This window comes from Doryrhamphus excisus, linkage group LG9, assembly GCF_037039965.1.
Source record: "Doryrhamphus excisus strain RoL-2023G ecotype Guam linkage group LG9, RoL_Dexc_Guam_v1.1, whole genome shotgun sequence".
NCBI classification, from domain to species: Eukaryota; Metazoa; Chordata; class Actinopteri; order Syngnathiformes; family Syngnathidae; genus Doryrhamphus; species Doryrhamphus excisus.
In genome coordinates, this window is record NC_136365.1 from 18,055,060 (window position 1) to 18,163,171 (window position 108,112).

The following is a 108,112-nucleotide window of genomic DNA, read 5'->3' on the forward strand; positions in this document are numbered from 1 at the left end:
ATGCTTCTTAATAGCAACCTTTGATGTTTCCATTCACGTAGACTAGATACATAAAACATGTCTGATCTGATGGGAAGCTGCTACATTTAGCCTTGTTGTTTTGGTAACACTTTACATGGAGGTATACAATTACAGTAGTTAATGAGGAACATAACCCTAACCAATACTCAATAGTTACTCATAATAATTACTCATAGTTTATGTGCCTGAGTAACTACTCATTAGTTCCTCAGTAACTACTCAAAATGTATGTGCCTTCGTTCCCCAGTAACTACTCTACTCATTAGTTCCTCAATAACTATTCAAAATGCATATACCCTAGTTATTAGTTCCTCAGTGACTACTCTAAATTGATGTGCCTTAATTCCTCAGTAACTACTCATTCGTTTATTTGTTCCACAGTAACAACTTTAAATGTATGTGCCTTAGTTCCTCAGTAAGTACTCTACCCATTAGTTCCTCAGTAACTACTCAAAATGAATGCGCCTTTGTTCCTCAGTAACTACTCTACTCATTAGTTCCTCAATAACTACGCAAAATGTATATGCCTTTGTTCCTCGGTAACTACTCTACTCATCAATTCAACAGTAACTACTCTGAATTGATGTGCCTTAGTTCCTCGGTAAATCCTCAGTTCATTCGTTCCACAGTAACTACTTTCAATGTATGTGCCTTCGTTCCCCAGTAACTACTCTACTCATTAGTTCCTCAATAATTACTCAAAATGTATATGCTTTTGTTCCCCGGTAACTATTCTACTCATTAATTCCCCAGTAACTCACATGCCCTAGTCATTAGTTCCTTAGTAACTACTCTAAATGTATATACCGTTGTTCCTCGATAACTACTCTACTCATTAACCACCCAGTAACTACTCTAAGTTTATGTGCCTTAGTTCCTCCGTAACTAATAATTAGTTCATTCGTTCCACAGTAACTACTTTCAATGTATGTGCCTTAGTTCCTCAGTAACTACTCTACCCATTAGTTCCTAAGTAACTACTCAAGATGTATGTGCCTTAGTTCCCCAGTAGCAAATAGTCTACTTGTTAGTTCCTCAGTAACTACTCAAAATGTATGTGCCTTACTTCCCCAGTAACTACTCTACCCATTAGTTCCTCAGTAACTACTAAAATGTATGTGCCTTAGTTCCCCAGTAACTACTCTTCTTATGAGTTACTCAATAACTACTCAAAATGCACATGCCCTAGTCATTAGATCCTCAGTAACTACTCTAAATGTATATTCCTTTGTTCCTCAGTAACTACTCTACTCATTAACCACCCAGTAACTACTCTAAGTTGATGTGCCTTAGTTCTTCAGTAACTACTAATTAGTTCATTCGTTCCACAGTAACTACTTTCAATGTATGTGCCTTAGTTCCTCAGTAACTACTCCACCCATTAGTTCCTCAGTAACTACTCAAGATGGATGTTCCTTAGTTCCTCAATAGTCTACTCATTAGTTCCTCAATAACTACTCAAATTGCACATGCCCTAGTAATTACTTTATCAGTAACTACTCTAAATTGATGTGCCTTTGTTCCTCAATAACTACTCTACTCATTAGTTCCACAGTATCTACTTTAAATTTACTATTAACATTGCTTCACTTCTTTTTACACTTGTATGAGGCTTCAGAGTGTTGAAGTGGGACTTCAAGTGTTGGACACTTGAAGTTGGACACAGGTTGACCCAGGAACAGATTATTCCAATATCCATTACTTCACTGGGGGATCAATTGTTTCCAAATTTGATTGCATTTATGATGGCGAACAGATGATCTCCAATAGGGAACCTACCTACAGTAGTCTTCTCACAGGTTAAAGTGCCCACTTGCACTCGAACTAACAATGAGATGCTCTCTACTGGTTTCAATATTGTAGTCGGGGGTCCCAGGAGTCCCATAAAACCAATTAGGCCGAGCGTCAGAGGCCGTGCTCTCCATTGGCCGTGCTCTCCATTGGCCGTGCTCTCCATTGGCGCTTAATGGGCTGTGCTTTGTCAGCGACGTCTGCTTCCTCCTGTCACAAGTCAGCACACAACAAGCTGTCAACAAGCTGATTTATACAGCAACAACTCTCTGTGTGTGTGTGTGTATGTGTGTCTGGATGAGCTCTGGCTGCAGGAAGTGATCCGTGTTGCTGTGTACACATCAGCAAACACCACCAGAGGCCGTGAGGGAGGGAGGGGGGTACATGTTTGGGGTCAATGTGTGTGTTTGTGTGTCCTGTCATCAAGCCTACACCTTGGACAAAAGGAGGAGTGATGTGTTATTTTAGCTTTCCTTCTTTTCTCCAAACACCAACAACACCTCAGTACTACTACTAATAATGAGATTACATCATTACTATTAATAATAATTTAGCAGAAAATTGTCGTTCGGCAGGTCCTGTTTGTTTTTTTCAGAGACATTTTCTGGGGGAACAGCTACTCTGTGTTCCTACCACTGGAGGGCGATATTTGCAGAATTTGACATCAATTGGTTCCAGACCCGACAAGTGAATTCTTCTATCATGATTAATAAATGAAATATTTTCATAGTTAGAGCATGTAAAATCTGTTTATGACTCAATAAATACAATTTTTACCATTATCAGAGCTATGTTGCCGTGAAATCACACCTTTACATTCCTATTATTTTGTTTACACCGCATTGCTTTACTGTAATGCACAGGTTACGGGATCACTGCAGGGACACAAGAGAAGGCCAAGGCTTTAAGCATTAGCATGCTGACAAGTTCAATAAAAAAACATTGTTTAAAATGGAGTGGGGAAGGACAAAGAAACATACCACTTCCACACTAGATGGGAAGAGAACTATAGATATTGTTGTTACTGTTGCAATAAAGGAAAGTCAGCATGATTTAAAAATCATTTTTGTAAACTGATGAGCTATATATTTTATTTATATACATATTTTTATGATTGACGCTATTTATGCCAGCATATCATAGCAAACCCCCACATACTGCCATTGCCGCTTGCCCGAAACAAAAGTAATGTTTTGTCGTTTGACAGCGATGGTGTTCCATTAAAAAACGTCATAAGTCGAGCATGAAGAGCACCGGTTCAAAATGGCGTGTTCATCCACGCTTGGGGATCGAACCGTGTTCTTGGTGTGCTGCTGTGATGCCGAGCTGCTGCCAAAAGTCACGCAGGGGTCACAGGGAAAGGGAGCGGCTGCAGCTCATGTGAAAGGAAACGTGCTAGCGTGTGTTGTCATGTATGTTTACATATGGCCTCCATGCGCTTTATGATGGACGACCCCCCCACTTGAGCGCTCACATCCATCCAGGAGGCTGACGGGCTGGAAATACACAAGCTAGCTAGCAAGCGCAGGGAGACGCCAAAAGAGGATTGATGGCTGATGTTTCCTTTTCTTTTTTTTTTTTTTATAGGCCTAAATCACAACTACTTAACGATCCACGCGATAAGCATGCCTTCGCCGTGAAGCCGTGTGACCTTCCAGGAAGTAAACAGCGCTCCGGAGCGATGGAGTCGGGCTGTTGTGGCCAAGTGACAACCTGTTAGCCAGCTCATGTAAACAAACATCCTTACTGGACGCTTTATTCCTGTCGTGTTTGCTGACTGCAGCGAGTGGGAATGGCGGGGGCTGAGCGGTAAACAGAGGAGCGCACGTCCGCAGCTGCTGGATGCTGAGCGGATGAAGACCATCAGGCCTCAAGGTCGTCTCCCCGGCAGCAGGAGAACGTCACTCACCGTGACAAATGTATTTTCATTTCGTAACCGCTGGTCAGCACCAAAGTTGGGGGTGTCCAAAGCCTTGGGAGTTGATAACCTCGTATTGGAGGGGGGATGCGGCACGGCGTGCAAAAGTGCAGAATTCCCACTGCGTGCCAGTTTTGAAATTGTGTAAATCCGCCAAGTAAAACCAGACTTATGATCAATAACATTATGTTTGTTTATAAGGAAAGGAAACATGACACCACCTTCCTATTGGTGGAAACAAGCTCATCCATCAATCAGTCAAAGCAATGGAGGTAGTTTGGTTGCAGAGAAAGAAGGGGGAGGGCTAATCCAACAATGCTGTCAAGTGACGTGAGTATTTGAGTACTTTGAGTATGTGATTTTTTAATTACTGTAAATTCCAACGTAATTCAAGCTGCAGCTACGCGCGTCATAAAATGTGATATTTGAAATACTTTGAAATACTTTTTAATCAAATAAAACATAGCTACTTAAACAGTGCAGAATAGTACACGGCTACTTCAACAGTACCGAATAGCGCATGTAACATACTGTAGATAACCGTAGTCTATCCTCTTGGGAACTAAAACCACAAAAAAACACACAATTCCTTCATCACACATGTTGTCTGTCTCTCTCTCTTTCTCCCAGCGTTTCAAAGCCTGTTCTGCAAGTGCAAGACTTGTTGCACATTTCTTTTCTCTAACAGACAAAAATATTAAATATCCCATCTTGAATCATATATAAAAGTTAAAAAAAAGTTTATCAAATAATAAAAAATGGAAACAAAAAAGCAAAAAGGCGGCCAGTAATAAGAAAAATGTAAAATGATACTACATTTTATGACCTAGGAATAACTTTGGGTCGTTGTAGCCCGCTTACAAAATAAAAAGGACAGTATAGGACAACAGTGTGAGCAACATTAGCTTAGCTGTGTGATGCTAAAATGCTAACATTACACACACATCTTAACAGCAACATCATGCTAGGTCAGCATAGTCGCTAAAGAAAAACAAAACGATCAAACTTACATCTCGCTCGTCTGTCGCTGACTGCACGACTTTGTTTTAAGACGCGTAGTGAAGCCTGATTTATCTATGTTTTAAAAAACAAAATAGAAGCTTATACAGGAGGCCTGCTGACAACAGCGTGGCGGACACTTCCTGACATTCTTGTGTCGCAGGCACACAGACAAGTCTATACATGACACGTTACTCCTTCAATGCAATCTCCCATCATGCATCTTGGTAAGTGAATGGAAGGCACTGCAGTGTGTGTGTGTGTATCCATGATTAGACGTTCCACAGATAAACGAGCTGCTAATCCAGTGCAGGTCAACGAGGTCAGTGGCAAACTGCCGCCAGAAGGAGACACATGCACACGAAAGTAAACACAACATGTATATACGTGTGCACACACACACACACACACCTAAAGGTATGTGTGTGTGTGGTCAGATGTCCAATTGTCAACACTATTGTATCATCTGATCTTGTTTCACATGTCAAAAGACAAATAAAGTGGGAATGATGACTTTAAGCTACTCTTGCTAGCATAAGATGAGCTAAACTGTACTCACATATAAGCATAAATAGGCTAAGCTAAATAAAGCCAGGATATATTCATATGCTCGTAGTCATTATACTAAGATGAGCCAAACCAGGGGCTCCCAAAGTGTGGCCCGGGGGCAATTCGCAGCCGGCAAGTGTTTTTCACTGGCCGATGGAGCATTCTAAAAATTGGCCATTCCAAATTGTCCATAGGTATGAATGTGAGTGTGAATGGTTGTTTGTCTATATGTGCCCTGTGATTGACAGCTGGGATAGGCTCCAGCATACCCGCGACCCTCATGAGGATAAGCGGCATAGAAAACGGATGGATGTGGAAGCTAACAAAATTACATAGAAAATGAGAAAATGCGGGCTGCACGGCGGTCGAGTGGTTAGCGTGCAGACCTCACAGCTAGGAGACCCGAGTTCGATTCCACCCTAGGCCATCTCTGTGTGGTGTTCTCCCCGTGCATGCGTGGGTTTTCTTCGGGTACTCCGGTTTCCTCCCACATTCAAAAAACATGCTAGGTTAATTAGCGACTCCAAATTGTCCATAGGTATGAATGTGAGTGTGAATGGTTGTTTGTCTATATGTGCCCTGTGATTGGCTGGCCACCAGTCGAAGTTAATATTAATTATACGTTTATTCACCTATACAGTCATCCCTCGCTACAGCGGCATCACTTTATCACATCTTTTCCACAGTAATTATTGCACTTTCATGGTTGAATGCGGCCTTTTATTAGTAAAAAATAACAATATTTATGCAAATTGTACTTTTTCTGGGCCTAAATGAAGTATTCAAGTTAAACGAACTCACTAAATGCAACTAAAGTGCAACTACAGAGAAAAAGTATAAAAATTGTGAACGTTGGCCACTAGGTGTCACTAATGGTTCGGTGAGAAAAGTCCACTTCTTGCAATCTTAAAGTATCTCACAATAATGAAGAAATCATAATCAATAATAATCAATAACAAAGAAATAATAATCATACAACATGGGCTCAAGTTTGAACCTCTGAGGTCACTTCCTGTCCACCTGGCACTCCGGTCCCCCCAGGGAACACATTTAATGTGACACACACAAGAGTTTCATTTACATTATTTACTCTTTGTGTCTACTATATTGGGTAATACAAGTGTGGAACCATTTAAAGCTGCTATTACGATATATTCATGAGACACTAGCCAACACAGGATGTAAAATGTCCAGAAAAAATATATGAAGAACTGCTAACATGCGAGTCTGTGACCTTATTTATGTCTAATATTTCTTATTTTCTCTGATTATATCTACTAAAGGTAACTATAGGGGTGCTATTTCATGTATGGAGGGCTCTAATGATGTTACAAAACCACATTTCAAAGATTGTAAACAGACTTCTATGGCATAACTGATCACAAGGTTTGTTGCTGTGATGCAACTAATGCTTCTGCATTGTATACCTTTATTTCCACGTATCACGTGCACCAAGGACGTATGTTGAACGGGACTGAGACGGTCGTGTTTCAGAGCCCTCACGGTGTCACATGACTGCCTGTCACTCACGTGACCTGTCATCTTGTCACCCCGCTCAGGGAGCGGCCTCATTACAAAGTCATGTCAGATCATTACAACCTCGTCAGCCGCCCGGGAAACTTAATCGCCGCCATGCACGCGCATGCGCATGCTCACACGCACACCCTCAGCTCCAGGCTGTTTGTTCTCGAAAAGAAGTCACTAAAAGAACATGTAAATGAATTTCAAGCATGCAAAGAAGCAAAAGAAAAAGCCAACTTTCGTTTTTCGTTCTGCTTTGAAGTCTGAAACCTAATGTTGTCTTTCTTTTAAACGTTCACCAAATTCAATTGACTTCAAAATAAAGGATGAATTGTATTTATATCTTTTTTCTTTTTGTTTGTTTTAATAAACTTTGTAGCATGAACAGAAGTCCAACTTTGCAAAAGCAATTGTAAGAATTTGATTGGCTGAACCTCTCAAACTTTTTTCATATTGAATAAACATTTTATTTGTGGTGGGGTGACATTTTGATAGTAACATATTTTGATATTTTATATCAGTAAGTTAAAAAATTAAGAGAAAAAACAAACAACATTTAAAAAGTCAATAAAATAACGTTAAAATGAATTAAATAATGCATGCTATACATACAACGTAATGTAAATATAATATAAACAAATACATAGAATAAATAAGACATAAATAACATTTTATTTTTGGGGGATTCTTTTTTTAATGAAAAATATTTATATATGCCTTTTCAAAACATGAAAAGGCTTTTCCGAAGCAAAAATGAAAAAAGATTAAATAAATAAAATAAAGTCGATTTAAGACAGATATTTAGCTGTTTCAAAATAAAATTAAGGTGTTTTTAAAAGTTTTTTTTTTAAGTTAAAAAACAAATCCTTTTAAAACTGTCCGTCTTAAGTCTCAAAACTTCTACCCAGACTTTAAAAAGAAGGGAATTATAAATTATGAGATAAATGTCTAAAATATGAGTCATAATTATGACACAGAGTCGAAATTATTTTATAAAAAGTCAACCAATTTTGAGATAAATCGTATACTATGAGATTAAAAAGGTCAAATTGTGACATAAAAAATCATAATTGTGAGATAAAAATTCGAAATGATCAGATATGAAGTCATGATTCATTGTGAGATTTTTTTAAAAAGGCCAATTTATGAGATAAAACGTTGAAATTAGGAGATGTGCTGCCTTCTTCGCTTTGCACATGCGCAGTTTGTATCTCATAATGTCAACCTCTAATTATATATTATTTTTGGTCTCATAATTACTACTTTTTTATGGCGTGGTTTCGAAATTTTATCTCGTAATTATGACTGTCTATCACGTGATTTCCACTTAATATCTTGTATTCATATCCTTTGATTTTAGCATTTCTACTTTGTGTATCATTTTATGAGTTTTTATGAGTATCGGTTTCGGATCGATACCCAAACACAGACAGCAACAAGCACAGAGGCCGCACGTGCAAGTTGGAATGTGGCGGAAAGGCGGAAGACAAAAAACAAACAAACAATAATTTCCCACATAAATCATCCATTCCTGTGGCGGGTAAAACAAATTGGAGGCGACGTGTGGCGTGGCGCGTGACGAGTGACGAGAAGCAGAAGCGCCGAGCCAAATCAACTCGAACCTTCATCTTGTTTAACGCCATCATTTACGACGCGCGTGCGCACAAACGTTAGTATTTGGGGTATTGATGACGTACTGGCGCGTGCTCTAATGTGAATGTTTTTTTTTTCGATTCTGCTAATTATAATTCCTGAAATCAAGACTGAATTCCACTTTGTTGCGGGTATTTTGAGTAAAACATTTATTTATTAACTATTTTATTGTCATTTTCACAATAAATGTGAAATTATCCGCCACAAAATCCCCAAAAAAGATTATATTTGATAAAAGAACAATACAATATAATGAAACACAATAATATCAGATGGCATATAATTAACAAGAGAGGATAGAAGTGACCTAGACATAATTAAATGGGAAAAGATTTACAATAATCCAATTATTATTATATTATTATAACACTAATTATTAATAAAATACAATTAAATAAATTTAATCAATGTAAATATTTTATTATAAACATTATTATTTCGTTCACGAAGAACTCCACAATGGCGTCCTGTCTTATTCCACAAAAAAATCTATGTATGTATGTATTATTATTATTATTATTATTATGTTTTTGCTTTTAGTTTCTGCTTCTGGTGCACGCGCACACGCTGAGCTAATCCGAGCATGAAGAGCAGCCTGGCGCCTCCAAGAATGACAGCAGACAAGAGGTGTGACCTTTCCTATTGTCAGCAGCACACAAGTAAACATTACAACTACTGCAAAAATCGAAATTAGTTTCTTTTCATTTTCTCAAAAATGCATTTATATTTGTCAATTGCAAAACTAATGAACAAAACAAAGAATCTATGTCTACATAAGCTAGCTATATAGCAAAAGTGTTGCTGTAGTTTTTGCATTGAAAGTGGTGTAAAAGATGCAATTTGCATATCTGGTCAGTAAATTGCAATACATACATCAGGGTAAGCTATAAGTCACGTGACTGTACCACACCAACACTATAAACCAGTGGGTGAACATTGGAATGAGTTACCTGCTTCGCTATTATTTTTTTCCCAACATGCACCAGTACATGTGAGGAAGGTCACACAAAATAAACACTAAGGTCAATTCTCAGGCCACACATTGGACTCCAATAGCAAAAGGAAGTATTAGCCTTGATGCTGGGATTAAGACAATTCAAAGTGCTTTTAGTAAACCCAACTGTGTGTGTGTGTGTGTGTGTGTGTGTGTGTGTGTGTGTGTGTACCTTTGATCCACTTTCGTCACCACGCAGGATGGTCCAAAAGTTATTCCTCAGGAAGTAGTCCTTTGTCAGGTGGGCATTGTGAAGAGCAGCGTTGTCCTGTTGAAAAAACAGCCGTTACCACACAGACCATGCAGGGCCTTCAGTCATGAGGGATGCCCCCACCCCCCGCAACATCTCCACATAACTATGTGCCGTTTGACGCCTCTGCACAACCTGAAGCTATATTGTTCCATTGAATGATCATGATGCCCCCTGCCTCCACAGTGCCGCATGGGAAACATCTCATGTGGGATCTCCTTGTCAGAATGATAATACCTTGCCAAGATGTCTTCCCCTTAAATGTCCCATATTAGGTGCTCTCCTGCTAATTCCAAAGAGGTCATTTTGTGGCGTTAAAGGAGACGAGGCCTCGGAAGACCTTTTTGTTCTTAAAAGACACCTCATGGTTATTTGACTGCACTCTGTATAGCAAATTCATTTGGGTCCTGTGTCTTGACGGACAGCCAATTGGGATCTTCCAGCTCAGGGCGGGTGACATTTTTGCTCTGTATACCCTCAGGGTCTTTGAAGAAGTTTCAAAAGACTGTCTGAGCGCGTCCAACCTCAGCGGCAAGAGCACGCTATACTATATGAGAAGCCTGGCTTATGCAGCTCAACAATCCCACCACATTCAGAAAAAACATTTTTTTTTGCTTTTTTTTGTCATCAAGAGATGATGACAGTGTGAATACCTGACATGAAATCACATTCAATCCACATTGTTGCCAAGATTAAACATTTTTGACTCACTCCCATTTCTTCTTTCTGCATTACTTCCAACCTCCTTGAGAGCCAACAGTGCAAAATAGAAATTGTTGCAATATTTTTCCTGGCCTATGTTGGATTGCTGTTAGCTTGTTTAATAATTATATATTAAACACCCTGCTTCAGCAAGCCACATATTCAGAATATAATTTCATTTTACAGTAGTGTCATTGGGCTTATTTTTAGGCGGACTTCACCCCCCCTAAAATGTTCTTAAACCCCCTGAATAATTTGATATTTTTACTGATTTTTAAAATTGTTAGTAACTTGGTGTTAGCTAATTTAATTTTTTTTTATTTTATTATTGTTAGCAACTTTTTAGTTGGTGTTAACTTCTTAGTGTTAGCGACTTGTTAGTGTTATCAACTTGTTAATGTTAAAATATCTGACAAATTTCATATAATAGGGCAAAAGAAGGTTCTTGTTCATTATTATTATTTTTTTTTATGTGTACTACATTGAGTGCATCTCCATTGGTGTAAGCCCCCCCTGTCCTCAGAACATAGTGACTCCCCTGTCATTTTCTAAATAATATTTGGTGCAAAAACAAAACAATTTTGCGCAAAAAAAAAATGTATACCTGTTTTTGAGGTTGTGGTGGTCTTCAGGGAAGGGATTATTTGGGTGGGGGTCCATCGATTTATTGGTGTCACTGTAAAAGAAAACAAAAAAAGAAGCAGATTAGTTTCAGCTTTATAAAAAGACACTCCGTTTTTCCTGGAGGAATTTTAATTGCTCCCTCTGGGGGGGGGGTCTGCTTATCATCCCAGGGTGGTTATTAATACAACAGTCCAGATAAAGAACCCCGTGGGATAAAGGCTTCTCACGTAGTATACCTCTATATGCATGACATATAATACATTATACAATTTATTAAGAAGATTTGAACTATTATTTTTTAGCTTTTTACGCTTATGGTTGGGATTTTGTTTTGTGTTTAAAAAGAAAGATAATTATTATTGAATGAAGTACTTCCTGTTTACAGTCCACCACAACCGGAAGCAGTGGCCAATAAAAGGACAAATATGTCTTTGTGTTGAGGTGACAAATAATGAAGTTACACTTTATGGCTAAAAGAGGAAATGTTCGCTTTAGATTGGTGGGATTTCTGCGCACTTTGGAGGGGGCGATATGCTCGTGGACAACAAAAGATGACGTTGGACACAAACACACGAAGAAGAAGAGTTTATATATATATAGTATATATATATAAATATTTACACTCACCGCGGAGAACTTGAACTGCTTGCTTCCTGTGTGCGTAAAAGCGCGCAGTAGTTGCAGGGGGGGGGGGCAAACTGCACGCATGCACGTGCGCGCACGTCACTCCACGCCCACTCCCCTTTTTTCGCAAAAGTTTTTTTTTCCACTTTTCTCTTCCACGCCTCCCTGACAGACGGAGCAGGCAGAGGCACACACAGAAGTGTCCCACAGGAGAGCAGCAGCGCGGACCAGGACCAGGGCCAGGACTCCTACCTCGGCTGTGGTGGCCACGATGGGGGCTTAGAGGCACCTCAAATCCCCACAGGGCAGGCAGGAAGACGAAGGAGGAGGAGGTGCTGGTGGTCCTACATTTGCACAAGGAGCAAGACGCGCGCATGTTACTCGGAGGGCTCCACCTCGTGCACGGCGGCGAGGAGCAGGACTTGGACGTCATGATGCTGCAGAGCCCGCTCACCTCCACGCCATTCTCCGTTAAGGACATCCTGAAGCTGGAGCAGCAGCAGCAGCAGCAGGCCTCCATGGAGCTCCAGCAGCAGCAGCGGACTCACCTGGCCGTCTCACCCCGACACACGCATTACCACAGCCCGCCGCCCTCCTGCATGCTGGCCCGGGATAGCCCTCCGTCCTTCTCGGACGCCGACGACAACCCCATGGTCTACCTCGGGGCGCTGGCCAGGGGGGGCGATGAGGACGACGAGGAGGACGATGAAGAACGCGGTGGGGACAGCGGCTTGTCCACGGACTTGTACGCGCACGGAGGCGGGCTGCGGGGGTCCAAAGTGGAGACCCCAGACTTGGACGAGCAGGACAGGAGTGAGTCTCTATAAGGCCTGCACGCTAAAATGACAAAATAAAACAATAAACATTATAGCAATGTATGAAATATAAAAAAGTACCTAAATTAGTATTTATATTTACATTCAAAACCAAACATAATCTTAATTGCAGCCATTGTAATCTCACATAGAGCACATCAAAACAACGTCAAATAAACAACATAAATTATCAAAATTTTTATCAGATAATCATAAAAACTGATACATTAATATAACATGCCAATGTGCTAAAACAACAAATCAAACAAATGAAAAAACAAAAAATAAAAAAAAACAACAAATGGTGAGATCAGTAGAAATATATATTAAATTGACTGTATTGTACAGCAAACTATATTATATACATTAATATATATTTGGAAATATTATAAATTAATATAAAATATTACTTTAAAATCTCGGTGTTCAGCAACAGCATTTGTTTCAATATTATTTTATTATGATGATGAAATCTTCCAGCTTTCTTTTGCAATAAGATTAAGATATGCCTTTATTCGTCCCTCAGTGGGGAAATTTGTATTGCACAGCAGCAAGAGTACAGAGTCAGTTAAGCAGTACAAGAATACACAATATAGAAAAATAAACAATATAAACAACCCAAGTATTAACAGAAATCAACAGTTACGTACAATTATTATTAAGACGTACAATTAAAGTAATAAAATCCTTTTATAAATATAGTACATAGTATTAATAAGACTCAGTACTTCAAATTTGAGTCTTTTCTAAGCACTAATATAACAATCACAAGTTGGCAATAAAATAATTAAGAGATAAATAAATGTCCTAATTGATATATTACACAGAAGGATATAATATAATGTAATATAATGTATTACTGATAGAAGCCCACGATTAAAGATTTATATTAAGAGGATAAAGATAACGGGAGAAATGATTTATGAATAGAATATCAACAATATGTTCCATTGGTAAATACATGTTTTCAATAATAAACAAAAATAAATGAGTTAGAAAGATGAATAAAGTAATGTTTGAACGTCCATTAAGTAGTGAAACAATGATACGAAGACCGTGTTTCTATGCCTCCTTCCCAGGGCTGCTCGTGTTGGAGTCCCGGGGGGAGGCAGCCGAGGGCGGCCACGGCGACGCTCAACGGCCGGCACAGAAGCCTCGCAGCCGGCGGCGACCCCGTGTGCTCTTCTCCCAGGCTCAGGTGTTCGAGCTGGAGCGCCGCTTCAAGCAGCAACGCTACCTGTCAGCCCCCGAAAGGGAGCATTTAGCCTCGGCCCTGAAGCTGACGTCCAACCAGGTAAAGATCTGGTTCCAGAACCGCCGCTACAAGTGCAAGCGTCAGCGGCAGGACAGGACCCTGGAGACGGCCGGGCAGCACCGCCCTCCCCCACCGAGACGCGTCGCCGTGCCGGTGCTGGTGCGGGACGGGAAGCCGTGTCTCGGCGGTGGGGCGCAGGGCTACGCGACCACCGCGGCTCCATACGCGAGCAGCCCGTACGGCTACGGAGGTTACCCGGCCTACACGTACGGCAGCCCGGCCTACCAGAACACCTACACCTGCACATACAGCAGCCTCCCTCCGCTGCCACCCTCCGGCACCACCAACGCTTTCATGAACTTGGGGGGGCTGGGCGGCTCTCAGCAGCCCCCAAACCACCAAGGCAGCCCCGTGACGTCCTGCCAGGGCTCCCTGCAGGGGATCCGGGCTTGGTGACGTCATTGCAATTGAAGGACAAAGAAGAACGGACGCACCATGTGAAACACTTTTTTGATGTTGCTTTCTCCTTTAAGTTGTCGATGAGTTTTTTTGTGTTGCTGAGAGATTTCACTTTTATTCTAATAAATAAGACAAAGTTTGCTTGACTTTGTGGACGTCATTGTCACATAAAGTGCTGGTCCACTTGGGACCTCTTTGTCCCGATGCCAGTGGACCTGCTGAAAGGGGGGGGGGGGCAAGCTGGTTTCAAGAAAGTAGTCCAGCACAATGCCTCTCATTGGACCGACGGGGGGGCAGGAGAGGAGGGGGTGCAGGGTCCCCAGCAAAGACAAAAGGGACGCAGGCTTTCTGGAGATTGACGTCCTAATATTCCCACATGAGAGCGAGTAGTGCAAATGTGCGCACTTTTGTTCCCCTCTCGTCAAGCTTTTTGTTCCCCCCCAGAAAGGAGCCGCGTGGTGCGAGGGGCAGCCGGGCTGGAGGTGGTGCCAGCAAGCAGGGGGGCAGAGAGGGGAGGGAGGTGGGTTCTTGTCAAAGAATTGGGTTTTTATTGCTACAAGTTGCACCATTTAGCCAGAATGGGGTTGGGGGGGGGGGGGGGGGTAGAGGGTCGAGTCCTGTGCTCCTTTATGTTGGTTTGTGAGGGGGGGGGGGCTTGTTCTCAACATTTCAATTTAAATATATCCTTTAATAAACGAAATAGCAGCAATGATAACAATATATGATTAATAAATGATTAATAAATGATTAATAATCGCTTCATTAACACACCCACTGTGTCACTCAATGGACACACTTGAATTGCCTTTTAATTAAGTGTGTTAATTAGGTATTGTAATGACAGTAGGTCATTCTCATTATCATTTATCTACCAGTTTATATACATTTACATGACATTTATTTACAAAATCATACTTTTTAAAACTATTTTAAGGAATTATTAACATAATTTGTTAAAAACAGCAACACCCGGTGGGGGGTTTCATGTTCAAATTAAGTACATTTTAAAACAACTTCATAGATAAAAATAGTAATTAGGAAATTTGCTGAAATGAATACATAATTTCATAGATAAGATTCAATTATTATCATTGAGGAAAAGAAAAGCATCCACATGCATGGAGAACAAGGTAATCATAAAAAATGGATGACTACACTCTTAAAAATGCTGGGTTAAAAACAACCCAATCTGGGTTGTTTCCCAACCCAACGCTGGTTAAATATAGGACCAACCTCGCGTTGGGTTATTTTAACCCAACAAGTTGGGTTGGTTCTCTTAACCCAACAATTGGGTTGTACATTGGGTTGTTCATATGACCCAACGCTGGGTTCATATTTACTACACGGCTGGGTTATTTCAACCCAACAAGTTGGGTTGCCAATATACCATATATATATATATATAATTTATTTATTTTTATTGTATGCTAATATTATTAATAATATATTACAATGACACCAATGTAACAATAAAATATTTATTTATTATATATAATATATTTATATTACATTTCCAGAACATACAAATATAACAACTCACAACATTTCCTTCACATATGAACAAATTATGTCCAAAAAAATTACATTTTAAGAACGGGTGAGGGGGACAGCTATGAGAGAGTGATATATACATAGAACAAGAGGCTCTGTGAGCAGCAGCACAAATGGGTAGGCGATTGTGCCTGCTGCAAGTATTCCACCATGTTAGCTCCGACCTATGATGAGAAAAGAAAAAAAGGTAAGTATTTTGTAAGTATTTCTAGCAGTGCAGAGCAATTGTCATCAGCTCTCTACTGAAGCTATTTCAATATATATTCTACGGGGAGAAGTGTGACACCTGTAAAGTCAATGGCGTGTTCAACAATTTATTCAGGGGGTTTGGCCAGTCTAATGTTTGGTCTGTGGTTTATACGTCACACATCACTATGGAGTAACAACTTACACCAAGTTCCAACTTGTAAGAATAGTGCTTCATGAAATGAGAAACAGCCATATGTTACGCTGTCACACATTCCACGAAATACAATCTTTTCAAGTCGCTCCTCATAAAAAGAGTCCTGCTTTAAAACTGTGTAAAAGAACAACTGGAGTCATGTCACAATTCATTTACATTTTAATTTCTGTTGAAAGGTAAATTACTTACCAGCTTAACATCGATGAAGGCTCTCTTCACCTCCTGAATACTCGCCCGGGCCAATTTCCTGCCCTTTTTAAACACAGGCGGAGGGAGCAGGATGGGCAGCAGCGTCATGGGCAACTTCTCCCCTGGCATCTGTAGGACAATTATGGGTGTCATTACCAGATTGTTGAGAACATGAGTTTTAAATATTATAATATATTACAATTTTAGATAAAACTGTTTTCAATATGTTCCACTACTGTGCAGTGTTGTCGTATTGCAATCAACCCTAAAATAATATTGAGAAAATGTCTCGATTATGTTTACTTGGTCTATATTAAAACACAAAAACACACCCCAAACATTTTTTTTTACCAATTGGGATCATAATGTGTACCATAGAGGGTTTGTCATCATTGTCTCGAGCAGTGGTGAGCAAACTTTGACTTGCAGGCTGATATAACAGCAATATACGTATATTGGAATCACAAGATGGCTCACCCTGTTAAAAATTTGGGTATTGGTACAAGCAACAGTGACTGACCCACCACCATTTCTTATGTCTATAACATATAGCAGGCACAGTAGCTACTGTAAAACAATACCCATAAAATGAAGGCATGAAGATGACTTACCTTTCAATCATCCCCGGTAGCTGCCACTCAGTCAATTTGGAACTGACAAACTCATCCATAGATACTTTTCAGCGAACTGAAACATCACAAAGAGGGTCCATAAGAACAAACATACCATGAAATGAAATAAGATTCAGTAGTCCAAACATTTATATGCAACTTACAAAACTGTCGTCGAATTCGCGCCCAAACTGATTAGTATACAGTGGACTATCGGTGGCTAACGGAAGCCCGCTAGCATGCAGCAGTCTAGCTTAAAAAAACACAGGTTCATCAGCACGCTCGTATTAATTCACGAGATTCTTTAACTTGATATCACATAAAATGGCAAATTGACGAGATAACTGACGTTGTCCTCATAACTATCACACATGTCTCTTGTAATTTCAACAACATAGTTTGGTTCCTACATAGCTCGCCAGCGAATGTGTTCGCTTGCCACTTTTGGAGGGAATGGAAGTTTGCTAAGGTTACCGATCGATTCCTCAAGCTAGTACTCAACAGTGCTTCACGAACTTACATTTTAACACGTTTATGAAGCGTTATATAATAATATAAAGTCATTTATACTGTAAAACAATAGTGGGAATGTAACAAACCTTGCTCCGTGCTGAAATTGGTCTCCTCAGATGAAATGTGGGGTCCGAACGAAGTAAGTTTGTGGGCGGGGCTTTGTTGCGCATGTCCAAAATTCTACCCAACGCTCTGGGTTGTCCAAAATAACCCAGCACAATATAATGGAAATCACAACCCAGCAGCAAATAACTCAGCACCCAACAGAGATAACCCAGCGAATTGGGTTCTCAGAATACCCAACTCAATAAAAATAACCCAATTAAATGACCCAACAGGCTCAACCCAGCGATTGGGTCAAAAAAATAACCCAGCATTTTTAAGAGTGTATGAGATGCTAATTTGATGTTTGTCATTGACTAACAAACAAGTGCAGGTCAATTATTAACAAGATGGAAGTGGAGGGTGTCAATTAGAGGGGAGGGGCATCAATTATGCATCATTTGTCCCTCCTGTTGTGCTCTAATTGGACTCCCTCTATATGTGTCACCAGCTTCTGGAAACATCTGACTAAACAGTGTGCTTCTCAAACAATTCCAAAGCACCATAAAAAGAAGGAGAAATCCAAAAGTACCCCCCCCCCCCACACACACACAGACATTCATACATACCCATGCCGGCAGTCTGATGGTCTCCTTGCTCAAACTGAGATCTTTGGATGATCTGTGTGGGACAAGACAGAAATAATGGAGGATTATTGAAGATCTGATAAGGAGGCGGGCCCTCAGGTGATGTACACAAACACAGGTCTGTCAAGGGTGGGCCACATCAAACGTCTTAATCTTTATTTAAACCTTTAAAGGGGACCTATAAAGGACGCAAATGTTAGCGACACTAGCATAGCGTAGCAAGCAAACAGTGCTAACGCTACATCAACAACAACATTATGCTAGGTTACCCTAGCTGAAGAAAAACAAACTGTAAGCTCCCACCTGACTGACTGACTGACAGATAGTAGGCAGAGCTCTGGGTGTGATTTTAAGATGTGTAGTGAAGCCTTTTGGTAATGGTATTATTTCATTTGAACATGCATCAGATTACAATTGAATGCATCCCATAATCAGTTCACAGTTCCACATGTCCAAAAGGAGCTTATTAGCTTATTAAGCTTATTAAATCCTACCCCTCCATCTGGTACTTTTACAATCAGTAACTGTTACATTTGTTCACTTCCTGCTTTCCTAATATAGTTTCTTTTTTTTTTGTCACGTACCGAAGTACGAGGTGATATGACCATACAATGACATAATGGGTACCATATTAACTGTCAATATAGTAATATTGACAGTTACTAAGTGTCAATATAGTAATATTGACAGTTACTATATGTCAATATCAGTTACCATAGTAACTGTCAATACAGATACAGTGATATTGACAGTTACTATGCTATGGTACCACATATGCTATGGTGTATTTCAAACAAGCAGTGAGCGCCTAAATCGGCCTGGCTTATCAAGCTAAGGGTCAAAACAACAACAGTTGGCAGTTGACTTGAATGGGTTTCCTTTTAGGATGTGTGGCGAAGCCTGTCCCCCCCCCCCTTCATGTTAAACACACACATCAAAAAGTCACTTTTGCCTCATCTAGGGGCCCTGTAAAGATAGTATTTGCAGTTAATATCTGACACCATCAGTGTATCATCTCCACAGAGTGGATCCCAGCTATTATGGGATGCCAGCGCTGCATTTAGAAGCGTTCTGCTCATCGTCGTCTCCCGTCAGACTTCCTGACAGCACCTAATAGATTTCAGCGCGGACGGGAATGTTTGGTTTAGCTTCTCTCGATGGTTTCCCGTGTCCGCGGTGGGAGAGCGCGAGGGCGGCCAAGTCGAGACGCTCCTTTGGCTCGTCCATCAGTCTTCTGTAAATATTTGCACGGTCGTCCACATTTATCCTGCGAGCGCCGCGGCTTTCTGGGGCAAAAACATGGCGTTCCTGGGAAGATAGCAGCACGTTTGTGTCCAAGAGATTTATCCCAATGTGCCAAACACACATAAATTCACTGGCAGGCGTGTTTCTGTAAAAGTCATTAGGATCGTTTATCAGCTGCAGCTGGGAGAGAAAAAGTACCAAAAAATCATCAGCAGCTGATAAAGCAGGGGTCTCCAAAGTTGGGCCTGGGTGCCTTTTGAGGAACACAAAATCTGCTTTCTGCAAATTCTATAGATCAAATACTATGAAAACATTACACAAAAACACTGACAATGGAGCAAATCCCCCCAAAATGTTGGAATGATTAAAGTCAATTGACAAATGTGGAATATGGAAAATGGGAATTTTGACACAAAAAATTTGGAATTCAGGAAATGTGGACATTTATTTTTCTTACCACTTATTCATGATCTAATTTATTTTCCTATTCTTCAACTGTTTGGTTTTTATACATTTGTATTCCATATTGAGCTGCGTTTTCATAAACAGAGATTTGGATAAAGAAGACAAAGGTACACTTATAGATCAAAAGATATGTGATTAATTACAAGTTAACTACAGACAAAATGAGATTAATCAAGGTCGATTTTTTTTCAATTGACAGCCCTAGTTTTTACATATTGACTGATTGTGCTTTTGAATATTGGATTTGTGTTTTTACATAATTATTGTGTTGTTACTTATAATTGTTTTAAAATTATTTTATTTATTCATGTTGACTTTTTTACAAATTAAAGAAAATCATGTTTTTCCAAATTTTCATATTTATGTATTTTTTAAATCTTATTTAATGTATATGTTTTTATGACTACTATTTTTTTTCAGTTGTTGCATATTATTATTATTAGTATTATTTTTATGTATTAAATGCAAAGAATATGAAACACATTTGTCATTTTGCAGCCCTGCACACCCTGTACTAAAGATACAAAAAGTTTACTTTGGGATGGATGAAAAAGGGAAAGGAGAATATCACTCCTCTACTATCGTAGACTCCGCCCTTCCTGTGTAAGCCCCACCCCTTCGACGAAGTTTCCAAAGCTCGACAGGCTGCTCTTCATTGTCGCTCTGGAAAGTTCCAGGCAGAGGTGGTCATGGTAACGCACTCATACACGCCCCCTATTCATCAACTGTCTATCAAAGCCGTGCTTCCCTCCCATTGGTGATTCACGGCATTGATGTAAATTCACCTCTGTCGCCATCTTGTCCTGACGTCACGGTCTACGCGCGAACAGCAGTAAACACAAGCTAATGCTAGCATCAGGAATAAGGCTATGCTAGCCACACAGACTTAGACAAAAGTTTAAGAAACCTACGTTTTTGGCAAAGATTTAAGAAGCGGTTTAAGTTTTTGGTCTGTAGCTGTAGTATACCCAAAAAGATTAAACCTATTTTGTCTGCATCTTAGAGGAATTTAGTTATGTTATGTAAAAACTACATATTTGATTTGTTTGTTTGTAAGGCAAATAGGCTATTACAGGATCAATTTTACAAGAGCAAAACCCAATTATTCACTCATAACCAAACAACTTTGTCAGCGAGGTTGTTTATAGTGCAAAGTAAGTATATCACCAAGTTCTGTCTGTCAGGGAGCAAAATTACTTTGTTTCTTAAAGCAAGGCTTTTTTGCTATCAAGATTACACAAAAATTACAACCTATTTTTTGTTTTTGTCATTATGTAAAAAAACAAAACATATATTTTTGTTGCACAAAATAAAGTGTTAGTTTGTATTACGCAAAAACAAGAACAAATACTTTGGCTAGCACTATGGCACAAAAACTACACTAAGGATATTTTATATTATAGTGTAACAAAATAATGTTATGCAAAAAAACAAAATTTAAAACCGTGCTGAGTTAATACAAAACTACACGATTGCAAAATGATTTTGTAAACCTAAAACGTCCCGAGCAATATGTTTGTTACTTTTGCTAGTATCTTGTGGGGGGGGGGGGGGGGGGGGCGTGTCCAGTTGCTGTTTACCTGCAGGGTCTTCTTGTCCAAGCGTTGCCCATCATGTCTCACTTTACCTCCCGGCTGGAAAGCTGATCTGATAGTACTTCGGACAGGAAGTCCGAGGTCACGCGCTGCCTCCACCCCCAGCCTGGAGGGCCGCATGGCGGCAGCTGAGGTCGCAGCCAAGGTCAACATTTGGCGCGTGGATGGAACAGGAGACAAATGGAGGTGGAGGACACGCAAACATGTCCCCCTCCGAAGTCGTGTGAGGAAACACAATCCTCCTGCCCTGCTGTGATGAATGTTCCAATGTGGGGACCACTTCCTAATCTTTCCATCGTCGCCCGCAGCTGACAAGAAAAAAAAATCCATTAATCTTCATTCACTTTGCTATAGCTACGCGGCACGCGCCCGGCGACGCCATCTTGGATTTTGAACACCAATAGTAAAACAGAAACCATTTATTGGCCTCGTAGGAAATAAGGAAAATACAAGTAATCTATAGTTGAAACCATATTCTTCAGTAAAAAAGAAGTGAAGCAGTGTTAGCAATATCATAATCTGCAAAATCATTGTATAGCGTTAATAGATACGACAGAAAACATGACCAAAACAAAAGTAAAACGTGCAGTGTTACTTGTGCTTGATGGCCCTTTGCTGCCTTAAGAGGGGTATTGTCCTCTTAAACATGTTATACTGTCATGCAGCCCCCACCAAATGCAACATTTACTTGTGCTGTCAAAAATATCCATTACGACAGAAAACACCCATGTATCGTAAACAGAGATCTTAAATTAAACAACGACACCCTCTGCTGGACACACGTGAGTATCACCCTGCATAAACACCACTTACCTTCATGTACCTGCTACTTAAACCTGAAAACAAGCCAAATAAGACACACATCAAACATACAATTGAAGGAAACTAAGTAAATATTTTGTATAGCTGTGGGGGCTGTTTCTAATATTTGAAAACTAAGGCAGTCAGATATTAGAAAGAGCTGAATGTGCTGCAGTTCAGTAGTTATGTAGTCAAAAAATAAAAAAAGAGGCGTGAACAAAGTGGAATTGAGTCTTGGAGCACCAAGAGAAGACCCTGCTTCTGCGAGGAGCCGCCTTAGCGACTTTATTTACAAGCAAACAAAAATACAGGTGTCGCTTTTGAGCAGCGTTCAATCAAGCGTCTTGTTTTCCACATTACATGTTAGTTCTCGTCTATTGGGGCTCTTTGGCTTGCAAACCTTCTTTTACAACTCGGTAGAACATCAGTGAGCTCCTCCGCTCATATTTCAACTTCCCAGAGCACAGCTCAAGAAAAGACAGACTAGTCCCTAGACAAGTTAGCTAGTGGTTTAGAGCGTCGTTTAAATATATGTTTCTATTTTGAGTATTATTTACATGGCTGTATGGCTTCCAAAAAAATAAAGTCATCCACGTAAGAGTGAGAGTTGTGCGTTGGCTGTGTGGCGGCTAACTGAAGGCAAGGCGTGAGTGATGTTACGTTCAACCAAACGTTACTTCCAGGCTATAGCGTTCGCTGCTAACGGCTTGGCTCGAGAGGGGAAAATCTTAAATTTAGCAGCTAATTTGGATTTGAATTAAAATGAGAAAACGCTTGAAGGTGTTTTTCTGCTGGAAGCATGATTATTGTTTACTATTATTGTGTACTAAAATGTACCAAAAACACGTTTGTGTGGGGGGCGGGGGTTCTTCCAACTTTTTGACGCCTGAGAGCAGCGTCGTGGGTGAGAGGTTCCAGCGGGTAAAGGACCCTTCATTTGTCGCAGTCTCCACGCAGTCGCCTCTTGTGCTGCCGGTTGGTGATGGCATACTTGAAGAACTCGTACACGGACCAGCTGATGGCCGTAGACGGCATCTGGTAAATGATGCGGGCCTGGACTCCCTTGAAGAAGGCCCCCACGCCACCCGTCCTATACACCATCCGAAAAGCCTCGCCCAGACCGGAGATCTGACGGGCGGCAGCCGCTCCTCCCACCTCCGCTTGGATGACGTGCACGGCGGCCGCTTCCTGTGTGTTCAGCAGCGTCTTGCAGACGTCAAGTGGTGTAGTGGCGGCGGCGGCCAGCGCTCCGGCCAGCGCCCCCGACACCACGTGGGAGGTGGGGTTGTAGTTTCTGTGTGGGTTGAGCACCTCCTGCAGGTACTCGTAGGTCATGAAGTGGAGCGCCTGGAAGGGCACGTTCATGGTCAGCTGGGTGGTATAGCTGCGGTAGAACGCCGCCGGGCCCTCCTGCCGCAGCGTGGCGCCCACGCAGTCCAGAACACCACGGTATGGGGAGTTGAACATCTGAATGCGCTGCTTGACCACTGGAGGACAAAGAGACAATAGGTGACCAGAATCCGGGTTGTCGACAGGAAGGTGGGAACACTCAGGAGGAAGTGAGTAGAAAACTATCAAATCAGTCAATTTTAATTCTTTACATTCTCCTTCATGTTTCAATGAAAATTACATGTAATCTTAACAACCCATTTCATATTTACACTGCTTCAATATTTCTATATGAAAACCCCACTCAGTAAAGCTGTTGCATTGGAATAACAAAACTGTACTTTGCCGCCCCCGTGTGTTCTAATGAGAAATTACATAAAGCGTGAAGAATGGATTGATGGGGTTGTGGAAGTGTATTTGTTTACCTTCAGCTGGGTTCATGACGGCGTCATGGAGCACCGTCGCCATGCAGCCCGCCACACCTACACAAAAACACACAGCAGACACGCTAAAGACAACGACGCCGCAACCGAATCATGTGACACTTCACACTGACCGTTGGCAAAGTGGCTGTTGGCGCCGGGGTGGACGGCGTCACTCAGTGTGACCTTGATCTTCTCATAGCAAGCAAAGTAGAGCGCGTGGGCGGGCCCCGCCCCCACTGCCAGCACGTTAACGCCTCGGATGGGCCGCCACACGCCCTCGGTGCGCACGATCTGCCGCAGGGCGTCCATCACGTTGCGGTAACGGGCGCCCGGCTCGGGATGAAGGCTCTGCATGCGCGTCTGCCGAGAGATAAAACTCATTATTATTATATTGTTTACTTGTATTCATTCATTTGTATTAGGTCTACACCACAATTAGGGATTTACGAATGATGTTCGGGATGATTTGAGCAATGATGATGCTAAATCGATAAATCCAATACAGTCTTCCCTCGTTTATCGTAGTTCACTGATCCCAGACCCCTACGACAATAAATACATTTTCCGTGATATATGATTCAATGTTAATAGTAGCTCAGAGCATAGAAAACCTGTTTATGACCTTCTAAATATGTTTTTTTTTAAAACATTAGAGTGCTGTAGACATGTAATAACAACCATATAGTCACCTTTACACTCCTAATATTCATCGTTTATTAATTTATATTGCTCAATTCTTAACAGGCCGTGGCTGACGTCATGTGACGTTAAGGTAATGTCTAGTGACCAGATTGCTATGTATCTTTTGTATTTCTATGTGTTTTGACTAATAATAGGCCATATTCTACAACAAAACAGCAATCATTTATTAAAAATAGAGAGGGAGCAATAATCGGAATGGGATATTGCGAGGGATGACTTTCGTACTAAAAATAGCTGCGATTACCTGCACACCTCTGAGCTCACTTGTCAACAAACATAGCGTGGATCAGCATTGCTGAGACGGTGTCTGGGAAGCCTACGAAGACGCCAGCCATACAGCTTAGCTTATGCAGCGCAACAAATAAGAGAGAAAGCTTGTTTGCCTTTGCCATAAAGAGCTCATGACAGGCTGAATACCTGACATTCAGTACACAATTTCTGCCAAGGGCTTTAATTTTTCATCTAACATTTTCAATTATGTAAATTAGACCCCATGGCCCTCATGCAACCCACTGTCACAACCCGCAGTCCCATTGGCAACACTGACAGTTCATGGTAAAAAAAAATGTGCAAGGTCAAAGTTCATTTGGAGTTCAACTATGGACTTTAGCTCCAGAACAAGTCCAAGTGGCGCAATGCTGAAATGTCTGTGGCTGAGTAAAGTCTAGGAAATATCCAATCTGAGTTTCTGGGAAACAGGAACTCGGGTGGAATGTATCCAGTCATCCTGAGTGTGCGCAGCGTCCAAACTTGGTTTATCTGGCACGCTAGCGTCACGACAGGACTGACGCACGAGAGTACACACACACACGTTGAAAAATGGTACACAGCATCCAGAAAGTTAACAATGGGGGACTCACACACATCCTTGACACACAATATGGCCACTTCAACATGTCCGAAATAGAAACTAAAAACTCTGACTTCATCTTGTCACAAAGTCACACCAATGGAAAAAATACCCCCACATTCAAAATACACATAATTTCTCTTACTGCTTGCTCAAAAACCTTGAAAACACAATTTGAACCTGTCGACAACAAGAAGAATTGACTGAAAGATGAACTTTAGCATAAGCGCTCCAAGCTACGAGGAAAGAATGAAGAGTATTCTCTGACGCACTGTTCAGGGTGGAAACTTTAACGACCGAAGTTTCTTCCATCCGGAAGCTAAAAAGATCTTACTTGACTTCCTGGTACTGGCCGTTGAACTCACCTTCTGCTTTGCTCCTAATGGCTTAGCCATTTCTCGACTAAGTCTATAGTTTAGGTAACGTTTAGGTAACGACAAATCTTTGTTATTTCTTCTTCTTTTTTGTTACATTGCCTACATTTGTTACATTACATGCCTTCTTGCTACATTTTTTTCTTTCTTTATTGTTATTTCTGCAAAGTGCCACAAATGGTCTGGCAAATGGCCCCCGGGACACACTTTGGACACCCCGGGTTTACATATAAAAGAGGCCCCAGGCTGTGTCTTCTTAGCACTATTGCTATCATGACTCTCACTATTGGTCTGCATGTGTGTGGGGGTGTTTTGCAAGCCTCCGCATATCGCCCCACACAGCGGTTGTACCAATGCACACTACCAAGGCTTGTGGAGGTGCCCTGCATGTCTGGATCGCTGAATATATTGCCTTTTGTGACTTGTGCTTGTCTTTGATTACAGAGTAAATGCATGTCGCAAGAAATACCTAACATCTTTCACTTTTAATATGGAATTCGGAGCACTTTTTTTTATGTAAGCTCACGTCTACTTCAACATTAAGTGGACAACAAATCGGCTAGTTCTATTACATGAGCTCAATCCTTTCCTATGTACTAATTTGGGCTTGGTCTCATTTTACTGCGTCTACCAAGTGCCAGCTAGACTTGAATGTTATTAATGTGGAATACAACCAAGCAGCTGTGGTCATACTTCAGTGGGGAGCTGCTCTGAGGGATGACAATTTAAGAATTTGGACTTTAAGCCTGGCCTTAGCAGGTTTGCGGACAATTTTGACATGAATTTCATGTTCATGATTGTGCAGGACTGTACTGCGTCACTGTTCCTGCAAGAGCCACCATTGCATGGAACTAGAAAATAGAAAATAGAGCAGTAAATGATGTCATAACCGGTGTACCTAATGTTGGGGCCACTGAGTGACCCCTTCAAGTCCAAATAAACAAAATGAACAGTTGTTGGAGTTAAAGTAACGGCCCGCTGTATATGGGGTAAATGCTTATGGTTGCATAAGTAGACACACTAGTTATGAAATCTGTCTCACTCAACAAGTCATAGAATATATGGCTGTCAAGGTGCTTATTTACAATCACTGAAATATGACCGCTTTCCAGTCTGTGAGCATCGCCTCTTTACATTGAATCATAAAATTATATCGTCAAATGGTAGTATTTAAAACGATAGCCGAAGCATTATACGAATGATTCCTGCCCCATTCAAAAAGTACAGTCAACCCAGCGGTTGTTTTGTGCGGCAGTAACAACTTCTCGGTGTAACGCAGCTAAATTCGGCCAATAAATGCTACAACGGAGTCACAATAAAACAATAAACGCGCAGCAATAAAAAGTTTACAGCAGGATTTCCGATCATGGATGTAAGCTAGCCTACTTTCTGTAGCTAGCGAACGCATGCTAACTTAGCAAACAACTGTCAAACCTGCTGACCCGTTGAGTGACTGTTGTAACTATCACGTTGTGTGTGTAAATATACATTGTGCGTTTCAAAAAGCGTATCAATATGTATATATTCACTTACTCAACCGTGTACTTGTCGTTTATTGCAAGCTAACAGTTAACTGACCTCTGACAGCAAGGTTACCAAGCTTGCTAGCTTACGACACACTCGAGCATAGGCTTGTGTCGCGGCCTATCGGTTTTACGCAACTTCCTTATATATTAAATAAAAACCTGAAATATTTTAAATGAGTCAAATTGTGTCCTTGTGTGTAGTAATACCTTCACGCAGTCGATAGGGTACATGAGACAGTGCTCCATGATTCCAGCCACGGCTCCAGCTAGCATGTGTGTGCCGGTGGTTGCTCCGTGAGGCAGTCCTTCATAGTCCACTTCTGCCTCGTTCGAAGAAGAGCTCTCGGATGTTGTCCGGTGCAACGCCGGGGCAAAGTCGTGCTCCCCTGATACTCTTGTTGGCAACACCCCAACGAAGCCTCCAGTGGTGCCCAGAAGTCTGCCACCCAGCCATCGAATCTCTGCCCCGGTACCGACGCCTGCAACTCGGTTGTCTATACCCGGTGCCTCCAGGGACGTTCGCCGGGACACGAAGCCGCCCGCTTCCATTAAGACGGCGGAGGGAACGGTCTTAAAAACAACAAACAAGCGGCCCCCCTATCCGCAGTCTTCACCACACCACCGCCGGACACCGACACACTTGGCGGGTCTATCATGTGTGAATGAACATCCGGGAAATGTTATCTACCTGGGCGGGATGTCATAGATATCTAGCAGATGATTGGATAGTATTCCTGGCAATTACTTCCAGTCCTTGCCATTGGTTATTTTGGCAATACAGAAAGGCGGGCAGATTAAAATATAAAAATAAGCATGACATTCATTAATTTTCATGTTCACAAAACCAACCAAAATGTTATTATGCTACCAAAATTACAGAGTTTATTGCTTTTGGTGCCGTTTGTGTAATTATAACTTTGTGACTGCTTACCACCGTGTCTTAAAACAACAATTTGCTGCTTAGGACAAAATAGCAATGTAGTGAATTTCATATTTAGCATCACATTTATATGCATTTCTTTGTACATGTGTGCCTTCATAGTAACAATATTCCACATTCGTTTACTTTGGTACTACAACCCGCTTTATCCGACTGTCCCTTAATGCAGCACTCCAATTGGGCCACGTACTCGATGACGCAATGACGTCGTGCCGACAGGAAGTGGGCGTTTGCAATCCTTACAGTCGTCTTTGTCGCCTTCTTTTAAAACTATTCATTGTTGCAAGTGAATATATCTGTTAGTAGTGTATTTTTTCCGAAGAAACGACAAGTGTCGGCCTGTATCGTCATAGCAGAGGATCGACTCCTTTGGGTAGGTTTAAATTCAACACAACACCATATGTCTACACTTAACGTTAGCGGTGTTGTTAGCTAATGCTAGCTTAGCTACACAACTGGACGCCAAATGAACATATTTTTAGTGTTTTGCTAATATAACCACGTCGTTGTGTATCACCACCTTAATGACAATCTTAAAGATGATTGATGGAAAGTGTGACGTGGCTGTCATGTGACCATATTATGAAGCTCAATGAGGTTAAAGGTTAGATTGGGTTAATATGTGATATATTCATCCCGTACAGTGATACAAAGCCAGAACACAGGTGAGTGTCCCCAGGTGTGGGTGGGACCCAAAGTGAGGCTGACGGCGCCATGAGGTGACGACTGTGACAACGAGTGCTTGAAAACTCTGCGGACATATGGCAAGGTAACGCACCCCTGTCAGTTTTTAATGTGTTGTCCAAAATGGCCGTTATATGAATGAAGTGTGCGGGTGTTCCAGGATCACGTTGTGGTGCCTGCCGGCGTCCTGGTACTGCGGCGTGGCCCCCAGACAGAAGCTGCTCTTACTGCTCCTTGCCACCTCCGTCGTGCTGCTCCTGGGGTCCTACCAGAGGCACCTATGGGGCCCCCAGAGGGCACACGGGACCCGGGTTAGCAAGTAGGTGCTTTTGTTTACCTCAAGTGTTTCACATAGAACACAAAGGCGGGTTAGTGCAATATTAGCAATATTTATATATAAATAGAAATTACTCTTTATTCATATTTATTAATTCCAGAAATACTCAGTATGGCTCTGAGAACACATTCCGATTTTCTACCCATTGATTTGTCTTCAAAGGCTGAGTGTTTTTGCTGTATTTTAGTTTGATTTATTCCATTAAAACAACGCCATGGCGAAAGCAAACAGTTCCTTGCGATAAGTTCTCATATAGGAGGTCAACATGAGGGCAGCTGGTTTTTCTCACATGGACTCGGATCAGGTCTACAACGTTATCGACCCGGATTCTATGTGGCCTCCAGGTATCTCTCCAGCTTGGAGTCCATGGAAGCCACCGACCTGCTGGACCCCGCCCTCAACTACGGCATCGTGGTGGACTGCGGCAGCAGCGGCTCCCGCGTTTTTGTCTACTACTGGCCCCCCCACAACGGGAACCCCCACACGCTGCTGGACATCCGACAGATGAGAGACCCGGACCGAAAACCCGTGGTGAAGAAGATCAAACCAGGTGAGCGCATCCGTGCGTCGTCTGTCTTCTGTCCATTCCAAAGTTGACCGCGGTGTTTTGGGATTTCAGGAATTTCCACGCTGGCGACGGCGCCGACGCAGGCCAGCGACTACCTCTATCCTCTGCTCAGCTTCGCCGCCGCTCACGTCCCGAGAAGCAAGCACAAGGAGACGCCGCTCTACATCCTGTGTACGGCGGGAATGAGGCTACTTCCAGACAGGTGGGGGGGGGGCAGCGATGTTCTTCGCAAGTCCAGATAAAAGCCATCCATTAGTCTTCAGTCGTTTAAAAAGGCTTCTTCCTGCAGCCAGCAGGCGGCCATTTTGGACGACTTGGTCACCGACGTTCCACTTGACTTTGACTTCCTGTTTTCCCGGTCGCACGCTGAGGTCATCTCAGGGAAACAGGAAGGTGAATTACACTTTTTTTTGTGTTGCGTTTGACCCGTGTGAGTGAGGCGCTAACGTGTGTGTTTTCTAAGGCGTGTACGCGTGGATCGGTATTAACTTCGTCTTGGGCCGCTTCGACCACGCCGACCAAGGTGAGGACGCTCGACGACAAAGCCATTTAAGGCCTGACGCCAACTGGAGAAGTCTTTGTGTCCCACAGAGGACGCAACTGTCGAGGTGACGACGAGTTCGCAGCATCAACAGCCAATCAGCCGCCGCCGCACTGTGGGCATCATGGATATGGGCGGAGCCTCGTTACAGATCGCATACGAGGTGCCCGGCGCCATCACCTTCAGCTCCCCACAAGAGGTCAGTAACACATAAGCTATTTACATAACTAGCTAACGGGCTAGCAACTAGCTAACTAGCAACCACTTAATGAATTCAATCAGTACTCATTAGCCTAACTAACAGCCAAGCTAGTAACTAGCTAATAACCCGTCTTGCCGTGGGTGCAGGAAGAGGCGGGAAAGAGCGTTCTGGCGGAATTTAACCTGGGCTGCGACGTGGAGCGCACGCAGCACGTGTACCGCGTGTACGTCACCACCTTCCTGGGCTTCGGCGGCAACATGGCCCGCCAGCGCTACGAGGACCACTTGCTCAACAGCACGCTGGCAAAGAACAGGTACATGCCCGCTAATACGTGTTAGTATGGCTAGCTATGCTAAGAAGGAATAACGCTGCCTTGGGGGAGGGAAGGGGCGTGTCCTATTTGTGACGACGTCCCGCCGCGTGTCAATCAGGTTGCTGAGCACTCAAACGGGCCTCACTGAGGAGGAACCGTACCTGGACCCCTGCCTGCCCTTCGCACTGTCCGACACGGTGGTCCGAGACAACCGCACGTTGCATCTGAGGGGTCAGGGCGACTGGGCTCGCTGCCTGGACGCCGTCCAACCCTTCCTGGGCCTGCGCAACGCCACCACGTCGGCAGCAGGGGGCGTGTATCAGGTGGGTTTCCTCATTTAAACGACAATGGCGCCGCGTATTATTATCAACATGACTTCCTGTCGACAGGCGCCCATCAACTTCAGCAACAGCGAGTTCTACGGCTTCTCTGAGTTCTACTACTGCATGGAGGACGTGCTGCGTATGGGGGGGCAGTACGACAGCGCCAAGTACTCGCGAGCCGCCACGGTAAGCACAAAACACGCCTTGTTTATGTAACGCGGGACTTCAATGTCTCTTTCTGACCGCAGGACTTCTGCGCCACCAAGTGGTCGACACTGAAACAGCGTCTGGACAACAAGCTATTCTCCCAGCAGGCCGACATCAACAGACTCAAGTACGTCCCCCGCTGTTGTGTTCTTCCCCGGGGACAGGGGGACAGGGGTGGCCAACAGCGCCAACGGGTGTCTTTGTGACGCAGGTCTCAGTGCTTCAAGTCGGCCTGGATGTACCAGGTCCTGCACGCCGGCTTCCGCTTTCCCAGCGACTACCGCAGCCTGAGGACGGCCCAGCTGGTCTACGACAAGGAGGTGCAGTGGACTCTGGGAGCCATCTTGTACAAGACACGCTTCCTGCCTCTCAGGTACGACAATGTAATTGCATGATACCGTATTGTTTTACATGGCCTGCCAAATTCACTCCAAAAAACACACTTACCAGTTTTTATTATTTCAAAATAATGTTATATAAATATAACAACTTTTTTTTTCTTTAGAAAATATTTGATGCATTTTAATGTATTTATTTTTAAGTAAAAATAAGTTTTTCATCTTTAATAGGATATTCATAGATAATGGTTATACATTTTAATGTTATTACTTGTACTTTATATAAAGTGAAATACAAAAAAGAAGAAAATTTGTCAATATTTTATTTTTTAACAGCACTTTTTTATTATAGGATTTAAAAAATTTTTATGCTTTTAAATTTTATTCCTTTTTATTTTTACCCTACATTGAGTAAAAATGTTAAGCAAAGTAGAAAAAGACATTAAAAAGTGGAACATGCATTTATTTTTTTAAAACAAATTTTCATTAGTAGGAAAAAAGTATGTTTTTATACTTATTTTACTTAAGTAAAAATAATTTCAAGCAAAATAGAAAAAAATTTATTAGGATTATATTAAAAATATATATTTGTATGCATTTTAATTTTATTTTTACTGTAATTTACTTTGAATTTTTAAGCCGAAAAAAATGAAATAGTATTTTAAAAAATATTTTTATTAGGATTATTGTTTCACACATTTAGTTTTGACTGAATTTTTTTTATTAAATATAAAAACATAATGTTCATATTACTAGAATTAATAATTTTTTAAATATTTTTTATGCATTTTAAATTGTATTGCTTTTACATGATATAAAAAGAGACACTATTTCTCACTAAATGTAGTTCTCCTGTCAATTATTTTTACTGCTTGTTGGTAAACCCAAAGTGAAAATACTTGTACTGAAAAAACGACACCAGGAGGTTGCCTACAGCCGCAGCTGTTCGCCGTCTGTCCTCACAAGTCATCACAAAAAGTAAAGTTGCCAGATGCACTAGTAGTAAATTCACCTGCTTCATGGGTCCAGGGACCTCCAGCAGGAGGCGCTGCGGCAGAGCCACCCCAGCTGGCTGCGCTGGTCCTTCGTGTACAACCACCACCTGTTCTCCCTGTGCATCCTGGTGGTGGTGCTCGCCATCCTGCTCTACATCCTGCGGCTACGACGCATACACCAGCGCGAGCAGCGACAGGCCGACGCCCTCGACCTCCTTTGGGCCGAAGAGGGTGAGGCGCTCCTGCCGTGAGGACGCCAACCGAAGGACTTCTAACATTCCTTGATATGGAAAAGACAGGAGGGGGCACTATTTTGCAACCGGGATGAAGACGTTTTTTTTTTTTTTTTCCCTCAGATGACATCATCCCGTTGTCCTACTTGAATAATCGTTCTGACCAACCTCAACTTTTTTGTTTTGAACTCTACTACTGACAGAACAAAACGGCCCACACCACTTCTGTGTGCAATTTTTAAATACTGTGAAATGGAAAGGGTACCAACATCACCTTTTAACCACCATGACGCTTGTCCTCCATTCTTGTCCTTACACTGTCTTCCCGTATGATGTCCCTGTCCTTAAGTGTCCATTCCTGCACAATAAAAGGCGAAGCGAGCATGGTGCAATACTGACCTGATAGGATGTTGATTCATGTGAATAGAAGTCAATAAAAAAACATCCTTTTTTACCAACTTGTTGCGTTTGCAGTCTGCTTCCAGCGACATCAGACAAGTGACAATAGCTACACTTTAACTGAGGGGGGGGAAAAAGTGTATATTCTTGCAAACAAATATTTGGAGATGTCATCTGTATTTACAATAAGAAAAAAATGGAAGACTTACAAGGTTGCAGATAATCTTCCTCGCCCTGAGATCTGAAAGATCTGAGCTGGGACCGGCCACAAAGGGTATACAGTGAAGAAAATAAGTATTTGAACACCCTGCTATTTTGCTATTTCTCCCACTTAGAAATCATGGAGGGGTCTGAAATTTTCATCGTAGGTGCATGTCCACTGTGAGAGAGATAAACTAAAAAGAAAAATCCAGAAATCACAATGCATGATTTTTTAACAATTTATTTGTGTGATACAGCTGCTAATAAGTATTTGAACACCTGAGAAAATGAATGTTAATATTTGGTACAGTAGCCTTTGTTTGCTATTACAGAGGTCAAACGTTTCCTGTAGTTTTTCACCAGGTTTGCACACACTGCAGGAGGGATCTTGGCCCACTCCTCCACACAGATCTTCTCTAGATCAGTCAGGTTTCTGGGCTGTCGCTGAGAAACACGGAGTTTGAGCTCCCTCCAAAGATTTTCGATTGGGTTCAGGTCTGGAGACTGGCTGGGCCATGCTAGAACCTTGATATGCTTCTTACGGAGCCACTCCTTGGTTTTCCTGGCTGTGTGCTTCGGGTCGTTGTCGTGTTGGAAGACCCAGCCACGACCCATCTTCAATGCTCTGACAGAGGGAAGGAGGTTGTTCCCCAAAATCTCACAATACACGGCCCCAGTCATCCTCTCTTTAATGCAGTGCACTCGTCCTGTCCCATGTGCAGAAAAACACCCCCAAAGCATGATGCTACCACCCCCATGCTTCACAGTAGGGATGGTGTTCTTCGGATTGTACTCTTCATTTTTCTTCCTCCAAACACGCTTATTGGAATTATGACCAAAAAGTTCTATTTTGGTCTCATCTGACCATAAAACTTTCTCCCATGACTCCTCTGTATCATCCAAATGGTCATATGCAAACTTAAGACGGGCCTTGACATGTGCTGGTTTAAGCAGGGGAACCTTTCGTGCCATGCATGATTTCACATCATGACGTCTTAGTGTATTACCTACAGTAACCTTGGAAACGGTGGTCCCAGCTCTTTTCAGGTCATTGACCAAGTCCTGTCGTGTAGTTCTGGGCTGATTCCTCACCTTTCTTAGAATCATTGAGACCCCACGAGGTGATATCTTGCATGGGGCTCCACTCCGATTGAGATTGACCGTCATGTTTAGCTTCTTCCATTTTCTAATGATAGCTCCAACAGTGGACCTTTTTTCACCAAGCTGCTTGGTAATTGCTCCGTAGCCCTTTCCAGCCTTGTGGAGGTGTACAATTTTGTCTCTGGTGTCTTTGGACAGCTCTTTGGTCTTCGCCATGTTACAAGTTAAAGTCTTACTGATTGTATGGGGTGGACAGGTGTCTTTATGCAGCTAACGACCTCAAACAGGTGCATCTGATTCAGGATGATACATGGAGTGCAGGTGGACTTCTAATGGGCAGACTAACAGGTCTTTCAGGGTCAGAATTCTAGATGATACACAGGTGTTCAAATACTTATTTGCAGCTGTATCACACAAATAAATTGTTAAAAAATCATGCATTGTGATTTCTGGATTTTTCTTTTTAGTTTATCTCTCTCACAGTGGACATGCACCTACGATGAAAATTTCAGACCCCTCCATGATTTCTAAGTGGGAGAAATAGCAAAATAGCAGGGTGTTCAAATACTTATTTTCTTCACTGTACCATCACTAACACACTGCATAGTCATGGATCCAAGTCCTGCATTGCCAGATCTGTCCCCCTACATGTCCAGGGCGTCTGAAGAAGGCCAGAGGTTTCAACCTGTGGTTGCCAACAGAGGTCTCGCTACCAAGTATACACTTGATCTTTTTCCTCATGTCCGATTATTTTATGCTAATAAATTAAGATTTAAAAAAATATTTATGCATTTAAATTTTTTACTTTTATACCAAGAATATGCTTTTAAAAAATGAAGCAGAAATCAGTAGAAAACATTTAATTCGGTCAAATTTTATTTTTATTAAATATTTTTATCAGTAGGATTATTATGCTTATTTTAAAATAATTTTATGCAGTTTTATTTCATTTTTAATTGTTTTATTTTAAAAATTTTTAGAATTTTAATTTTATTTTTAATTATTTTAATTTAAAAATGTTATAATTGTAATTTAATTTATTGTCATTCATTTAATTTATTTATTATTATTTTTAATTAAATTATTTATTTTCCTGTCCATTAAAAATGTTATAATTTAAATTTTATTTTAATTTATTTAATTTATGCCTTAATATTTATTTATTATTATTTTTAATCAAATTATTTATTTTCCTGTTCATTATACCAACAATTTTAAAATCATACAATGTGATTTATACTATTATTTATCAGAAATAAATTTAAAATTACAATTGAAAAAAGAAAAATTTGGTAAATTTAAGACTCCTGTCTTAAATTGTCTTTTAAAAATATTATTTTCCTAGTTAAGAGCATATAAAATGTGGCTACAGCCTTCTAACTACAGTTTTGAACATTATTAGAGCCCCGTAGGCATGATATAACACCCCTATAGTCACCTTTACACTCCTATTACCCGATATGAGACATAAAATAAGACATAAAATGTACTGCTGTTACTGTGTTCTGGTGGGAGGAAAGTTCAAAGATTTGCGGCACAAAAAGTGACATCAGGGACTACACCAAAAGTACTGTAAATACTGGAAGTACTGTAAAAAAAAAAAAACATCCCAAAATGGAATCACAAACCTTCAGAGCTCCAGGCTAAATGTGTCTAACTAAATGTGTCTTTTGTGGCGTTTAAGAACAAACGCTTTTTATTTTAAAAATATACTTTTAATACAACAGCTGCATATAAATATTAAAATATACATTATACAGGTTTACAATAAACACCCACACACACAAAAATATCAGGCTTCTATTTTTACGGCACTTCTGTAATTGTTTTTTTTTTCTTGTCTATCTTAAAAGGAGTTGAAGGTGCTAACAGGTCCAAATGTTACTGAAGTAGTGTGATTACACGGGGACACACAAAGAAGAGTGGGGGTTGCTGTACATTATATGACATGAACTCGTGGAATGTTCCGACAGTCTCTTGGTTCGCTTCGCCCTGCAGGCTTTTTCACCACGATTCGATCGCTATTTCAACCTCGAACAGAAGCAGACTGGTTTTTGCTTAAAGCCGCGCCCGATACGCCATGATTGAGTCCGTGCGACCACGCGGTGGCGTCGCATCAACCGCCTTTTAGGCTGCGTCTCAAGTGCTTAATCGTCATTTGATGGATTTTGTGGCGCCACTAAGTGCGCAGTGTACGCAGTGCACTTAATGAAGTGTACTAACTCTAAGTATTCAGCCTTAGTTTTGGACTCTCCTGGCTCTCTGATTTGGGCCAAGATGGCGGTTCAAAGCTTTGGGGATGAAACGGACACCTCCCACATGGACGTCCCCTTCAGGGCCGTGACAAAGGACGGGAGAAAAGGGGGTGGCGGGGGGGATTCCAGCCTCTGCAGCTGTCCGCGTGATGAAGTCTTGGTGGTGTAGTTTTTTTTTTTTTCTGTCGCTTGGAGGCTCCGACAGCGGAGAAGCCGACAATATGAGCGGCGGGCGGGTGGGCCGAGGTCGGTGGCGTCTCACCAGTGTCGACTTACTGACGCTTCTGAACAAAAACGGGAGCGATGGCTAAGATGGCCCAGTCTCTCACCGACTCGTTTCAATGTCATCAAAGTAGGGGACATCTGTTAGCTAGCACTAACTCCTAGTAACTCCTAGTAACTCCTAGCGCTAACACTGTATGGCAAAAGTTAGTAGAAACAACGCACATAGCCCTTCCTAGTCAAGAGCGCTATCGCCGTGGATAACAGTGCTAACACCATGTGCCAAAATTTTGTTTTTACAAACACCACACACTGAATTAGCATTAGCTTGCGCTAACAATGTTAGCACAAAGAGTAGAACTGTGCGAAGGTTTGTACAAACAATGCATATAGCCCTTTCCCGGACATGAGCGCTAACATCACTTGCCTAGTGCTAACACTACAAACCCCATGCACAACCATAGTACCAATGCTAGCGCTAACTAGCGCTAAGGTTTCTAAACGTTAGGTAATCGAGAACATGGATCGATTTAACAGGCCCAACAAAAATGTGTGTCGTTTGCGAGATGTAGTTCTCCTAAAAACCACAAGGTGTCATAGCGAGATAGCTGTGTCATGCTAGTTAGTAGTCCTCCGGAGGCAGCAGAGAGTGAAGCTAAGCTAAAATGCTCGCTCGTCATTCAACATTCAAGTGTCAACAAACATTCGCCAGTCGGTTCAGCAGTTCCATTTTTTGCCGCCTACGTCTCTCACTCGTTGACGGACGCGAGCAACAGATGGACTGACTGTCCTCCAAGATGGCCGACGGTCAGCTTTGGTTGTTGGGTGTGCATAAGTGCATACTGAGAATTCAAATTAAGTACACTGTCTGTGTGCAGTGATGGACACTTAGCGCCCTCAACAGTCGCCATCTTGGCTACGTAGCAGAAGGGGAGGGGCTAACTGGAATGGTTGGAATTCACACGGAAAAGGGAGATCTGCTAGCATGGACGGATGGTAGCGCTCAAGCCCGTGAGCACATTTCAGTGATTTGGAACTCAGTTCTGGTTAGTTGGTGGGAGCCCTTACGTCCGAGTTTGGCTTCTCAAAACAATATGCGTTCAAAAGAGCAACTACTGAGAGCGAGACAGACAACATGTGTGATGAAGGAATAATCAGTGCAGCGATGATGACTTTACGGTAGGCTACGGTTTACCCAGCCGTAATTCGGAAAGTGACATTACAAAGTGAAAACCTGCGGATTTTTAAACTTAGCGGGTGCAGCTCATATTTCTTGGCCCTGAATAGTGCGGAATTTACGGTAATCCATAACTCTTAGAACATGTGACCTAAGTTACAGCAGTAAATGATTCATTATTCCATGACATGAAAACCCCCGGAATACACACAGTTGGAAGGTTCCATGTTTGATTGTGTGCATGTTCATTCATTCATTCATTTTCTACCGCTTATTCTCACGAGGGTCGCGGGGGTATGCTGGAGCCTACCCCAGCTGTCTGCACCCAAGAGGCGGGGTCCACCCTGGACTGGTGGCCAGCCAATCACAGGGCACATATAGACAAACAACCATTCACACTCACATTCATACCTATGGACAATTTGGAGTCGCCAATTAACCTAGCATGTTTTTGGAATGTGGGAGGAAACCGGAGTACCCGGAGAAAACTCACGCATGCACGGAATTGAACTCGGGGTCTCCTGACTGTGAGGCCTGCGTGCTAATCACTTGCACACCGTGCAGCCTTTTTAAGGATATTCATTAATTCATTCATTTTCTACCGCTTTTCCTCACAAGGGTTGCGGGGGTGCTGGAGCCTATCCCAGCTGTCTTCAGGCGAAAGGACTGGTGGCCAGCCAATCACAGGGCACATATAGACAAACAACCATTCACACTCACATTCATACCTATGGACAATTTGGAGTCGCTAATTAACCTAGCATGTTTTTGGAATGTGGGATGAAAACCCACGCATGCACGGGGAGAACATGCAAACTCCAGGGTGTGGAATTGAACCCTGGTCTCTCTGTGTGCATGTTCAAGCGCGAGAGATGTGGCGTTCGTTTGTGGGCAAGCAAAAACCAGTCAGCTGTGTTCAACATGTGGAGAAGGTGCCAAGAGTATTTCTTTTGTTGCTAAGTTTGTTTTTTTTTTTTGTATTTTTTATTTTAAAGAAGGACCTTGAGTCCTCTTAGCAAGGTGCGTCGTCATCTTTTTTTTTTTTTTTTTTTTTTTTAACCACAGTGCAATTCAAAAAGGGTCCTTGAACTATTTCTGCTTTACGTCCACCAACATTTAGAGACCGTGGACAAGGTTGGTCTACAGCTTCACAGAAGAAAGGCAGACGGGCCCACCAGGTGGGCTGTGGCGTGGCCACGCAACAATACATAGATATTATTATTATTATTATAAAAGAATAAGTGAAATGCATTATTTGCTGTCTAGATCTACAAGTGTCTTACTTTGTGGTTGCAAGTGAGCAAGGTGCGCTACATTTTCAGTTGGAGGAGGGGCAGGGGAGGGCTTGGCCAGGGGCGCTGGAGGGTTTGTTTGTTTTTTTTTTTTTTGGGGGGGGGGGCATGCTGGTGAAGTGTTTTGAGTTTTCTCACGTGAGACAAAAAAAAACATGAAAAAAGGGTTGGCAGCATGTGAGAGGTTTTGGTGTTTGGTGTTTTCTTTGGTCGTTTCGGAATAAGGTGCAGCGTTTTAAACATGGGCGGTGATGATGATGACGAGGAGGAAGATTCGGGAGACGTGTGGGTGTTAAAGCTCAAGGGGGGGGGGGCATCGGGATTCCATCGTCACTGGCGTCTTTCACACAGGAAATGGAGCCGTTACCGCGACATCTCCCGACAATGTGACGTGAGCGGCGGCGATGTGGGCGTGTGTGAAAGGCGCCAATGCGGCACCCCCCGGGACCCCGACTTTAGACAACCACCCGCCACACACTTCCTTATTTTAAGACCCCCTGGCCCTCGGCTCACTAGCGCCCCCACTGCTGACGACTACGGGCATCTACAAAACAGTGCAAGTCTATTTATAGGCACAATGGGGTACGAGTACAGCACACGGCGGGGGTTGGGGAAAAAAAGGGGACCGGGGGGGGGTCAGTACAGTATTTTACAAGAGCGGCGTACACTCACACATACAAACACGCGGGACACCCAGCATGGCGGCGACGTCAGCAGCAGCAGCAGCACTCTCGCCTGGTTACCGACACCTCCTCGTCCTGGTGGAGTGGGAGGGGGGGTGGGGGTGGGCGGTGCTCGTAGGAGGAGGAGGAAGAGGAGGGTCTTGTGGCACAGGCGGAAGCGGAAGTGAGTGGGCAGGGTTTAGCCCGACGCCTAGTCTCCTGCCTGCGGGGGCTTCTTGCTTGGGCTCTGCCCCCCCGCACTGGCTGCCAAAATCCTCTGCACAAAGTCTTTGGTCCGCCCGGCTACTAAAGGACCTGATAAATAGAACAAGAGAAGAACAAGACGGGATGAGAATGGAGGACAACCACTGGGTGTTGTTGCCAGACTGTGCCTGTCGTTCCACATACATTCTAGCAGAAATGACAATCATAATATATTATGTATACAGTGAAGAAAATAAGTATTTGAACACCCTGCTATTTTGCTATTTCTCCCACTTAGAAATCATGGAGGGGTCTGAAATTTTCATCGTAGGTGCATGTCCACTGTGAGAGAGATAAACTAAAAAGAAAAATCCAGAAATCACAATGCATGATTTTTTAACAATTTATTTGTGTGATACAGCTGCAAATAAGTATTTGAACACCTGAGAAAATGAATGTTAATATTTGGTACAGTAGCCTTTGTTTGCTATTACAGAGGTCAAACGTTTCCTGTAGTTTTTCACCAGGTTTGCACACACTGCAGGAGGGATCTTGGCCCACTCCTCCACACAGATCTTCTCTAGATCAGTCAGGTTTCTGGGCTGTCGCTGAGAAACACGGAGTTTGAGCTCCCTCCAAAGATTTTCAATTGGGATCAGGTCTGGAGACTGGCTGGGCCATGCTAGAACCTTGATATGCTTCTTACGGAGCCACTCCTTGGTTTTCCTGGCTGTGTGCTTCGGGTCGTTGTCGTGTTGGAAGACCCAGCCACGACCCATCTTCAATGCTCTGACAGAGGGAAGGAGGTTGTTCCCCAAAATCTCACAATACACGGCCCCAGTCATCCTCTCTTTAATGCAGTGCACTCGTCCTGTCCCATGTGCAGAAAAACACCCCCAAAGCATGATGCTACCACCCCCATGCTTCACAGTAGGGATGGTGTTCTTCGGATTGTACTCTTCATTCTTCTTCCTCCAAACACGCTTATTGGAATTATGACCAAAAAGTTCTATTTTGGTCTCATCTGACCATAAAACTTTCTCCCATGACTCCTCTGTATCATCCAAATGGTCATATGCAAACTTAAGACGGGCCTTGACATGTGCTGGTTTAAGCAGGGGAACCTTTCGTGCCATGCATGATTTCACATCATGACGTCTTAGTGTATTACCTACAGTAACCTTGGAAACGGTGGTCCCAGCTCTTTTCAGGTCATTGACCAAGTCCTGTCGTGTAGTTCTGGGCTGATTCCTCACCTTTCTTAGAATCATTGAGACCCCACGAGGTGATATCTTGCATGGGGCTCCACTCCGATTGAGATTGACCGTCATGTTTAGCTTCTTCCATTTTCTAATGATAGCTCCAACAGTGGACCTTTTTTCACCAAGCTGCTTGGTAATTGCTCCGTAGCCCTTTCCAGCCTTGTGGAGGTGTACAATTTTGTCTCTGGTGTCTTTGGACAGCTCTTTGGTCTTCGCCATGTTACAAGTTAAAGTCTTACTGATTGTATGGGGTGGACAGGTGTCTTTATGCAGCTAACGACCTCAAACAGGTGCATCTGATTCAGGATGATACATGGAGTGCAGGTGGACTTCTAATGGGCAGACTAACAGGTCTTTCAGGGTCAGAATTCTAGATGATACACAGGTGTTCAAATACTTATTTGCAGCTGTATCACACAAATAAATTGTTAAAAAATCATGCATTGTGATTTCTGGATTTTTCTTTTTAGTTTATCTCTCTCACAGTGGACATGCACCTACGATGAAAATTTCAGACCCCTCCATGATTTCTAAGTGGGAGAAATAGCAAAATAGCAGGGTGTTCAAATACTTATTTTCTTCACTGTATAATATAATATATAATAATATGTATATTTTATTACTATATTATTACTATATATATATATATATATTATGACTACTCAGTCATCCAGGGAGGGGCTCCGAGTAGAGCCTCTTCACATCGAGATGAGCCAGTTGAGGTGGCTCGGGCATCTAGTCTGGATTAGGGCTGGGTTAAATGATTATCTTTGTCATTGATTAATCTACAAAATAGTTTTTCGATGCACCGATTAATCTAACGATTCGTTTTTAAATCCGATTTTATTCGATTCGATTACCTCTTCATAATTTGACTTATGTAGGATTCATTCATTCATTTTCTACCGCTTTTTCCTCATGAGGGTTGCGGGGGATGCTGGAGCCTATCCCAGCTGTCTTCGCAATTAATGCTAATTTGTCTCTATGAATAAAATTCAAATTTCTTTCCAATATATTTTTATAAAATTTAAAAAAATAATTGTATAAAAATAAAAAAATATTTAAATAAAATATCAAAATAAAAATAATATCAAAATAAAAAAATCAAAATAATATATTAAAATAAATTAAAATATAATGAAATTAATATTTTTATTAGAAAATATATAAATAAAATAATAAATTAAACTTTCTTTCAATAAATAAAACTATTGTGCAAAAAACACAATCTGAAAATATAAAGATAAAATAAACCAAAAATAATATCAGCTGTGTGTGTGTGTGTTCCTGCAAGAGCACTTTATCTTTCCCTCTTCCTAGGTGTCGCTGTAGTACTTTTATGGTAGCTATCTCCATTTTGCTCAGGGCACAGACCACTGAATCGTTACCTTTAAGTGTAAAGTACTCACATACTTTTGACATCCTATTGCAAGATATTCTCTTCTCCCCGGACTCGCCGCTACGTGATGCGGCGGCAGACATTTTTGATTCTGAGTGACGACACATCGACGTGCACTTTTTGCGTGGACATATTTTTTTTGCGCCGTCCCAGTCCTAGTCCGGATGCCTCTTGAAGTGTTCTGGGCATGCCCAGTCGGAAAAAAGACCGCAGCACGGGTACTGACAGTGTACTGCCGTTTGCCATACTTGTGCCAACTGAGACGCATCACACAGTCTGGACGTTCCCCCGTTTTTTTGTTTTTTTTTACTGTGAATCCCTGAAACGTGTCTCACCGCTGGACTCGCCAAGGATGTCCTCCAGACGCTGAGTCATCCCTCGCTCGTCCGTGTCATCTTCCTCGCTGCTCTCCACCTTCTGCCGAATGACCTCTTTGATACGCAGCAGCGCCCCCAGCAAGTTCTCTGCACCACACATACACATACACACACACACACACACACACACACACGCATACAACCAAGGAAGCAGGCTTTAATATTGCAGTCATGTCGCATCAAATGTAAGAAAGTACACGGCATGTGTGAATAATTCTTATTCAGGATGCCTTTAGGAGGCCTTGACGTGTTTGGCGTTGCCTGAAATGTGTGCTAATGAGCGAGAAACCAGCGTGAGTGAGCTAAAAAGAAGGAGGTGGGAGGTTGAAGAGACGGCTTCCTGGTGACGGAGCTAAAAAATTTGCCGGAGCCACTAAAGCCCTGGCAATGAGAACAGGAACGACTGGAATGTAGGAGGAGGGAGGAAAAAAAAAAAAAGTAAAAACAGAATTACAAAGGAGGTGGAACCAAACAAAATGTTGCAAGGACGAGAGGCCGCCAGGATGGAGCTGGCACATTTTGTAGCGTGGAGGCGTTGATGAAGTCACACATGCCTGAGAGGGTGTTACTATCACAGAAGCTACTTTGTTATTGGTCGTGAAGACGTGAAGTTTGGTTTGTGCCAAAACAAACTAAACTGATTGGTGGAAAAAGGTCTTGATGGGAGAAGGCCCGTGATGGACTAACCGTATTCCTGGTTGAGCCCCCACAGCTTGATCTTGTTGGCCTCGTGCTGCGCCTTCTTCTTCAGCCTGCAGGCCCTGCAAAGCAGAAGACAGAGAAAAAGGGAAAACTGTCATTTTGCATGCACACTCACAAAAATGCATTCATGAACATAATAAAGACACATTGCGCGGCACGGCAGTCGAATGGTTAGCGCGCAGACCTCACAGCTAGGAGACCAGGGTTCAATTCCACCCTCGGCCATCTCTGTGTAGAGTTTGCATGTTCTCCCCGTGCATGCATGGGTTTTTATATACATATATATATGCATGAACTCCCTGTGCATGCGTGAGTTTTCTCCGGGTACTCCGGTTTCCTCCCATATTCCAAAAACATGCTAGGTTAATTAGCGACTCCAAATTGTCCATAGGTATGAATGTGAATGGTTGTTTGTCTATATGTGCCCTGTGATTGGCTGGCCACCAGTCCAGGATGTAACCTGCCTCTCGCCCGAAGACAGCTGGGATAGGCTTCAGCGGTAGAAAATGAATGAATGAATGGAGTTCATGCAATTGATGGTCCGGCGAGCTTTGCTGGGCAGGGCATGCCCAGCAAAACCACTTCCCCCTGGCGAGGCTGGCAAGAAGAAGGGGAGAGCAAGGATTAAGTTTCAAAGAGGGTGCAGTGTGAGTCTTTTGAGTGAATTTTTTTTTTTGCAATGCAGCTCATTAAGTAAAATAAACATAAAAAAAAAATCGGTATTTAGAAATGAGATTGCAGCCCTCGTCTGTATGCAAGTCTACATGTCTCAAATTACAAATCAAAGTGGGAGGTGTGATGGGAGGGGGGGTGATTGTAGGATAATCCCACCGCAAACTTTGACTTGGCGGCAAGCCAATGTCAGCCTCCGAAAATTCCTGCATATTTAATTCCCAACAAAAAAAACACGGCGCCGCTACCACGTTTCTCCTTCGCAGTGCGGCGACATGTTCAATATATTAGCTGCAAAATCAAAACAAATTCCCCAGAGTTCCACTCCACAACATAAACTGGCCTTCTCTGTCTGCTCCTCGGCCCCCTCCCTCCCCTGACGAATGAACTCCACATGACCTCCTCCATCCTGCCCTGGTTTCCTTCCATTCATGCTAACCGCCTCCACTTGCATGCATCCCCGCAACAGTGCTGACATGTTTAAAACGCCACATTGCGAGGTTTCCGACCAATAATATCCTACTGAGCCATCGGTAACTTTATCATCATCAACTTGTGACAAAGTACACCTTTCATCATAATCATTAAATCGATTAATCTAACTTTTACTCAGTTGATCATTTTGCCGGCATTGATAAATTGACGTGTGCATGCATGTTTCTTTACCACACAGGCTGGATGACAAGAGGGTTCACTCTGCATCTGACGAGGCTTCTTGGTTGTCTATTAGAGTTCAAGTCCGCCAGGTTAGCATTAGCACAAGTTAGCATTGTGAGCAAGCCAACGCAAATATGAATGAAGGCACAAAAGCGATGGTTTCTGAGCCAAATGCCACAGTCCCAGTGTGGGAACAGGGCGCATGAACACCGATAACTGGAAAGTAGTCACGATAAACAAGGGGAATACAAGCAACTTCCATACGGAACGCCAACATCCTGTCCAATTTTCCCAACTGGAGCAGCAGAGCCTTCATCCCAAAAGTCAACGCTTACTGGGGTGTTTGGTGAGCAAGGTAAATATATACAAAACAGCACAAATGTCATTAAAATGTCATTTGCTACATGTTACATGTTAAGCCTTCCTGTTATGGAATAATAATAATAATAATAAATGTGTTAATTATTTATTCAATTGGATGAGTGGCCTCACAGCTAGGAGACCCTGATTCGAATCCTCCCTCGTCGGGCATCTCTGAGTGGAGTCTGCATGTTCTCCCTGTGCATGCGTGGGTTTTCTCCGGGTACTCCGGTTTCCTCCCACATTCCAAAAACATGCTAGGTTAATTGGCCACAGGTATGAATGTGAGTGTGAATGGTTGTTTGTCTATATGTGCCCTGTGATTGGCTGGCGACCAGTCCAGGGTGTACCCCGCCTCTTGCCCAAAGACAGCTGGGATAGGCTCCAGCACCGCCCGCGACCCTCGTGAGGATGTCAATAATATTGATTAAAATCAATTAAAAATGTGCTATCATGACAGGCGCATGTACAAGCAACGCTTAGTTTCCCTTTCAGTCCGAGGGGCGTCGACTTAAAGGGGCTGTATTGTATTTTAAATATTCATGGATGATATTCTGGCAAAAAAATGAAAATCCAGCGTTTACCTGGAGGCCAGTTTGTTCTTCTCTTTGCGGGATCGTGCTCGGGCCACTGCGGGCAGGTCGTTGACGGGGCCCATGCCATCGATGGCGGCGTTGAGCTTCTGCAGCTGCTCGCCGATGTTATGGAGCTTCTGCGGGTTTGGAGTCAGGTCACTGGCGTCCGTCTTGCGGGCTTTGCGACGACCTTTTTTGCCTGGATGGAGTAAAATTAGCATGAAGTGGCTTACAATTTCTGGTTGATTTGGTTCTAAAACACAACAAAAGTGATGTACGGCATAGGTGGCAGACAAACAACCACAAATCCAATGTTTCGCAGCAGTAAATAATCTCACCTTCTCTGCGGTAAAGCGTGCTCGGTAGCGTGCTCGAGCTCCAAGACAGCGACCAGTGCACGTCGCCACACATCTTCTTCTTAGTGGCTGCCTCGCGGGAGCGTCTGTACTCCCAGAAACAGCGGCGTTTCGACGGACGCTCGCCAGACTGCCTCACCGGTTCCGCCTCCACCTCTGGAAGAGCAAAATGAACACAAAATTTAAGAAAAAAACTTTCATATTTCTCTTCCACACGCCATATGCATTAGGATTTGTTCATTTTCAACCTGTAGAGCCAACATTTATTATTTAAATCACTTTCAACTTGTGAATAATGGAGTCATAAATAATACAACAAAGATTCTGGAACAGCAGAGTGATGATTCCTCGCACACAAACACACACACGGCTTATGCAACACGTCGTCTGGTCCGATTGTGCACGTAGTATTGTCTGAACTCTCCTTGCACCGTCTTGTACATTGCCTCCCACATCGCCATTCATCATACGTTGTTGCCTTGTGATCTGCTTGATCGATTACACACACACACACACACAAAAAAACATGAAAGGAGGTCAGCAGCAGGAGCAGCGTGTCTGTGGACGTCACTGACAGCAAAAACCAGCGTCCTTCCTTCTGGTAACAAAGACATTGAGGGCTGGTCTAGGACATTCCATGTTGTGTATGGCTTTAATGTGTCAGGTTTCTCCGTGTCATAAATACATGACACGGAACAAGAGACATAGCGTAAATAAGCCGCTGAGCACTTCCCACACGTTCCGCTCTAAACATCCCTTCGGAAAACAAATGACAGATCGTGCGGGAATAGTTTGATGTAAGCGGAACCCAAACGCTCAATTCAGAAAAGCAGCATGTTGTCTGGGATTCCACCGCAGCTTTGCTCATCCACGTGCCTCCGCTTGGCCATGGAAGACATACGATGTGGTCTGAGGTCTAGCCTAAACCGGGAACCCGGTGGGATGCTTGCCATGTGGGCAGCATGCGCAGGATCAAACAGATTTGAACAAAAAAAAAAAAAAACGACTCACCGCATTCTGTTTCCGATGAACTGGAGAGGTCGGCCGTCGTCTCTTCCGCGCCGTCCTCGCCATCCTCTTCTTCTTCCTCGTCCTCCTCAGCTTCCTCTTCCTCCTGCTCCTCGTCCAAGTCCAGCTGGGCATTCTCCTCAGAGTCGCCCTCCTGCTGCACCTCCTCCGCCTGGACCCCCTTGCTCAAGGAGTAGTTGTGTTCCTCACTGCAGTGCTCCACTACCAAGCCTGACGTCGGTGCCGCCTCTTGTGCCACCTGATACACCTCCACCGTGCACTCCCTGCTCATGCCGCCATCTTGGTCTCCCCCGGACGCTCTTCCGGCAACTGTCAACTCCTTCTTTGTTGTCGTAGCAACACAGCGAGGCCCCAGCCCGCTTGCTCCTCCTTTGGCGTGTGTTTCCTGCGTGGTGGTGGTGGGAGGTGCTGCGTGTGTCGTCAGCCCCCGCTTCTCCTCCTCCTGTTGCTGCTGCTGCTGCTGGTCTTCACGGCTCCTTCCCCAGCGGCCCATCAGGACAGCTTCTTCCGAGGTGGCCAGTAGCTCCCCGCCGACGCCGAGGCCCAGCTTGGTGTAGCGCGCCATCTCGTCCAGCGAGGAGACATCCCAGCGCTCCGGATGCAAGTCCTCGCCCAGGCCGCCGTCGTCCACCAGGTCGCTGAGCAACTCAAAGGGCCGTTTCCGTGGGGATGCCGGGGAGCCCAGCATGAGGAGAACGCTCTGGAAAAGTTCAATTTAAGTATTAAGTAATATATCTACAGGCGCCATTGAAGTCAATAAAACATGGCTTCCGTTTGACCCTGGAATCGATTCTTTTCATTACATCCTGATTTAAAAATCCAAAAACACAGCCTCACCTGGTCGTACTCCGTCCTGCCCCCTTGTGGCGACATGGCCAGAGGGTAGGGGCTCAGCAGAGCCCGATGGCACCCGTAGGCCTCGCCAAAAGCAGGCTCCATCCCATTCATACCCGGCTGAGAGGAAGCAGATAAGTCACGTGAGAAGGAAATCTACCAGCGCTCAAACCCGGGTACACCACTACTTTACCTGAGGCATGCCCGAGTCCTGGAGGGGGGGTCAGGTCTTTGTCACAAAGTCAGTTCTGGTGAGTTTTACTGCAAAAACATACAAAATACACATCAATATGTATCAAAGCTTCTGCTGCTGCAGGGCATTATACTAATATTGTGACTCCTTTACCTCAGATGCAAAAGTGGACAGGGTCAAAGGTCAGTGCTACTTCGCATGACTCAGCGTCGTTGCTTGCGGCCTGTATGTAAAAAAAAAGGGAAAAAAAGAAAGAAAGAAAAAGCAGAAACAGGAAGTGAGTTCAACCCAAGGACACCACTTCACTTGGACAGGAAGCCATAGACGACCACAATGTATCCCAATAGACAACGCGTTGATTTTATTTACATTTTGACATCACCCACCATTCCCCTGTCAAGATATTCTTCATGAAGAATATCTTGAATATCTGGAAAAAAAAAGACGCTGGCATTCTTTCCATGCCAACGTACTGTACACTATCTCAGCTCACATCAATGGCATGTGGCAAAATGAAAGCCGAATACGAGAAATAAGGAGAAATATGAGAAATAAAACACATTTGTTACTATTGTCACAAAGACTAAGACAGGTAGGCTAACGGCTGAGGAATAGACGCCTCTCAGATGCTTTTATTTATAGCCAAACGTTGCTCAGGCATGGTTTTATCGTGGACTATTTTCAGCGGCGCACTAATACGCAAACTTTGGCCACACTGGGCCACTCACTCGTGGGCTTCAATTCACTCGCTTAACAACAAGCAAAACCACAGGCTATCTTTATTCTCGGGTCGGCTGTAGCCAACGTGCCCTGTGAATACTGCCTCCTTGGCTCCGCCCCTCGTGGTTTAACTCCGCCAATGAGATCGCTTCTGCCTGCCCGGCACCTCCACATCCAAAACTCAGCAGAGGAGACGAGGAGGCAGCGGGTGCGGTGGAGAGTAACTGATCTCGGCGAGCCATGATGAAACACAGAGAAACCCACCCACACATCTTCAACTCCCAACACACAAACACACACACACACACTCTACCTGTCAAAACAAAAAGAATGTGGCTCCCGCTGACCCAGGTTCAGCAACGGGAGTACAATGCCATCATTTTCTGTGGTTTGAGGTCATGCGCACACAAGAATGAGGAAATGGAGATTGGCTGAGCGTCCATGACTCGGCCTTGGCACGTCTGGTGGAAAACTTGTATTTGGCACCGGGAGCCAGCTAGCTACCGCCGATCCGTGTTACGCAAACACTTAAATGGCGGTTGCAGGAAGCAACGCCAAACATGGTGGAGAGGAATGCAGCCATCCCGTCTTGACTGTAGATGTACCGGCAGTCACAGCTGGTGGGATTAAAACATGGCTACGGCTACAACAATTTGATTAATCGATGATTAATCAATTATCCAATTGATCAACAACTGTTTTTATATTTGTGTTTTAGGCAAAACAAAATATTCACAAACATCAACACAACTGAATATTCTCATTCATCCAGGTCGTCGCATTCGCAAAGGCATTGAATGGATCACAACTTTGTTAACATGGTTGAGTCAACTGCTGATGACATCATAGATGCACGATGTAACTTATGGTTGCCATTTTGCTTGGCCAGCCAGTAGGATGCTAACAACGGCGTGTTAGTTGGCTTCACGCAGTGTATAAATAACAAGACGCTCACCATATTGAGGAATGCACGCAAACTTTGTGGCTCGCATTTTCGACGTCAAATTAAAAGCACGCCAACCGGGACGGATGCTAACTGAGGTTGCACTGTGTTTTTCACAATTACGAATTAAACTGCATAAAAATGACACTTCCGTTTGGAACAGATGAAATAACTGTTGCACGTACACACACACACACACACACGCACAAAAGTCTCAGAGAGCCGACGGACAAATGCCAATCATGTTGTTACGAAAGGCTATACACATTGAATGACAGCTAACTTTGCCAAATTGTTATTATGAGCTGACAACAAACATAACTAGTGTACAATTCCAATGTTGATACGATCCCTTTGGATGACCGGATCTAGTGGATCACTGCCATACTTGGCCCCCATGCAAGCAGACCATAAAACCCAAAATGGAAACTTGTTTTTGCCTCATCCTGTTAAAGCAAGCAGCTGCAATTAAAACCCACTAATGTCTCATTTCATCCACTTGCCAGGAGGACCGGCGTTCCAGAAACCAAGCCCAAGCAGCTTCCTCTCACCACGGTATGACTTTAGCCACCATTTCTGTTAGTCCGCATGGCAAACTGATCTTCTTACATGCGCTTTGCCAGGCGAGCTGATATCAGAGGCAGGCGGAAGCGATCGTTTGTGGTGTGTAGGTTTCACCATGGAGCAAAAAGGTCCAAAGGTCTCTGAGCTCATAAACACAGCGGCTGAGTTCTCACCCCTAAAAGCAGCAATGACGACAACAACAACAACAACAAGTACTTTGTCCCCAAATGACGACTGCCAACAAGGCCTCGACGTTAAGAAAACTAAACCACACAACTGGTATGCTTATGTAACGGTGCACACTGGCTAGGCAAACATTCCCAGCGTCGCACAATCACACCCCAGCACACACACACACACACACACACATACACACTCAACAACACAAATGTTTGTTACCAAGCAGGTTACTTCCTGCTTCACCGATCAGTTGTGTTGTCCTGCTAAGTATCACTGACACTTTCAGTCAGATTTCCAATATTCTGGTGGACTACTTTAGCTACGCAACAGGGTCAAAATATTAGAAAATGATATATACATGCATAATAATAAACCGACTTACAAGTCTTTGAGTGAATTGATACAGTCAACGATGCTATTCTTAGCAAAATGACACAGAAAGCACCGCTTCAAGCCAACCCAAGCAAGCGATTCGAACCAGACCTTCACCGCGCCAGTGAATATTCTCATTCATCCAGGTCATTGTGTTCTCTTGTGTTTATCCTCCTTTCCACAAGAAATAGATCAGATTTTGCACCGAGCGCTTTGACTAGAACTGTCCCTGGCTGACTTTGGGGTGTTCACCTAGTCTTCGAACATAAAGTGATGAAGCCTGCTCGGATGAGAGGCGAAACATCATCCGAGACAACCAGCACAGTCCAGTTACGATTGATTCAATGCCCTGAGAACACAACTTTAGTGGTACAATGAATAAAAGAAAATACAGTATATACGTATAACACAAACATATACAAGACTAAGTGTATTTTTGATTTAAAAAATTAAATATCCTCTGATTTCGGCCTCTAAAATGCAAATATTTTTGCACTTCCTTAGTCACCCATGAGCGAAGACCTATTATCTTTGTGTTCTAGGTAAAACAAAATATTCACACATAACCTTTGACTTAGCAAACCTATGATAACCTATGATAACACAGAAGACATGTACCTAACCAAGGGGCGTAAACACCAGCTGTTAACAGTCAATTTTCTTACAATTCCATTGATTCAATTCAATGATTCCTTGAATAATCCAATGCAGCTATGTCACCCACGCAGAAGACCGAGAAGGAAGCGGATGTGCGAAGGCACGAGAAGATTGAAGAGGCCAAGAGAAGGAAAACAAAATGCTACTAAAAAAGTGAAAATGTGGGCAAACACAGTGACATGTATCCGTTGTAACGCGGCAACAAAATATCACAACAGCACATGAGCGGAAAATCCGAGACTTGGTTAATTTAACGTAGCGCAAACCAGATTTATGGTTAATGCACCTTACTAACATGTTAGCCGTGTGGAGGGCTAGCTTTCTCTTGTAAAGGAACATGTTACTCTCGTCTAAGTGAGTGAGACACACACTTCCTGGTTCCATTAATGCCTGATAGAAATGTTCCTGAGCACAGTGTCAATAAATATATGTCTTTATTATTGCTCTATAACCAAGCAAAAATAACTGAATTAGTAAAAATTGATGTTTCTTATTACACCAAAGAAAAGCCGATGAGGGAAACGATGGGGAAACGTCTTGCCATATTTGTGGACGAATGCTTGACAGGAATCAACCTCTGGTGGCGAGGAATTGTCTGGATGGGGAAAACAACCATACACCGGAGGACCCACCAGCCTGCGGGACAGCTATCCGCTTTAGAGGAAGATGGAGTCGACGGCACAAGAGATGGAAGTGCAGTTCTTGCCGTAGCCTGGCGACCGGGCTAAAGGCTAGACCGTGACCCTGATTCCATCTGTTCTAGCTATCATCTTTCATCATCATTCATTAGCGGGGAGTACCAATGCGTTTTATAATTCCAAATGTGTTATTTAAGTGTTATAACGAGGCTGAAACGTGTATACTTGAGAGTTTACTAAGGTTGAGGGTAAAACTACTTAAAAAAGTGATGCTTCTATATAATATTCCTGGCATCCAAATAGGGTTTACATAAGAAGACATGTGCTATCAGCCTATATAAGCAAGTCCTTGTGGACCATGTGACCAGACAAAGAATTTAGCAGCAGGGGGGGCCCTAAAAAAGCTATCTACTCAGAAAGGAGACAGCTTGTGGAGCACTGTAAATAAATGACAATGACGGGGAAAAGCTGGACTGAACAGGACCAAGCAGAGGCCGCTGTTGCCGAAGCCATGTGGCCGAAAGTAGCGTGCATGAGACGGCAGAGCAAGGAGGAGCGGCCCGCCTCCTTGTCTGGAGGACAGCGTGACACAGTTAAGCCACAAGTCTACATTTTGTATGTGCTTATGAGAAAAGCTACTTTAGAAATTTTACTATATAAGATAAATGTGGCCTTAGTGTCTCCGTCCGTGTCCTTGGAGCTCCGGTTCTTACGGAGCCAAGTGGCCCTGTTCCCCCTGCCCTGGTCTCGGTCCATAACTGCCCCCGACCAAGCCCCTTTGGAGGAAGTACAAATGTAGCGGCAGTTGCATCGCTGCTAATAGGGCATGACGGCGCCGTGTGCCCGCACAGCTGGAACCAGAAGCAGCGGATCGGAGGACAGGAGGTAGCCCAGCCTATGGTCCTTGGCAGCCGGCCCCGCGTCCAGCATGGCGAAGGGCACAAGGCGATCCGAAGGGACGCGCTCTCACATCCACGTTACTCTCACACACACACTTTGCACACAAAAAAGCACGCCACACGATGCTAAAATACAAACATAGCAAAGTCTTACCGAGGAGCGTCCGCGTTGCGTGGCGTGGCGGAGCTTTGCAGCTCTGGGAGCAGACAACAATAAAATGGACCCCGCAGCTGGCAGTGCCACCGGATGTCCAACATGAATTGTTAATGGCAGCGCCCACATTGTACTAGCAGCACCTTTTAAAGCATCACAACAAATCTACTAGCTTAAAAGTAGCTACGAACACATTGTTTGCAATAAAGATAAGAGTAGAACAAGTTGAGCTGATGTGTGCCCACCTGCAAGCGGAACAGGCCCAGACCACCTGGACAAGAACCAACCACAATTTAGCCTTGAAGACCACCCAAAACTGTTAACTCAACCGAAACACACAACAACAAATTACACCGAAACCGTATTAGCTAGGTGCAGCAATGCAAGACAAAACTGTAAACAAACACTCAACTTTGTACAACTTTTTAGACTGTACAAGTGTAACTCTTTAAAAATGTAAATATGTAAGTGGGAAGTTGTGCTGGTCAAGCTTGAAGAACTTTCGGTGTCATTTTTGCTGCTATTGAGTTCTATAAGGACATTTAATTAGTCTGCAAGGAGGTTAAAAGAGGTTTTTTTTCTCACATATTCCACGAAAAAAGGCTAAAAGTGAATGTTTGTGAACAGGAGTGGCGGTTGTGTATGTGTGGGAAGGGTTGGGGGGAGTGAGAGGAGGCTTTACCTCTCCGTGTCCTCGGATGTCCCTTCTCGGCGTGAAGACTCCTCCAGACCAGGGGTTAAGACAAAAATGTCGGCCTGGGCCTTCTCCTGGTGCTATTGGCGCACACCATCCACGGCCAGGCGGAGGAGGAGGCCGACCTCCGTGGACGCTGATAAGCCAGTGCCGCTTCGACCCGGGGGGTGGTAAAGCCGAGCTAGCCTCGCTCTATGGCGGACACCGTACACAGGAGACAGTGGTGGAACCGAGGGAGACCTCCTCCGACTCGTCGTCGTCCTTTCTCGGTCTTTCATTGGTCCCGCCAGCCCGCGGAGGTTGACAAGGGGCGGGAGATGCGCGCGCAGGCGTCCGTTCACCCCCGCGGCCTGGCGATATGGTGCCGTCCACACCATGGCGGACCTGACACAGCAAGGCCGCGAATGGCCAGTGTTGTTGATTTTCTGCTGCGTCATTGGTGCTTCGTTGAGTGGGTGAGGGGGAAGAGGTTCAAATGAAACACTTTGCGGGTCTTGGTGTTCACCATTAAAACATAGCAGTGGCGAGACATGAGCGTACACTTCCTCATTTGGGGTGTCACAATAAAAGTCGCCATACTTTACCGCTAAGGTAATGTCTTGCTTTGCTGGTTAGTTTCTTTGATTCTCTTGTACTGTTTTGAGAGCTGAGAACAAATCAGAAGTCGTCAAACATCACAAATCGTACGCGTACACGGTTGTACTTCGCAGATTTATTGTGAAAGGTCGATGTCACGTTCACTTTTTTGTTCACCTTAAGATTTCACAATGTTGCCAGCCGGAAAACTTAATGTGAAAGCGGAAGTATTTTGTTTACAAACGTGGAGGCGGAGTCACATGACCTGTATTTGAGGACACCCAGGCCTGCAGCTGTGAACCCGATGACCCCTGTTGATTCCCTGGCAGTGAGTGCAGAGCCCCTCCAGGCACAACTTTACCTGTGGATGTGACATGTACCCTCAACAGAAACTCTTTCCAGTCCACGATGTTTCCCACTCATGGCAGCATAGTGAATATCTTTTTAATTTTGTAAAAAGGTTCTTATTTCTACTTCTATAGTCTTTCGTGTTTGAATTATTTTTGGCGAGGGACGAAAATATGCATCAATAGTTTTGCTGCTATACTCTCAGTCATCGACTGCACCGCCAGTCTTATTTAGGCCATCTCGTATGGATGCACGCATACATTTAATGTCTTTTTGGAGAAATGGGGTTTGTCGCATCAGCACATCATGGCCTATTTATGAATATTACAGAGGATAAGCTGCATATTTAGCTGATATGAAACCCATATGTGTGGGCCTGCAGGCGTTCTCTGTGTGTGTGTGCGTGCGTATACATTAGTGTTCATCTGTGAAAAGAAAATGTGGGTCAAGGCTTAAATAAAGCCCACAATTTTTGGATGTGAATAAACCCCTTGTGTAGCTAAATAAGGTAACTAGGATATAGAAACAGTTTGTTAAATGACATCCCAGAAGTGCATGTTAAATTTCTTTTGTACCGCATTAGCGCATGTGAAAACATTTTTTTGTGTCCTTTGCAGAAATGCTGAGTCACTTGAGGAATTGGTCACATGACGGCACAACGGTGGCCTAAAGCCTTATTTGTGTTTCCTTCAACATGGCGAGGGACGCTGGTAAAACAATGCAAGTTATTTAATTAATGTAGTCTTTTCTTCACGCACATAAGCACATACACTAATAATAATAATAATAATAATAACAACAACAAAGGGCATCTCATATCCAGCCAGTGATACGTACATCTGTCATTTACACTTCCGTTACCATGGTGACTCCTCACACACTTTATGTGCAGATATTCAAAAGAGAAAGTGACTACTTCCAGTATTGGACTGTGTGCACATTTGATTCAAAGGACACTGGAAACTATAGTACTTCATAAAACAAATACTATCCACTAAGCAGTGTGGCTCATTTCACTGAGCCCAAAATAAGTACCAAAATGACACATCATAGCGGTGTGGCCGTCAAAGGGGCATAGCTAGGCTACATTGACACTGCAAGTCAATTACCGGAATCAGATTTTTTTTTTTTCATATGACGTCATGACGCCTTGCCTTCATATTGATAAGTAGCGTTATTTTAGTGACGTGAAGGACCACATAAAATAAAATAAATTTTACAAAATAAAATACAAAATGTCCTTCATTGCTGTACTTTGTTTCGTGTTCCAAACCGGGCCATTACCGCTTGGTGGAAGTGTCATTTTAGACATTTTACTAAAAAAGTGTCAGGAATAAAAGCAGCAAAAGGAGGTCAGATGCTTGAGAACCTGATTCAGGTGTCAAGGTGCAGGCCAGTCCCACAACTGGACAGAGAAGATACAACGTAATTTGGTCTTTCTAAAAAGTAGCTGTATTTTGATTTTCATACTTTTTGGCTGAAGCATAGTGAATTCAAGGAGAAAGGGGGTGGGGGGAAGAGTGGGGATGGGAAAGCTATGGGTGGCATTGTGGTGGTCGCTAGCAGCTAATGCTAAATACAGTCAGATAACGCCATTCTCTTTCTGCTTTGGATTACTGGGTTATTTCCTGCAGCTTAAATAATGGTTAAACAATAACATGTAATATGAGTTCCAGGTGTCCTAATAATAAAAAGTACAGTGTGTCAGCGGGGTTTTAAGCAGGAAAAAAAAGGTGTTGAATTAGGAGAGCAGATCACCATGGCAACGAGGAGAGGGCTGCACAAGGGTTCTTGTGAGGGAACAAGTGGAGGAGAGTGGCTCTTCACTCCCGGGGGTGTTGAGGAGATCCTCATGGCCGCCGTCGGAGCGCTCGTAAACACATCACAGTTGCACAACACCACCACGTGGACAACGAGAGCATTACAGGCCAAAATAAATACAAACCAAAAAAAAAATCCCTGTTCAAGTATCAACATAAAATTACAGTATAATTGCACGTTTTACAAGTGGAAGATCAGAACACACATTAAACAACATTTCATCCATTGAACATACTCAACTGTACATTAGTATTCATTTTACACATATGTCATGATTGTGTGTGTGTGTGTGTGTGTGTGTGTTGGGAGTTACGTTGAAATGGCCGGAACCAGGGAGAGGAGGACAGAGATCTCTGAAAGACATAGAAGACAAAATTAAATTAGCTCCCAGCAGTACAGCTCTATGAAATATGTTTTATTCTTTCTCAAATTCCATTTTCTATCTATTTCTGTATGCTGCTTATCCTCACTAGGGTTGCAGGTATGCAGGAGTCTATCCCAGGTGACTTCGGGCAAGAGGTGGGTACGCCCCGGACTGGTCGCCAGCCAATGGCAGGACAACCCATTTCCTGACTATGTGGCCAACATGCTAAACACTCTGCAACCGTGCATTTTACAATTTATTTTACCAGCATAGCGTGTGTGCTGTTTGGGTTAGGGAATAAAATACAAAAATTCTTATATTTATCAATGGATAATTTAGCCCAGTAATTGAGAAAAGGGCTGCACGGTGGACAAGTGGTTAGCGCGCAGACCTCACAGCTAGAAGACCCAAGCTCAATCCCACCCTCGGCCATCTCTGTGTGGAGTTTGCATGCGTGGGTTTTCTCCGGGTACTCCGGTTTCCTCCCACATTCCAAAAACATGCTAGGTTAATTGGCGACTCCAAATTGTCCATAGGTATGAATGTGAGTGTGAATGGTTGTTTGTCTATATGTGCCCTGTGATTGGCTGGCAACCAGTCCAGGGTGTACCCAGCCTCTCGCCCGAAGACAGCTGGGATAGGCTCCAGCACCCCCGCGACCCTCGTGAGGATAAGCAGTAGAAAATGAATGAATGAATGAATAAATAATTGAGAAAAGGATGTAGCCTGGCTAACTTTTCTTATGGGATGTCAGCCTCTCCATGCATTGCGACTAAATCTTCAACAATATTGATGTCCATATTGGTTGACGTTGCAGCTGTGTGCAAAACTTGTCATGCACACACGTTCTGGTGTGGCACAAAAATACGGCCAACTTCATCGTGCATTTGAAAAAAATGGAATGGAATGGTGTTTATTGTGATTATACAAGATGTACAACGAGATTGGAGACACAAAAAAACAATTTTCGCAAACACCACGACTTCCTGAAACGTCTATAGCTGTTTGAAACATTTGCACAAAGTGTGAGAAACCGCCACGTGATAGCAAATAAAGCCCGCCCCTGTGGGGTTGTCATAACATGACTGTTATTCTGTTTGAGTAATATCACTTCATCAAGTATTTTCCAACATGCCACTAAACAAGTAATACAAAAAAAAGTATGTAAGATGTGTGCTGATATCAGCCAATATTTAAGACTGCAATCGGATGAGAACCTCTTGTGTCAATCATAAGGTAAAAAGAGATGTTTACCATCAATAACGTTTAATATAATCTTGTCATTGTGTCATCATGTGTATTGGTCATTTGTATGTGCTTCTCATCAATCAAAGCCTTGCAGGCTGTTTGGTTGCAGACAAAGAGGGTGTGAGGTAAGCCAACACTGCTGTCAAGTGGCCAACTGGCCTGACAATTGGACTGTATTATATTCAGCTTATGGACAAAAAAAAGACACAATTATTTCCATGTACATGATTTACTACTGACTGATACATTCCATCACACGGGGACTCACCTGGTCTACTCCCAGAAGTAGCGCAGGTACCATATGGTTTCATTCTTCAGCTGAGGGCCAAACAGAGGGTTGGTCTGAGCGAGGATGGCTATCAACCAGCTGTGGACACACACACACACACACACACACATATACACAAAGGATCACACGTGGTCATCCACTGTGCAGTAAAGGTTATTTGAAGCTTCTATAGGAGGGTGAATATCCTCCTAATGATTCAAGCAGTTCATCAGGATGAACCCAACCTAACACATGATGAAGTGCGGGCTCCCTCTAGTGGTGGAATTAATATACAACTTCCATAGACTTTTAGACCATGTAGCCATACAAACCCTGCACAATGAAGCTATTTCTGAGTGATCAGGCAATCAATTTAGCCATTCAACTATGAACCATGTCAAAAGGAACAAGTAAAGTAAGAGCAGGAGGGAGGAGAAGAATCAGAGAAAGGTAAGGGTGAGTAGGAAGATGAAGAAGAGGAAAAAGAGAGGGAGTATGAGGAAGAGGAGCCAGTACTCACAAGAGGTAGCAGCAGATGGCGGTGAGAATCAAACTGGTGACGATCACGCTGGCAGAGACAAGAGAGCAGAATATCAGGAGCAGGAAACATTGTGAGGACAAGAGTGCCATCTGTAGTATGACCAACGGTTATAATAATAATAATAATGCATTAGCTTTTATAGGGCTTCACAATGAAGTGAACGCGTTATTCATTCACTCCTCAGTAACTACATCTGCCCTGAGGTAGTCGGACGGAAACATGGCTGCCAACTCATTCATTCGTATTCATACACCAGCATGGGCAGGTGGATAAAGCTTGGTGGAGTGAGCCAGGATCGTACCGCCAACCTCCCGCTTTCCGGACGACCTTCTACCTCCTGAACCACTGCCGTCCTCAAGAACTGTTGAAGTAATCTGCACATTTATCCAGATCTGCACTAAAACATAACCACTTTGGTGGGAAGTGGTACAGTAGGTTTCGTTTCATCCAAATCCCTGACTCAAATGTCTTGAGGCTCACATCTTTCTACCGGCTACTGAAACATACAGGACACATTTGAAGATATGCTAAGTAGCTACAAGCTGATATGTAAAAAAAAATGTATATATATATATCAGAATACGGACATGAAAACTCATGAAGGGAGTAGTTGAGGTTTTCTTAAAGTGAGTTTGTTTAGTTAAAGAGGGTTAAAAGTAACCTATAATTCAAGTTTTAATGCAGTAAAATACAGGCAGGATGGGAAAAGGATGAGAGGAAGGATGGAAGACTGGAAGGAAAGATGACGTATGGATGGAAGCATGAAAGGATGGATGGGAAAAAGGATGCGAGGAAGCATAGAAGGAAAGACATGAGGGAAGACCAGAGGAAAGATGGGAGCAAGGATAAGGAGATGACAGAAAGGTGTCAGGAAGTGTGAAAGGAGGGATGGCACAAGGTTAGACGGTATGGAAGGTTGGGTGAGAGGGAGGATGGGAAGTAGGAAGGAATTAAGGATGAGCGGAAAGGAGACAAGGACACACGATGGTGTACGCATGAGCAGCGGTCATTGGCGATTATGGGAAGGAAAGTTAAACGGAAATAACGTAAACAGGTTGTTATGCTTGTCCGCATTGAGCAGAGACGGAATAAAAGGACGACATAACGTCGTTACGGCTACTGCACCTACCCTCGATTCGGTCCTTTGGGAACTAAGAAGGGAGCCACGACCCCCACCAGCGCCCACAGCGTGGTGAAGCAGATCATCGGCAGGGCGAGGGAGTGAGAAACCATGTCTCCAATCCTCAAAAACGTTTATGAAGGAATTGTTGTCAGTTTCCTAATCTGGTTGTGTAGCATCAATGGCTGCTGAGCTAGCTTGGACCGTCACTGCAGCCCCGCCTCCTAAGCCCAGGCGTCATGTGAATGGTGAAAAGGAAACGACTGATTGTTTTGTGATTGGTCGAGCCGGTTGTCTTTCAGTATTAAAGCGTAAGGACGTTTAAATCATCACACTAATGCTTCAACATTATTTCGATTTCAAAGGGCTGTGGTACTACAACAACATAGAAAAAAATAGAAGAAACAACCAGTATATCAATGTAAGTAATACACATAAACATAATGACCAGCGTAAGGCACATGGAATACTAAAGTCAATAAGGTAATTAAGTCAGTCTTATGCTTATCAATACAATAGATGCCATACAGTTACCTTGAATAGCACACTAGCGCTAATGACCATTGACAAAAAAAAGGTACAAAGGTTACCACAAAAGGGACAAAAATGGAATGAAAACAAAATTCAAACTACAAAATACAAATGAAGAAACAATTAAACTGCCAAAGTTATTAATAGAGTATAATTCTACCTGTCTTGGATTCAAATCACAGAACTAGCTCACAGGCCGCCATCTTGTGTAGCACAACATTAAAGTTCATTCATTCATTTTCTACCGTTTATCCTCACAAGGGTCACGGGGGGGGGGGGTGTGCTGGAGCCTATCCCAGCTGTTTTCGGGCGAGAGGCGGGGTACACCCTGGACTGGTGGCCAGCCAATCACAGGGCACATATAGACAAACAACCATTCACACTCACATTCATACCTATGGACAATTTGGAGTCGCCAATTAACCTAGCATGTTTTTGGAATGTGGGAGGAAACCCACGCATGGACGGGGATTCAACTCGGGTCTCCTAGCTGTGAGGTCTGCGTGTTAACCACTCGACCGTCGTGCAACCGAAAGTGAAAGTGATCAGGTAAATCATTTCCAAAACTATTTTTCCCCAAATACCCTGTGTTGTTCTTAACAAACTGCGAGGTATCATTTTCAAGTATCAAAGTGCATCAACGTCTCAGCCGTGTTTGTGAAAGTGTGTTGATCTTATTTCAGGAAGTTGCTTGTGAAGAAAAAAAAAAAAGGAATTTGAAGTTGATTTAATGAGGTGGTTTTAGTCATGCATGTCAAAAAGGGAAAGAGGAAGGTCAGTTCTTGCTCTGTTTCTTTGAACAGCAGATGCAAAACCGCCTCCTCTTTGTCTTGTTGCTGCGGATGGTAAACCCACACGTTTCTACGTGTTCAAATACTCCGATATGAGTTTTAAAAAGAGATTTGTGGTCCTCCTTCTCAACGTGCAAGGTAGTACATGTCTACTTTTGTATCTGAGCGTTTTGAGTTGGAGTGAGTTTGAATGTGATGTATAAAATGGTGCCTTTCTAGACCAACTTTAACAGAGAAGTTGTTTTTCCACGCTGGCAGCATCTCTGCATGTTTTTATCTTAGTATTATTAGTACAGTAATTTTTGTCTCAGCTAAAACATCACATGCCTTTGTATGTGTGTGCATTTCTATGTTCCTTGTCCACACAATTCACATGAAATAGAAACTGAATTGGACTTTTCTAGTCGCTGATGTACAAGATTAGAAGTGCTCGACTGTCGTGTCACTTCCTGAGGCATCGTCTCAGTGATAATAATCAAGTGTGAAGCAACCCAACAGAAGTGGAGGATGACTGAGAACGAACCACATTAAAGCGAACAAGACCTCTTGAAGAACCGGTGGTGTCATTAGGCCTATTTTTATATGTTCTTAAGCCCCCTCTAAATAATTGTATATTTTTAATTGATTTTTCTTTTATTTTTTATAGATTTTTTTTTTACAAAAAAATCTCTGACAAGTTTTTTATAATAGTATTAGAATTATCTGCCATTAATTTATAATCATAAATCTGTCCATTTCCCTTTATTTAATGGTGTAAGGTAGCGAGCCCCTTCACTGCGCCATTACCCAGTCCAGTGGTGTCATTAGGCCTATTGTAGGGGGGCTTCAACCACCCTAAAATGTTCTTAAGCCCCCCTAAATAATTATATATATATATAGTTTTTTTTATTCTCCAAAAAAAAAATCTCAATCACAATTGAGTATCTTTACTAAATCTGTCCAAAAGTGTGAAAGTTATATCCCGGTTCTTGTTCGTTATTTGTTTTTTTTTTGTTTTTTATTTGTCTACTAAATTCATCCTCAGAACCTAGTGACACCCCTGTGAACAACACAGACCACCTTTTCCTCTCCGATGACATCTTCCAAAATAATTCAATGTGTCTCAGAGGGAAATAAAACCTAAGAAGAAAGAGAAAGCAGCATCGTTTAGAGAAGTGAGAACTACACCCAAAAATGACAGAGCAGCACAATATGCTAAAAAAATCTGCCAAAATTCTCACAGGACACAATGGAAATCTCCCAAATAAAATGTCATATTAAAAATGGAACAATCTATGGGATTTGGCAAAATACATCCATCCATCTATTTTCTATGCCGTTTATCCTCATTAGGATAGGACTGGTGGCCAGCCAATCACAGGGCACATATAGACAAACAACCATTCACACTCAATTTGGAGTCGCCAATTAACCTAGCATAGGAGTCCTTTATGAGTAGCTGTGCATTCCTTGTTAATCAGCTAAAAAATGGGATTGGGCATGCTTGATGTCAGTGTTTCCAGGAGGCAAGCGGGAATGTTGCTATGTTAACTATTTTTGTTAACTTCCCTTGCCATCCATGCCCAAATGTTCTTAATTCGATTTAGATCAGGGGAACCATGAACCGCAAAAAAGGGCGTGGCACAAACAAACAAAAATGGTTTGTCACAAGCTTCACTTGTGGTTCTCAGGTGTGTAATGAAATGTAATGTTCTGTGTTTCAGTGGTCCTCGGTGCCGATTGGGGAGGGAACTGTACACCGACTGAGATCTGTGCCGAAGCAGGAACCACAGTGAACCTTCATTGCTACTTCACCTACCCGGCCACGCAAAATGAGCGTGAGACAAGAGTTGAGAAAACAGTGTGGTTCATCAAAGGTCAAAATAATGACCCTGAAGATCTGATGCTGGACCCTGACTACTTTGGTCGTTTGCGATCTGACTGCCATAACGACAACTGCAGTCTGACCATCGCCGACTTGAGGCAGAGCGCCGTGGTCAAGTTCAGATTCACAACTAACTATCCCCGCAAAGAAGCCTACACCATCAAGACTGGAGTCGAGGTGTCAGTCATTGGTACTGCTTTCTCTAAAAACACATTTCCACCAAACTCCAGTCCAGTTTGAGGTCAGGAAGTCCAAACTTTTGAGTGCCTGGTGGTGTGGGTGGGAGACATAGCGTGGCACCAACAAAGAAATACATCAAAAGAGAACATCTTGTTGTTTCTCTTCTTTCCATTCTCTGTCACCAATTAACAGACTGCACTGTCTAGCTCCGCCCCTTTTTTTCTACTGTACTTGGTACAATTCCCAACTCATGCCAATGGAAACTGACCCAAACTCTACTGCCTTTGTGGAAATGCATATGAAGACATTCATCATCACATGATGTAAGTGGTCTGTTCATTCAATTCCAGCTTTCGAGGTAAAAGTGCCCACGAACTACTATACAGTTCAGAGGAATTACCGGAAAGATCTGAAGTGTCTGAGCACATGCAGTCACTGGCCTGATTCTTCATACATCTGGTATAAGAATGGGGAGGGAATCCCAAATGCAAACTCCCAAGATTACTCAGTAGACCTGTACTCCAAGGACAGTTATTCCTGCGCAAAAAAAGGACATGAGCGTGCTGCGTCTCCTCCAAAGTGTGAGTAGATTCTTCAGTCTTCGTGTAGCATGTAGCTCCATGCTAACTCATCTAAAGTCCTTCTTCTGACTTCCAGGTGTGTATACCAGCCCATGTCACAAGGTGGTATACGAGAAGAGACACATCTGTGCCCTGAAGGGCTCAAGGGTGGACATTATATGCAAGTACGATGGTACGTACAGCTACAGCCACAAGTTCTGGTTCAGACCAGATCGTAGTCACATGTGGAAAACTCCCAGCATACCCGAGGATATCACGTTGGAACCCCAGTACAAGAGTCATCTGTCATATGTTGGAGGGGTGCTGACAATCAAAAACGTGAAGATGAATGATTCCGCTCAGTATTGCTTCAAATTCCAGGACAATTCTTTTGAATGGAAGAGTATTTTACCTGGAAGTATTTTGACAGTAACAGGTATGAACACACTCAAACACCTCCAAACATGACACCACACCAGCACTCATTCATTCATTCATTCATTTTCTACCGCTTTTTCCTCATGAGGGTCACGGGGGTGCTGGAGCCTATCCCAGCTGTCTTCGGGCGCGAAGCGGGGTACAACCTGGTGGCCAGCCAATCACAGGGCACATATAGACAAACAACCATTCACACTCACATTCATATCTATGGACAATTTGGAGTCGCCAATTAACCTAGCATGTTTTTGGAATGTGGGAGGAAACCGGAGTACCCGGAAAAAACCCACGCATGCACGGGGAGAACATGCAAACTCCACACAGAGATGGCCGAGGGTGGAATTGAACCCTGGTCTCCTAGCTGTGAGGTTTACGCGCTAACCACTTGTCCGCCGTGAATGAAAAGAAACATTCCTTTTCTACCGCTTATCCTCACGAGGTTCGCGGGGTGCTGGAGCCTATGCCAGCTGTCTTCAGGCGAGAGGCGGGGTACACCCTGGACTGGTGGCCAGCCAATCACAGGGCTCATATAGACAAACAACCATTCACACTCACATTTAGAACATGCAAACTCCACACAAAGATGGCCAAGGGTGGGATTGAACCCTGGTCTCCTAGCTGTGAGGTCTACGCCCTAACCACTTTTCCCGCCGTGCAGCCCCTGAAAAGAAACATTCATTCATTTTCTACCGCTTATCCTCAAGAGGGTCGCGGGGTGCTGAAGCCTATCCCAGCTGTCTTCGGGCGAGAGGCGGGGTACACCCTGGACTGGTGGCCAGCCAATCACAGGGCACATATAGACAAACAACCATTCACACTCACATTCATACCTACGGACAATTTGGAGTCGCCAATTAACCTAGCATGTTTTTGGAATGTGGGAGTAAACCGGAGTACCCGGAGAAAACCCACGCATGCAAACTCCTCACAGAGATGGCCGAGGGTGGAATTGAACCCTGGTCTCCTTGCTGTGAGGTCTACGCCCTAACCACTTGTCCGCCGTGCAGCCCCTGAAAAGAAACATTCATTCATTTTCTACCGCTTATCCTCAAGAGGGTCGCGGGGTGCTGGAGCCTATCCCAGCTGTCTTCGGGCGAGAGGCGGGGTACACCCTGGACTGGTGGCCAGCCAATCACAGGGCACATATAGACAAACAACCATTCACACTCACATTCATACCTATGGAGAATTTGGAGTCGCCAATTAACCTAGCATGTTTTTGGAATGTGGGAGGAAACCGGAGTACCCGGAGAAAACCCACGCATGCAAACTCCACACAGAGATGGTGGAATTGAACCCTTGTCTCTTAGCTGTGAGGTCTGCGCGCTAACCACTAGACCGCCGTGCCGCCCCACACCAGCACTGTCCAAATAAATTCACTCTCTAGAAAAAATCAGAGGCCATGGTTCTCAGTCAGCAAAGGGTGGAGTGCACCCTTCTGGTTTGGGAATGAGGTCCTGCCCCGGGGGGAGGAGTTTAAGTATCTCGGGGTCTTGTTCACGAGTGAGGGAAGGTGGGAGCGTGAGGTCGACAGACAGATCGGCGCAGACTCTGCAGTCATGCCGTCGCTGTACCGGACCGTCGTGGTGAGCTGAACTCTCAAAGCTCTCAATGGGTCGTGAGCGAAAGAATGAGATCGCGGATACAAGCGGCTGAAATGAGTTTCCTCCGTAGGTTAGCTGGACTCACCCTAAGAGATAGGGGGAGGAGCTCAATCATCTGGGAGGGGCTTAGAGTCGAGCTTAGAATAGAGCCGTTTCTCCTTCTCCTAGTCCGGATGCCTCCTGGACGCCTCGCTGGCATTTAATTTTAGTTTTACCTAGGTTCAAGAACAATCTATTATTATCAAACCATCTTCTTGATATGACCATTCCATCTCTGACAATTTTAATTATTTCATTTGTGCTTTCTCTGGAACAAAAAGAAGTTGTGTCATCCGTAAATAATACCAGCTTTAAGAGATTTGGAGATGTCATTGACGTACAAGTTGAACAGTTTTGGTCCCAGTATTGACCCCTGGGGTACTCCACACATAATATATAAACTTGCAGATGTGTGTTCTCCTAGCTTTACGTATTGCTTCCTGTCAGCTAAGTAGTATAGACCCAGTTCAGAACTAATTCTCTTATTCCGTACCTTTCTAATGTAGTTATTGGTAATGGTAATGGTTTTATTTCATTTGAACATGCCGATTTTATAGTTTCCATTTCGATTCCATTACAATCAGTTCATGTTTTTGTTACATCCGTCAGAAACATAGGATTCCTTTCTATTGTTTCTGACATTTCTCTCCAGGGACAGTTCTTATCGTACAGTTTCATATAAGTATGTAGAAAGTATTCATATGCTTCATCCACGTCTTTGGCACTGTACAAAGACTACCATTTTTTGCCACTCCCAAAGGAATAATAATATTCTATGTTTGCATATTTGCTCCTCTTGTCTCCAGACGTGAAGGTGCGGGTGATGAAAGCCAAAGTAGAATCATCTTACATTCTTGCACAGCTGTTGTGTTACACACACTGTCGTCCAGAACAACCTTTCTCTTTTGAGTGGCAGCTGAATGGAGTGAAGTATGTGGCCGCTGTTGGATCGAAACTAGAAGTCTACTTATATCCCGGAGACTACGTCACCTGTACTGCAAATGACGTCGAGTCCCCTCCCCTGTGTGAGTTATTTTGGGTTAGGAAGGGGTACCAAGCACTAAAGTTGACGATAAACACAAAAAGCCAAATTCACTGTAAATGAGTGAATATTTTATTAATTGTATTTTTTAACATATATATATATATTAATTTATAAAAATGTATTAATTTATAAATGTATTAATTAGTGATATAGATATATAGAATTAATTAATTTAATTAGTAATCAATTAACATTTTATTAATGTTATTTTTAACATATATATATATTAATTTATTAAAATTTATTAATTTTTTAACATATATATTAATATATATATATGTTATATTATATATATGTGTTAAAAAATAAAATTAATAAATTTTAATACATTTGTATATTTTATTTTTTAGCATATATATTAATATATATATGTGTTATATATTATATATATATTATATATATTAATATATATGTAAAAAATAAAATTAATAATTTTTTATAAATTAATACATATATGTTAAAAAAAATTAATAAAATATTCACTGATTACTAATTACATTAACATATATATATAATATAACACATATATCTATATTAATATATATGTAAAAAATTTAATAAATTTTAATAAATTTTTATAAATTAATATATATGTAAAAAAATAGAATTAATAAAATATTCACTGATTACTAATTAAATTAAAATAATTTATTTTTTAACACACATATATATATATATAATATATGTATATATTTTAATATACATATGTTAAAAAATAAAATTAATACATATTCACTGATTACTAATGAAATTATTATTAATTGTTTTATTATAATAAAAAATAACTATTTTATTTTATTTAGTAGTTATCAAATAATCCATCCATTTTCTATGCCGCTTATCCTCACTAGGATTGCAGGGCATGCTGGAGCCTATCCCAGCTCTCTTTGGGTGGGAAGCGGGGTCGTTATTAATTAATCCATATGGGAAACCTTGTGAATCTTTTCATCATTCTCATGGTTCCTCCTCCAGATGCTCTGCGGCGTCCCTTAGTGACTCTGAGTAACGCTGCTGAGATATTGGAGGGACGTCCACTGATTCTGACCTGTAACACCGACGTCTCAGCATCAACAAAATACCGCTGGTACAGGAAGAAGAGACATTCAGATGATGATGAAGTCCTCGGTGAAGACCCACAGCTGGTTTACAACTCCATCAAGTCTTCAGACTCAGCAGAGTATTGGTGTACTGTGGAGAACGAGTTGGGGAAGAAGACATCGGAAGCCGTCCTCATCGATGTCCAATGTGAGTACAACGATGTCTTTAGGACATGTGGCAACAAAGATGAGGACAATCTCCTGTCCTTCAGATGCTCCCAGATCATCCTCATTGTTCGTGAATCCTTCTCACGTCATCAAGGAGGGACGGTTGGTGACACTGACCTGCAGCAGCGATGCCAACCCAGCTGCTCGCTACATCTGGTACAAGGACAACCAAATTCTGCCCCAAAAATCTCAAAAACATTACTTGAGGTCCATCCGCCCTGAAGATGCCGGAACGTTCTCCTGCCAGTCTGAGAATAAATATGGACTTGTCAACTCTTCATCAGTTTTCATAGACGTGCAGTGTAAGTGTCTGACATGGACGTCCAGTTTAGGCACCGAAGTCCACAATGGAGGTCCTAAGTCCAATATGGATGTTCACTTTAGGTACCAAAGTCTAACATTGAGGTCCTGGAGTCCCTGTTAAAGGACCAAAGTCTGACATAGTGTCAAAAGGTCCAGTGTATACTCAAGTCATAAGTCCATGTATATCCAGTCTAGGTTCCAAAGTCCAACATGTCCTAAGTTCAACTTAGACATCCAGTACAAGGGCCAAAATCCAACATGGAGGTTCCATCACTGATGTCAAGGTTAGGTACCAACATGGAAGGTCTAAAGTCTAACAGTTTAGGTACCAAAGTCCACCATGAAGGTCCTAATTCCAAAATGGATGTCCTGCGTTCACTGAGTTCAACATGGATGTTCTGTTTTGGTAGTACAAAACAGAACATGGAAATCCAGTTAAAGGACCAAAGTCCAACATAGGGGTCCAGTGTAAGTACCAAAGTCCAACATGAAGGTCCTCAGCTCTTGTCTAATTAGCGACAAACTCCACCAAGGAGGTCCTAAGTCCAACATCAATGTCCGGAGTTCAGCAGGGAGAATCTGTTTCGGCAGCAAAAGTCCAACATGGAGGTCCTAGTCCAACATGGAGTCCCTGTTAAAGGACCAAAGTCCAACATAGTGTCAAAAGGTCCAGTGTATACTCAAGTCATAAGTCCATGTATGTCCAGTCTAGGTTCCAAAGTCCAACATGTCCTAAGTTCAACTTAGACATCCAGCACAAGGGCCAAAATCCAACATGGAGGTTCCATCATTGATGTCAAGGTTAGGTACCAACATGGAAGATCTAAAGTCTAACAGTTTCTAACAGTCTAACAGAAGATCTAACAGTTTAGGTATCGAAGTCCACCATGAAGGTCCTAATTCCAAAATGGATGTCCTGAGTTCACTGAGTTCAACATGGATGTTCTGTTTTGGTAGTCCAAAACAGAACATGGAAATCCGGTTAAAGGACCAAAGTCCAACATAGGGGTCCTAAGTCCAATACAAAGGTCCAGGGTAAATACTAAACATGGGTGTAAACCATATAGGGACCAAAGTCTAACATGGAGGTCCTGATTTCACCTTGGAGGTCCACTATAAAGACCAAAGTCCAATATGGAGCTACTGATTCCAACATAGATGTTCAGTTTAGGTACCAAAGTCCAACATGGAGTCCCAAACGTCTACAATGACTGCAGCAAGAGGAGAGTGAGAAGATCATGAGTTTTTTCCGCCATTTGACACACATCTTCTCCTGAGAGTGGAGTCAGAACATCACAGAAGAAACCTAGTGAACCTCCAGGCTCGACTTTGTGAAAGATTTTAGGGTTTCACCGTGACTAAAGTGTATCTCCACCCATGTTCTCTACCAGATGCTCCTAAGGTTTGCGTGATCTCAGTGGGACCCTCCAGTGAAGTACGCAAGGGTGCTTCAGTCAGTATGAATTGCAGCAGCGATGCCAACCCAGAGGCAAACTACAAGTGGTTCAAGACCAATGACGACTTGAACGTAGCATCTGAGAGTAGCATCACCTTCACCAACATCCAAACCAGCGCCAGTGGCGAGTACCACTGCGTGGCTTCCAACGGTAGAGGGCGCTGTAATGCAACAGTGTTGCTCCAAGTGGAGACTGGTAAGTGGTCAGTGAGTTCCTCCCTGGAAAGTTTTGATTGTCGCCATGGTAACTATGACGCACTGTTGCTCAGGTCCCATGATGGTGGCAGCTTATGGCAGCTTAGTCGCCGTCGTTGTTCTGGTGGTCCTGGCTCTTGCCGTCTTCCTGGTGTTGAGGTGAAGACTACAGCGTTATGCTTTAGTCCAGGTTGTCGTCTACTCCGCTTCAAGAACAACCTTCTTCTTCTTCTAGGAAAAAGAGGCCATCAAACAGAGAGACCGCAGATTCCAAAGCACAGGTGACCAAGTGAAACTGACCACAAAACTTCTTATTCCCTGTCTTCCCTGTCTTATTCCCTATTCCCTAGTCCCTGTTCATCTTGAAAGATCCCGAGGATGACTCAGGCACTCACACCCCTCCACCACAATAAGGTGGTGATTCACGGAGGAGTGAAAAGAAACATTCATTCATTCATAGAGGCGGGGACTGGACTGGTGGCCAGCCAATCACAGGGCACATATAGACAAACAACCATTCACACTCACATTCATACCTATGGACAATTTGGAGTCGCCAATTAACCTAGCATGTTTTTGGAATGTGGGAGGGAAAACCCACGCATGCAAACTCCACACAGAGATGGCCGAGGGTGGAATTGAACCCTGGCCTCCTAGCTGTGAGGTCTACGTGCTAACCACTCAACCACTGTGCAGCCCCTGAAAAGGAACATTCATTCATTTTCTACCGCTTATCCTCACGAGGGTCGCGGGGGATGCTGGAGCCTATCCCAGCTGTCTTTGGGAGAGAGGCGGGGTACACGCTGGACTGGTGGCCAGCCAATCACAGGGCACATATAGACAAACAACCATTCACACTCACATTCATACCTATGGACAATTTGGAGTCGCCAATTAACCTAGCATGTTTTTGGAAACCCGGAGCATGCAAACTCCAGACGGAGATGGCCGAGGGTGGAATTGAACCCTGGTCTCCTAGCTGTGAGGTCTACGCGCTAACCACTCGACCACTGTGCAGCAAAAGAAACAATGCAGAATAATATAAATAAATACCTGCACAGTCTGACCGAATCTGAGCTTCCTTGTTAAATTAGATCGTAAATATGAAAAAATGAACAAACCAAATGCCACTGAATTGCAGGAATTGATTGACAGTAAATAAATGTACACTTGTAATACTGCATATTTATACTCCTCAGTCCGACGGGGGTCCAGATTGCCTGGAAGACCTGGTTTATTCCAAGGTCAGCTTCACCAAATCCCCTGACGGTGCCATCTACTCCAACGTCACGCCTGCTCCCCGCAAACGCTTTGTGGAGGAGGTCGACTGTGTGGAGTACGCCATGGTTAAAAGTGATGGCCGCGTCTCAGGGTGAGTCCATGATGAATGAGTTGAGATTAGAAGTACCGTCCTACCGTAAAGTGTCCTGCACCAAGGGGATCAAATATTAACGCTGTTTGACACTGACAGGCTGAAGCCTGAAGAGGGCGCTGATGTACGTGAGCTGTACAGCACAGTCCAGAAACACCACAACTGATGATGACCGCCAGCTTTGCGGGGATGGAGACCTCCACGCCACCATGACGCAAACATGAGACGTGCTGGACTTTTTGGGGCGACTTTACAACTTTTAAGCTTAGATAAGAAAAAAAAAATTATCATGGACACAGGTGTCTCTAAATAAATTACATTATTTCTCAAAATATCATTTTTTTTATCAGTTTATGATGGTTGTACATAGCAAAATAAACAAACTGAATATCTCATACATTGTGGAAAATTGTAAAAAATACTGTATCGATATTATCAGGGATTTAAAAAGAACATTGGTACATGAATGCAGCACATCAGTGATTCCCAAACTTTTTAGTGGTGTACCCACTAAAAATCTGATATGATCTCTTTATCGATTATATAATAATAATTACTATATTATTAATTAGCCCATTATTATTACTACTACTACTAGCAGTAGTAGGCTACTATTAGCCTGCTTATTGGCTTGCTTATTAGCCTGCTTTTGCCCTATTATATGATATTTGTCAGAGATTTTTTTTAATAAAAAAATAAAAATATCAATATAAAATATCAAATTATTTAGGGAGGGGGATTAGAACATTTTAGGCCTAATGACGCCACGTGTGGATGTGTTTCCTGTGATTTCCAAGTGTCCGTGAATGCAGCGACAACTTGTGTCTCAAGAGTTACGTGATACATCCGAATGGTAGCATTTAGCTAGTTTTGATCCTGCTTGTCGAGTATGAAGTGTCCAATACCTGACTGGAATCTTTCCATGATGTCCCAACTCTAAAAGAACCACTATCCCATTTTTTAATGGCGTCCGAAATACACAAATACAATCAACCAATGAAATAGCCTCATTTTCGGTTTCTACTTTCGGTTTCTGCGCCTGCGGGGATTAATTATCACACCAATATAAATTAAATCTTCAATTTAATACTCTTAATAGACAAAAAAAAATATTGAAACTTACTTATTTGCTGATATGATGCAAACAGAGCAATGAACAACTTGAGCTCTTCCTTCTTCCTGCCGCTGCAGTCGCCTCGTGCCGTGAGTCATTCAGGTACACTCGTAATTGTGAGACTTAAGCGCTAATTTTTTCATTTTTTTATTCACGTACCTCTACATAGGCGGTAAATTTTACCTGTACTATCATGTATTTAGTATTTTTTAATTATTATCATCACTTTAAGACATTCTAAGGGAAAAAACATGTATATACAATATATATGTGTGTGTTATGTATATACCGTATCACAGAAGGAATGTAAATATTAGTAATTAAGAACACAAAAGGCAGTTTTTAAATGAAATTTAAAAAATCCAAAGATACACTACCACTATCATTTGTTGTTTTTGAAAAGATGTAATGGGACACACACCTTTCACAAAGCCATGAATAATTTATAATGAATGTGTTTCAGCAATTTCAGCCTTTTCTGGATTTTATTCCAAAGAAGGATAACTGAAGAAGAGAGAAGTACAATATATTCATCATAGGCTTATTCGCTTGTGAACACTGCTTTTTACACTTAGGTGACACATAAGAATGTTAAAAAGTGCCTTAAAACATCCACTGTAAACCGAATACATGTTTTACAGTTTGACCCAGGAACAGTTCTCTATGATTTCAGATGGGGAGAATAGTTTTGTAACATCAATAAATGTGTACTTTTTCATGAAAAAAAACATTTTATGAAATGTAAAGACAAACATTTAACAAGAAATGACAAAAGAACGAGTCACTGACCTACTGTTGTAGCTTTTTTTTTGTGTAAAAGACGTGTTTTCTCACAGTGACCACAGCAGACCAAGCGTCTTACAGCCTGCAAGCGTTCTCAAAGAGTTCCTTGGCGGCGGCATCGAGGCTCGTGCATTTGGCCTGCAGGTCCCTGCCGCACTCTGCAGGCGAAGGCCAGCGTTCCACCCAGGTTGCCTTACCGAGCGTGTACATGAACCTGACACACAACAACAAAAACATTGCAAAAGACGTGTGTGTGTGTGTGTGTGACAAAAACACACCACCCTGACTTCGGTCTTACCTGTTGCTGTCACGGTCCACGTCCCACTTGTCCTCTTTGGGCCCGATGATGAGGTACTGTGAGCCTATCTTCAGGTCCAGTCCTTCTCTGCAACCTCCGTGGGACATAAAGACCCTCTTTTGACCTGTTTCGACTCCCGCCTCCACGCCTGTGAGACACATTACTCGTGTAAAAAAAAAAAAATCACTCAAATGCGTGGGAAAAAACCTGTGACAGAACCACTCACCCAGTTTGATAACGCGTGTGATCTCCATGTCGTATCTGTCGTAGTAACTGTGGCTGACGTTCACGACCTTCACCTGGAAAACTGGAACACAGCGAACACAACGTCACAGCGGGATGACCGTATATTGCTGATATTTCAAGCAGTGGCGGTGGAAGCGTGCATGTGCGTCGCCATGGCAACACAGGATGAAACTAAAGTCTGAGAGTACCGTGATGCAGAGACTTGCAGGCAAACGTCTCTCTTTCCTTCTTGACAAAGTCCTCGCCGTCACTTTTGGAGATGCAGCAGTCGCCTGCAGTTTTTTAGTGAAGCATACTTAAGTTTGAAGTTTTTGGTTATTTAATGCGGGTTCTTTTTGTTGTTTGCTACCTTGCGTGCAGCGGCAGACATTTTCCTTGCAGATGTGAGTCAGGTCGTCGGGTTGTTGACTGGGCGTGTACGTCCTACTGCAGCGTTGGTCTAACAACAAAAGTCAAAAGTCGGTCAGTGACATAAAAAGCGGAATCTTTTTTGCATTGAAAGGCAGGCGGCGTCCCACCGGGGTTGTAGTACTCGTACACAGCGACCCAAGACGGCTGCAGAAGGCCCACTTTGAAGTTCTGATGGAGCCTGAAGACCAAGATCTCCGGTTCCTTGTGCGACACCTTGAAGACACGGAAGTTAACCTGAGCTTGGAGGAGCGGCCGAGGCAAAGCTGTGTGTTCTGGTCCTAGTTCTAGTCCTGGTTCTGGTGGTTACCTTGAGCAGGTGGATGATGAGAGAGCCTCGGTCGCTCAGGTTGTCCACCATCTTGAAGTTGCTGATGTAACGGTCCACTGAGTTGGACAGCTGGACACACATCATCATCATCATCACTATGAATTATCATATTATCATACCAATTATTAGTTAAAAACAATTAAAACATTACCATCATTTTTATGTCATCATTACTATTCTTGTTCTAATAATGCTATTGCTAACAGGTGAGGTGTGTACCATTTCCAGGTCGGAGTTTTCGGGGGTGAAGCCGGTGGGCAGGGTGACGTCCAGCACCACCATCCTGACATCGCTGGGTCCTAAAGCCCTGTGGGGGAGGCAGCACATTTTATCATTCACTCATTTTCTACCGCTTTTTCCTCACGAGGGTCGCGGGGGATGCTGGAGCCTATCCCAGCTGTCTTCGAGCGAGAGGCGGGGTACACGAGAGGCGGGACTGGTGGCCAGCCAATCACAGGGCACATATAGACAAACAACCATTCACACTCACATTCATACCTATGGACAATTTGGAGTCGCTAATTAACCTAGCATGTTTTTGGAATGTGAGGGCTGAGGATGGAATTGAACCCTGGTGTCCTAGCTGTGAGGTCTGCGCGCTAACCACTCAATCACCATGCCGCCACATTTTGATCATAATACCGCTATTTCCGCAGAGAGATAAATAGAGAAAAAGAAACAGAGAGACAGACAACGTGTGTGATGAAGGAATTATGACACTGTTCAATTCTGACACTAAAGAGGAAGACTTTTGTGGAAACAGTGGATGGGGGCATTTATTTTATTCAACAGAGTACCAAGCTGGCCAAAAGGGGGGGGGGGGTCCTCACCTCACTTTGACAGTCATCTGGTAGGACTTCTCCACGTCTGATGGAGGCTTCTCTGTGGTGAGACAAGATTCTTGTAGTTACTGACATCAGAGGTTTTCTTCCATACATCTTCCATCAAGAGCTATAGCATTCCACTAGTATGTTTTTGTTGCCATCATTATATTTATCCAAATAAAGGTACCTTTAGTCATGCCGGGTATTAAAATGAACAATAAACTGAAGAAACAATGGCGGTCTAATTATTAAAAAAAGGCAGACTCACCGCTGGCCTCCTCCATGGCGACACTGAGCTCAAAGTTCTTGCAAGGAATCTTCTCGTCCACTTCGTGGAGCTGGTTGTAGTAGGTCACCACCTAGAGGGGTCATGTGACAGGATGTCAGCGACACCGTTATGGCTTCCCTCAGCGTCGTCATCAGAATCAGAATCGCCTTTATTGTCATTGTATTGTCATTCATTCATTCATTTTCTACCGCTTATCGTCACAAAGGTCATGTGGGGTGCTGGAGTCTATCCCAGCTGTCTTCGGGCGAGAGGTACACCGGGGTACACCCTGGACTGGTGGCCAGCCAATCACAGGGCACATATAGACAAACAACCATTCACACTCACATTCATACCTATGGACAATTTGGAGTCGCTAATTAACCTAGCATGTTTTTGGAATGTGGGAGGAAACCGGAGTACCCGGAGAAAACCCACGCATGCACGGGGAGAACATGCAAACTCCACACAGAGATGGCCGAGGGTGGAATCGAACTCGGGTCTCCTGACTGTGAGGCCTGCGTGCTAATCACTTTCACGCCGTGCAGCCTTTTTAAGGATATTCATTCATTCATTTTCCACCGCTTTTCCTCACAAGGGTCGCAGGGGTTGCTGGAGCCTATCCCAGCTGTCTTCGGGCGAGAGGTACACCGGGGTACACCCTGGACTGGTCGCCAGCCAATCACAGGGCACATATAGACAAACAACCATTCACACTCACATTCATACCTATGGACAATTTGGAGTCGCTAATTAACCTAGCATGTTTTTGGAATGTGGGAAGGCAAACTCCACACAGAGATGGCCGAGCCAGGAATCGAACCCGGGTCTCCTAGCTTGTGTGGTAATTTCATTCATTCATTCATTCATTCATTCATTCATTAATTTTCTACTGCTTATCCTCACGATCAATACGTATATGTATGTTGAGACCTAGGAGACGGCAACATAAAAAGCTGACGCAAAACAAAAGAGGATGACACAGAACACACCGAAAGATACAGAGAGACAGACACCGTGTGTGATGAAGGAATTATGACATTGTTGAATTCTGACACTAAAGAGGAAGACTTTTGTGGTTTTAGTTACCCACAGGATGGCGATTAATGACTTTACTGGTAGGCTACGCACGTTTATGCACTATTCAGCACTATTCAGCACTGTTTAGCTATGGGAGCTGAGTATTGCACTGTTTAAATAGCCATACTGCACCACTGTGTGGCATGCACTGTTTGGAAAAAAGCATTTATCTTATGAAAAGTTTAAAAAATCTTTCTTTGTGCATTAAATATCCCACTTTATGACATGGTAACAGTAAAACAGTATCATCCATCCTGGTATCCATTCATATATCCATCCAAAAACAGTATCATCCATCCTGGTATCCATTCATAGATCCATCCAAAAACAGTATCATCCATCCTGGTATCCATTCATATATATTCATCCAAAAACAGTATCATCCATCCTGGTATCCATTCATATATCCATCCAAAAATAGTATCATCCATCCTGGTATCCATTCATATATCCATCCAAAAACAGTATCATCCATCCTGGTATCCATTCATATATGCATCCAAGAACAGTATCATCCATCCAAAAACAGCATCATCCATCCAGGTATCCATCCAAAAACAGTATCATCCATCCTGGTATCCATTCATATATCCATCCAAAAACAGTATCATCCATCCTGGTATCCATTCATATATCCATCCAAAAACAGTATCATCCATCCTGGTTTCCATTCATATATGCATCCAAGAACAGTATCATCCATCCAAAAACAGTATCATCCATCCAAAAACAGTATCATCCATCCTGGTACCCATTCATATATCCACCCAAAAACAGTATCATCCATCCTGGTATCCATTCATATATGCATCCAAGAACAGTATCATCCATCCTGGTATCCATTCATATATGCATCCAAGAACAGTATCATCCATCCTGGTATCCATTCATATATATCCATCCAAAAACAGTATCATCCATCCTGGTATCCATTCATATATGCATCCAAAAACAGTATCATCCATCCTGGTATCCATTCATATATGCATCCAAAAACAGTATCATCCATCCTGGTATCCATTCATATATGCATCCAAGAACAGTATCATCCATCCTGGTATCCATTCATATATGCATCCAAGAACAGTATCATCCATCCTGGTATCCATTCATATATGCATCCAAGAACAGTATCATCCATCCAAAAACAGTATCATCCATCCTGGTATCCATTCATATATGCATCCAAGAACAGTATCATGCATCCTGGTATCCATTCATATATGCATCCAAGAACAGTATCATCCATTCTGGTATCCATTCATAGATCCATCAAAAAACAGTATCATCCATCCTGGTATCCATTCATATATGCATCCAAGAACAGTATCATCCATCTAAAAACAGTATCATCCATTCTGGTATCCATTCATAGATCCATCCAAAAACAGTATCATCCATCCTGGTATCCATTCATATATGCATCCAAAAACAGTATCATCCATCCAAAAACAGCATCATCCATCCAGGTATCCATTCATATATGCATCCAAAAACAGTATCATCCATCCTGGTATCCATTCATATATGCATCCAAAAACAGTATCATCCAGCCAAAAACAGCATCATCCATCCAGGTATCCATTCATATATCCATCCAAAAACAATATCATCCATCCTGGTATCCATTCATATATCCATCCAAAAACAGTATCATCCATCAATGCCAATCACCTCTCTTTATGTATCGCAGGGCGTCCGCCTTGCGCAGCACGCCCACGCTCTCCCAGTCGTTTGTGCGTTCCAGGTAGAGGGTGGCAATGAGCGGTAGCGTGATGGTGGCCAGGTTCTGCTCCACGCAACCGCCAGGCATGCGGATGAGAGACGCCAGGGAGTCGTCGCTGATGGAGTTGTCGATGCTGTCGGCCAAAACGTTCCCTAGAAAAGGAGGCAGCAGTCAAGGATCATCCTCTCCTCTCATTCCGGATCACAGATGTTTGACCTCAGACCATGTCTGACCTCTGACGTTGATGAATGTTTCTGGTGCCGAGTTTGGGACCACACCCTCCAGGTCCACCTTGCCCACCTGGACTGTCTGCCTCCCTGAACAAAATGGAGGAAGCAGCAAATGTCAGAGTTCCCTGATACTGTATCACAGAGCTGCTAAGGTGAACGTTGATTGGTATCGTTGTCCACACCTCCTTCAGCAGACGGGTTCAACATGGTGCTCCTGACTTTGGTCTTCTGGACTCCATCCATCTGTTTGGGTTCACAATAAGTGTGTTTAGTTTGCATGTTTAACACAATTGTACTTTTATTTAGCCCATCACGGTCCACTCACCACCACCCGTAGAAGCTTCTGGACGCGGTCTCCTCCCATCATGTCCCGGGCCACCACCATCACCTCTATGGGCAGCTTACCCACCACCAGAGGCATGATGGTGTAAGGCACCGCCTTGGAAGTCCCCGCCGCTAGCGTCAGCTCCTGTGTGTGTCTGTCCTTGAACGCGATACTGCACATGTCTTCCGTCTTCATCAAAACCACGCGGACCTGAACACAACCCGCTTGAAAGGATCCATCCAAACCAGGACAGTCATGAAAGTATGACGCTTACATGCAGGTCGTCGTAGCCGTAGTTATGGATCACTGCTTTAATTTCCACTTGTTCGTTCCTCGCCACCGAGTACGGAAGCTTCAAGTCCACAAAGAAACGTTTCCAGGCTTTGACGTTGTACGGCTCGGCAACGCAGAAACCTAAAAGTGAGAACAACGTGGAGTCTTTGCAGCTAGAATAGCTTTCGCTCTTCTAAGAACATTTATTGAACTTATTAGCTTGTGCAGGCATACTCATGGCCGAATACATTTATTATAATTATAAATGTATAATTATATATTTATAATTATAATAAATGTATTATTATTAATAAATGTATAAATATATTAATACATGTATTATATAATTATAATAAATGTATTATAATAATAATGAGCAATTAATATTATTATTATTATTATTAACACTACTACTACTAATAAAAATCATTATTATACATAATAATAATAATAATTATTATTATTGTACATAACACTAATTATTATTGTTATTATAATTATAATAATAATTATTTTAATTGTTATAATTATAATTATAATAATTATTATTGTTATTATAATTATTATTATAACAAAAATAATAATTATTATTATTGTTATAATAATAACAAAAATAATAATAATAATTATTATTATTATTATTATTATAACATAATAAAAAATATAATTATCATTATAGTAATAATAATAATAATAATAATAATAATAATAATAATAATAGTAGTAGTAATAATAATAATAATAACTATTATTATTATTATAATTATTATTATTGTTGTACATAATAACAATAATGATTATTGTTATTATAATTATAATAATTATTGTTATAATTATTATTATAACAATAATAATAATTACTATTATTGTTATAATAATAATAATAATAATAATAATAATAATAATAATGATAATAATAATAATAATAATAATAATAATAATAATTATTATTATTATTATTAATATAGTTAATATTATTAATAATATAAAATAATATAATTAATAATAATAATAATAATTATTATTATTATTATTATTATTATTATTATTATTATGTACTTGTGTCCCTTTTTTCAGGAGCACTTTGTAAACAACAGACCACATCAAATAACGAAATTGATAAAACAGCTAAACTATGAAAATGTTGGCTCAAGCCATGAAGCCAGGTTGTATGTTGAGTTTAAATGAAATACTTTGGAAAGAACGGGCGGGCCGTATTCAAACACTTGGCGTGCCGGATGTGGCCCCCGGGCCGTAGTTTGCCCACCCCTGCCCTAAGCGACAATGGTCTTCTTACCTGTGTGAGGTGAGGAGCTGACGGCCAGAACCCCCCACTCTGTGATGCTATCAGGTAGGGCGTGGGTCACGTCCTTCCACGCCAACCTGTAATGAATTAGAGCCCACAAATATCTAACATAACACTAGCATAGCTCTATCATTTAAAGATGTGTAGCGAAGCCTGCTTTTCAATGAAGCTTATTTTTTTTAATTTGAGGTCTTCTGGCCTCACTCACCCATCACTGTCGGCGACGCTCGGCAAGTTGACATCGGTCCACATCCATGACTCAAAGAACTTTGAGCGCAGGTAGACATCAGCCTCCTCCAGGTAGTCTTCATCCTCATACTCCTCATACTCCTCATACTCTTCTTGTGGCGGCTCTAGCTGCTTCACCACACTCGGTCTCCTGGCGGGCACTTCTGGATCAGGAGCGGTCTTAGGAACGCTGCTATATGTCATAAAAGACCTCTCGGACACGCTCCGCCCCCAGTCTACAGGAGCACATGAATTCCCAAAGGATCAGCAGTACACAATTCCAGCCGTCATGGACTTACCAAACATTTCTCTTCGAAGGGGGATGAGGGGTCCAAAATGTCCAAGGCGAGTAACAGTGGGCACGGGTGTCGTGGTGGGTGGGACGGTGGTGGGCGCAAGGGTGGTGGGCATCTCGGTATCCAACACCTGGTCCCGGTAGATGGCGCAGCAATGGCGGAAAGCCCGGATGCACTCCCAGCCCTCCGTGATGTAGTGGGAGCGCCTGGTGCATGAGTAAGGCATGGGGACGTCCCGCAGCCCGTCTAGGCAGCAGCGATGCTGCAGCTTCTCCTTATAGTGGCTCTCTGCGACGTACAAAACCGTCTTTTACTGCATCATAAAACTCTTTTAACGGTGTACAGTATACAGCAGGGCTGCCCAAAGTGTGGCCTGGGGGCCATTTGTGGCATTTGGCCGGCACAGCACATTCTAAAAATATAAGTTCACAGGAATATTTTCCTAAAATATACATAACACTCTTAGTTTACTAAATATCAAAATATTTAAGTTCCATTCTCGTTGTCGGCAGCACAGCGGTCTAGTGGTTAGTGCGCAGACCTCACAGCTAGGAGACCAGGGTTCAATTCCACCCTCGGCCATCTCTGTGTGGAGTTTGCATGTTCTCCCCGTGCATGCGTGGGTTTTCTCCAGGTACTCCGGTTTCCTCCCACATTCCAAAACCATGCTAGGTTAATTGGCGACTCCAAATTGTCCATAGGTATGAATGTGAGTGTGAATGGTTGTTTGTCTATATGTGCCCTGTGATTGGCTGGCCACCAGTCCAGGGTGTACCCCGCCTCTCGCCCGAAGACAGCTGGGATAGGCTCCAGCACCCTCCGTGACCATCGTGAGGAAAAAGCGGTAGAAAATGAATGAATGAATGAATTCTCGTTGTCATGAAAGGGCAAACAGGTTACGGCAAATGTATTTGTGGCAGTCCAAATATATTTGTGGCAGGCCGTTTACATGAAACACCGTCTACTATGTTCCCGAAGAGGCAACAATGAGCCGAGGAAGTCATTTTCGGCGCCCACGGGTCCAGATGCACTCACCCAACTGGGCTTTCCGCTGTAAGCGCTCAGCGGAGCGCCTCCTTGTGTTGCTGACTGGGCAGTGCAAGGCTACACGAGAAGGAGAGACGGTTAATGTTGCATCTTCAGTGGACACAAACACACTCATGGAGCCTTCAGGTACCTTCCCTAGAGTCGGTTTTGAAGCCAGTGCTGGAGGAGAACATCAGCCCGGCGTCTTTGAACACCCCCTTGGCATTGAGGCCTCCCCCCCGGGTGCAGCCCATGTCCCCGTGCTCCACAATGTCCCACATCTGACAGGAAGAGATAAAAAAAAAAACATTGTCTGCTTTCAGGACACCGTAGTTGGTGGTTAATGGCTCCTCAGACCTTCTTCTGGGTGAGGCGGTCCTTGCGGAGCAGATAGACGGAGTTGTCCACGGCCACCAAGCTGACGTTTGCTCCAGGGTCACCTCTCACTCGGACGCTGAAGCGATTCCCGGGAGCGTAGTCCCGCAGTACGCCATCTGCTGGTCCTACTTTCAGCTGCGGGACAAAATGACAGAAACCGCAATGTAAGCCAAAAAAAACATCCATAATTGATGTTAATCATAGAACACGTTTTGCTTTATTTGAGTTTTGGATACTGTGCTTAACTTCTTTTTACACTTGTATGGCTGTTAAGGATGATAAAAATGACTTACAACATTTTCTGTACACAAAATAATAGTATAGAAATAATAATATTAACAATAATCATCCGTCTATTTCACATAGTCAAACCCATCCCCCAAAACACCAATGAAAAAAATATCTATATTATAATATATTATTATTATTATAAAATATTATTATAAATAAAATATAAATATTATTATAATATATTATATTATTATATTATTATAACATTATAATATATTAATATTAATATTATAATGTATTATATTACATATATATTTATATATGTGTTATATATTATAAAAATATATTATATATATTATAATATATATATATATATATTATAAAAATATATTTATATTATATTATATTATAATAACTGTGTGTGCGTGTGTTTTGGGCAGGTACTGCGGTTACCCGCCACATTCCAAAAAGAAACATATTTGGTTATGAATTTGGTATGAATATTGCCTGTGTGTGCCCTAGAATGACTGGCAACCAGTCCAGGGTGTATCCCCCTCAGCTGGGATTGGCACCAGCATCCCTCTGCAACCCTTGTGTGGATTAATTAAAAATTAATGAATGGAAAAAAACTAGCCAAATAAGAGAAAAATGTGTTGGACTCAATTTTTTGTACGTATTTGATATTTAACTTTTTAGTCTATTCCGACCTGCGTTGGATTGGTGTTAGCATGTTTTATTAACACAAACGTGAAGAATATTCAAAAGGTTAGGACACGCTATCTTTACATGATGCAATAAGGAGCACTCACATCTCCAACGCAGGAGTCGCTCACGTCCACCCAAATGGAATCGGCCACCACCTCCTCTCGGGCGTTTGCCAGAAGGCTGTAGAAGGCCACAAAGCGGAAAGAGGGCATCATTTCGGGGGTGACCGTCAGGCCGACGCTGGTGACGAGCTGTCCTGACACGCCCATTCGCTTGGCTTGGATGATCTTGCCTTTATTGACCACCTGGCAGAGACAACATGGAGTTAAACTGAGGGAGGCCGTGGTTGTGACCGGGACTCAGACCGGGACTCACCAGGTATGTGATGTGCTTGATTTTGTCTCTGTGTATCTGCTCGGTGGCGATGGTGAGTTTGAGGGACAACGTGTCACCCACAGACGCCGTATTGGTGCTGGTGGAGATGTAGAGGTAGCTCAGACTGAGCATGGGCACGTACGGAAAAAGAAACATCTGGTTCTTGGCCTGCTGCTCTGGTTTGAAGCCCGGTAGCGTGGTCTCGGCCTGGAGAAGAGCATGGACTTCATCTATGCACCCATCACTTCCACCGCCTTTAACGACATAACTAGCAAACTGTTCTCACAGCAAGGCCTTGGACATGTCGAAGGCTGGGCATGTTGATGGTGACCCTGGCTGTACCCACGCCGACCATCACGGGCGCCTCTAGCAAGTTCACCTTCACTGGGACGTCACGAGCCGGGGAACCATCATGGTGGCTCACCTGGATCTGAGGAGATGGTGTGAGACATGAGCTGCTGTCAATGAGATGGATGTGTTGAACATGAGAACTTACAGTGACGTCAAACGGGAGTCCTGGTTTGAAGTATTTCGGCGTGTCCTTGAAGGACAGGACATACGGAGATCCCACAATCCTGATCCCTTTTTTCTCTGCTTCAACCAGGTCGCTGCCTTCAAAAGGTGGGAGAGAAAAGTTGGTAAATGGTAATGGTTTTATTTCACTTGAACATACATACATCAGATTACAATTGAGTACATCATAATCAGTTCACAGTTCCACATGTCCAAAAGGAGTAGGAAGAAGCAAAGCTTATTAATTCCTACCCCTCCATTAGCTACATAGATATCTTTCTTTCTTTATTGTCATTGCATAATAACACAGCAGTGAAATTGCCAACGAAATGTCGTTGCCTGGCTCCCGTATAATAATAAATAATAATGTGAAGACTAAATAGATGACATCAAATATGAACATTGTACAGTGTAAACAGTAATTTGTACAAATAATTTAAATAATTAAGAATAAATAATAAAAATTTAAAGTTTTGTGTGGGCGGGTAGAGGGTACTTTTACAATCAGTAACTGTTACATTTGTTCACTTCCTGCTTTCCTAATATAGTTAAAGTTTTTTTATTTTTTGTGACATACTGAAGTATGAGGTGATATGAGCATCCAATGACATAATGGGTACCATAGTAAGTGTCAATATAGTGATATATATAGCACATCATGACTGGTTCAAGAGTCCAAACATTTTTGGAATAAAGTAAGAATTAGAAAAGGAAAATTTCTAAGAAGAAAGTTGAAATGTTGTTGCTGTAAATTTTACAAAATCCAGCAAAATACGGAAAAAAATATTATATAATATAAAAAAATATTATTGTATTTATTTTTTTTAATTACTTTTACAATCAGTAACTGTAACATTTGTTCACTTCCTGCTTTTTTAAAATAATTTAAGTTTTTTGGTTTGTTTGTTTTTTGTCACGTACCGAAGTACGAGGTGATATGAGCATCCAATGACATAATGTGTACCATAGTAAGTGTCAATATAGTGATATATATAGCACATCATGACTGGTTCAAGACTCTTCATCCTTGTATTTAGCAAACATCAACTGCTTGTATTGTTTCTTGAATTGGCTCATCGTTGTGCATTGTTTGAGGTCCTTATTCAATCCATTCCATAGTTTGATTCCACATACTGAAATGCTATGGCTTTTTAACATAGTCCTAGCATATATGTGTTTCAAATTTAGTTTGAGATCATATTTCTCCTCTCTTGTAGAGAAGTATTAGATGACATTTTTAGGTAATTGATTATTTTTAGCCTTATGCATTATTTTAGCTTTTTGAAGATGAACTATATCAGCAAGTTGAAGTATTTGTGACTTTAGAAATGCCTTAAGTAAATTCTCTAATGCTGCCTAAATTGCAGCATCAAGGCTGATTAAGATGGGACATTACCGGTCTTGGTGAGGACAGAAGCTTTGACGTAGATGGAGCTGCCTACCAATGTCCTCGTGTCAGGGTACGCCCTCTTGAGCTCCTCCATGCTCAGAGTGGCGACTCCGCCCTCCAGCTACAACCAAGCACTATGATTACCAACATGAGATTGACTTTCATGACAGTTGAAATGACACGCGACTCACATTTGACACCTGCTTGACTGAAGGTAACCTCGTCATCTCCTTGTTGGTGTCCACTCCAAACACCACGTAGGCTGCGCCCTGGACCGGCTCGCCGTACAGATATCTGGACACAGACCACGACAGCCGTGTTATCACTGTGGTGGGTAACATCTATCCATGTCCGTATCAAGGTGTGTACCTGGCGGAGATCTCCACCTCCAGATCGTCGTCATCGAGGCTCAGGAAGGACTTCCTGGGAGTCAAGGTGACGTTGAAGGCGGGCAGCACTGCAATGCAACACAGCTCAGTTCCACGGAGACACGCGAGATTGTGAAGAGAACAGGAAAGGCTCCAACGTGCGAAGGTGGCGTACCGTATTTCTTCACCTCAAACTGGGAGGTAAAGGTGTTCTGCTTCCAGTGGTCAAACTTGGCAATCACCTTCCACGTGCCTTCACTGTTCATGAGGAACCACGGCATGAAGACTTAATTATTATACTCATTATTCCTCTTTTTAGTCATCATTTGGCAGAGCTTTACACTTACTTGGCAAATTCCGGAATAAGAAAAGAGTCTGAAAAGACGCCGTAAGGAGCTCTGCTCCTGAAGACCTGCTTGACCACCACGCCTTCTGGATTCTGGTGCCATCACAAAATAGGAAGCTTATTAGTACTTCACACAACCCATTCTGATGCATATTTGTACCATATATCTGATACATATTTCCGATACAAAATCATTGAAATACAAAGAATCTGCTCCAAGGGTCAAAGTGCGGCCATCATAAAACCTGAATTCATTCAGTCAAGTGTAAAAAGAAGTTAACCGGCGCTAATTGTAAAAACAATAACATTTAAATTTGACCTATCATGCAAGTGTAAAAAAAAAAGTTCACTTCTGCTAACAGAAAAAAAATTACATTCAGTTTTCCTTCCTGTATGATCAATGTTGCCATATTGTCCTGAGCAGCCATGACAGCATGCATCACTTTCCCTTACTATGACCACAGTAACTTACAATAAGTTCCACCTTGGATTCTATGGTTATCATCAACATTATTAGTCAACTTCTGTGCTGTCATCACAACACAAAATACACCAAAAAGTCAAAAAAAAAAAAGTACAAATGTGAAGAACAGTAAATTTCCAAGGATCACAATAGATGAAAATATGAGCTGGAAAAACCTCATATTACAAATATACAACATAACGTGGTCAGAAATATTTCAATATTGAACAAAAAAAAATAGTTCTCAATCAGAAATCACTCCACACTCTTTATTGCTCTCTGGTTCTACCATATCTTACTTATTGTGTGGAAAATATGGGCTAATAACTATAAAAGCAATCTTCACTCGCTAAATGTACTCCAAAAAAGGTCAGTAAGGATAATTCATAATGCCGCCTACAGAGAACATACTAACTCCTTATTTTTAAAATCACAAATACTTCAACTTGCTGATATACAGTAAAGTCTCGTTATATCGATATCGGTTATAACGAATTACTACTTATTACGATACTATTTTCATTTCCTGGCAAATTTCTAGTCTTTTATGATATAATTAGCTCCGTTAGTACGATACCCGGTTATTATGATAATCCGGTTACTACGATGCCCTTTTCATCTCCCGCCAGCCAATTTGGTCTGCTTATATCGATACAAAAGCAGCTTAAATCAATCTTTGCTTAAGGATTTTAATACCAAAAGAAGAACCAGAAGAACCAACTGACGTAGCATACACACCTATTCCAACGAAGACACAAGCGTACAAATACATGTATTTAATTGTGTTGTATTCAGATATCTTTTTATCACTTGCAATAATCACTGTTTTTCATATGTACATGCTGGCGTTCGTTGGTTCTTCTGTTGCAGGCATGTGTTTGACCAGCTATGTAGGGCGGGTTGAGCATGACCTGTGAACCAGGAAGTGCGGGAATCGGTGTGTGTGCTGCGCTCTGGTGGTGGAAGTGTGAAAAATAAAGTTGACTGGAAGCAGCCGTTCGCCGTGTTCTTTTTTGGTATTGAAATCCTTAAGCAAAGATTGATTTAAGCTGCTCGACATTGTTCTATACTATAGAACAATGTCGAGTGCATTATTGCCCACTTTTAATGCAGGATCGGATATATGGATAGTCCGGTTATATCGGTATTTTTTCCGACTCCCGAGAATATCGATATAACGAGACTTTACTGTAGTTCATCTTCAAACAGCTAAAATAATGCATAAGAATGCCATTTCGTTGGACGCCATCGATATACGTAGAAGGTTCCTCTACCAGCCCTGCTGCTTTTCACGCTCAACGAGCTGTCATGTGAGTTGATGTGAATTTAGACACGTTTTTGTCACATAAAACATAATATTCTAAATGGTGGTTCAGCGGTATTTGTAAGTTTATCCTCACCTGCACGTCTAATGTCAGAGAGCTGTCGAAAGCCTTGAAGGACGGAGATGACACAAACGCTCGCAAGCGCACTGAGGAGCAAAAAAAAGGTTAGAATCTGTGAGCACAGCGATTGGTGGAGTTCTATGTTAAATATGTTAAATATGTTGAGATGAGGCCTCACCCTCATCTCCAGGGTTGTAGATGGGCTTGTCCGTCTGGATGAAGATGTACCCTGAGTGAAAGGACACCAGCACGATTCTTTCCTCCTTGTGATAGTTGACAAAGTTCACACTCAGCCACACGTACTTCTTCTTGGTCTCATCACGGTTCAAAGGTCCAGAAGGTATCTGGGGAAACATAATAACAAAGTGTTGTTACTTGTTTATATTGCGTTCTCAAATCTCTTCACAAGGATCCTGGAGGTGCGCATCACCTGCACAGCTTGGAGGGCATGGAAGTTGTTGCCTGGATCCAGTGTGATCCTCTCCGTGACCAATGTGGTGGTCCTGGCGAAGTCCGTGATGGTGATGTGGACCTCGATGGGGACGCCGATACCTTCAGCCTGCAGGTAGATGTTCTCCTGGCTGTCTGCCCTCAGCAGGTCTGGGGCTAGCAAGGTGAACCTGACAAGTTATATCATTATTATTATTATTATTATATATGTTATATTATATGACATATCAAACAACTGGTATGAAGGCTTGGACATATATAATATATTATTATATTACATATATTATATATAATATAATTATATATACATTATATACAATTTATTACATTTTTAATCAATTATTTTTTTAAATAAATGTATTTACAGTATATTATATATAATATTTTTTATTATTTATATATTTCAATAAATGTATGTACAATATCTTATTATATATAATATATTGTACATACATTTATTTTTTAAAATCATTTATTGAAAATTAAATTATTGAATTATTTAAAATATAATAATTAAATTCAAAATTAAATTTAAAAAATACTTCAAACAGAAATAAAACTCAATAAATACATTAAATTAGAAGAAAATATGCACTTATATTAGATATATTTTCATTCATTCATTTTCTACCGCTTTTCCTCAAGAGGGTCGCAGGGGTGCTGGAGCCTATCCCAGCTGTCTTCGGGCGAGAGAGAGGCGGGGTACACCCTGGACTGGTGGCCAGCCAATCACAGGGCACATATAGACAAACAACCATTCACACTCACATTCATACCTATGGACAATTTGGAAAAAAAATGTTTTTGGAATGTGGGAGGAAACCGGAGTACCCGGAGAAAACCCACGTATGCACGGGGGGAACATGCAAGGGTGGAATTGAACCCTGGTCTCCTAGCTGTGATACCCACTTGACCACCGTGCAGCCCTGTTACATATATTTTATTATATAATATTGTTATATATTATCTTACATACGTATATTTGGTTATACAAATATATCATATGCATATTTGCGGCCACCCTGTAAAAAGTTTTACACAACTTCGATGTGCATTTCTGAGTTACTTTCAGCAAACCAACGGCATCATTCTTGGGCTTCAGTGCACACGTATTAGCGTATGAAAATGTTTTGCTGGACAGTACCTCGGGACATCAGGTGGCGGCGTCACTACCGGCGGTGGTGGCCTGAAAGTAAACAATGAATGACTTTAGATGACACGTGTATTTTTGACACGTGCGACAACATGACAGATGTTTGCGGTCAGTCTCTTGGCACACTTGCAGGGGACGAGAAACGACTGAATCACGGAAATCCCAGCCAAAGTGTCAGACTGCACCACACGGTTTATTGTTAGCTTGCCAAAGAGTGAATCACTGGTATTGATCCTTTGTTCCCGTCCTTGACACAACTTTGATGGAAAAACTTTGTATCATGTTCAAAGTTTCTGCTTTACGTTGCAGGAATTCACATTTTGCTTCAATGAACCACAGCTCCCTCACTGCTGGCAGCACTCATGCACCTCCAGTCCACCAATGATATTCATTCATTTTCTACCGCTTTTTCTTCACGAGGGTCGTGGGGGGGGTGAGTCTTCGGGCGAGAGGCAGGGTACACCCTGGACAGCCAATCACAGGGCACATATAGACAAACAACCATTCACACTCACATTCATACCTATGGACAATTTGGAGTCGCCAATTAACCTAGCATGTTTTTGGAATGTGGGAGGAAACCGGAGTACCCGGAGAAAACCCACGCATGCACGGGGAGAACATGCAAACTCCACACAGAGATGGAAGAGGGTGGAATTGAATTGAACCCTGGTCTCCTAGTTGTGAGGTCTGCGTGCTAACCACTAGACCGCCGTGCCGCCCCACAAATGATATGAAAAAACCTTGCCAAAATGCAAAGGTGCATAGTGGGATTCATGTTTTCCTTAGTCAACCGCAGCTCCGCTTGGGCCGGCAGCACTCGTGCACACTACCACCACCACCATGCTTGACTGTAGGCAAGCCACACTAATCTTGCTTGCTATCATGGCTGTGTGTTGACTCATTTTCAGTGGCTACTATGTTGCATATCTATGTTGCTATACAAGTACATCCAAGGTGACTTTTAGCTTCATCCATGAAACAAATGACTGCGTCTTTGTGCTCACTTACGGAGGAGGAGGAGGAGGAGGAGGAGGAGGAGGAGGAGGAGGAGCTGCAACGTGCGTTTTCCGAAGGCCGACCCTGCAGAGACAATTCACAACTTACAACTTTTCCGAGCATCAAGCAGCAGTCGCCTACGACCTCAGCACTTACTTCTGGAGGATTTTTTTGCTGTAAAGAGCACAAAGAGTACGTTAGACTTAGACTTAGACTTAGGGGCCTGCGGTTGAGTGAGATAACTTACAATTTCTTCTTCAGCCCTCCGCTGGCCGTACACACCAAACACAGAAGCAAGAAGAGTCGCAGAAACCGTCCAGACATGTCGATTGAGTTGACTGTGGGTGCCCTCGAGGGGACGTCAGCGGCTATAGCAAACCCTGTCTCCGCCCCCTTTTACATCATGTGACAGGAGAAGACACAACAGCTTGTGAAAGTTTCCAATGTGTTGCAATGGGATGCTCCACAAAGGCTGAAGGTCATGGGGGAATGTTTGATCAAGAAAACTGGACTTTGCTTTGCAAGACCATCATATGAATTTTGGATGAAAGCATCACTTTTATTCTATACATTTTGGATAAAATTGTTATACACTTGAATAAAATGTGACTTAAAACAGTTAAGGCTTGATGGGGGCCATAGTTTGACCCTGGAACAGACTACAAGAATCCCTTACAGCGTCACTCTCACTGCTTTACAGGTTATTGGTGCAGATTGGAATTATCTCTCAACAGGCTACTATTGCGGCCATAACCTGCGTCAAGCTCAAACTCAACTCTGACCCCCCCCCCCTTACTCAGCCCTCCTAACACCGGAACACATCAACAACACACAAGCACAAAGCCTATTTATGGCTTAAATTGCTTATTTTTTTGTTAATATGAGTGTAAAAGGGGCGGCACAGCGGTCGAGTGGTTAGCGCGCAGACCTCACAGTTAGGAGACCAGGGTTCAATTCCACCCTCGGCCATCTCTGTGTGGAGTTTGCATGTTCTCCCCGTGCATGCGTGGGTTTTCTCCGGGTTCTCCGGTTTCCTCCCACATTCCAAAAACATGCTAGGTTAATTGGCGACTCCAAATTGTCCATAGGTATGAATGTGAGTGTGAATGGTTGTTTGTCTATATGTGCCCTGTGATTGGCTGCCGACCAGTCCAGGGTGTACCCCGCCTCTCGCCCGAAGACAGTTGGGATAGGCTCCAGCACCCCCCGCGACCCTCGTGAGGAAAAAGCTGTAGACAATGAATGAATGAATGAGTGTAAAAGGGACTATAGGGATGTTATTTCATGTCTGGAGGGCTCTAATAATGTTAAAAACCCCTCTTTAGAAGGTTGTAAAAAGGTTTTCGATGCTCTCATTACAGAAATATTCAATTTTTAAATAAAGAATCCTACTTTACAGAAATGTGCTTATCACAGTTGGGTCTGGAAGCAATTAACAGCCCTCAATGAAGGACTAATGCATTACTATTAACATTATTTCCTAACCTCATTAACTCATCTGCTGGAGCTATTTAGTGCCATGTTATAACGCTTATTTTAAACCAAGATGAAGTGAGGTGAAAATTGTGGATGTTGAAACGTTTACAAAAAAAGGTCAATTAATGCACATAGCTCATCATAAAAGCATCCTTCACAAGGTCAAATTGAAGTTGATAAGCCCATTTAACAAAAATAAATATTTGTTTCTTAGTGTCTTAAAGCAGGAGTTCACCATCTTTTGGGGGAGCATGGACCCCTTACAGGAGAGCACAATTTCCAAGGACCCAAGTTGAAATTTAATTTTATTCTCCAATGTTCCAAAGGGATTATTTGCGTCCACTATATGAGGCACTTTGCATCAGTGAATGAGCTTCCACCATCGGGGGCTTTCCACTTGAAAAATGACTCCCAACATTCCGGCAATCCGAACATCAGACAACTGTTCTGAAAGTCCCACGGGTCCTCGCTTCCCGCCATGTGAAATCAGCTTGTGTTTGGGAGAGAAAATCAATAGGTGAACACTGCATGTCCTGTTAGCATAGCGGTGTTGTAAGCGGACTCATTGGAGAAACCTTGACCCCCCCCCCTTCTTGAGCTTCAGGCTCTAATTCCAGCAATAAATAACAAAAATCTGATTCCTCTCAGTGTCCGTGGTCGGAGTCGGAGTCGCTGTAGTTTGGCACCAGAGAGCCCAAGCTCCCCAAACTGGTGTGCTTCTGTGTCTTCTCACAGTCCTGAGTTCTTGGGGCCTCCTCGAGTTTTTCCTCGTTAGTGCGGCTCATGTCACTTGCTTCCTGCTGTTGACGCGCCTGTGACTCTTCCCCGGGGTCGGACTTCCTGCGGGCGAGCGCGGCGCAGGGCTTGCGGATGAGCTGGGAAGGGCTCAGCGCTTTGGCCATTGCGGCTTCTTTCCCTTGAAGGCCCAGTTTGTGGAGCAGACCCCCAGTGGAGCCGCCTGGTGTGGTCGGGGTCGGGCTGAACCACGAGCGTGAGGAGATCTCCTTGCGTTTGCAGCGCTGCCTGTCCTCGTAGGCTGAGGGCGGAGAGGAGGAGCTTTTAAACTGACCAGGCCCACACAGAAGCACCAGAAGACCATATATGACTTACAAGTGCTATCACGTGTTAGCCAGTGTCATAGTCCTAATTCAGGGGTCTCAAACATGCGGCCCGCGGACCAAATGTGGCCCGCAGGACACTAGCTTGAGGCCCCCCTGATATGAAAGCTTGATATGGATGCTGTATGGCATCATGTACACAGAAAAAAATATGTATTAATGTTCATGTTAAAGGTTAAATAACTGTTAATAATTATCCTCCCTATCCGTGTGGAAGTGGTAAGTTTTTGGCTATTTAAGTTTAAAGGAAATAACTTGAAGGCTACCGTTTAGGTCGCTAGCTCGCTAGTTTGCGAGTTAGCATGTGTCTCAAGACTCTGCAGTTGCGCAATATGTTGTAAATAAAAAGAGTATAAATGTGACTATAGTCGTGTTTCGTCATGTCTACAGGGCTCTAATAATGCTTTGTTCATTTTAATCTGAAAAAAATAATTTGTCTACCCACCAACTATATGTGGTTTCTTAAGTTTTTATTATTTGCCGTTTTATTATTATTATTATATTTACTTATTTATTACTGATTGATTAATTTTCTTTATCCTTGATTTGTTTATTTATTTTTCATCTTATTTTGTGCAGAAAAATAAAAAGTAAGATATTTGAGAACAGTGGAATGTTTTATCAGAGCTTTTCTTGTAGAAAATCGAAACCAAAGCAAAGTTTATTCATTTTTCTGTTTTTAATAAATGCGTTTTTTGTTGTTTTTTTTGGAAAACCTGATGCGGCCCAGTCTCACCCAGACCCTAGCTCCAGTGGTCCCCCAAGTAAATTGAGTTTGAGACCCCTGTCCTAATTTAATATGATCTCTGAGCATTCACATCACCTCTAAAAGGGAATTGACATTTCTAGCCATTATTAAATAACAATAACACAACAATAAACAATGGTGTGTCAGTAAAAGAAAGGAGGAGACTCACAGTTGGGCGTCTGGTAGCTGAGCAGAGCCGCCAGCTTCTTGTCCTCGTCCCTCTCGGGGAGTAGCGGGATGGACAGGTTGGTCCTCGCCCTCACCGCGTCGTCCTTCTCCTCTTTTTCCGCTATCACCTTCTTCTCCGTCTAGACCACCAAGAGAGGAGAGGTGTTAGTGTTGCGTCTGTGCTTCAACTCAAACAGTTGTCATACTCTGAACTTCCTGCGGAGGGCGCTGTTGAGCTGAAAGTCGTCCTTCCAGCCAGCCTGGTAGTCCTGAAGCTCCACCAGCGAAGGGAGCGCCTTGACGAGCTTTTCTTTGTCCTTCCCACCGTGGTCCAGCTTGAACATGGCGTCCGTTTCCAGCTTCTCCTTTTCCTCGCGCTCTGTAGGGTTGGAACGTCACATGTTGGATTCATTATTTCCCCTCTGTGAACCGCAGCGCCCCAGTGGCGGCAGCACTCGTGCACACTTGACTTTCTTGGGTGTGAAATGTCTGGTTACCTGTGGTGAGGATCTGCTCGTTTTCCGCCATGTCCCAGCGCTCCTCCTTCCTGCTGGCGCCGCTCACGATGACATAGTCGCACGCCGCCGGGTCCGTTTGCATCTCGATGTAGTTGATACACAAGTGGCACTTCATCCGGAACCTGTCGCAGGCAATGTTGTGTTAAAAGTTCTTTGGTTATGATTTGATAAGACAACCAAGCGTTTGTGTTCACCTGTAGATGGGCGTGGTGAAGTAGTTGCCCACTTTCTTCTTCTCCGCATTGTAACGCACCCCTGTGCGGGAAGGACGCGACAGTGAGGACCGAGTGAGAGAGAGAAAAGCGGGAACCGAGAGTGTACGTACCCATGCCGATGTGGTTTTTGCAGCCGTCACACCAGATGTTGTAAGGCATCTCAAACCTGTATGAGCAAAACAACAAGGTCCGAGAGTGACCATAAAAGTGAAAGCAAAACATTATTGTTTGGTTTGCTGTTGCAGATGCAGCTGTAGTGAATAACCCTTGTTGTGTGTCAGAGACACAGTATTATTACACAGTATGAGGTTGTGTGTATTATCACATACTACAGTATTAATTGTCCCTGTACCCTAGAAACCGCTCATGAATGATACGGGAAAAGGCCGAAATGATACTGTGTCAAAGCCCAGGGCAGTGATACTGATAAAATATAGATTTTAACCATGTCCAGTATCAGCCCCCGTAGCTGTCCGCTCAGAGCGTGCTGTTCTGGTATCGTGCCAGTGAAACAACCAATCAGAGAACAGCGCACGAGTGTGAACACACAGCATTTGTCAGCGGTTGACACTCCCGAAAAATAGGGAAAATAGCAAACAGAATATTAGAAATGGAACGTTTTATCACCATTAATGAGGAGGGCACTCTTGAAATGATCGAAAAAAACTAAAAAATGCAAATACAAGTCGGGCTTAACTTTCTAAACTCCGCGCATGTGACAGGAAATGTCACTGTAACTATAAATATTCCTAGTGCTTCTCCAGTCACCAAAAAACCCAAACTTGATTAATGGAACTTTAATTGTCAGACATTGATAAGATAAGATAAAATATTATTGTTGAAATATTTTTGCAATTATTGTGTTTACACTGTTTAGATATAACACGTGTAATAAACTGAACATTTTCTGGAAACAAAATGGTCTTTTGATTAAATAGTACGTGATAATAAGCTCATGATTAAATAGTATGTGATAATAAGATCATGACATGGTTTGTCTGGTATCAGGCCCAGTATCATGCCCCCGAGTGTCAGTATTAGCCCGACACCAAAGGTATTAACCTATAATACTAACCTGATGATGAGAATACCCTGTGACAGCTTCCTAGCTCGCTCGCGCAGGGCGTGGGTTTTATGGTAGCCATTGAGGGACCCATGCTGCAAACAGGAAAGACAGAAATCAAGCGATGTGCACCAAAAGTATGCATGATTATTATCATCATCATCATCATACACACCTTGGCTGGATTGAAGTCCGGAGGGTAGTATTTGTTAGTTCCTTTTCGTTCTCCCTACAAGAGGACATCGTTTGTAAAAGTGACAAAATATTCAAGCAAGGAAGCAAGCAAGCGAACGAGAAGTCTTACCATTTTAGCGGCAAGATCTCAACGCAACTTCAATGTCTGTTCACCACATGAGGAGGAAAAGTCGCAGAATTAGCAAACAGAAAGGTGCCTAGAAATGTGCCATGTTGTGTTCCTTTCATAATATACTCCGCACATGCATCATTCATTGTGTAACGGCAGATTAAAGTATATCTTAACCTGTGTTTAAGTCTTGATTTCGCTTTCATTCAACTCCAGTAGGAAAAATTACAGTTTCAAACAAAACACATTAACCAAAACTAATTTAGGTTGTGATATTACGAATATGTATAAATTGGAGTAAACATTTTCGTACTATGGATTGAAACCACGCCGACATGAAATGCTATACTTGATTAACACAGACTACATGTCCATTTTGTTATACTTTGAGTTGTGCTCAGTTAAATAGAATGTAGGCCAATTGTGTTGTTTCAAATACTGAGTCTGGCTTGTGTCTAGTAACCTAAACACGGATAGCAAAGCGAGCTAACAGGCTAACTTACGTCGGCCTCCTCTTTACGCGAATTATGACACAAATACGACCTTACTGTCGAAGAACACATACTCTTTCGTGATTCCGCAATAAGCAACTGGACCGTTTAATGTTGAATATGAACATAAAACTCTTACAAATGTTGTAAGCACCCAGGCGACGTCCAGCCTCCACCAGAGATGTTCCACCGACCAGATAGCATAGCTGCTAATTAGCTTTGGCTAGCCAGGCATAATAGACCAACATACTACAAACGTTCGGAGAAATCCTCAATTTACTGATGAAGGAAGAATTTTCAGATATATAAATATATTTTATACTATGAAATCATCAATCAAAACGAAATGCCTAGTGTGTGGATAAGTTAATCACGGTCGATATTTGGCTGATTCACATTAACCGTATCATATCTTGCCTCCACAAAACATCTCTGAGGGGCGTCACAGGATAAAGAATTATGGGAAAACATGGCGTCTGAGACTGACAACGTGTTGACAGTTCCCGGAGGTAATTCTTTAGATTCTCGCGAGTACTGTTGTAATTTGGAAAACGGCGAAATGAAAGGAAATGTAGAGCCTCACAAACGTTACATTTGCTCGTTTGCTGGCTGCGCGGCGGCCTACAACAAACAATGGAAGCTTGACGCTCACTTGTGTAAACACACCGGCGTCAAGCCGCACAAATGTCCGGAAGAAGACTGCGACAAGGCCTTCTGCAGCCCCTACCACCTGGCCCGCCACCAGCTCAGCCACAGCGGCCTGCATCCCTTCCCCTGCACGGTTGAGGGCTGCGCGGAGCTTTTCACCACCAACTCCAACCGGGCCCGGCACGTCAGCCGCGTCCACTCCGGGGAGGCCAAGCGGTACATGTGCAAGGTGGACGGCTGCAGTCTGGAGTTCAAGAAGAACAAGCAGCTCAAGTCGCACATGAGCGAGCAGCACACTCAAACGCCCGCCTACCAGTGCACGCATGACGGCTGCAGCATGAGCTTCGCCTTCCCCAACAGGCTCAAACGCCACATGAAAGTGCATAAAGGCTACCCCTGCACCCAGGAGACCTGCACCTACACGGCGAGCACCTGGACAGAGTACCTGAAGCACAGGAGGGAGCAGCACAGACCGCTGCTTCGCTGTGAGCAGTGCAGCAAGGTGTTCAAGGACTCCTGGTTCCTGCAGCAGCACCAGAGGGTCCACTCGGACACCCGGCTTGTCTACAAGTGTCCCCGAGAGACCTGCAAGCGCTCTTTCACCACCATCTTTAACCTGCAGAGCCACATCCAGGCCTTCCACGAGGAGCTGCGGCCATTCTCTTGCAGCCACCCGGGCTGCGGCAAGAGCTTCGCTATGAAGCAGAGTCTCCAACGGCACGGCGTGGTCCACGACCCAAACAGGAAGAAGATGCCTCGACCTAAAAGGTCTCTGACCTCCAGGCTGAGCGGCTGCAGTGACAAGATGGCCGTCTTGCGTAAGAAGAGTCCAGTGAAGCAGGATGCTCCTGGTCCCATTGAACTGGTCTCCCTGCTGAAGGACACATCCCTGATGGGTCATTCCACGGGGGACGCTCAAGAACTCACAGTGGCTGTGACCTCACCCCTCACATTGTAGAGGTTACTTTCAAATAAACAGTTGAAAATATGAAATATGAAAATAACTCTTTACATTCAGTGTAGAAATGTATTTGGATGTAATCATGTTGTGAACATCCTCGACATCCTTGGTCGCGTGGGGTGCTGGAGCCTATCCCAGCTGTCTTCAGGCAAGAGGCGGGGTACACCTTGGACTGGTGGCCGGCCAATCACACGGCACATATAGACAAACAACCATTCACACTCACATTCATACCTATGGACAATTTGGAGTCGCTAATTAACCTAGCATGTTTTTGGAATGTGGGAGGAAACCGGAGTACCCGGAGAAAACTCACACATGCAAACTAGGTATTGGAATTGAACCCTGGTCTCCTAGCTGTGAGGTCTAGGTGCTAACCACTCGAATAATATAAATAAATATAAATACCTGCACAGTCTGACTGAATCTGAGCTTTCTTTTCACGAAATTCATGAACATAATGTCTCCTCAATCTGCTGATTTCTTGTGAAGACGGAACATTTTAATTCAAAGGGACACAAAAGTGTTGCTGGAAGAGAACACCGACTATTCCATCACTCATTTACATCAATTTCAGTGTTGCCACAGCACTGTAATCTAGTGCTAATTCGTTAGATGTCATCAAATTTGCATAAATGGCCATAATGAATTTACAAATGGTGAAGGAAACATACATTCAAAGCAGCCCGCTGTCTTAACAAATTATGTCGCCATGTCAGGGTCCTCTGCTTCTTCAGGCTCAGCCGCCCACACTTGGACATGCCCCTCTGAGGCGGTAAGGAGGCGGGTCTCCTTGGGGTGGAAGGACATGGACTGGACCACGGCCTTGCCCACAGGTAGCTTCAAGGACAAACAGCCCTGCAAGATGACAGAATGTAGAACATCTTGAGCATGCATGTATGGATCAAACTCTTGGTGTCTTTATCACCTCCACCAAGTCCCAGCAGTAGACGTGTCCATCCTCGGAGCAGCTCAGGACATGAGTGTCTTTGGAGGACAGGCAGCATTCCAGTTTATATCCCTTCATTTGATGTCCCGTGTACCTGAGGTCAGCAAACACATTTACCGATGGGGGTCATGGTGTCTCATGTCTCCTCGATAAACTTCTCACTCACTCGCCGAGCATTTCGCCGGTTTTCTTGTCCAGCAGTCTCACTGTGGAGTCCAGACTGGAGCTCAGCGTGCACTGTCCATCTTGACTGAAACACACACACGTGATGGGACCTGCCGTATATGAGTTACACAATCAGCGGCATGTTTTGGATGGACACAACCAAAGCTTCTGGAAGAGATTTACTGACTGTTGATGAAGTCCACGTGGAGCTGTCCCATTCTGAGGTCATAACGTCTCACTCGACCGTCAACAGACCTGGACAGAGTCATCACCAAGGTCAACATGAAGTCTGGACAATGATGATAATACTTGCCTGTGATATTTCTGGCATCATATCGTAAAATCTATCAAAACCAGAAATATGATTAATAATATTCACCAATACATTTATTGCTCATTTGGTGCAGGAAGAAAGGCAGTCAAATGCTTTCAAAGTAAAACACCTCCCAATCATTAGAAGCGGTTTGCTTGTTGAGGTTAAAGGGGAAAGGTGAGCCAACACTGCCATCAAGTGACCTACAGATGCAAAGCTTTGACTTCATGACAGAGAAAAACCTGCAGAATCGAAATAATCGTAACTCAGAATATGACTGGAAATAGTCCACAAAGTTTCACATAATGAGGTTTGTGCATTTGGAAGTGAGCCCTGAAAGATGTTTGGGATGGCTCTGAGAGTTTTTTTCTAACAAGGAGCCTTGTAAAGTCAATGTGATCCGGACGTCCTTATATGGGCATGCCCAGATACGCTGTAAGCCTGCCCTCTGCTTCGCTCTGTTTACGGTGTTAGCAACGGCTCCCAGGAAATGTTTGTTCAGGGCAAGCATCAGGCAGAAATAGTTGGAGTTGCTTGGTTATGTGGAAGAGTCAGAAGAGCAAGCAGGAAGTAACAATTCATCAGTGTCCTAAGTGTGTTTATTTTGTGTAAGTAAGCAGTTGTCTGTTTAGCAGTTCACGGATGTTTGGAGTTGCCAATAGCCTTTTTCTATTTATTGGCATTTGCTGATCATGTGTCTTGCTAATATGCTAATCGGTGGTTGATGTATCGGAGCATTCCAAGTTAAAGGGGATCTATTAAGCTCATTTTTTGTCCCTTTGTATTGAGTTGTAGACTCCTATAGAGCATCTACACACAAACAGCACAGAGAGCTTTCGAATGCTTCCAGAATCTGCACCTATCCAGCTATATTTCTTTGGATTTTCAGCTATTCCATCTGCATAGTGGCTTATGTTCACAAAACAGTCCAGGTGTGAAATGCCGTTGACAGATTAAAGTGCATTTCTTTTGCTGCTAGGGAATCAGGAACTCCAACCACTTGTGCCCGATGGTGGCATCTTTGATTGTAAACAAATGTGGCTTTCCCGTACAAGCCATTGTTAGCAACGTAAACACAGAAGCAGAGTTTTGGGGCAGAGAGCTTATCTGTCTTACAGCCACGCCCATATAAGGAAGTCCACACCTTCTGAAACCAAATGGTATTTCAGGGCTCACTTCCAAATACGCAAACCACATGATCTGAAACTTTGTCATTGTTTAACACAAGAATACAACTTTTGAACTACATTTATAGGTCAGAAAAGTGGAAAAGGCATAAAAGATTACCTTTAATTCACTATGTAAAAATGAAAATAATGAAAAAATTAAACCAAGCAAGGCAATATAAACAGTTTAAGGTGAAGTATAGATGTAAACACAAAAGAAAGAAAGGAAAAGCAGAAAATTCCCCCTTGCACCCTAACATTAATGATTGACTTTGGCGGCACTGACCCAGTAAGCAGCTCGTGTTTGGCCACTTTCAGGCTGCTGACACTGTCTCTGGCATCATCCAAAACCTGGATGGGCTCAAGCTTGCGAGACCTGGTGTCCCAGCAGCGCACTGTCCCATCTATGGAACCTGATAGAGACAACAGTGTTACCAAGCAACCACTTTGTCCCTGAATGCAACATTTTAACGTAGCAGAAATTACCCTATAATCAAATCCACCACAATGACCTGCTATTTTTCTTTGTTTACCTACCAGACAGGATGACTGTCGCCTCCTCGTTGAACTGCACGCAGTTGACTTTCTACGTCAAAAAAATGAGAGACGTGTCAAGAAAAAGTGAAAAACAACAATAACAAAAACAAACAAGCAGGGCTCACCCCAGCATGACCCCTGAGCTTTCTAGCCACTTGGCCGGTGGCAACATCCCAGAGGATAACCGTCTTGTCCGAGCTGCAGGAGCAAATCTGACTGTTGTCAAAGGACCTGCAGGGCATCCAATTAAATAAAACTTTGTAATTGTTAAGACAAACAAAAGGCAGTATTGCAACTTGGTATTTACTATACAAAAAAACTCCCAAAGGAGTCTAAGCAAACAACTTCTGGAGCAAAGGTGGTTCGGAGAAATAAAAAATAATCCTCTGAGGTCACCGCTTTATGATTCTATGCTCACCCATCAGCATCCAGGACCTCGTAGCCGTGGCCACTGTAGGTCTTCAGCAGCGTCCCTCGGCTGCCGCTCCACAGTTTGAGAGATTTGTCGGCGCCGCATGACAGCATGTACTGTCCATCAACTGACCCGGTAGAGAGACAGACGAGAGCGTAAGACAAACAACACCCAAGAAATAAAGTATGTTGTTGGGTCTTTATCACCATTGAAGCGCACAGCTCTGACAGGTCCCTGTTTACAGTCGATGGTCCGTAATAGATGCTGAGGAAGCTGAGGGGTCTGAGGTTTGGGAAGAGGAAACGACATCCTTCATGAAACCTGGGGGGGGGGGGGGGGGCAAACAACAGGGAGAAAAGTAAACCAATACTTTCAGACGGGTTGTGGACAAAACAATACATGACTCATAATCATCTAAGAAGCAAGCATATTCAATTGGTCTAAATGCTACATAGATACATTTTCTTGTTTGGCGTCCTTGTAGTATTTCGTGGTACTTACTCAAAGCTGAAAGTGAAGACTTAGGTGCGGCTGGCTTTAAACGTCTGCAACATTGTGGTTTATCCACCTTGAATGTGTATGTATCGTAACAAATATTACACGAATACGTTAAATAATTTCAAGATAATAATTTCAACTCTGCTTTTCATGTTTGCCTCGCAAGCAATCCAGTCATTCACTTCCGGGGTCTGAGAGCGAAACCAGTGACGTCATTTCCGTACTTCTTCTTCCGCTTGTTCATGGCTGGTCGCAACCAACGTTTACATGCATATCGCCACCTACTGTACCGGAGTGTATGCGTTGTCCTTTGGTTCCAGACTTATAAAGTAAAACCCTAAGTATAAAACAAAACAAAAAAACTCTATACTTTATGTATTAACCCAGGGTTCTTAAGATACCCCAATAGAGCATGGCTACAGTCCTTAATGTTGTCACACTTCCCTAAGATTCCTTTTAAATTGGGGCGTGCATTTCCTGTACCTGCTACTACGCCGTACAGTGGATACTTTCAAAATAAACCCCCTAAACACGCCTTCTCGTTTCAATGTTGGTTCAGTTAGTAGTATATGCTTTTATTTTGAAGCGTAGCAGAAACTTCTTTCCTCTACATTTATGTGCACAGTCAGCTAAGCCACCGGCAAGCTATCTGAAAGAATCACCATATTTTTTATTTAAATTGTACAAATATTATGTCCTCTAATAACATGGCAGATCCCAAGAGACCAAATAAGGTATTACGGTGAGTGTCCAAATGTTTTTTTCGATATGTTTTGCAAGATTGTGCAAGCCCAGCTTAGCTAATATTGGCTAATCGTGTCAGAGTCATAAAGCGATTTAACTGACGTAAAGTAACAATACTTGTAAATATGTCATATTTACCACTCTGCATTGATAATTCCCGGCATTGTTTATGTCTTTTAAAATGCTGTGGCTTTGCAGGTACAAGCCCCCCAGCACAGAGACAAACCCGACTCTGGAGGACCCCACCCCGGACTACATGAACCTGTTGGGTATGATCTTCAGCATGTGTGGACTGATGCTCAAGGTGACACACACACATCCACGCTGGACCTCCACTTAGAATATAAGGAAGTGACTGCTACCATGGCAACGCCAAACATAAACAAGAAATATGTATTTGCTTTGTTTGTGTGTAGACAGTGTCACACATTGATAAGTGTGTACTGTGTTTTTTTTTAATGAAAATAAATTTTAGAGTGTCCAATATGTGCTTTTACAATTGTGCAATACAATTGAAGTGAATGGTAATGAATGTGTGTTCATCTGGCAGCTTAAATGGTGCGCCTGGATCGCCGTCTACTGCTCCTTCATCAGCTTTGCAAACTCCAGAAGCTCGGAAGACACCAAACAGATGATGAGCAGCTTCATGTGAGTACGAGACACCAACTAAAACACAATCCATTGCGTGTTGTTGGTGGACTTTTAACTTGTCAGTTGTCGGCAGAAGTAATCTGTTCCTGGGTCAACAGGAACCTACATAGCCCTGCAACTTCTTATTTATGAGCACAAGTAAACGGTTGTTGCCAAATCGTTTTGTGGCGGGAAACATCTGCTATTATCTCAGTTCAGTCACAGTTCAATTAGTTCAAACGAGAAAATAAAAGAAACGGAGCATAAAAACACCAGAACCATACTGGTTCCCAGAGGGATCAATGTGCAAAAGGGGATCATCTCTACCAACTGTGCCATTACCAACTGGTAAGCTGGCAAGTTAAAGTGCGCAGTATTTAAAATGCTAATTTAAAGTGCTAGTTCACATATAGACCAGATTTCACATTAGCTCGTTTATGAGCTTGACGGAGAGAGGGACAAATGAGTGTTTGTAACAGTTGTGTTTACATAGCGGAACGCTGTACCTTCTCCCCAAGTGCATTAATATGTCAGAATCATAATCAGAAAAGGGTTTATTGCCAAGTATGATCCTAAACACATACAGTAAAGTCTCATTATATCGATATCGGTTATAACGAATTATTACTTATTACGATACTATTTTCATTTCCCGGCAAATTTCTAGTCTTTTATGATATAATTAGTTCTGTTAGTACGATACCCGGTTATTATGATAATCCGGTTACTAGGATGCCCTTTTCATCTCCCGCCAGCCAATTTGGTCTGCTTATATCGATACAAAAGCAGCTTAAATCAATCTTTGCTTAAGGATTTCAATACCAAAAAAGAACACGGCGAACGGCTGCTTCCAGTCAACTTTATTTTTCACACTTCCACCACCAGAGTGCAGCACACACAGCGGAAAACACCCGTCCCTCGCGCCTACCCCTCCGGGTGGCAACACCTTCCCTATCGATAGTTCCGGGGTGAATTATGTTCCGGGGTGAATTATGTCCCGGTAACCGGTAATCACTACAGCGTAAGTTTATTTTTATTTACTGTAGTACAAAATGTATTGTAGTACAAAAGCATGCTAGATACGCAATCCATGAACTCAAGGAGAAAATTACATGCCATATCAAAGATCCGCCCACTTTTAATGCAGTTCGGCGCAGGATCGGATATATGGATAGTCCGGTTATATCGGTATTTTTTCCGACTCCCGAGAATATCGATATAACGAGACTTTACTGTACTAGGAATTTGTTTTTGGTGAAGTAGGTGCAGACACATCTTGAATGAAAGAATGAAAAATACAAAATATACAGAATAAGCAGTATAAATACATGTACACAGTGTGTATTCATTGAACTGTCATTGAGGATGTTTTTTTTGCTTGGGTGATGGCGGCCTGATTGAACAGCTCCTGAGGGTTGAGTTGCCCATAATGTGCCCCGCCCCGCTTTTACTCATGTTTTAACTGTGTATTAACCAATGAATGTTGTATTTTGGTGTGTCTTCTATTCTGTTTACTTGCTTTATTCAACTTCATTCTTCCGTAAAGTGTCTTTGAGTATTTTGAAAAGCGCTATACAAATAGAATGTTGTATTTTGGTGTGTCTTCTATTCTGTTTACTTGCTTTATTCAACTTCATTCTTCTGTAAAGTGTCTTTGAGTATTTTGAAAAGCGCTATACAAATAAAATGTATTATTATTATTATTATTATAATTCTTCCTGCTACTTTGACCAGGTTGAGAATCTGGGATTTTGATTTGACATTTAGATTCCCAAACCAACTGGTGATCCCGTACCGTAAGATGGACTCGATTGATGCTCTGTAAAAAAAATTGCATAATGTTTTTGCTGACACCGAACAGGAAGTGAAGGCGCTGATGGATTCTAGTACAGACGGTGAGTTCAGGTATATAATATCGTCTGTTGTGTCTGCAGGCTGTCCATCTCGGCCGTAGTCATGTCCTACCTCCAGAACCCACAGCCCATGTCGCCGCCGTGGTAACCCCAGCATCATGTCCATACGGTTCGGAGGCAGATTGTCCGGCCAGGAACCACAACCAGGAACTCAGAGGGCTCTCTTGTTAACCTTTTGCTAGTCTTTAATTAAAGAACACATGCTGATGTTTTACAAGATGATGGAAATAAAGTTGTTATATAAAGAAATGGACTGTTTACGTGTGACATGACTTTGTTATCTGGTTGATGGAACTGTAATACACTAACTTCATTCACTTATAATAGTGATAGATTCCCATAGGAGTGCATTGTGGTCATCTACAGTCTTTTTGTGCTGTTGTTTGCAATTCAGTTAGAGTGTTTAATGATAATGACGCAGCATGGATCTTCATTCCTGAACATGATTCATGTGCTCTTTCTTTCAGTTGCTTTGTGGGTGCCTAAACGAGGTTAATCAATGTTGACCTTCTACATCCTTTGTCTGCGTGAGAACATCAACACGGTTGTCAGAAAGATACTGAGTCAGCAGGCCTTGGCGCTGTCACACGTGGAGACAAAGTCGTGTTGCAGGGAGTGTGCACACGCCAAAAGGGTGAGAGACGGATATAAGTGCAGATGCACGCTTTTAAATGTGAACTAATGATTGTCACTA

At 42.8% G+C, this 108,112-nt stretch overlaps 12 protein-coding genes and 1 long non-coding RNA gene across 15 annotated transcripts; 5 read left to right on the top strand and 8 right to left on the bottom strand.

Annotated features, from left to right (window-relative positions):
* Positions 1 to 1,989: 1,989 nt before the first annotated feature.
* Positions 1,990 to 11,075, bottom strand: LOC131100413 (uncharacterized). The gene is made up of 3 exons (XR_013628064.1): positions 11,003 to 11,075; positions 9,619 to 9,714; positions 1,990 to 2,022 (listed from the first exon to the last, which is right to left on the bottom strand). It is a non-coding gene; the product is annotated as an uncharacterized LOC131100413 (long non-coding RNA).
* A 987-nt stretch (positions 11,076 to 12,062) lies between these two features.
* Positions 12,063 to 14,272, top strand: LOC131141530 (homeobox protein Nkx-2.5-like). The gene is made up of 2 exons (XM_058091604.2): positions 12,063 to 12,459; positions 13,541 to 14,272. Exons 1-2 carry the CDS (start codon positions 12,078 to 12,080, stop codon positions 14,170 to 14,172), a joined length of 1,014 nt encoding a protein of 337 aa, XP_057947587.2. The 5' UTR covers positions 12,063 to 12,077; the 3' UTR covers positions 14,173 to 14,272.
* An 8,187-nt stretch (positions 14,273 to 22,459) lies between these two features.
* LOC131141514 (mitoferrin-2-like) lies at positions 22,460 to 28,173 on the bottom strand. The gene is made up of 4 exons (XM_058091603.2): positions 27,711 to 28,173; positions 24,183 to 24,411; positions 24,052 to 24,108; positions 22,460 to 23,724 (listed from the first exon to the last, which is right to left on the bottom strand). The coding sequence occupies exons 1-4, from the start codon at positions 28,050 to 28,052 to the stop codon at positions 23,171 to 23,173; spliced, it is 1,182 nt and encodes a 393-aa protein (XP_057947586.2). The 5' UTR covers positions 28,053 to 28,173; the 3' UTR covers positions 22,460 to 23,170.
* A 489-nt stretch (positions 28,174 to 28,662) lies between these two features.
* Positions 28,663 to 33,625, top strand: LOC131129248 (ectonucleoside triphosphate diphosphohydrolase 4-like). Its single transcript, XM_058072574.2, has 14 exons — positions 28,663 to 28,816; positions 29,088 to 29,212; positions 29,288 to 29,446; positions 29,809 to 30,014; positions 30,084 to 30,234; positions 30,322 to 30,425; positions 30,496 to 30,555; positions 30,624 to 30,772; positions 30,922 to 31,088; positions 31,207 to 31,411; positions 31,478 to 31,597; positions 31,660 to 31,745; positions 31,830 to 31,991; positions 32,986 to 33,625. The coding sequence occupies exons 2-14, from the start codon at positions 29,205 to 29,207 to the stop codon at positions 33,200 to 33,202; spliced, it is 1,794 nt and encodes a 597-aa protein (XP_057928557.2). The 5' UTR covers positions 28,663 to 28,816; positions 29,088 to 29,204; the 3' UTR covers positions 33,203 to 33,625.
* A 4,025-nt stretch (positions 33,626 to 37,650) lies between these two features.
* On the bottom strand, positions 37,651 to 55,264 carry LOC131131065 (uncharacterized). 2 transcript variants are annotated; one of them, XM_058075392.2, is made up of 10 exons: positions 54,923 to 55,264; positions 49,267 to 49,336; positions 49,114 to 49,181; positions 48,924 to 49,040; positions 48,069 to 48,786; positions 47,040 to 47,213; positions 46,711 to 46,900; positions 44,423 to 44,496; positions 43,694 to 43,822; positions 37,651 to 40,808 (listed from the first exon to the last, which is right to left on the bottom strand). In XM_058075392.2, exons 3-10 carry the CDS (start codon positions 49,120 to 49,122, stop codon positions 40,705 to 40,707), a joined length of 1,515 nt encoding a protein of 504 aa, XP_057931375.2. In that variant the 5' UTR covers positions 49,123 to 49,181; positions 49,267 to 49,336; positions 54,923 to 55,264; the 3' UTR covers positions 37,651 to 40,704. The 2 variants fall into 2 exon arrangements, with proteins under 2 accessions (XP_057931375.2, XP_057931382.2); XM_058075399.2 differs by lacking the exon at positions 54,923 to 55,264 and adding an exon at positions 54,241 to 54,445.
* Positions 55,265 to 56,572: 1,308 nt separating this feature from the next.
* atpv0e2 (ATPase H+ transporting V0 subunit e2) lies at positions 56,573 to 61,451 on the bottom strand. The gene is made up of 4 exons (XM_058075411.2): positions 61,230 to 61,451; positions 60,080 to 60,127; positions 59,560 to 59,658; positions 56,573 to 58,032 (listed from the first exon to the last, which is right to left on the bottom strand). The coding sequence occupies exons 1-3, from the start codon at positions 61,331 to 61,333 to the stop codon at positions 59,565 to 59,567; spliced, it is 246 nt and encodes an 81-aa protein (XP_057931394.1). The 5' UTR covers positions 61,334 to 61,451; the 3' UTR covers positions 56,573 to 58,032; positions 59,560 to 59,564.
* A 609-nt stretch (positions 61,452 to 62,060) lies between these two features.
* On the top strand, positions 62,061 to 73,172 carry LOC131131044 (cell adhesion molecule CEACAM5-like). 2 transcript variants are annotated; one of them, XM_058075344.2, is made up of 12 exons: positions 62,061 to 62,680; positions 64,246 to 64,596; positions 64,937 to 65,167; positions 65,244 to 65,582; positions 68,034 to 68,252; positions 69,245 to 69,517; positions 69,582 to 69,839; positions 71,232 to 71,492; positions 71,566 to 71,650; positions 71,727 to 71,772; positions 72,691 to 72,863; positions 72,963 to 73,172. In XM_058075344.2, exons 1-12 carry the CDS (start codon positions 62,635 to 62,637, stop codon positions 73,027 to 73,029), a joined length of 2,349 nt encoding a protein of 782 aa, XP_057931327.2. In that variant the 5' UTR covers positions 62,061 to 62,634; the 3' UTR covers positions 73,030 to 73,172. The 2 variants fall into 2 exon arrangements, with proteins under 2 accessions (XP_057931327.2, XP_057931346.2); XM_058075363.2 differs by having other exon boundaries at positions 62,061 to 62,300.
* Positions 73,173 to 74,443: 1,271 nt separating this feature from the next.
* LOC144899826 (complement C3 alpha chain-like) lies at positions 74,444 to 77,276 on the bottom strand. The gene is made up of 10 exons (XM_078793534.1): positions 77,136 to 77,276; positions 76,874 to 76,925; positions 76,263 to 76,350; positions 76,023 to 76,112; positions 75,823 to 75,928; positions 75,654 to 75,743; positions 75,493 to 75,576; positions 75,285 to 75,365; positions 75,059 to 75,206; positions 74,444 to 74,974 (listed from the first exon to the last, which is right to left on the bottom strand). Exons 1-10 carry the CDS (start codon positions 77,149 to 77,151, stop codon positions 74,836 to 74,838), a joined length of 894 nt encoding a protein of 297 aa, XP_078649660.1. The 5' UTR covers positions 77,152 to 77,276; the 3' UTR covers positions 74,444 to 74,835.
* A 2,584-nt stretch (positions 77,277 to 79,860) lies between these two features.
* Positions 79,861 to 92,763, bottom strand: LOC131125282 (complement C3-like). Its single transcript, XM_078793533.1, has 27 exons — positions 92,629 to 92,763; positions 92,538 to 92,555; positions 92,394 to 92,465; positions 91,374 to 91,415; positions 90,210 to 90,399; positions 89,958 to 90,123; positions 89,795 to 89,865; positions 87,933 to 88,024; positions 87,761 to 87,843; positions 87,587 to 87,674; positions 87,409 to 87,511; positions 87,224 to 87,338; positions 85,811 to 85,926; positions 85,601 to 85,744; positions 85,315 to 85,521; positions 85,044 to 85,244; positions 83,983 to 84,138; positions 83,777 to 83,906; positions 83,635 to 83,703; positions 82,603 to 82,887; positions 82,284 to 82,539; positions 82,067 to 82,152; positions 80,771 to 80,910; positions 80,497 to 80,706; positions 80,354 to 80,414; positions 80,175 to 80,258; positions 79,861 to 80,093 (listed from the first exon to the last, which is right to left on the bottom strand). The coding sequence occupies exons 1-27, from the start codon at positions 92,703 to 92,705 to the stop codon at positions 79,876 to 79,878; spliced, it is 3,480 nt and encodes a 1,159-aa protein (XP_078649659.1). The 5' UTR covers positions 92,706 to 92,763; the 3' UTR covers positions 79,861 to 79,875.
* Positions 92,764 to 94,144: 1,381 nt separating this feature from the next.
* On the bottom strand, positions 94,145 to 98,746 carry yju2b (YJU2 splicing factor homolog B). The gene is made up of 10 exons (XM_058066719.2): positions 98,622 to 98,746; positions 97,992 to 98,027; positions 97,863 to 97,916; positions 97,700 to 97,782; positions 96,735 to 96,790; positions 96,604 to 96,664; positions 96,389 to 96,531; positions 96,098 to 96,270; positions 95,893 to 96,031; positions 94,145 to 94,893 (listed from the first exon to the last, which is right to left on the bottom strand). The coding sequence occupies exons 2-10, from the start codon at positions 97,992 to 97,994 to the stop codon at positions 94,502 to 94,504; spliced, it is 1,104 nt and encodes a 367-aa protein (XP_057922702.2). The 5' UTR covers positions 97,995 to 98,027; positions 98,622 to 98,746; the 3' UTR covers positions 94,145 to 94,501.
* Positions 98,747 to 98,916: 170 nt separating this feature from the next.
* LOC131125290 (transcription factor IIIA-like) lies at positions 98,917 to 100,520 on the top strand. Its single transcript, XM_058066705.2, has one exon. It carries the CDS (start codon positions 98,952 to 98,954, stop codon positions 100,086 to 100,088), a length of 1,137 nt encoding a protein of 378 aa, XP_057922688.2. The 5' UTR covers positions 98,917 to 98,951; the 3' UTR covers positions 100,089 to 100,520.
* On the bottom strand, positions 100,321 to 104,357 carry wdr83 (WD repeat domain containing 83). Its single transcript, XM_058066747.2, has 10 exons — positions 104,135 to 104,357; positions 103,840 to 103,954; positions 103,640 to 103,760; positions 103,347 to 103,452; positions 103,222 to 103,270; positions 102,971 to 103,097; positions 101,393 to 101,460; positions 101,207 to 101,315; positions 101,020 to 101,134; positions 100,321 to 100,949 (listed from the first exon to the last, which is right to left on the bottom strand). The coding sequence occupies exons 2-10, from the start codon at positions 103,940 to 103,942 to the stop codon at positions 100,794 to 100,796; spliced, it is 954 nt and encodes a 317-aa protein (XP_057922730.2). The 5' UTR covers positions 103,943 to 103,954; positions 104,135 to 104,357; the 3' UTR covers positions 100,321 to 100,793.
* A 355-nt stretch (positions 104,358 to 104,712) lies between these two features.
* wdr83os (WD repeat domain 83 opposite strand) lies at positions 104,713 to 107,668 on the top strand. Its single transcript, XM_058066756.2, has 4 exons — positions 104,713 to 104,873; positions 105,074 to 105,179; positions 105,426 to 105,523; positions 107,440 to 107,668. Exons 1-4 carry the CDS (start codon positions 104,824 to 104,826, stop codon positions 107,504 to 107,506), a joined length of 321 nt encoding a protein of 106 aa, XP_057922739.1. The 5' UTR covers positions 104,713 to 104,823; the 3' UTR covers positions 107,507 to 107,668.
* Positions 107,669 to 108,112: the final 444 nt, after the last annotated feature.

Coding starts and splice junctions, on each gene's coding strand:
- LOC131125282 (XM_078793533.1), bottom strand. CDS start 92,705: ATGTCTGGACGGTTTCTGCGACTCTTCTTGCTTCTGTGTTTGGTGTGT. Junction 91,416..92,393: donor CCTCCTCCTCCTCCTCCTCC/GTAAGTGAGCAC, acceptor GTTTACTTTCAG/GCCACCACCGCCGGTAGTGA. Junction 80,259..80,353: donor GAACCCGTCTGCTGAAGGAG/GTGTGGACAACG, acceptor CATTTTGTTCAG/GGAGGCAGACAGTCCAGGTG.
- LOC144899826 (XM_078793534.1), bottom strand. Junction 76,113..76,262: donor AAAACTCCGACCTGGAAATG/GTACACACCTCA, acceptor ATGTGTGTCCAG/CTGTCCAACTCAGTGGACCG. Junction 75,577..75,653: donor TGTCTGCCGCTGCACGCAAG/GTAGCAAACAAC, acceptor AAAAAACTGCAG/GCGACTGCTGCATCTCCAAA.
- LOC131131044 (XM_058075344.2), top strand. CDS start 62,635: ATGAGTTTTAAAAAGAGATTTGTGGTCCTCCTTCTCAACGTGCAAG. Junction 65,168..65,243: donor TGCTGCGTCTCCTCCAAAGT/GTGAGTAGATTC, acceptor TCTGACTTCCAG/GTGTGTATACCAGCCCATGT. Junction 71,651..71,726: donor GCCGTCTTCCTGGTGTTGAG/GTGAAGACTACA, acceptor TTCTTCTTCTAG/GAAAAAGAGGCCATCAAACA.
- LOC131131065 (XM_058075392.2), bottom strand. Junction 46,901..47,039: donor CACGCTTTACCGCAGAGAAG/GTGAGATTATTT, acceptor TACTCCATCCAG/GCAAAAAAGGTCGTCGCAAA. Junction 44,497..46,710: donor AAGAACAAACTGGCCTCCAG/GTAAACGCTGGA, acceptor TCTGCTTTGCAG/GGCCTGCAGGCTGAAGAAGA.
- yju2b (XM_058066719.2), bottom strand. Junction 96,271..96,388: donor CGAGCAGATCCTCACCACAG/GTAACCAGACAT, acceptor CCAACCCTACAG/AGCGCGAGGAAAAGGAGAAG. Junction 94,894..95,892: donor CAGCTACCAGACGCCCAACT/GTGAGTCTCCTC, acceptor CTCCGCCCTCAG/CCTACGAGGACAGGCAGCGC.
- LOC131141514 (XM_058091603.2), bottom strand. CDS start 28,052: ATGGAAGCGGGCGGCTTCGTGTCCCGGCGAACGTCCCTGGAGGCACCG. Junction 24,412..27,710: donor ACCCTATCGACTGCGTGAAG/GTATTACTACAC, acceptor ATCTCTCGGCAG/ACGCGCATGCAGAGCCTTCA. Junction 23,725..24,051: donor CGTCATGAACCCAGCTGAAG/GTAAACAAATAC, acceptor TTTGTCCTCCAG/TGGTCAAGCAGCGCATTCAG.
- LOC131125290 (XM_058066705.2), top strand. CDS start 98,952: ATGGCGTCTGAGACTGACAACGTGTTGACAGTTCCCGGAGGTAATTCT.
- wdr83 (XM_058066747.2), bottom strand. CDS start 103,942: ATGTCGTTTCCTCTTCCCAAACCTCAGACCCCTCAGCTTCCTCAGCAT. Junction 103,761..103,839: donor CAGAGCTGTGCGCTTCAATG/GTGATAAAGACC, acceptor CTACCGGGTCAG/TTGATGGACAGTACATGCTG. Junction 101,135..101,206: donor ACCGGCGAAATGCTCGGCGA/GTGAGTGAGAAG, acceptor TGCTGACCTCAG/GTACACGGGACATCAAATGA.
- LOC131141530 (XM_058091604.2), top strand. CDS start 12,078: ATGATGCTGCAGAGCCCGCTCACCTCCACGCCATTCTCCGTTAAGGAC. Junction 12,460..13,540: donor CTTGGACGAGCAGGACAGGA/GTGAGTCTCTAT, acceptor CCTCCTTCCCAG/GGCTGCTCGTGTTGGAGTCC.
- atpv0e2 (XM_058075411.2), bottom strand. CDS start 61,333: ATGGTTTCTCACTCCCTCGCCCTGCCGATGATCTGCTTCACCACGCTG. Junction 60,128..61,229: donor CCCAAAGGACCGAATCGAGG/GTAGGTGCAGTA, acceptor TGTCTCTGCCAG/CGTGATCGTCACCAGTTTGA. Junction 59,659..60,079: donor GCCATCTGCTGCTACCTCTT/GTGAGTACTGGC, acceptor GTGTGTCCACAG/CTGGTTGATAGCCATCCTCG.
- LOC131129248 (XM_058072574.2), top strand. Junction 30,235..30,321: donor ATGAGGCTACTTCCAGACAG/GTGGGGGGGGGG, acceptor TTCTTCCTGCAG/CCAGCAGGCGGCCATTTTGG. Junction 30,426..30,495: donor CATCTCAGGGAAACAGGAAG/GTGAATTACACT, acceptor GTGTTTTCTAAG/GCGTGTACGCGTGGATCGGT.
- wdr83os (XM_058066756.2), top strand. CDS start 104,824: ATGTCCTCTAATAACATGGCAGATCCCAAGAGACCAAATAAGGTATTA. Junction 104,874..105,073: donor AGACCAAATAAGGTATTACG/GTGAGTGTCCAA, acceptor GTGGCTTTGCAG/GTACAAGCCCCCCAGCACAG. Junction 105,180..105,425: donor TGTGTGGACTGATGCTCAAG/GTGACACACACA, acceptor TTCATCTGGCAG/CTTAAATGGTGCGCCTGGAT.